At 36.4% G+C, this 128,176-nt stretch overlaps 5 protein-coding genes across 10 annotated transcripts; 2 read left to right on the top strand and 3 right to left on the bottom strand.

The window, feature by feature from the left end:
- Window positions 1-10,223: 10,223 nt before the first annotated feature.
- Window positions 10,224-16,718, top strand: CFAP77_1 (Cilia- and flagella-associated protein 77; the record flags this gene model as incomplete). Of its 2 annotated transcripts, XM_012936575.3 has the most annotated exons (6): window positions 10,224-10,816; window positions 10,852-10,948; window positions 10,976-11,210; window positions 15,028-15,136; window positions 15,174-15,284; window positions 16,467-16,598. In XM_012936575.3, the coding sequence occupies exons 1-6, from the start codon at window positions 10,682-10,684 to the stop codon at window positions 16,596-16,598; spliced, it is 819 nt and encodes a 272-aa protein (XP_012792029.2). In that variant the 5' UTR covers window positions 10,224-10,681. The 2 variants fall into 2 exon arrangements, with proteins under 2 accessions (XP_012792029.2, XP_051067736.1); XM_051214549.1 differs by having other exon boundaries at window positions 10,852-11,210; window positions 16,467-16,718.
- A 343-nt stretch (window positions 16,719-17,061) lies between these two features.
- On the bottom strand, window positions 17,062-23,162 carry TMX2 (Thioredoxin- transmembrane protein 2). Its single transcript, XM_012936584.3, has 2 exons — window positions 23,132-23,162; window positions 17,062-18,182 (listed from the first exon to the last, which is right to left on the bottom strand). Exon 2 carries the CDS (start codon window positions 18,180-18,182, stop codon window positions 17,361-17,363), a length of 822 nt encoding a protein of 273 aa, XP_012792038.2. The 5' UTR covers window positions 23,132-23,162; the 3' UTR covers window positions 17,062-17,360.
- Window positions 23,163-29,052: 5,890 nt separating this feature from the next.
- PNPLA2_1 (Patatin-like phospholipase domain-containing protein 2) lies at window positions 29,053-44,461 on the bottom strand. 3 transcript variants are annotated; one of them, XM_051214548.1, is made up of 8 exons: window positions 43,130-44,461; window positions 42,861-43,093; window positions 42,752-42,817; window positions 40,451-40,760; window positions 35,563-36,251; window positions 33,769-34,132; window positions 30,096-30,146; window positions 29,053-29,874 (listed from the first exon to the last, which is right to left on the bottom strand). In XM_051214548.1, the coding sequence occupies exons 1-5, from the start codon at window positions 43,356-43,358 to the stop codon at window positions 36,148-36,150; spliced, it is 942 nt and encodes a 313-aa protein (XP_051067735.1). In that variant the 5' UTR covers window positions 43,359-44,461; the 3' UTR covers window positions 29,053-29,874; window positions 30,096-30,146; window positions 33,769-34,132; window positions 35,563-36,147. The 3 variants fall into 3 exon arrangements, with proteins under 3 accessions (XP_051067735.1, XP_051067733.1, XP_051067734.1); XM_051214546.1 differs by lacking the exon at window positions 30,096-30,146 and having other exon boundaries at window positions 35,563-36,046; window positions 43,130-43,408; window positions 44,369-44,461; XM_051214547.1 differs by lacking the exon at window positions 30,096-30,146 and having other exon boundaries at window positions 33,769-34,120; window positions 35,563-36,046.
- A 9,145-nt stretch (window positions 44,462-53,606) lies between these two features.
- SLC7A4_4 (Cationic amino acid transporter 4) lies at window positions 53,607-74,373 on the bottom strand. The gene is made up of 8 exons (XM_051214545.1): window positions 74,051-74,373; window positions 73,859-74,010; window positions 67,660-67,841; window positions 62,305-62,938; window positions 61,142-61,342; window positions 57,558-57,905; window positions 55,250-55,358; window positions 53,607-54,090 (listed from the first exon to the last, which is right to left on the bottom strand). Exons 1-8 carry the CDS (start codon window positions 74,184-74,186, stop codon window positions 53,909-53,911), a joined length of 1,944 nt encoding a protein of 647 aa, XP_051067732.1. The 5' UTR covers window positions 74,187-74,373; the 3' UTR covers window positions 53,607-53,908.
- A 44-nt stretch (window positions 74,374-74,417) lies between these two features.
- Window positions 74,418-103,277, top strand: DESI2_3 (Desumoylating isopeptidase 2). Of its 3 annotated transcripts, XM_051214543.1 has the most exons (7): window positions 74,418-74,463; window positions 84,642-84,972; window positions 85,018-85,078; window positions 85,134-85,227; window positions 87,664-87,805; window positions 99,054-99,232; window positions 101,343-103,277. In XM_051214543.1, exons 2-6 carry the CDS (start codon window positions 84,868-84,870, stop codon window positions 99,084-99,086), a joined length of 435 nt encoding a protein of 144 aa, XP_051067730.1. In that variant the 5' UTR covers window positions 74,418-74,463; window positions 84,642-84,867; the 3' UTR covers window positions 99,087-99,232; window positions 101,343-103,277. The 3 variants fall into 3 exon arrangements, with proteins under 3 accessions (XP_051067730.1, XP_012792028.1, XP_051067731.1); XM_012936574.2 differs by lacking the exon at window positions 99,054-99,232; XM_051214544.1 differs by lacking the exon at window positions 99,054-99,232 and having other exon boundaries at window positions 84,642-85,078; window positions 101,343-102,544.
- The last annotated feature ends 24,899 nt before the right edge of the window (window positions 103,278-128,176 follow it).

Genomic DNA, 128,176 nt, shown 5'->3' with positions numbered 1-128,176 from the left:
CATTAGTCATTACCGCTTTAAAACTTTGGTCAACAAGCTGTCAATTTTCTAGTTACAAATGTGAATGTAGTAAGAAATATCAGTCACGCCACATAGAAGTAACAACAAGGGCCAAAAATCGTCTTTTTTTACTGCTGACATAAATAGCAACTAGTAAAGTATTTTTGCTAACAAAACCTTCATTCATGCAACTTCATTTGCTAAAATAAATATGCAGAAGAAGAAAAAGAACCTCATAAAGTAAAAATAGTTTCAAATTGTTTCGAACCAATGAAAAGAATTTTCAATGAAACTAAATGTTGAATAGAATCCGGTAGTCTAGGGAGTTGACTTAATATTGCTAAAGACATAGAACGATAGACGTATTATACTGTCAGTTGAATGAATAGTGAAAGTGAGATGACTAGATTTCAGTTTTTAACTCTTAGTCAAATTTCTATGTTGCTTTACAGTGATATTAATATCACCCAAAATATTTCGAAATATTTCTGAAGCATTCGAGCAGATTTCGAAGAAAGTTTGTGATGCAGGAATCATTATGTTTTCCGTTGCTGGGTAGGAGAACATGATATAAGTACGAAAATAGGTATTATCGTTTAATAAAGTACTGGGATATGTGAATGAAAGAGTTTCCGGGAAAAAGACTATCAACGATTCCAATGCCACGAAAGCTAAAATCACCATAGATAAGTGTGTAAAGTGATGTGTTCACATCATGAGGCACACTTCTAGGCCTTTATTATGGTCAAATAGAATGGAGAGCTTCAGTAATATTGTTTTGTTAGCATATGTTTGTGTGATATTCAGAAGACAAACATTATCAGTTCTATGTAGAAGATTATTAAGTATCTAGCTTTCCCAGCTGGCCATGGGTACTACAAAATGTGAAGGCGGTTGAGTAATTAATATACTTCCAAAGTATAAGAGTTATTTCCTAATCTGCTTGTTACTTTTACTTTTATTTTAACTGTGATGATACAGAAGTTGAACCAATATCACTGGTAGATGATAGTTTGTACTACTTGTATATCAGGTATTACAAACCTGTTAAGTAGCCATTTCATGACATGACACAACAGAGATTAATTTAATGTAGAATTTCAAGTCAGTAAAAGGGTTGATATACTGGTTACTACCTTCCGGTTGACTAACAGCAATGAAATCGCTAAAATAAACAAAGTGGAATAAAAGTTTGCTTTTCAAATAAACACTTGGTAATTTATTATTATAAACAATGTGCAAATATTAGCATAGGCTTCAAATATTTCTATAAAGGTAGTTAGTCGACTTGTTTAAACAATCACACGTAGCATACAAAATGAGCTAAATTGGTGAGTCAACTAATTCATCGAAATAACTTAGTAACATCTCTAAGCTCTGACGTCTAAGATGAGAGAAAATGATTTGATAAAGCATCTGACTTCTTGAGAATCATACTTTAAAACCTATAATTACCTGTAGGTATCGTGCTACTTTTAGCTGTCTATAATTTTAAAACAATTTGTACTTAGCTAACAAACTACTGCTAAGCTTCTGGTCGTCTAGTAAATTTTCAACAGTTTGAAATTCTACGTATATCAGAATTATGGATATTTGACCATGACTCATGTGCTGCACATTTTTAAATGTACGGTCTCCATTCACTCGATACTAACGTTTATGGTGCAATTGCGTTAAGGTTATGTGGTGTTAATATGAACTAATGGTTGTTTTTTACTTGATTACTGGTTGATTTTGGATTCTAAATACAATGTATTCGTTTGTGCTCACTAGTTCTATCTGGCTCAAATTACACTGTTTTGCAAATTCCTAGTTGACACAATAGTTCAAATACTTCTAATTACCATAGGTTACATCGAGCGACAACTGCATACTATGACTATCCTAACTTAGTGACTGAGCTACCACGTTTCCTAAATGTTCAAAGAGAACAAATAAAATCTCAGCACAAGGATCGTTTGTTTGACATAGTGATAAATAGAGTATGACAATTATTCTATGGCCCAAGTAAGTTCTATGATTGCGTAGTGCACTTTGGTTATCCTCAAATGTGAAGAGACTTGGCTGGCGAGCCACCGTCACATGATCGGTTTTATTAGGTAGCAACGGTACAGCTTATTTGTCAATGTTACTAGGCTAAACACAGCAACCACTTGTGAGAAGTCCATAATACACCCGTCGCTTTCCTAACTGTAGTTCAATAAGTCATGTCTCAACTTTTAATTTTTTTGGCCAAGTTCATTTTTTGTAACTGTGGTATTACTCGTCAACGTGCACGTTAACCTAGCTCTCACATACGTAATATTATATTATTTTTATATCATTTGAATGTGATAGTTATTTGAACCACCTTTAAAATTTTCCACCAAATCCAATAAAGTCATTATTGCCATACGTATTTTGGCTTATGAATTGGACTTACATATTAGTCGCCTGAAAAGACGTTGAACAAAGTTAAGGTATTAAGGTCACCGCATTAAGATATTATCTTGCTGCACTGGTAAAACCACTTAATGTGATTGGTAAAATTGGTGATACTATAAACAAACTCAGTCGATAAATCAACTAACAATGATCAATAAATGGTTTTTTCTCGTGATTATCTTTATTTATTGCAGATTATTTCGATGTTTCTCTATCAACTGATCGTTTAGTAAGCATCTTAGAACCTTTTCAATCTAATTGAAGGTGTAGCGACACAATCATTCATGCAAATCCTCAGTATTACCAGTCGAGCAAATCTCCTACAAACTGAAAATATCACTGTCAAATTTACTCCAACGTTGACAAAGGTTCATGTCATTATCATAGACATGAGTCGGGAGTTGTTATTTCCTTGGCTACAACTTATACTCACCCTGATAATCATACAAGCAGCACTTACTGTTTATCATCGTGTAAAGACTTATTTGGCCAAAAACATCGTACAACACCATGACACCTATATTTGTGCCATATAAGGTTTGTTGATTTTAACACCTTATTATCATCATATCATTTTATGTATTTTTACACCTCTATGACCTTATTATCACTCAAGTCGATGCAAATCGATCTCTGTATTATCCCGAAAATGATACTTGTAACTGACTTGTATACACCATCAACCAGTATGTGTGGATATATATAAGTGGCCTATTGCCAATCAGAACATTGAGTCTAGGGCATGTGTTTTGCGGATTCACTCACGTTCAACAAACTACTGTCAGTTATCTGTCCAAAATTCACATAGTTACCAGTACTTCCAAGTACTAAATGAATTTTTAATAACAGTTCATATGTATTTGTAGTACTTCAAAAATCCTATCACGGTTAAGTAATAATGAGGTCGTGGAATCTCTCCGCAACTATATAAATCAAATTAAACTTTAAAAACAAACTGGAACACTAGTTGGTTTTTCGTCTCTCCAGTTATACATATGTTACTTCAGTTAGCCTATTAATGCAAATGCAATTGAAAATCAACACATACGGATAGCATACGGACATTATTTGACTTTCTATCTTGAACCAAAGACAACACCAATATCAACATTATTACGATGGTGATTGTTTTTCTGTTTATGAGCACAAACTACTGGTAATAGCTATATGTTAAGCTACTAACAAACGGCCATTACTATGTGTAAAATTTTTGTTGCGGGTTTTAAGTGTAAAAATCCCTCCGTGTTTACACTCATAATTTATTCTTATTGATTCCTTCAGATGCACATTTTGTTGGTCATTTTGATTCCATTTGAGATGGTAATATTTTTATCATAGTTTTTATGTTTCTTACACCTTCACTGAGTTTCCATGTTTCTTCCTGAACTGCATTTATGTTGTTTTAGTTGACACTTGATCTTGGCGTCAGCCGTATTGATTTATTACCCCCTTTCATTGTGTTGCTTGCATTGACTGGGATTGTGCGCCTTTGATTGTGAATTGAAGCACTCTTCCGGAATTGAAAACACTGTGTTATGAAGCAACCAAATACTATCTTTCGAGCGAATCTGTACATGATCTATCCAGAAAGGATAGAATAACATTTATTTGTTGCGCTTGGTAATTTTCTTACATCCTTTATCAACTTGTTTATTTATTGTAATTTAGATTTGATTACTGGGTGAGCGAGTATTGGTTGAATAACTGGGTGGTAATATTTGTTAAGGTAATAATATACATTTATATTCATAAAAAATCTAGTACCGTCATTTACCCAGTCACCTTGTTTTCGTTTCAACTGGGCAATAGCGCGTATCTAAACTACCTAGACATTTATTCTTTGATCCAAACATTAGTTTGCATTCTACACTATGAATCGTAATGGGACTAGGTAAAATATCTCTATGCTAAATTGTTCTTCTTTAAGGTAACGTTGTTTTGTTTGACGCTTAAATAATATATAAGTAGATTTCTATTTTGAGCGTGTTAATAATTAAGCCGAACATTTTGGAATTACCATATGTATTTCCTGATCAGTTACAACCCCCTTCTTCATCAATTGTCTTTCAGTTTGTCAATACCTGCAGGACTCGTATTATTTTTTTAGGAACATTTGGCGTGCAATTTTCTAACTCCATTTGGTATCTAACCAACGTCACGTTGATTCTGGTGGGAGAATAGTGTAGAAGTACTGGATTCCAACCATATGGTCTTTGTCGCTGAACGTATAATTACTCAGAAGATTTACACTTTTCATGTAACACTGAGAGAAGGTTAAGAATATTGAACATGGCAGCAGGCGATCAAAATGGCATGTTTTGGCCACATTTTATGAACTTTTACTTTGTATATCAAATATATTACTCTCTTCTCACCTCAAATGTATTCTCCAGAAGTGCCAGACTTCCTATTGCTGATCGTCACGATCGAACGAGTTATTGTAAACAATGATGGGACTTACACATAAGATCCTACAGACCATGTGATCGCATCATGACAAATCTAGGATTTTAGGATTAGGTCTAATATCATAGTAGTACTAGTATTGGACTAGACCATAATTCTGCAACCATATCAAAAGCCACGGCAACAATCCCCGCCAGTATACCAAATTCATCTAACACAGGCTCAGCCGGACGCGTGATTATGAAAGCCATAGCCTGAGCTCATACACTAACGAAACCACTGGCTATTACTAATGCCCAATATCTGTTAGTGATAAGTAGAAGTGGGTAAACGTTGAAGAGCGGATTTGCTAACACACTTCAAACTACACTCTGTTTGAAAGCCAGAAGACGGACGCCGCTGTAGAGATGCCCCAAGTGCCTCTATAGAAACGTAAGAGGACTGAGGAGAAACTGAAAGGAATCGAAAAAAAATGCGCTTTCATTTAAATCTCGAGACCAGAGTCTTCATTGAAATTGGGCTATCGCCCAACATCACGAACGAGTAAGTGAACCTACGATATATAACACTTACGGTGTAATAGGGTACACAAAACAGGTGTAGTGCCAATATACATCAATAGCCGCTTCAAAGCCGCAACAACACAAAGTACCGAATTAATCGAGGTGACAGAATCATGCCGGTGTTGCCCAAGTGTGAACGGCGAAACGTTATTAATTGAGAGAGTATAATGACCCTCCAGAGGTTCGAAAGCCCAGAAAAATTACATAATATGCGCACCAACAGAAAGTAGTGACCATGGTACAGTCATATTTAACATGATCATAAGCCAAGTACATCAGCGAGACGAGGATGTTCCCTACCTTAGCAACACTAGAGCAGACTACACAATTATGATGAAGCACCCTTAGCATTACCCATGACTAAAAGAATGGTGACAGATAGCAGTAGAGAACTATGGGTAGTAAGGGACGCTCGTGTATTTTTCGTAGCAAAAGTTTCAAAGACAGGTTTCGCTGATCCACTTTTATCCTGGCTCTAAGACTATCTGTGGAACAGAATGTTTCATGGTAACATAAATAGTGCTCACGCGACCAAGAATGTCCCAACATCAGGAGTTTTACAAGGAATGGTCTTAGGTTCATTAGAAGCGAAGATGATCCTTTTGAGCTCCAAAAAAACCGTTCAATGATAGAGGAATGAGCAGTAGACAGTGAGTTAAAACTTAACCTGTCGAAACGTCGTATGATAAACATTCATCTTCATTTGACACAAAGCACTTGCACTCTCTACGCAGAATCCTCCCACAAGCCCATACAGAGCGAGATCCCAGTCCAGTATCTACAGAGAGTATAGATATTAGCTCTAAGTAAACAAGGAATTTAGTCAAGGAAAACACGACTCTACTTTGTGCCTTTTTGACTTGGCGCAGTCATATGTAATGCTAACGTTAGTGAAACTTAGTGTTATATCCTAGTAAAGATTACATTACTAGTAACGTCTGAGACCTAATAATGGACAATTATTATTTATATATTCTCATGACATAAATATTCAGTAACTAGACTATATATCTCTGTATTCCCCTTGTTATAAGCTTTATTTTGACCTAGAACTTATTATTGTGCGATTAACTGTTCTTAAGCTATGTTCAGTTAATTGACTACTGCCTCCCACGTTCACAGCCACTTTTTGGCTTTGTTGTGTAAGAATTTTATTTCCTATTTTATTGTGCATTGAGGTCTGTTTGGTTGATATATAAACCCAGTATGTTTGAAATAAATGATTCGCATAGTGTAGGCTTTTATTGGCATTCTGGACTCAGCTGGACAGGCTAGGCGAGCAACGGACCAGTAGGGAGGCTAGACTGATCTGACCGGTCGGACGTCATTGGTTTAATGCAGTATGAGAGCGAATAAATCGTATTTTTGTTGGCGAACAGACCACGTGATAACTAGCGGGCCATAAAGTCACAACACTTAGGTTATATTGCATTTTTGAAGAAATACAAAGTGGTTTCTTCACATCACTTATGTACTCATAAGATGTTTGTGAATAATTGCAATAATAGTGTATGGAGATCGGCAATCAAGTGGGTGTCTGTGCCAAAACATAAATCTTAATAGGACAGACTTTGGCATTATTCTCTCTGATATACAGGAGGATAAGAGGTGATTTGTTGATGGTATACAACATATTAAATACGTCAAACCACCCCGACGCGAGCATATTCCCAGAACAAGCATATTACTCGTATTTATGATGTTCTCTTAGCCTAGGTGACTACGACGGTCTAATGAGTAGCTTTAAAGGAAGATTACACAATCACGTACTCCCCAAACCCATCTCCTGCCTGTTAATGTAATAACTGCTAGTATCCAGAAACACGACTGTCCTAAGACAAACGCACCCACTGAAATATACGATATACCTATCCACAAATAACTGCCACACTGAATAAAACTATTGCAGTTGAGTGGATAGACCACCACATATTAAACATTTAAAAATACCTGATAATGTAGCGAAGTAACAAATGATAGTGAAGAAATCAAATTTTTGTACAAGCTGGTGACAAAGATATTGGATTCACAAAGCACTGACTAAAAGCGCTTTGATTTTGTGTGCATGCAGTTCATGAACTGACACTTCAACCACTGACTACGTGGCAATATCGTTTTGAATAATAAGAGATTTGTAGCGGTAAATAAATCCCCAAAATAAATAGCACTAAGTTTTCGACATTGGATGCTGACCATATGTTTTAGTGGACTCATCTAGCTGAAGGCGCTCGGTCAGGCATCTGCACCAGATCACGTGTGGTAACGCTGTGCTCAACATCAACCGCAATCGCTAGCCAGATTAGATCAGAGAATTCCGATATATTGGTCATCGCCAAATATACTCTTCCGATCTCCTCGACTCTGTCTTTTGATTTCTCTTGGTGGGAACGAAATATATTAGAAGGTGTTACTGGTAGAAGCGTTGTCAAACACTGAATACCTGTGACATCATCATTGGTGAGCCCGACGTGATCTGGTACACCTAATTGTAACTGTGAGTCTGTTCCTTTTTGGGATTCTATATAAACCGCTCACTTTCTCGTTAAGCTCTCCTTCTGACAAGTACTCTCCTCGTGAGTCTCGACAACTGGACTACATTTCGCAGTTTACTTCAGATATTCAACACATCTCTGGAGCAAACAATGTAGTTGCAGACGCTTTATCTCGTATAACTTCCTTGAACAGTTTCCAAGGAATTGACCTTCTTAAACTCGCCGAGCTTCAAAAAGAAGACAGTGATCTTCAGCACGAGTTATCGTCCACAACACTTAAACTACGCATCAAACAGATGGGAACAGGTAAAGAAACCTTACTTTGTGACACATCTACAGGTAGGGATCGCCCAATCGTGCCGAAACATTATCGACGCAATGTCTTCAACACATTGCACAAACTTTCGCATCCAGGTGTTCGTGCAACCATCAAGCTTATAGCAGAAAGGTTTTGCTGGCCTGGAATGAATAAAGACGTGAGGGAGTGGGCACGCTCCTGTGTAAGCTGCCAAAAATCTAAGGTTATCAGACACAATAAATGTCCCTTAGGCTCGTTTAAAACTCCCGATGCCCGTTTCGACCAAGTTCATCTGGATTTGGTAGGACCTTTACCAGATTCAAATGGATACTCTTATCTCTTAACCTGCGTTGACCGTTTCACTCGATGGCCAGAAGCAGTACCTATCAAGGACAGCACTGCTGAAACAGTGGCCCGCACATTCGTCGAACGATGGGTAGCAAACTTCGGTTGCCCTTCAACCATCACTACAGACCGCGGACGTCAGTTTGAATCCGATCTTTTCCGTCGTCTGACCACACTTTTAGGAATCACTCGCTTCCGAACGACCGCCTACCATCCACAAGCAAACGGGTTGGTAGAACGTTTTCACCGACAACTGAAAGCTTCGCTATCAGCAGCAAACGTTTCACAGTGGACCGACGCTCTTCCACTCGTCTTACTAGGTATCCGCAATGCAGTGAAAGCTGACATTGGATACACTGCGTCTCAACTCGTTTATGGAACGACACTTCGACTTCCAGGAGAATTCGTGGATCCTTCATCCTCTTCAATGAACATGGATCTAACCTCCTACACGAACAGGCTTACAAACGCAATGCGTTCAGTTAAACCTGCTTTCACTCGACCTCAATCAACTGATGTTTTCGTTCAACCTGGCTTACGATATAGTACACACGTTTTCATTCGTCGAGACTCGCATCGACGACCATTCGAATCAGCATACGAAGGACCCTTCAAAGTTCTTCAACGTGAATCTAAGTACTATATAGTCGATAAGAACGGAACAAACGATAGCATCAGCATCGATCGCTTAAAAGCAGCGTATTTAGAAGGAAATCCTATCCACGTCGATTTTCCTTCGGTACAATCGAACGACACGACTCCGACACTTACAATACCTCATCCGACAACCAACACACACGATGATACTTCGACAGTATCCGAAAATAAACTTAAAACGACGCGTTCTGGAAGAAGGGTGAGATTTCCAGAACATTTAAACGACTATTGCACGTAAGGCACTTCTCGAAATTTTATATTTTTTTAAAAAAAAACAATTTTAATATGCTTATATATTTTTATTTCTATTTAAAAAAACAAAACAAAAAAAACAATTTTTTTTAACGCTATTACGTGTTCATGAGTTTATTTTCCATTTTTTTTTTCCGCCGACATTGTGCTTTTACGCACATACGAGTGTATTTTCGACATGCACTTACATTTTCTTTTTTCTTTTCCAGGACGGCTGGAAAAGAACGATGACGTTTATGAGGATCCGAAATTTTCATTGTACTTTTTCTTTTTTTTTACTATGTTGTACCTCCGTCCCATATAGTAAGGAAAGACGACCAGACGCTGCTAAATTTAGTAAGCTATCAGAAGAGTGTTTACCAACGACAAACTCGTTGGGTTTAAACTTCTGGCTGGCCACGTCTTAGGGTCGTCACTGCCCCACTAGGGGGAGTGATCTGTAGCGGTAAATAAATCCCCAAAATAAATAGCACTAAGTTTTCGACATTGGATGCTGACCATATGTTTTAGTGGACTCATCTAGCTGAAGGCGCTCGGTCAGGCATCTGCACCAGATCACGTGTGGTAACGCTGTGCTCAACATCAACCGCAATCGCTAGCCAGATTAGATCAGAGAATTCCGATATATTGGTCATCGCCAAATATACTCTTCCGATCTCCTCGACTCTGTCTTTTGATTTCTCTTGGTGGGAACGAAATATATTAGAAGGTGTTACTGGTAGAAGCGTTGTCAAACACTGAATACCTGTGACATCATCAGATTCAAGTCACTGTTTCGGTCGAAAATTTTTAAGCTTTTATTAACCGTCATCAGTGTACACTAATTCTGTCCATCTCGGTGAAGCTAAGACTTGTGAAAAACCTTTGAATGACGTGAATTAGGCCTTGAGAAGGTGAATAAAAAGCATTATGATTTATAGTTGATGGTTAGGGTTAAGAATTAGATTTAAAGTTTTCATTGCGAAATGGCATCAGGTCCCAGAACGCTATTTGGCTATACAAATGATTAAATCTTGAGCCAAAATCCATGATCTGTTTTCTTAAATCTGGTCGGTGCGTCCATAAGTCTTCTCCACTCATTTATTTGCTGATCGACAAATCTAAAACCTCACAGTTAAAATTATGATGGAATGTCATCATATAGGGAAACTAACCGCACCCAGGGTATAAGACATATTATCTAACAGAAAACTGTGTAACAAACTTTCACAGGTTTTGTTTAGCACAACAGATTTTCAGTTGTCATGCTGACTACCAGCGACACATTTACAAATATGAAGACTGGTAAGCCTGAATACTCAAGAGGGTGGCAATATACAGCAACCAATCTTTTGGGCGATAAAAGAGAGAGCATGTGCAAGAATGTTTTACTTCAGCGAGTAGATTTATTCTTTAAGTCAATTACTATTTTAAGTCAATTCTAGGACGCAGTGATACACATTGCCTAAAAGTCCCTCCCCCACCATTCACTTACGGAATAAAAAATGTAAAAACCAGTGGTGTCTCTGATGGTATGTCATTCCCTTAATTATTTTTAGCCCTTCACTGGATTGATGATACCACAATTCGTCAGAAGTCTAATGACCATATATATCTAACTCGGGACTTCGTGGCACTAAACTGTGATAGTGTAAGGCAGGGAGTGACAACAAGCAAGGAAATGACTCACTTTAGGGAGTTACACGATAGATTGAGATCGAAGCAAGCGAAACGCAGATCAAGAACGGAGTCACCAAAACTACATTTGGATGTCACTCATGGTATGCCTAACAAGTGAGTACTTTTAATACCATTATTCAGACATAACTCTTCGTCGAAATAAGTACGACCCCATCTGTTTATTTTTCTAACCACCATCCAGCTCTTGTCTTGTTATACAGTTTTATTTGCTCAGTAATAATTCACCTATTGCTTGCGTTGGCTACTCCGTTGAGTCCAGTGGAACTCGACACCCCAAATACAAGGGAATATTCAGAAGACTATGCGTGTACTTTTATTGATATGTTGAGGTACTGAATGAATTAAGTTTTCCCCACTTTTTAAACTACATGTAAGATTTGCCAACCAACAACAGGTGTGTGTGGCACATTCGACAGAAATATTACCAGCAAATGTTCCTAAGGAATTAAATGAAATTGGATAAATTTAACCCAGTACTAAAGAGATTACAATTTTATTCTTTTAAAACATTCCAGTCTCAATATGAAAAGACGTCCGTTGAATTCTGAAGACGCTCTACATCACATATTGATATCCTTTTAGCTATCAAAAACAATTTAGAACAAGTTTCTACGCTCATGAAAGAACAGTACTTCTTCATGGAAGAAGTATTAGTAAACGACGACAATAATTCAACACGATTGATAACATTATTATCGACCACAGGAACGAATCTAACTGTTTTAGTTATAATTCAATTCGCATGCTTAGATTACAGTCATAAAAACTGTGTACGGACAGCATTCAAAAAACATCTGGATTACAACGAACTACTCACTTGATAGTTTGGGCTACCTTTTTTAAGGAACCCTGATAGCAAACTAGGGCAATAGAAAAAGCTATTCTGAAAACTCCCCATAATCTTATATTATCAATGGTCCAGCACCGCATTATATTTGTAACAGCCGTGACAATGAAGTTGGCAGCTGAACAGAACTATCTCACTTTTCGTAAGAGAACTTAAAAGATCTGCTGAGAGTGCATGAGTCTGTTGATTACTTAGCATGCTGGAGATACTGGCAGTGAAACAAAAGCACGACTTTTTACTGGCTGTCTTTATAACTTTCAAGTCTTCAGTCTTCAGTAATAAGGATAGTAGGTTGATGAACCTGTGTTAATCCTGACAAATTGCTTTCCAGTGAAGGTCCAGCTTTTCCTTGAAAGTATTCACTGATGGGGCTGATACCACTTGTTCGGGTAAGGCGTTCCAATGATTGACTACTCGATGAGAAAAACGGGATCCCAGTTTAAGTTTATTAGATCGTGGTTTATGAACCTTCTTGCTATGACCTCGGAGATTATTAGTGCTGGAGGGAGCAAAAAGATAAGACATATTAACACCCAAATCATAATTGAAGATACGAAATGCCAGTATAAGGTCACCTCGTGTCCTACGATACGACAAGGGGAAAAGATTTAGGCGTTTTAAGCGCTCATCGTAAGGGAGTCTAGAAAGACCCTTCACTAATTTCGTTCCCACACGCTGGACACGCTCAAGGGAGTTAGTATCCTTTACTAGACACGGGCTAGCTGCTTGGATACAGTACTCTAAATGTGGTCTAACATATATGGGATATAAAATTCGAAACGTTTCCTCGTCAAAAGATTTGAACGCTCGGCGAAGTGACCATAACGCACGAAAACTTTTGACAGCGGCTGCTTTGCAATGCGCAGTTGTTTTTAAGTCATGACTTAATATTACTCCTAAGTCCTTATGCTCTTGAACGCATGGAAGAGGTTTACCCTCAATAGTGTAACGGTAACTATTACCGTGACCGACGTGCATTAGTACACTCTTCCTAGCATTGATTTCTAAGCCCCACTCTCGAGCCCATCTAACTAAATCGTCTAAGTCAGCTTGAAGATCCACATGATCAGCCGCACTTTTTATTGTTCTCCAGATTTTTACATCATCTGCAAACAATAATGTCGACGACCTAAGTAACAGTGGTAACTCATTAACGTAGAGAAGGAAGAGCAGAGGGCCTAAGATGGTGCCTTGGGGTACACCACTTTTGACCGGCTTCCAATCGGATAGCGTTCCATTGACCCTAACTCTGTCTGCGGTCACATAAGAAATTTCCTATCCACTCATGTACAGTACCTATTATTCCGAAGCTCGTGAGCTTCTGCATAAGACCTACGTGTGAAACCTTGTCAAACGCTTTGCTAAAATCTATGAATATCACGTCGACAGACAGACCGTGATCTAGGGCTGCTGTCCAATCCTCCCTCGCAATAAGCAAGTTAGTCAAGCAAGAACGCTTGTTACGAAATCCGTGTTGCTCAGGAGCTAACAGATTGTGTGAATCTATGTGGCTTAGCAACCTAACCCGAATTATCTTTTCGAGTAACTTAACGACTATGCTAGTTAGACTGACAGGCCGGTAGTTAGATACTATCTGTCGCTGACCGTCCTTAAATATAGGACTAACTATAGCGTCCTTCCAATCTCTAGGGAGTTGAGCGAGTGAGAGGGACATGTTGAAGTGTCGCAAGCGGTTTTGAAATAATGTCCGCAAGAGATGATAGCAACCGTGGATGTAACCCGTCAGGGCCCGGTATCTTACCAGGTTTGAGGTTAGTTATCAACGGAAGGACAGTTTCCTCAGTCACCTGTACAGATTCAATGGTTGGTATCTCGGTGTGAGTGGGACAAATATTTCTTACAATAAACGTAGAGAAGACTTCGCTAAAATAATCTGAAAAAGTCTCAGCTTTTGCTCGATCTGATTCAGCTAGTAATTCTGAATTTTCGTGTAACAGCAACGGGGGAATACCACCACTACGTTTCATTTGCCGTTTAACATACGAAAACAATCGTTTCGGACAAGTACGGCTATCATATACTAACTGTCGTTCGTAAGTGGTACGGGATTTCGCTATGGTTTTCTTACAGATATTACGGTATTTTTGGTACTCACGCTTAAATGGTGCATGACCTGTCAACAAGAATAAGTCCCAGAAATGTTTCCTACGCTTTAACAGCTTCCGGGTTTCCTTATTAATCCATGGAGGGCAATGTGATAGCTTACGTGCTGACCATGGGATAAACGGCGACGTTACGGACTCCAATGTAGCCTTAAACTTATTCCATTCATCTTCGATCAATCCATCCGCGTCGACCGACCAATCGGTCAAGATAGCACGGTTTCTGATTTCCGGAATATTAGCTCGCCAGATATTGGGACGGGGTGGAGCAGATACGAATTGTATACCATGCGTCCTAAACTTAAAGTGAATTACAACGTGATCACTGTTCACTAGTGGAGGAAGGTGCTGGATATCAAAGACATCCTCAGAGTGGTGGGTGAGGGCGAGGTCCAGCAGTGACGGAACATGTTGCAAATCAATATGTGTCGGTTTTGTGATACATTGTACAAGTGCACACTGAATAACGGTAGATAAAAGGTCGCTATCGAAACCACTACCTGGAGCTGTAAGCTCTATCCAGTTGATATGCGGTGCGTTGAAGTCCCCAATGATGAGACAACATTCTGCCATACTCCAAGAACAGATGTGTCTTAGGATAAAGTCGTCAGCCAGACAAGTATTTCTACACTGAGAGTTTAGGACCCTGTCCGGCAGTCTGTGATCACAGATAGATCGACTTCAAACACTTATTGTCAAAAATCGCGATCCGAACCATCATCAGTCAATTACATGGTCAAATGGCCACATCTGCTAAAAGACTGTTTCGGACCCAACAAGATCTATAGTATGGTGCATTACAACCGCAGTAGAAAACTAAGACCAGTACAGACTGAATATGTTGTGATCTAGAAATACTCAAGGGTGCAAACATGCATAGTAATTATTACCACTACTGAAAATTCATGCTCCATTAAAACCTAATTTTCACATTTTTTAGAGCCTCTACGCCAATTCAAGAAATCCTTTCAAACAAATATCAAAAAGACTGGATTGATGCACAGATGAGGAAATCAGACAAAATAGAAGCAAAATTAGTTGGACTAACGGTATGAAATGTATTATTAAATAACATTTCATACTCAGAGCATGTCCAGAAGAGTTAACCATCCTGACACAGATGCGATGGTTAAAAGAAATTGCATGAGGAAAAACAAAGAAGAGAGCTTCTGGAAGTTGAAGAGGTTTGAACAAAATGTAAGTTTACAAAAACTTTTAAATCCTCATGTTTAGACAATCTACTTGAACTGAGATATACATGTGGCTAGTAAGACCAGAAGAATTAAACAAATGCTCTGCTTGACATGTACAGGAGCACCCCACAAATCGTAATAATTCTAAGTGAACTCAATAAGCCAATGGCATTTGACAAACTATTGCGAAAAAATTGAAATTTAATACTTAGTGATGTACGATTAAAACTAAATCCTCGCCAGCCAAAAGGATTGGGTAACTGGTTTGTGATCACCACTGACTTTGAAGTGATAATCACGTATACCAAGATCAAAGTCATAGAGTTTTAAGTTGGTCAGTGAACACAATAACTGATGTCTGATAACTAGTTTTGACAGTTGGTACTTAAGTAATTCAAAGGTAATTGAAAGCGAAAAGTTTGGCAGTGTGAGATCCCCACCCATCTCGACCACATGTCGTCAGATGGAACTTCCTATCTAGCTGGAAGAAATTGTGACTTATTGTTTGGAGAAAAATACACTGCTTCAACTTAATGTTTGTTTTTATATATGTATACTAACTCACTACCTAATGATTATTTTACGGTTTTTTATTGTTACTGAAATTTACGGGAACTAGAATGGTGTTCCTAAACCTTCTTACCTGAATTAACAAAGCTAGTGTGTGTATACAAAAGCAGAGCGTGTGAAAATATGTTGACAAATCGATATTCCTTTGACAGTAAGCAACTTATTTGCCAGACAGATAATTACACTATCACTTGTTTTTAGAAATCAACCAACTGCCATTCTTATTCAGCAAAATATCTCCAATATTGACTAATATGTTTGTTTAAAACAGTATAGGGACGTTGGACACTCAATAATACAGGTTAGTGGGATAACCGTGATTACCGACCGGAGATGCATCAAATCTCATCTAAAGTCTCAATACCGTTACATACTTTTCATCACAAGAATTCATTCACTTAATTCAAACAATATTCCTTGTACTTAGCATTCTTAGTATTAATGATACTATGATTTAGACTTGTTTGCAATGCATTTTGTGAATATCACATTGGTGTTGGATGATTGGGGTTGGTGTACAATCATCCCGGGTCCTAAGTTTATTCCGAATGAGTAATGACTAAATTATTTTAATCTATATTGTTTAAACACAACCACTTCTGTATTTTAATTTTAGGCTGTCGGGCGGATAAACACATTTAGAAACGAAGAATGTCGAAGACTTGCATTTGAAAAAGATAAAAGCAGTAAGATATCACGAATCGGATTACATGGTCATGGAATCCAACGTACAGGAGAATGTGCATAAAAACCATTTGTCTTTATGCTGCAGAACTACGAAAAACACGTTTATTAGGAAACAGCCCAAAGTAAACTAGAAATCTGCAGCAAAGTTGTTTACCTTGAAAACAACAACTTCATTATTTAATTATCAGTTTTCAAAGCTTTTTGGTGGTACGATAAGAATAAAAGGGCCGCATTCTGTGTAAATAAGGGTCGAGATAGTGCATCTCACCAAAATATTGTCTATGTTGTAGTGAAACTAAACTAAATGCAAATGAACCTTTAAAATGTGATATATCTGTTTTGTAACTAGACAGAACTATTCTTAAGGAAACAGTGATTCAACAGTCTAAACATAAGACTCTCATCCACCAACTCATGAGTTAACATCTTATTTTATCTAATTTACTTTAAACAGTAATAACTGTTGTCATGCGACACATGATCAGTAAACAAGTTTAAAAAAATACCTGGTTACAACTAGTCTATCAACAGCATGCTTGCAAGCTGTTTATCAATCAGAGTAAAACATTTTTACAATATAAGACATTTAAAGAGTACTTAAATTTGTACAAAGCATTAAGACAGAAGTAACTAAGGATTAAAACCAAGGCATTCAACTATGGAAGTCAATTTAACTGAGTAAAAATTTGGTTTTGAGTACCGAAACATTGTGCGAAAAAATTAACTGGTGAAATTAATTTACAGATGCAGGTCGTTCAAATAAAAGATATAAGAAAGACTAGATAAAGTACCTAACACAATAACTCGATGAAACCGTATGTTTTCACAGGTTTTTCTTATCTTTATCTGTTGAACCAGCTGAACCACACTGATTTGCAGCGCCAGAAGTTTGTTTCTGGTTAGTGTATATTTCATTTAATGAAAAAGCATTGATCATATTATCCCAAGTGAATGTGAATTTCTGTACTGTTTTCTTAGGTGTATTGATTATAGCTGGTCTGCGTGTCAGTTCATGACCTTGACGAAATAAAATCAGAGTAGGAAGCTGTTTAGACCAGGAGGATGTATCAATGTTATGTTTGACGCCGACATCTGGATATCGTATTACATCGATTTTGCCAAACTTCATAAGATCTGTTCCGAATTCTTCTGACAGTTCTGCAAAAATAGGTTGTAGTTTAGTACACGCAGGTGACCACACAGTATAAAAAGCAACGAGCCATGTTACCTTAGGGTTACCACGAATAACTTCTTGTTCAAAGGTAGTATCTCGCAAGTATAAAACTTTATCGGGCCCATTATAAACAGGTTGTTGTAAAAAACAGGCTTGCACTAACCATAAAACACCATATAATATGGCATATACAACATTCTGTTTCCAGAACATAAGTAGACTAACGATTTTAGCAAACATGTAGAAATGAGCAAGATAATCGGGAATAGAGAATTGTCGCTTATTGCGCAATGCGACGAAGCTTCCTAAAAATATCAACATTTCATATTCTTGGAGATTGATGTAACAATCATCATACATCCATGTACAAAACAATGGGACAGTTTTTGATATAAAAAAAAGAGCGCTAAGTAGCATATTCACGATAAAGTATGGATGAAGTAGTAGCTTTAAATCCCGCTTATGTTTCATCTGTAAAATTAAAAGAAGGAAATAAAAATGTTATAAATGAATTATGGAGTCGCATCAAAGTGATAAGATCGAAGCTGTAGTGTTGGCTACTATTTTAAGCCCACATAACTTATTCTAGCTTCCTCTTGAGTCACGTTTTGACCTTGTTAATTATTCGCTTATCAGCCTTGACTGTTTCCGTATGAGCGTATGTGTATTCATTTTCTACCTTACTCATTACATGTCTGCAACTTATTTTTGTTCGGTTATAAATATTGATTCACTCTTGGTTAAATTGAGTTGGCTCACATACCATCTCCACTGAGCGTTATTTCACTTCGCTTTATTCCCTTCGCCTTCTTCGCTTTATTTCTTTGATCATTTGCCTTGATCAACAACCGTACGAAATATACGTATTCAAAAATCCATTCTCGTATTTGACCTATTTGATGCCGTTATTCATCAACGCAAGTTGATAATTATATACGACTGGCAATATGTCTATTTCGATAATAATCATACGATATTACTGGAGTCAGATACAGGACCACTCAAAAGCCTCAATAATCAGGAATCATTAAAATGTCAATTATTGATCCAAGAAATAATCACAATCGGCCACAGAATCCTACAAGAAAACCAATGTGGTTTTCCAATTTATTTAAGCAGTCAACCAACTGACTGAAATGTAGATTATTTATTTTATTTACTTATTTGAACATAAATTTTGGTATAAGGGGGCACCGTACATATATATATATATATATATATATATATATATATATATATGCGCCAAACAAAACAATGAGAATGGGAAGAGAAAAAGGAAAGTAAGGAGCGTAAAAGAAAAAAGAACAACTACAACCACAGATTAGTGTAAGGTAGTGAAATAATCATATTAATGGGGGAAACGGAAAGGTACAACCAGGAGAATTCTTTCAGTTAAGGAAGATACAACCACTTTTTATGAAATAAAAAAAGGTTACAGCAGGATCGCCACTGGCTTCTATTCCGAGCCATATCTGATAACGTCTCTAACATCTGCCTTGCACCATCTCTTGGACCGCAACCACGGAGTTTTGAAGGACCGACACAAGCCAGCCCCTTTACAGCTTTCTTCCATACCACGATAACTTATCATACACTGACCACCTCTCCGCTTTTTCCAACCAGTCCCGGAGTCGACAAATAATGCACGACGTGGAATTCTCTGGGATGACATTTGTGCAACATGTCCAAGCCACCGAAGTCGGTGTTTCAAGATGGTGACACCAATTGCATTACCGTCTCTGTGTCCGAACACACGATACCGAACCACTGCATTACTAACATGGTGTTACCACTGGATGTCAGCAATCCTTCGGAGACAACGATGATCAAACACAGAGAATCGTTTAACATCCTCAACTTGGAGAGGCCAGGTTTCACAAGCATAAAGCAAAACTGCTCTCACCGACGCGTTATAGATACGACCTCTTACAGCCAGACTAGCATCACGAAGGCGCCAAAGATGGCCCAGATTGGCATACGCCGCTCTGGATTTCACTATACGTGCATTGATCTCACCACGAGATTGAGCAACCCTGTCTAACCCCTTTCCTTGAATGGAACAATGGAGAAAGGTGGTTGTATGCCCTCACTCTGTCTGAGGTGTTTGTATATGTGGCTTTTAGAATGTTAATAAACCTCTCAGGCACACCCTTCTTTAACAGATAATCCCAGAGAACAGTCATATCCAACCAATCGAAGGCAGCCCTGATGTCAGGAAACACTACGATTGTTGGCCTTTGAAAAGTATGGCGGTGTTCTAACATTTAGCGGAGGGTGAAGATATGATCAATACATCCTCGACCAGAACGAAACCCAGCCTGCTTATCGCGAGTCAATCTTTCGCGGGTTTTGAACAACCTACGAAGTATGATGGAAGCCAATAGCTTGGACGCAATCGGAAGTACTCTTATCCCCCGATAGTTGTTACAGGAACGACGTGAACCTTTTTTAAAGATTGGGACAACTATCGACTCATTCCATGACGTTGGTACACTCTCTAGCTCCCATACCTTTGTAAACAACGTCGTCAGTTCCTTATTTAGGAAGTCACCACCATCTTTAAAAAGAGTCAGAGGTAAGTCATCTGGGCCAGGTGATTTGTAGCGCTTCAAGAGTTGGAGTTCCTTGAGGACTTCCGCCTCATTAGGTGGATCAGTCGTCACCGGTCGTAGAGGGGAGGACAGTCCGACCGATGTTGCCGGAGCAACAGGCCATTCGACCTGCCCTTCGAAGAATTCTACCCATCGTCCAAGACGTCGATGGATGTTAGTGATTGGCATCCCGTCATCCTCACAGATTGTTTCGCTCACACAAGACTTCTTGCTGCCAGTGGCTCGGAGGAGTTGGAAGAGTTTCCGGCAGTTACCAGATGCAGCTGCTCATTAGCACGCTCCGACCACCAGGCTTCTCGGTCCTCACGCAAGCTTTACCCAATTTCACTACGTAACAACCTTCGTTTGTGGTCAAACTCACGGTCACCCGGAGTAGACCGACGGGCTTCAATGAGTTGTAAGGAGCCTGAAGAAATCCAGTGCTTAAAAGTGGGACGTTTCGCAAACCCACAACTGACTGTACCCGCCATTTTCATGGCGTCATGCAATTGCAACCAATGCTCATCTATACTTTTCGGTGGAGTGGTAGCTAGCCTAGAACTAGCTCGGTTCGATACTTACTTGCAACAGAAGTTGCAACCAGCTTGCTAATATCAATCCGTTGGTGGCGGTCACTTCGTCGTCCACTGAAAAGTAAGGTAAGATTGGCGCAGACCAAGGCATGGTCAGAGTCCAGATAGGTACTCCAAAAGGAGCGGCAGTCTTGCACACAACCAGACCAGTGGTAGCTGACCGCGATGTGGTCAATCTGAGTCCAGGCTTGAGATGCAGAGAGAGGACACCAGGTGGCACATCGACGATGACTGTGCCGAAAGTTAGTGCTATCCAGAAACAGGTTGTGGTCTGTGCACAGTTGCAGTAGATGGTCCCCGATATCTGTCTTGCGACCAACAAGTCTACATCGGCCACCTAAACGACTCTCTTCTGTGCCTAGACGCCCAACATGAGCATTTAAGTCTCCGACTAGTAATACAATATCTGTCGAACGCACTTTCTGGAGAACAGTTAACTGGTGGCAGAACTCATCATACATTGGAATAAGCATGTTAACCCAACACTGGAATTATGAATTTAGTGCACAGTCAGGAATACTGCAAACTGTTAGAGCATAACTTTGCGATCTATAATTAACAGATCAGTCTAGATAGATGCGAGAAACAACAATTAGGTATTGAAATGTTTTCTACTTAAGTTTCTCACAAAATGCCAAGTATCCCGGTGAATACACAGGGACAGATCAAAACGCTGACGTAATTTTCGAAAAGTACTTACATTTACGATGTGGGTATCAAATATCGTACATATCAGTAATCAGTAAGTAGAAATAAGGAGTGAAATATTTCTCATTGTTAGTTAACGACTTAAAAATATGACACTACGTGGCTCCATGTGCGGGGAAATAGTTACCTAGTTCTGAATTCAAATGAAGCTTTAGCAACGAAATCTTTGTTTCAAGATGACGGTCCTTCTAATTTTACGGTTTACTTGGCATATTATATCACCAAGATATGCCAAAAATGGGTCACTAAAAGGTTTTCAATCATCACTTGATAAACAATCGGCTCATAAAGGTCAATGAAGAATCTGAAAAGAATGTCTATTAATTGGTAGACATTTGATATACACAGGATCATTTTTGACATCATAGTGATTTGCCGATGACTTTCGACTCCTACTGTGAATTTGTTCAGATCCTTACTTACACTTCTTAAATTATGCTGGTAAAATGATAAGTAAAAACCGAACCCCAGGTAAACGTTTGCTGGCCCTACCGTCACAGATGGGAAGTTTCCACACTTCTATGCTTCTCATAGGTCAGTGAACGGAGCGGAGAGATTGAAAACCTGTTGTTAGAAAGTAATGGTGAGAAAAGTCAAGTATCGTTTATCAATTAATGTTCTGGAAAAATCGGACTAACAATAACCAGATCTTCAGAGAACTGCACTACAGACACTACCTGTATCGTGACAAGTGAGCAAAATATATGGTAGAATAATGTTTGTTTATTGAACTTCGAGTAACAAATTCCCGTTCTGCAAAGACATAATTAATTAAGCGTTTCAAAAACACCACAACACTGTAGCGTTTTCATGATCAGATAATAAGTGACTGATATTCGAAAATGTTATAAACCCAGTCACAAAGCCGTAAAGCCATTATCAAGAACAATATTTCCAAGAAAAGTTTTGATGTCATAACACCAATTCTGGGGGAAGGTACACAATCTGGTGTTAATTTTTGGGAGTAGAAGTGTTAACTTTGAGATTTCCCCCTCAAGAAGAAATTTTTGGGGAAAATAGGCACTACTTGCTCCGCGATAAGGAAAAACGACATTTTGACTATTGTTTTTTGTTTCCTCGGATAGTTTTCTTGGGAAAAAACAAAGGGCCATAAATAACATTGCCTTGTCACCTACAGGTCTGTATGTGAGGACGAACAGTATTATGAAGGTATTCAGAAGACAAATATCATACGGAAATTTGTGGAGATTGTAATTTTATAGTTGAATCCACCAGTCCACCTAAGCCAGACGATCATTGAGAACCTGGAAGCACTAGATAGCCGTCTCATCCTAGCATGGAACTCCTCAGCGGTAAGCATCCACGATCACACATGCGAAATCCAAACCCAGGACTTTCAGTCTCGCGCTCGAACCTCTGGACCTCTGATTCGGGATCCAATAGTGCTAATGTCTAGCTTCAATCGGTCCACTGCTTCCATATTTTCAATGGTGTTCTAGCTTGAGTCGACTGGTGAATTTAACTGTGAAAAATATTATCATGAAGAACGGTGATTGGAAATACCCACTTCCGATTACTATTGTTGTAACGATTAATTTAATAAACCACGCCTTCAATCTACAATCTATGTAGTCTGAAATATAAAACAAGCAATTTCTAATATCTGAGTTACTGGAAGATTTTCTTTAGAACAGAATGATTCAACCCTCTCAATCAACCCAGGCAAATATTATACAGTGGTTTTGCTGAAGCACAAACTGTAATTCCAACCAAGTGTACCGATTATGGTCAGGTTGGACCAGTGAATTTCTCCACGTCTTGCCAAATGCAGAAAACTTTCTGGAAGGAACACCTGTTTCGGCTTGTTTGAAGCTTGGGATCCCATAAGAGCCCAAGGACAATAATTTTGTGAGACAGGAGTAACATGTTCTAAAGACACGCTATACCTAAAGAACTTCTGAATAATCTTTTTTAAATTTTTGACAACCATGCTGGTTAGGTATATGGGTCGGAGGTTCTAAGGTTTGTGTCACGTACCCGTTTTGAAATTATGGCTTATTGTAGCTTCCTGCTACTCATTTGGTTACCGGTCCTAGGTTATAGATAAACTGAAACATACGTTTGAAGGATTCGCGAAGAAGTGTTCTAGTTCCCTTAGTAACCCAGGATGCATTTCATCGGGTCCTATAGATTTGTTTATATAAAGCTTATTTATCAGATCAAAGACATTGTCACAGTGTTCAGAGTGTGTGTGAAGCGATGTATGAACTGCAAGGGAGGGCACTTCTACGGTATATACATTACCAAAGTGGTTCGAGAATACCTGAGCTCTACCATAATCGACTCCCCAATAATGATCCGGTACTACTGTCAATACTGCTGTCTCACCACAATGCTGAACTATTTCCTTTTCTCTTAGTCTTTCGGTTTATGTACGAGTACAAGCGTTTAAGGTATAGCATAGACTCCTTAACAAGCTTGTCTTGTACAACATTCCAGACTTGCGGAGGGTCGAGACACAGATACTTCGAGCTTCTCGATATTGAAATGTTGTCTCTTGTAACATGAAGGCCTCCATTATTCTTCTCCCCTCACAGAGAGTAGTGTGGACCTATTTACTGAACTGCAGTGGGGAATTTCTCGTACACCTTGATGTAGTCCAAGGGGTGTGTGGTGCAGCAACTTGTATGCACAAATTTCTTAACACATTCTAAGCCGTTGCATAGGACACTCTCGTTCTATTGACCAATCTACTGAAGATGTTGCGCATAGTATCTTGTGTATTTTCTTTCCAGACATCTGGTCTCGCTCGGGCCGACACATCTTCGTTATTCACAACCACATAGAAGTTAAAGACTAGGACTGCATGATCACTCTTACTTAAGGGTAGGAAATAACAGAAGTGAAGTTATCCTCATAATGGGTCGATATGAGATCAAGTAAGGATGATTCGGAGTCCGCAACGCACCTAGTTGCTTAGTTCACACGCTGAATTAGAGCACATGTGATAACCGCGTCAAGTAGTCTCTGTTCGAAAGGATATTCTGACAATCCAGTCCCTAGACATTTTGTCTGCCGTAGGTATACTAAAGCCTCCTAAGCATAAGCATAGACTACTTGATGATCAAGTGTTGAAACTGCCTAGCATAACCTCATTCAGCTCGCAGATTAGAAGGCTACAGAAGAAACCAATGAGTAGCTCTTGTCCTTTGCATCTCAAGCGGCAACTGACTAATTTGCACGCCTCACTTTAACGGGATATGTTATCAATAACGGTAAATGAGATATTACTTTAGATAAATAGAACTACTCCGCTTTTACACTTCCACTAGAGTGAAACTTTAAGAATCACCTTCTTAACTGTCTACGGACTGAGTCAGCCGCGTTCCTAAGACTGCGATAATTTCTGACTTGATCGAGTCTATCTGTGCACCTAGCACTGATAGTTTTGCTTTTTCAGCTTCTCGTCTTCCTATAAGGTGTCTCAATCAGCAAGTATTTACGGACAGAAACTTATGACCTTTTTAGTTTCTGTCAATTCTGTAGTATCGAGTCCCTTTCACTGAGATACTTAAATACTACTTTTAACAACCCGTTTCAATTATCTTTCAAGTCCTTTTCGCCACCTTTAGCAAGATGACTCCAGAGATTTCTGGGTCATTAGCCGGTTTGGTAACTTTATTATCAAGTTAATTTCATTTTCAATACGATTTCTGAGCTCTCACTCTTCTTAACAATATAAAAGACAATCGACTTGCCACTATAATCGGTATCCAATTTCTTCTCAACTCTTTGAAAGACTGACACTTCTTTACCAACATTAGGTCGTTTTTTATTTTTGATCTGTACTCATGTAGTGGCATTGGGCCATGACCACAATATGCCCAAAGCTGAACACGAGACAACCGGGAAAACTGATATTCATTATTTGACGCGGAGAAAAGCCAACGGTGGAGGGGGCGGGAGGAATGAATGGAGTCCGAATCGATCGGACGGCATGGCTCAACCTTGCAGGCGTGGTCACTCTTAAGTGTTGTAACATAATCTCTTATTCATATTAAATATATTATTCTGTCTCTAGCCCAAGTTTATTCTCTATCATATATTGGTGATTGGTACGATGTGATGAGTTGGCGTAGACAATGATGTGACTTGCACGTAGGATATTATAGATTAGGCAGTTACGGCATGACAAATGTACAATTTTAGGATTAGGTCTATTATTAGAACAGTACTACTATCATAGTAGACCATAATTCTACTCTCATTCATCAACTTTCATTGAAGTATTAATCATACATTCATTTTCTTTTGCAATATCAACTTATGCTGGCAGCTGAAACTAAATAAATATAACAACTTGTATGCATCTAAAGAGGAAACAAAGGATTAAAATGAATTGATCTCATTTTCTGACGAACAATATCCTGGCCTTACTTAAACCAGCCAAAATATCTTATTTCACTGATGTGAAGCTTTGAAACTCCAACTAAAAACTCTCAATGACTATTGAGTCACAAACCCATGTTACGTGTAGGATTGTATTTTATGACCACTGGCCAGTATAACATCTCAAAACATCAACCATACTCATAATTCGGTCTGTCTCGCGCTCAACTGCACACCCGGCTGGTAGATTTTTACCTTGAGCCTACGGCTAAGTTCCTTTTGACCAATTACTAGAAAGCTTCTCAAAATACCCTACCTCCAAACTAAGATCAACAATGAGCTCCCAGAGACCTGGTTAATTTACAGACATAATGAACCGCACCACACCATAAAATCAAAACCAAACATAAACAAGCTAAAGATTATTGTGGATTGGGGAGATAGCGAGTAACATACTGAAAACACTCTAAGAAGATCTGTCAGGATTTTGACAGTAGGATATTCTACCTAAATCCTGAAAACTTTACTTGACTTAAAAAATGAAATCAGCGTTCTCTAACTTACTTCAGAAGGATTTAAAGACTTTCGAAAATACTCAAAGACGAATTGTGAAACCAATATATGGTACCTAGCCCAAACTACCATACCTCTACCCCTTAAGTAGATGACACAGAAGTGATATTGTGACTTTTAAAACTATAACTTCATGAAATTTTCTAAGGCAACTCTAAGGATCATTGTGGAACAATCAATTGAATGGAATTCATAACTCTACATCAACTTCATTGACTACGAAAAGGCATTTGATAGCGTGGACAGAACAACACTATGGAAACTTCTTCGACACTACGGCGTGCCTCAGAAGATAGTCAATATCATACAGAATTCATATGATGGATTACACTGCAAAATCGTGCATGGAGGACAGTTGACAAAGTCGTTCGAAGTGAAGACCGGTGTCAGGCAAGGTTGCTTACTCTCACCCTTTCTCTTTTTCCTGGTGATCGACTGGATCATGAAAACCTCAACATCTGGGGAGAAGCACGGGATACAGTGGACAGGTAGGATGCAGCTGGACGATCTGAACTTCGCAGATGATCTGGCTCTTCTATCGCACACGCAACAACAAACGCAGTAGAGGACGACCAGTGTAGCAGCAATAGGTCTCAACATACATAAAGGGAAAAACAAGATTGTCCGATACAACACATCATGCAACAATTGAATCACACTTGACGGAGAAGATTTGGAATATGTAATAACCTTTACATATTTGGGCAGCATCATTGATGAACACAGTAGATCTGATGCAGATGTGAAAGCGCGGATCGGCAAAGCAAGAACAGCATATTTACAACTGAAGAACATCTGGAACTCAAAGCAACTGTCAACCAACACCAAGGTCAGGATTTTCAATACAAATGTCAAGACAGTTCTACTGTATGGGGCAGAAACCTGGAGAACTATGAAATCCATCATCCAGAAAATACAGGTGTTTACTAACAGTTGCCTACGCAAAATACTTCAGATCCATTGGCCAGACACTATTAGCAACAACGTACTGTGGGAGAGAACAAACCAGATCCCAGCGGAGGAAGAAATCAGGAAGAAGCGCTGGAAGTGGATAGGACACATATTGAGGAAAGCACTCCAGTGCGTCACAACGTATGCCCTCACTTGGAATGCTCAGGGCCAAAGGAGAAGAGGAAGACCAAAGAACACATTACGACGGGAAAGGTAGATATGAGAAAAATGAACAAGAATTGGACGGAACTAGAAAAGAAGGCCCAGGACAGCGTGGGTTGGGAAATGCTGATCGGCGACCTATGCTTAATTGGGAGTAACGGGCGTAAGTAAGTACTTGTTTGTATCCAGTCTTAACACAAACCACAGAGGTAGTCAAAATTTGGAAGTGTGACGAAGCAAGCTTGGTTGACGACTTCATATTTTGCATGAGTACTCAAGCTTTGGGATCCAATGCCATTCGAAGCGAATCAAATAGCTATCCATTTCTTCGAGAGAAGACCCCATGTTTACTGGGGGACTTCACACAACACTAAAAATGTTTCTGATTGTTTTCGTATACCAAGGTACTACCTGCCTAGCTATAGGGATCGTTAACCAAATATAACGAGATACGAATAGTCCTTGGTCACAAGGTAGATGAAGAACCCTCTTCGAAGGAATGGGAAGAAACTACAACCATCTTATTTTCAGTGAATTTTACATACTGCGAAAAAGGTGGGTACAGTTTCATGAACATGCCCTAAACACTACAGATGTTCCCTCGCAAGTGATGTTCAGTGCCAATGCGTAGAAGGATTGTCAGCGGAACATAGATTGAATCAAAGCTTGTTCCGTGCAGAATTTTGTTGGAACACGTTGAGTGGCCATTTCTTGGCCCATCAGCACTGGTCGATACTTGAAGAAAATTCTAGAATCTCCTTATGTAAAATTACACATAAACAGTGGTTTCCCCTATTATGCTTTTTCCTCCCATTCTATCTTGTTATTTGAAAGATAATTACGTTCCTGATCAACTGTGTATTGATTTGTGGACTTATAGAGTGAACTAGCATTCGAAAGAATACTAAGAAATAAGAGTAGCTGGGTGAGATCATAACAAGGAGATTGAACAATGAGATATCATGGGACTAAATAGTGACATAATTCTTCGTCATGAAGATTGAACTACAGCTCAATCAACTGCACACACCCACTATCCAGATAAATCACGGAGAACAAACAGTCCCACCAAAGTTTTGAGTAAAGATTATTTCAATGAGCAAATGGATTGTGAACTCTAAAGACCTAAATAGAAACTAAAAGATAGTATGTGATCACTTAGATGCAGGACCTCAACTGAAAGCGAAATTTAGTCCGTTACACAGAATAAAATCAAAGTCTTTTACTATCCTGGATGTCAGGAGTTACATAATTAGGTAGGTGAATCAGTATAATCCGCCGCCAACACATTACGTTTACATTTATACTTAGGCCTGATCATATTTACTGCATGTGCTTATTTACTAATGGTTGTTCTGATAGTGACTGTAAAAATGAATACCAACTCTAAACAACCGAGTTACTAAACCTTAGGACAAAACCTGCCGCAATTAACGCTAATACAAAGCAATGATTACTTACTCGTGGTTGATTTTTGCAGAGATGAGATGAGAATTGTAGCAAAACAATAGGGAGGTTATTAATACCTTAAGTACTGAGAACACAAGAAAAGTTGCAACTGTATATTGTGGTGCAAAACTATAGCACTTAACAGATTAGGATTTTTAGCAAACATATCAATCTAAACAGATTAGAAACTTAAGATTATAACGGTATTTAAAATAATCTATGAGAAACGTCGAACAAAATGCCTACAAAATTCCCTATATATTTATTATGTACTAAATAATGCGCAATAGGTTTTATAAAATGTCCAACATACGTCATATAACAAAACTTTACTGCAGAAACAGTTGGATTGTATTTTGTGGAATAATTCAAAGTGCTAGATGTTTGAAAAGAACATAATTTTGTTACTAACTAACGAAACCAAAAATTTATGCTCAGTTTAAATCATTTATAGCCAAAAAAATGAAGAAACAAATAGAAAAATATATAGATCAAAATCACTTGAAAATATATAGATAACGGGTTAGTTAGAATTCGAAACAAAAACAAATTATGACTAGTTGAAAAGAAATGATCTTTAACACTTCCTCACATTTAAAATTCTGAATAAGATGTGCTGGAGTCAATATCTACATTATCGGCTGATAAAAACTTGTTTGCTAAAACTGAATTACTTGGTGTATAACAAATTCCACTATCGTCATTTTCTGTTTTACATCCACGATCTGCCTGACTGATATCTGACTCAAGATCATCCATAGGTAGTAAACACGGATTAGCGATACTCTGGGTACAAAAATAAAATGATAAACCAAGTGGTTTCCTTGTATTATAAGGGCGAGAGATAACTAATGATCAATTTAATTAAAGAATGACACTATTGAAATCGTACAAAATAGTAAAAAAGCTTAGACATGTACAAATCAACTTGACAAAACATCTTAAAATGACTTATCATAAATTATGTCAATAAATCATTATTGAGTGAACCAGTAGTAGTCTCATACCTTGAAATTAAAAAGTGCCATGATGTACCAAGATTCATTGTTAATCTATACCTTGTGGAAATAAATATCAATATAAAAAAAATTTCGAAAGGCATCGTGAGGTCAAATAATACTCTCACAAGTGAATTAAAAAGGCGGAAACGACTGAATTGAAAGTTCTGTTTTACAAAGCCACCGTCAGTAAATCATTTACAGAGTCTAGAATAGAGGGTAATAATAAAAATCCTTTACATACAATAACGTGCTGTTATCGGTTCATATGACAGTTATATATAATCTAACATATAAAAGTAAACGCTGATTCAAACGCATTATTTGTCAAAGACCTGTATCTAAAAGTCAGCGGACTCGAAGGTAGTGATAATCTTGTCAGTGTATTAACACCATACTTGAATAGTGTTTGCAAGTAGGAGATTCGAACCCGTAACCCACCGATAGAAAACTCAATACCAATATAACCTGATAGATACAATCACAAAAAATAAGAAGCCATATCATGGAAAACAACTGATAATATTAACTAAACAATGAGGGGTGTGGGCACATCCAGCCGATGAGTCCCAAATAGTATGAGACGCGCATTCTGGATTCCACCGCTAGCCACCATCCATCTTTGCTTATTGACGATGAAATGTTTACAATACACTTCAGGTCGTTAATACTTAATGTTGGAATAACATATTAGCAACTTCGCTTACAAAAATGTATTATTCCCCAAACTGAACATAATCAATAATACACGTCATATTTATTTACTAAAATTAACCGAATAATACAATAATCACATGCTATAACTTTATGAATGCCAATAGAAAAAACAACAAACAGACTAAACAACGTTTAATAGTGCAAAATACAAGGCTATAAGACTAGATGAAAATATATTGAATGAAAAAATCTATAACTGATAAACGGAAGTTTACATGAAACTGCAAAACAAATTTCTCGAAAAAAACGATCCTATTTAGTGATTCGTTGTCATTTACAATATATATTTAGATTTTAATATACCAACTTAGTATACGATACAACGAAGTAGATTGAAGTTATTTGGTTAGGACCAGAACAAAATAATGTGCGAAATAGAGGTAAAATTATCATGAATTAAAAAAACTATTATATTTCAGAGTGTATTGGAATATCGTTGCCTGATAGTAAAACGATATGATCGCATGTGATGCATTTATCACAATGAGATTTGTGGCAGATTTATGTAAGACCTAGTGATACTATCCTGTTACCAAAATTCAAACACCTAGAGCTCGGGTCGAACTTGAGAATTATTAGTTGGGAATCGGATGTATTAACTTGAGTCATGTACAAACACTTAATAAGACATAATTAACATTCTGTACAGTGTTTAGACCAGTCAAGTTGTAAACAATCAAAAAACCTGTTGAAATGGATTGAGTGTAATAATAAGATGAAAAGATTACCTTAATTCAGCGAATGAGAACTGATTCCTTCATCAAATAAATGTATCTTATAAATAACTTAACTAGCTGAAGAAAATACTTATACCATCTTATATGGTCTTGATTAGAGGACTGAGTTTTCTATACTGAATAAAATATCTATAGCTTATGATGATATTTTAGTAGTACTTATATTCAAAGTTAGTCATTCTGTCAGCTAGAACGTAGGACCAGGAACATGTATCCATCGGTCCAAGTTGCAACACCTCATTAGCACAATAAGATGAACATCAAATTCATAGAAGTAGTCACTTCAATGGAAGTAATGTGTAAAAGAAAGATAGTCAGTCAGTCAGTCAGCTACAACGTAGGACCGGGCACATATATGCATCGGTCCAAGTTGCCATACTTCATTGACACAACAAAATGACACTGGATTCATAAAAGTAGTTAATTCAGAGGTGATAATATATAGAAGAAAGACTGTAACAAAGATATAGTACAGGAAGAAAGATTTAGTACGAAGAAAGAAAGATATGGAGCGATTTTAATCTCTTAGTTTAAGGGAAGACAGAGAGTGTATACACCGACGCCATTGTGATCGATTCTGAGCCATGTCACCAAGAGTCTCCAACCATTGGTTACGATAGTCACGCGGACCCCAACCAAGTAGTCTGCATCTACCAACATGGCTCAGACTAGAAGTTAGTGACTTCAGGCACTGATGCCACGTTTTGGTTTGGCCGCCCCTAACTTTCTTCCAACCATCTCAGTCGATGAAGATTTACAACCCAATCAACTGAATTACCATCAATCCCTAATACCCTGCGTCTAACCTCACTATTACTTACCCGGTGATCCAAGTAGATGCCAGCTATATTTTTAAGGCATCTGAGGTCAAATACTAATAGCTTACGAGTATCTGTTACTCCTAATGGCCGTGCTTCGCAGCCGTAAATTAAAACAGAACAAACTGCCGCGCAGTATACTCTTCCCTTAATTGATAGACGGATATCTCGCCTTCGCCATAGGTGACGTAAGTTGGCAAAAGCCAAACGAGCTTTTCGAATCCGTGCTGAGATTTCATCAGACACCAACCCATTAGGGCTGATCAGACTTCCAAGATAAGTGAAGTTGTCGACGCCTTCGACTACTTCACTCCCTATCCTTAGTTCAGGTGTTGACGCAGACCAGTCCTGAAGCAACAACTTGCATTTAGAGGGAGAGAAGCGCATTCCAAACATTCTGGCATTGTTGCTCAGTGCTACTAAAAGATTCTGCATTTTATCAGCGTCTTCACCAAACAGGACTATGTCATCTGCGTATTCTAAGTCGATAAGTGGACCTCCTGGAAGGAGATCAATACCCGAGAATTCAGTCGACGAGAATGTTATTTCCATCAATAGGTCTATGATGAAGTTAAACAAAAATGGAGAAAGTGGACAACCTTGACGGACACCACTTGAGGTTGAAAAAGCAGATGACAGTTCGCCATAAGCTCTGACTCGACTGGTAGTGTTCGAGTAAATAGCCTTTACAAGGTTTATGTACTTCTGAGGTACGCCTTTCAATGACAGACACTGCCACAGAATCTCGCGGTCTACCGAGTCAAATGCTGCTTTTAAGTCAAGAAAGACCACCATTGTCGGACGCCGTTAAGCATGCATTGAAGTATGTCTGAACACCGATTACCAGGAAGGGCGATGCTGTGACCAATGTTAGGGATGATTGGAAGAAAGTTAGGGGCGGCCAAACCAAATCGTGGCATAAGTCTATAAGTCACTAACGTTTTGTCTGAGCCATGTTGGTAGATGCTAATTACTCGGTTGGAGACTCTGGGTGACATGGCTCAGAATCGATCACAATGGCGTAGGTGTATGCACTCTTTTTCTCACCTTAAACCGTGAGATTAAAATTGCTTTATACCTTTCTTTCTAATTCTTTCTTCTTTTACTATATCATTATACACAATCTTTCTTTTACACATTACTTCCATTGAAGTGACTACTTCTATGAATTTGATGTTCATCTTATTGTGCTAATGAGGTGTTGCAACTTGGACCGATGGATACATGTTCCTGGTCCTACGTTCTAGCTGACAGAATGACTAACTTTGAATATATAGGTACTATTAAAATATCATCATAAGCTATAGATATTTTATTCGGTGACATCCTTGACCTCTTTTTCGAAATCGCGAAACATCAAGTCTATAATATGATTTAATAATGTTCAGTCAAAAAATTAAATTAACCTACCTTTTGTAATGAGTAAGATAGTAATTCTAATCCACAGTCGCTGGCTGTTGGTAATTCAAACGAATTTAATCGTAAAATCAAACCGCTTAAACTATCAGCTCCCTTCCAAAAAATTGAATTTATCATTGTAATAACTGGGTGACTGTTTGTAGAAAATCGATGACATTTCTTCTTGGCATCTGAATCTAAGGACATTGGTATCGTTTTACCAATTGATTTATTTAGTGTACTAGTCGAAGTTTGTTCTGTTTCGTTCATTGTTTCAAGATACCACTGAGACTCTTTTAAAAGATCCAATAAACTGAGTAAGTGATAAGTACCAATATGGGATTGTTCCAAAGCCCCTACACATCTAAAAAGAACACTGAAATAAAAAATGTATCATCAATGAAAACCAACTCGTACAAGAAAACAGTTCAAACTGACAGAGTCTACAAAAGACTGTAAATTAAATCATATTCAAAACTGACAATTACATCACTCCATTAAAAGTAGAATTTTCTAGCCCTAAATACGGTATTGCACTTAACCATCAATTTTCGTGATATTAGCTATCGAATTACTGTCACAATTTTTCGGTGTCCATGAAATTATTATCACCAATAATTAAACACTTTATTGAGGGAAAATTGATTGCAGTGAAGGCAAATTTATAAAGTATTGTTTTCTCTTAAAATTTTAAACATCATATTATTATACATAATCTGCATCGTGTTTCTTTCAATCCCCTACCACAGTTGAAATCACTATCAATTAGCGACATATGGCAACATGAATCAAAACAGATTTGTACTATACCAGTTAGCCCCTTGTTTTTAGCCGCGTTCAAGTGATAAAAATTTTGATACTTTCATTGTCCTTCATTTATTTTCCCCTTCCTGACTCATGAGTTTCTTACTTATTTTATTCCGTTTCTTTGGTTATGAAAACTATATGTGTAATCATTTTCAAAAACCATATATTTATAATGTCCATATAATCAGATTGAAAATAGTCTTGAATACATGAAACTAGAACATCCACACCATAAATTATTAGCCATCAATAAAGCTGAGATGTAATGAATTTATGAATGAACCACAGATGTATTGAATTGGCACTAAAATTTTGGACAACAGCTTGAAGATAATGTGACAGCCTAGTTTGAGGCAAGAATATATATATCAGACAGAAAAGAAACGTTTGACAATTTCATTTTTCGTAAAAAAAGTAGCACACCTTAAAACTAGGTAACACTTATTTTAGTTGCATATTTAGTTATTCTTTTGTTTTGTTTGTCAGTTTTTCAAATGATTTTCCTTCAACAGATTGAAATCATGAGTCAGTTGAAGCTAGACCACCATGGGAAACCTGGAAGCACTGGACGGCCGTTTCGTCCTAGTGTGGGACTCCTCAGCAGTGCGCATCCACGGTCCCGCACCCCGTGGGATTCGAACCCAGGAACTACTGGTTTCGCGCGCGAGCACTTAACTCTTAGACCACCGAACCGGCATCCAACGGTGTTAATGTCTAACTTCAACCAATCCACGAAATTGCGCCATCCCTTCTGATGATTTTCCTTCAAATTTGCTACTTTTCTCTGGGTAGTGGATTTTATGAAGTCCTGTTACATCAAGTTTTGATTTTCAATCATAATAAAAAATTCATTGAACGTGAGAATATAACTTAGAAAATTATATTTTCAAATTTAAAGTATTTATTGTAATGAAAAAAGAATGAAATGCAAAGATTTAGTATACTTAGAATTAAGTTTTACATACAGAAAAAACGTTATTTATTATAAAGACTAATTACCTGGAAATAACATATATTAGAAATTTGATTTGTAACCTGAGAGGAAACCCAAACAGTTTAAAACTAAATGAGCACAAAGATGATCCATACACCCAAAGATGACTTTGGACAAAATTTAAATATGATTGTGAAATTTTTGTCCCATCTCTGATCAGTGAATTCAATGAAGAGGGAAACGAAGAGTTAATCGCCTTATACAATTCACTTCGACATGCACAGCAGTGAGCTACGTTTAAACCGATTCCAGAACCATGAATTAATTTTTTTGGTGCAGAACCGATACATTTAGAGGATTTGATCTTTTGAACAACTGAACTTGTTTCAGAGGAGCGATTTCGATTACGATCTGAATCACTATGTATTTTACTGGATACAAGTGAATCACAACTATGTAACCGACGAATCCGTGGAGAGTTTCTTGATTTCACTCGAGAAATATTTGAAAATTCTCTCGGAGTTTGATGTATACGACAAGCAATAAAACCTGATAAAAAATGTTACAATTTAAAATAGATGTAGTTGAGCTCATTTGCTTTAGTAATTCCAATTAATTCGGATAAAAAAATTGACTGGGCTTCTGTAAGACTATGAAACTTTATTAACTGTTAAATCAAGATAATAATATGCATTCAGGATGTTTTCTTTTTTGTCGAAAAGGTAATAGGCTATACATAAGTTATGAATGGCATCTGCGATATGATAAAAAAATGAAACATTTAGTTAATCTAATACGCGCAGTAACATAAGTGATTAGAATTGAGAAATAAAATTGTAGAAGTACATACAATTAAAGAACGAAAAGATGTAAACAAAATTCAAATATCAAGAAACTAAAGAGTGATATTGAACACTGGAAATTGTCAACGAATACAACACTGACAAAGGTTGAAACCTATACCTTAATAACGTAGGGCCTTGAATGTTAGTCATGGTAGTTTGTGTGAACAATAAACAACACTGTTGGCTATTACTGCTACGACCTTAGTTATCAATCGCATTAAGAATCAAAAAATTAAATTTATAGTCGGAGTTACTCAATTGGTCTAATGATTATTTATCTTTCCTGCATAAATAGTTAGAAGGAGGCATGACTGTCAACATACATACACTGATAGTCACCTGTCAAAAGAGTACCTGATAACGTCTATCACGTATTATTTGTTCAAAAGTGTTAGTAACGACATTATTTAAAAACGGTGGTAATATTTCAAGTAATCAGGTGATCAAATACTACAAGTACAGTTCGACATAAGTTCTTCAATTCTCCTAGACGAAACTAGTGTTATTAATTGTGGAAACATAGTATGAAATAGTTTGACAGATACTGTCCTCAAATACAATTTTATTAGGATGAAATTAAGTGTAAAATTATGTACTGATTCAAATGTGATTTCCACTAATTAAAATGTTCATATGTATTAGCTTTGTATAAATTTCGTTCAGAATGACAGTCTTTTGATAATAAGCACTATGATTAGGTTTGTATATAAATGAATGTCTTCAAAGGGTTAATTTTGAATTTTTCTCAACTCGGACTTTTGCTTTCAGTTAATGGTCAGTGTATAAGAAAACAGGAAGCATACTCGTTTATTGGCACTGAAGTTGAAGTTCGAAACTATTAGCTAGGTGCACAAACGTTCGACATTCAATAGTAATACCTCTAGCAGTTCGGATACTTTCAAAGTAGTGATATTTGATAGCCAATCACCGTGAATATGGTTGAATTTGAAAACTGACTAAATAAGTGAACAGATAGTTATTCTGTGGTCTGGCCGACAGCGGCGTGGGTTCGCCCTCCCTCTCGAAATGCTCTCACATGACCACGCGTATGCAGCCTCTGCCAGGGAAGTCCTACTCACTGCCTTCTCGAGGTGGGAGTGTTGTTTACGAAAATGAGAGGACGAAAAGCGAATGTCCGGCGCTTTAACTGGATTTCAAACCAATGGTGCACATGGGCTCCAGTATCCTGAGGGAACAAATGGCGTATGAACCATTCGTTGGTCACCGGCTACCATGGGACCGCATCTCCTCACGATGCTCCACTGCCTTGTGGGTTAGACCATTAGGTCAAAGGCTCGGGGTGTGGCCCCCTAAGATAACCACCTGCTTCGGTTCGGGCACCCGAGCAGTATCGCAGCCCACACACAATTAATGAACTGAACTGTCTATGATCATGGAAACTAATTCCCTTACTTCGACGAACATTCAAATGATTCAACTATTATTATTGTTATTATTATTATTATTGTTGTTATTATTATTATTATTATTATTTACTACGTCATTATTCACCCTCTTTTATTCCTACTCTGTTTATACTTATTTTTTGACTTATACAGCACCTCGCCTATGGTGGAAATTCAGCTCTATCTAAACGTTCTCGAGTCACTGTTCGGTTGAAAATTGTATATTACCACCGAATACGAGTACTGAAGCAGTTTTTCTGAAACCACGTGCACCATTCAAACTGGCTGCCTTCAACGTTCGCACACTAATGCAGATCGGACAACAGATAGGGCTGGCTATGTCTTTAGAAAGTCTTAATATCGACGTTTGTTGTCTATCCGAGACCCATATTCAAGACTCTGGTGAAGTACTACAAATTCGCTCTCCATCTGTCGCTTCAAAAAGCTTGTTTCACGTGCGTTTATCCGGGGACCCTGTGGCATCTTTGTCTGGTTTTGCTGGCGTTGGTGTCGCACTAAGCGCTAGAGCTGAGGCAGCACTAATCCATTGGATCCCCATTAACAGTCGGTTATGTGCTGTTAGATTAGAGAGTTCCATCAAAGTGAGAAGAAATCGGCGTGAGAAACGATGTCTTTTCGTCATCTTCGCCTATGCCCCGACAGATTACAGCCCGGATGCAATCAAGGATGAGTTTTACCACTAGTTATCTGTTCTTCTCCAGAAAGTGCGTTCGACAGATATTGTAGTACTAGTCGGAGACTTGAATGCTCAGGTCGGGCGTCTAGGCACAAAAGAGAGTCGTTTAGGTGGCCGATGGGGACTTGTTAGTCGCAGGACAGATAACGGGGACCATCTACTGCAATTGTGCACAGACCACAACCTGTTTCTGGATAGCACCAACTTTCGGCACAGTTGAGGAAGATACAATCACTTCTTTATAAAGAAAGTAAAAGAAGGTTACAGCAGGATCGCCAACGACTTCTATTCCGAGCCATATCTGATAACGTCTCTAACCACTGTGTTGCACCATCTCTTGGACCACAACCACGGAGTCTTGAAGGACCGACACACACCTAAACGACTCTCTTCTGTGCCTAGACGCCCGACCTGAGCATTCAAGTCTCCGACTAGTACTACAATATCTGTCGAACGCACTTTCTGGAGAAGAACAGATAACTAGTGGTAAAACTCATCCTTGATTGCATCCGGGCTGTAATCTGTCGGGGCATAGGCGAAGATGACGAAAAGACATCGTTTCTCACGCCGATTTCTTCTCACTTTGATGGAACTCTCTAATCTAACAGCACATAACCGACTGTTAATGGGGATCCAATGGATTAGTGCTGCCTCAGCTCTAGCGCTTAGTGCGACACCAACGCCAGCAAAACCAGACAAAGATGCCACAGGGTCCCCGGATAAACGCACGTGAAACAAGCTTTTGAAGCGACAGATGGAGAGCGAATTTGTAGTACTTCACCAGAGTCTTAAAAATGGGTCTCGGATAGACAACAAACGTCGATATTAAGACTTTCTAAAGACATAGCCAGCCCTATCTGTTGTCCGATCTGCATTAGTGTGCGAACGTTGAAGGCAGCCAGTTTGAATGGTGCACGTGGTTTCAGAAAAACTGCTTCAGTACTCGTATTCGGTGGTAATATACAATTTTCAACCGAACAGTGACTCGAGAACGTTTAGATAGAGCTGAATTTCCACCATAGGCGAGGTGCTGTATAAGTCAAAAAATAAGTATAAACAGAGTAGGAATAAAAGAGGGTGAATAATGACGTAGTAAATAATAATAATAATAATAATAACAATAATAATAATAATAACAATAATAATAGTTGAATCATTTGAATGTTCGTCGAAGTAAGGGAATTAGTTTCCATGATCATAGACAGTTCAGTTCATTAATTGTGTGTGGGCTGCGATACTGCTCGGGTGCCCGAACCGAAGCAGGTGGTTATCTTAGGGGGCCACACCCCGAGCCTTTGACCTAATGGTCTAACCCACAAGGCAGTGGAGCATCGTGAGGAGATGCGGTCCCATGGTAGCCGGTGACCAACGAATGGTTCATACGCCATTTGTTCCCTCAGGATACTGGAGCCCATGTGCACCATTGGTTTGAAATCCAGTTAAAGCGCCGGACATTCGCTTTTCGTCCTCTCATTTTCGTAAACAACACTCCCACCTCGAGAAGGCAGTGAGTAGGACTTCCTGGCAGAGGCTGCATACGCGTGGTCATGTGAGAGCATTTCGAGAGGGAGGGCGAACCCACGCCGCTGTCGGCCAGACCAGGGCATTTGAGGGTTATTAATCAGTGACTGGTCAATTTTGTCGTGACCCAGATGTATGACGACCTTAGAAAATGAACTAGAGAAACGATGAAAGATCTCATGAGAGGATTTTCAGATCATTGTATTTTTCTGTGACCACTTGTGTAATAGGTAATAATACCATACAGCTATCCCAAATAAAGCAGATAGAACCTCGAAACCTGTATGTTTTAACACCCAAGCTACCGTCTTACTATTAAGCCTTATTCGTTGATTCTTTTATATCCATATAGTATTACATAATTTTGGAGTATTTGTGTCCGAAACTTCCTTGTAGTGAAAACCCTTATTATTGGTATCTAAAAATCAACCGCTTTTTTGAAGTCATTATATAAACAAGTACCAGTAAAACACAACAAGCTTACCACGTGTAATTAAAAACCGTAATGCATCATCATAACCTTGGTTGGCTAAGTTAACCAACTGATCAGGAGACATTGGCCACACCATTCCCACTAAACGTTTAATATTTGTTAAGTTGAAGCTCATTGAAAGATTCAGTAATGAGATTGAGCCTAACACATCTTCGTACTTTTGTGGCTGAGCTCTATGATACTGTGGGCCCCATTTAGATTCCAATGGACATATATCCGAATCACCAGCGAATGGACTAACTTTAATAGTTTGTTGGTTTATGCTAAGTAAATTGTTTGATAAACCGCCATCGACCACAAGCTGAAAAATGGATATAGCAATGTAATCATTATCATTAGGGTATGCCTTAAATAGTATTTCAAATTTATTGTTATATGAACCCTTACTACTCACATTAATCACTTTTAAACTGTAATTGAGGTTACTCTATTCAAACAGAAAGTGGTTTCATCATTGAACAGTAGTCCTAACTTAGAAAGAAATTTGGATTTCCAGTTTAGTAAACATTATGTTTCGAAAAATGGCTGAGACAAATATTAATAATGTCTACAATTATAAATATATAAAAATAGGCCAGTAAACCGGTTTACTTTCAGTATAATCTCTTATTACAGAAGAGATAATAAACTAACGAGTATTCGGAAGGATATTGAGTATGATAAATAGTTTTCTTTAAAATCAGCAACTAAATAATCTTCTAGATTCCTGAAAGACCTCAACAAAAATGTGGTGCTGTTAACGATGAACTTAGAACAGATAAGTTCTGAACAGAACGAACTGACCGTAACTCTGAAAAACAAAGATATCTAGTAATGAAATAAATATCTGGAGGAAATTAGGAATCTTTACTTTCCAAACAGTATGCTTGTTAATATGTATGAAAAAAGAAGTATCCAGGACTGTCAAGAAGAGACTACTAACACGAAAACTCACAAAACATTCATGTGTGACCAGCCTCAAGTATTTGTCTCTTTGGCACTATGGTCACGTTTTCAGGTCACTAAGATCAACTCTAACCCGATTTTATTTTCAGGTACCCCTAGAAAGACCTTTACACGGTGTGGGTAATTGGGAAGCGATAACCACTTTCATACTTTTAACAGCACTCAAGACCAAAGTATTCACAATTTCCCTCTCTATGTCACATCTTTTTTCGCCAGCCAATACCTTTCTCGCAACTTATTCGCATATCTACAAATATTGTGCATCGAGGTATATCATGGTTATTCATATGTAGTACGTGTCCCAACCACTTCACTAAATCGATATTCGCCAACTCCTCAACTAACTAGCTATTTTTCACCCAGTACTGCACGTCAACATCAGGACTGCCCATTCGGTGGTTCTAACATGCACGAGCAATGCCCCGAAGCCACTTATAATAAAATACTAGTAACCTAAAAACGTCATTTGTCCTTGAAAACCATGTTTTATAACCACTAGATATCTATAGTCAAACAAGAACCTACATAAATTATATGGCATAAGAAAGTAAAAAGCGAACTTCCACAAAGTATACTTGGCTGAATGGCAGAAGAATACTTAATGAGTTCGCAAGTGCAAAGGAATGATAAAAGACAAGTGAAATAACTGCACCCGTAATGAGGTTCTGGCGACTACCAGCATATCATGATCGATGACAGTCCTAAACGAGGTGGTAAACTCACTCAAGGGTCTTATTTCCCAAAATTAAACAAGGCCCATACTTTATATAATACACGTAGTTATAATAGCTGTACTAACATATTGAAATGAAAGTTGTTTATAAGTCCTACACTATATCTTATAAATGATCAACAACATATTACTAATTATTTACTGACTTTATATCTACTGTCGTGGAGTTTTACGTTTTCCGAAAATAGAGACCTCACTGTGCCTCATCAATACAGTTATCCTTAGAACTTTACTCATTAGCATTTACGACACTACAATTGACAGACTCTTCGAAACGCCGTAAGTTTTGAAGATTTTGTTGTCACATAGTTTTCTTGGGTACTTCTTTCTACGCTGTTTCTGACAATAAGCGTTTTTAAGTTATATGGACTAAGAAATTTGAGAGAAGAAAGGTATTTTGATATACACGTCTTCTCTGCATACATGAATTCAGTATATGAAAACTCTAAACCCACCTAAAGCCGTTTTGCAATCATTATTTAAAAGTCCTTTACGCTGAACTCATAAAAAGAAAACATGTGACAGGCTTTAGATTCTCTGGATATTAGGGAATACAATTGTTCATTTCAAAAACGAAGAACATAGGGAATCATGTAAAAAAGAGAATGACTTACCTGACCTCTAAACGTTAATGGAACAAACCCGCTAAAAATAGGAATATACGCAGAACACAGCAGAGCCTACAAAACATTAAAATTATAATTACGGTATTTTTAGGCTTACTTGGATTACCTCATCCCTATTTTTATACTTTCGGACAATTATGTTTTTTCGCGTGGTGAAGCATGTTAACGATATCGAAAGACGATCAGAGCATAAAACATGAGCATCTGGTGGCAATAACTGAGATAAGCCATCTTTTAAATATTCGCTTATTTTATATCGTGGATCAAATGGACCAAGTGTAAATCGTCTCGTATTTTCAATAAGTTTGCAAATATGCCGGACGCATACATCTACTTAATTTAAATTTTCTGTACATGATAACTTACCCATATCCAAATCACACACTAAACAAGCCGCGGCTAATGCACCAGCACTAGTTCCAGATACTGGTTTGTTTTGATATAGATGGGGTGCGAAACGTTTAATACAGCAACAAACGCCTATATGATACAATCCGAGAAAGCCGCAGCCAGCAAAAGACAGATTATGTTTAGAGCTTGGTAAATCTCTATAATAACGATCTTCAATTAAGTCAATGTCTGCGACTGAATACATTTCGTCTACAGTGATGCGACCCAAAAACTTCCATAAACTTTAAATTTCGCCTGAAATTGTATAGCGGTGGGGATTTAGCGAATGTAGAATTAAAGTAATACACAAACTAAAGAATTCCTCGAATTTACTTAGAAACAAGTTACTAGTCGTCTGTAAAGCTTATGGTTAGTGACCAGGTAAATCCCAACATTAAACAAATCAGTTGAAAAATGGCCGGATTTATTGAACTTTGTACCACTAAATTCTTAGCTAACCAGCCGGTTTCCTATCTACTTAATAACAAATTTTCTGTAGATCTGTCAATACATTCATATGTATATGTATTGATCTTCATGCACATGTGCGCTAGTGTAAATTTACAACAAAAAAAGTTTTTACAGGGCATCTTTTCTGGCTAGAAATCGGTTGTTTAAATTATAAAGCGGTCTGTGATTAGAAGAAAACGACCCTAGATGAAATAGTCGTCTACTTTACTATACGACAAATACGTAAAAAGGTTTCCAGGTGCGACACCCGTCACTACACAATAATCTGGGGATACACTCATAGTGCAGAAATGCAGTTGATAGGGTGAGAAAAAACCATGACTGACAAAGTTAAAATATTTGGAACACGTTTTTTCGATAACCTAGAGCACTGACGAATCTGACAATAAAAAATCTCGTGTCTCGAGGTACAGGTTGCGTCATTAGCTTAAAACCCAACACATCAGTGACCGGCCTAACAAGACACAATTTAATGTCCATAACAACCTAAAACGCTAGTGATGACAAGTACTTTTAAACCGAAATCAAGATATGATATTTTAAGACATAAAAGCTAAATTAATTGCTGCAACTAGCTTATTTAATCAACTTAAATTAGTACCGATTTATTGTGTGGATCACACCGCATAACTAATTCATACATGTGTGTACTAGTGTACCTATGTTGACTACATAGTCGATAGAAATGGAAAAGCAAAACAGTGCTTTAATTTCGTATTTTTTAATTCTACAGCCAAAAATTACCGCGCAATAAAACCAGTTGAAGAGATCTATATCCATAAAAAACCACAGCTCAAATAGCTCCGTTACAAAATGTAACGTAATATTTAAATCTGTCACTTAACAGAACAGTAATCAAACCAGCCTCAATTTCAAATTACTGAAAGGAAACAAGAACTTCTTTAAGTCTAAATTAATGACAAATCCAATACTTCGAAATGTGTAAAAGTGAACTTTTTATATAGTTTCTGGACAGAATATCACTTATAATAAATTTGGGTATTCCGTTTGATAACGGAGTTCTCGGTTTTCCTTCTGTGAATTATTTATGCGGACTAGCCGCACATAAACTTCATATCGATTGTTATCATTTCGTTAGTTAATATACAATTTTACTGTAAGTCATATGCGTTGTATTTTTGTTTTATTCATAGGCAGACATTCGTTTGTTGATTTAATAGTTTTCGGTATAGTATTATAGGCTGCATGCATTACTTTATCACGAGTTTATTTACTGGGACCTACTACAAATGATTCACTCAAAAAACAAGGAAGTCGATTGTGATTGGTAGAGATAGCAAGTGTCAGGGTAGGCATAGACAGAGAGATATGAGACTTGCAACGACTGAAATACCAATATTCGTTTGAACGCAGAACAAACGAATAAAAATTCTTTCGACTAGGTCGAACTATCTCCTTGTGTGTAGCGTACGAAATGTCTTTAAGTGACTCGTATTAAAGTATACCAAAGAACCTCTTACAGCTTCCTCGAGTTAACCCGTGATCCGTCCTCACACAAAATAATATGATCAGAGTTTGTATTATTTTCTAAGATTCTTTGGAAATTTTAGATGAATAATTTAGGAAACGTTGAGCTCCCAAGTACGACTGGAGATGGGGGCGCGAGGAGGGAGGTTCACTCTACCTTTCGAAATGCTTGCATACGAAAGTGTGTCTACACCCGCTTTCATTTAGGAAATTTTTATGGTGTATCAGTGGTGATCATTGATCTTTCGGGTTCCTGAAGAAATTAATGGTATATGAACCTAAGTGAACCTCTGTTACAATAAAAAGGCAGGTTTTAACGTTGTTTCCCTGTCATAAATATTAAATACTATAATCAAAGGTCCAGGTGCGATGATTCATTACGAGGATCTATCGAACTCTGTTAGTACTAAGGACTAGATAAACATGAAGCAGTAGTCTTGTATTTATTTTCTATATTCCTTTAAATCTTGGATAGAATATTCTTGCGAAAAGTGATTGGATGGAATATCTCTGGCTCCTTCTGAGCCTCTTACAGCTTCCTCGAATTCACCCTTGGTCCTTCCTCACGTAGTCAAAGGCATCTCTAACACAAAGTAACGTGCTAGGCAACAAAAAGTCATAGTTAATAAACAAGAGTTCTATACCTAATAATAAGTAAAAATATTCCAAACAATATGGGATCAGCTATCTGTCTGCAAGAGCTCCAGCAACATTTCTGGTCAGATGGTCAAGGGCTTGTAGTCATACACCAAACCACACCATGACCATGAACTTAGTCGACCATGACCCTATTGTCGATAGTTCAGCTACACGCAACAGTGAAATTAAGTAACAATAAGTCAGTCCTTGACCAACGCCCCATCATAAAAACTCAGAAGAGAATGACTTGAGTTCATTATGTGCGGTTAAGAGAGATCAGAATAAAGGTTACAATACAGGGTAGGAAGAAGGAACAAATAAATGACATTGGTGTCCAACGAAATGCTTCGGAGGGATTCTCATTGTGATCTTTGCGTTACAAGACTTCTATGTTAACTATTTAGGGTAGCTGATACATCTCATGATCACTTTTTCACTATAGGCCAACAGTGATAGATTGACAGTCTTCAGTTGATTTGTCTCGTGAAGTATATTGTTAAGTGTCTACATAGCTCTTAGCCTATCACAGCATCGATCAGCAGAAGCAGGTAACAGTTAGGATGACTTCTAAGTGACTTGGGTTTCCAGGGTTATTCGAATGTAAATCTCGATTTAAATAACTCGTGAAGATGTTAAGCAAAAGTACTGACCACAAAAGAGGTTCCTGAAGCTTGACTCATGTTAGCACGTGTGTTTACCTGTTCAAATGAGATTAAATTAAGGATGTGCGTTTTCTGTCACCAGAGAAAGTTGAAGGTGACGATACTGCAGATAGACAGTAATGTAGAAGTGCTGTTAGCGGACGGAGTGAACAGTAAAAAAACCAATTAGGCATCAAAGGAAACATTCAGCAAAGGAAATGGATGTCAACGAATTGCTGGTAATGCTAGTCCCAATGTCAATATAAACTCAGTTTAATCACAACGAGGTCTAAACCTGTTGCTTATCCAATACAACTGTTATTATAGTTCATTACATCTAATTATACGTTTAGTGAAGTGTTCTTTCCAGGATGCTAGAACAGGAATTGACTTCCAGAAAATCCAGAATCCTACTATATTATTAAGTTGTCTTGATCTGATTCGTATTCGACGCCATACAGGGAGGCGTTTAATTAACGATAATTTTCGTTCCCATGAGAATGTGGATAACAATGCACTTGAGGATGGCACAGGTATTCAGTGTTTGACAACGCTTCTACCAGTAACACCTTCTAATATAATTCGTAACCACCCAGAGAAATCAAAAGACAGAGTCGAGGAGATCGGAAGAGTGTATTAAGCGATAACCAATATATCGGAATTCCCTGATCTAATCTGGCTAGCGATTACGGTAGATGTTGAGCACAGCGTTACCACACGTGATCTGGTGCGGATGCCTGACCGAGCGCCTTCAGCTAGATGAGTCCACTAAAACATGTGGTCAGCATCCAATGTCGAAATCTTACAGAGCTATTTATTTTGGGGATTTATTTACCGTTAAAGATCACTCCTCCCCTAGTGGGGTAGTGACGACCCTAAGACGTGGCCAGCCAGAAGTTTAAACTCAACGAGTCTGTCGTTGGTAAACACTCTTCTGATAGCTTGCTAGGTGTAGCAGCATCTGGTCGTATTCCCTTACTATATGGGACCGAGGTACAACATAGTAAAAAAAGAAAAAGTACAATGAAAATTTCGGCTCCTCGTAAACTTCCTCGTTCTTTTCCAGCCGTCCTGGAAAAGAAAAAAGAAAATGTAAGTGCATGTCGAAATACACTCGTATGTGCGTAAAAACACAATGTCGGCGAAAAGAAAATGGAAAATAATCTCATGCACACGTAATAGCGTTGAAAAAATATATAATGTTTTTTTTGTTTTTTTTTAAACAAACATATAAATATATAAGCATATTAAAATCGTTTTTTTTAAATATCATATATCGTAAAAAGAAAGATCGAGATAATATAAAATGTCGAGTAGTGCCTTACATGCAATAGTCGTTTAAATGTTCTGGAAATCTTACTCTTCTTCCAGAACGCGTCGTTTTAAGCTTATTTTCAGATACATTCGGAGTATCGTCGCTTGTGTTGGTTGTCGGTTGAGGAATTATGAGTGTCGGAGTCGTGTCGTTCGACTGTACCTAAGGAAAATCGACGTAGATAGGATTTCCTTCTAAATACGCTGCTTTGAGGCGATCGATGCTGATGCTATCGTTGGTTCCGTCCTTATTGATTATATAGTACTTTGTTTCGCGTTGAAGAAATTTGAAAGTTCCTTCGTATGCTGATTCGAAAGGTCGTCGATGCGAGTCTCGACGTGCGAATACGTTTGTACTATATCATAAGTCAGGTTGAACGAAAACATCAGTTGAGCGGGCCCACTCCCTCACGTCTCTATTCATGCCAGGCCAGCAAAACCGTCCTGCTATAAGCTTGATGGTTGCACGAACACCTGGATGAGAAAGTTTGTGTAACGTATTGAAGACGTTGGGTCGATAATGTTTCGGCACGATTGGGCGATCCCTACCTGTAGATGTGTCACACAGTAAGGTTTCCCTACCTGTTCCCATCTGTTTGATGCATAGCTTGAGAGTTGTAGACGATAACTCGTGCTGAAGATCAGTGTCTTCTTTTTGAAGCTCGGCGAGTTTAAGAAGGTCAATTCCTTGGAAACTGTTCAAGGAAGTTACGCGAGATAAGGCGTCTGCAACTACATTGTTTGCTCCAGAGATGTGTTGAATATCTGAAGTAAACTGCGAAATGTAGTCCAGTTGTCGGGACTCATGGGGAGAGTACTTGTTTGAAGGTGAGCGGTTTATGGTCAGTGAAAAGAGTGAATTCACAGCCTTCGATGTAGTGTTGAAAATGCCGTACAGCACAATACATAACTAGGAGTTCCCTACCGAATGTGCTGTACCTCGATTCGGTGTCTAGCAACCGTCTAGAGAAAAATGCCAGTGATTGTCAGGAGTTGTTAACCCATTGTTGTAAGACTCCTCCGATTGCTGAGTCCGATGCGTCTACTGCGATGCTAATGGGCGCTTGGGTGTCCTGATGTGTAAACATTGTTGCTTTAGCGATCAGTTCCTTAATTGTGGAGAATGCTTTTCGTGCGGTGTCGTCCAAATTAATGGATTTCGCATTTCCACGAAGTTGGTCGGTTAGCGGCTTCATAAGTGACGCGCATTTGGGTATGAAACGTCTATCGAAACTTAGCAGGCCGTTAAACGTTCGTAGTTGCTTGACGGTGGTCGGTTCTGGGTAATCTAGAATGACCGCCACTTTGGTCCTAAGGGGTCGAATGCCTTGAGCATCTATAGTGTGTCTTAGGAAGTCTAATGAGTCAACTCCGATTCGGCATTTCTGAACGTTTACAGTAATGCCATGTTTTTGTAGTCGTTCGAAAACAAGATCCAGATGCTTGAGATGTGATTCTCTGTCCGGACTTGAGATAAGGCAGTCGTCAACATACGCATGTACAAAGTTGAGATCTCGAAAAACGTCGTCTATGAATCTTTGGAATGTTTGAGCAGCGTTTCTTGGACCGAAAGGCATTCGCAAAAATTCATAGAGTTCAAAGGGAGTTATGATGGCGGTTTTCGGTATGTCGTCTGTGGCCATAGGGATTTGGTTATACGCTTTAACCAAGTGGATTTTCAAAAAGACAGTTGTACCTTTCAAGGTAGCTGTCAAATCGTGAATGTGAGGCAACGGGTAACGATCGGGAATGGTTTTCGCGTTCAATCGCCGATAGTCACCAGTTGGACGCCAATCGTTGCTGTCCTTTTTAGGGACCATGTGCAACGGAGATGCATATGGGCTATTTGACGGTCGTATGATTCCTAAGTCTATCATATGGTCGAACTCGTTTTTCGCCAACCTTAGCTTTTCGGGAGCTAGTCTTCGTGCTTTAGAAAATACAGGTGGTCCTGCAGTCGTGATGTGATGTGTAACGTTGCTGGTTACACATGGTAATCTCGGTTGCGTTTGTTGTATCCCAGGATACTTATCGAGAAGTGGCTGATAAAGTGGGTCTATCATATGCTTAATTGTGACTGGGGATAATTTGCAACCAGAGAAGGAAGTTACGCAAACGGATGAATTGGTGTTTCCGTCTACTAGCCTCCGTTTACGAGTATCGATGATCAGATTATGGTGTTGTAGAAGATCCATACCAATGATTGGCATAGAAACGTCTGCAACAACGAAAATCCAGTGAATGGGTTTGCGTAAAACCCACGTTAAGGTAAACGTATCATATGCCATACGTAGCGATCGGTTTTCCGTTTGCCGCCTGTAATTTTAAAGCCGCTTCGTGAAGTCAGTCGTTGGGATTCGCTGGGAGAACGCTAACTTCTGCGCCAGTGTCGACGAGGTAGCGAACTCTCGTTGTCACATCTGTGACGTATAACAGACGGCTATGTTCACCGGCTACGGTTGCCGTTGACGCGTGCCGGCTTGGAAGTTTCCCGAGTTTTTTTCCGAGTCGGTCGGTTTTGAGTTGGGAAAATTGTAGGGTTTTCTGCAATTTCTGGAAAACTTTCCATACTGGTTATGATACCAGCACCAGTCGGGATTATCCGTCTCTCGTGGTCTTGAGACAGATCGCTTGCGTGAAGTGCTTCTACATGGAGTGTGTGATCGTTTACGGTCGTTACGAAAATTAAGATAACGCGTAAGTGTACGACATAACCCGGTTATGTCATTCTGAGTCGCTTGAGGCTTTTCTTTGACTGAAAAAACCTCGGTAGAGGAAGATTTCGTAATTTCTAAGATACGATTGGCAGCTGCAGCCAGTTCGTCTAAGGCGTTGTTCTGAAACGAGATCAGAACCGCTTGCACCTGTTGGGGAAGTTTAGACAAGAAAAGTTGTTTGAATAGGCCTTCGTCGAAAGTTCTTAGGCCTATCACTTCTCTCATTCTTTGCAACATGTCCGTCGCAGCACTGTGCTGCAGGTCTATGTTATTAAAGAGTTGATCTAACCTTTGTCGATCGGTGAGGTCTCCTCGTTTAAGAATCTAATGTTTTAAGGTTTCGTAAGGTTCAGAAACATCACTAGTAAACAAACTGGGTGTTACGTACCTGTTGAATTCCAGCGGTAGTGCCTTGACTTCTGCGAAGAATTGTGCACGTGTGTCCATCACGCCGTGCTCGTGGAAGTCGGCTTCTGCGTAGCAGAACCAGGCTTCGATATTGTCGGGCCAGAAAAGCATGAGTTGGAACGAGGGTGGGGACATGGTTTTAATCTTAAATACTTTAGGAGTCTGTTCGGTCATAGGGGAATATTAGATACGAGAATACGAGGGAAAAATATATAGATATCTTAAAACACGGGGAAAAAATATCACAATGTATAAAAAATAAAGAAAATAAGGCAATAATATATAAAAATCCCAAAAAGGAACAGACTCACAGTTGCAATTAGGTGTACCAGATCACGTCGGTCTCACCAATGATGAGTTACAGAGGTGAGCACAAGTTTGGTAAATTTTTATCCTATGGAAAATTCTACTTATGTATTTTGTGTCTTCCGCCATTTTAGATGCTATACTTACTTAATTACGCCTATCACACCTAGTGGAGGAGCATTGGCCACCCACCAGCACACTCTAACCAACCCTGTCCTGGGCAATCCTCTTCAGTTATTATTCACCATTTTCATGTCTGCTTCCATTTTTCGATATAATGTGTTCTTTGGCCCTCTTCTTTTCTACTTTCTACCAGGTTTCTAAGCTAGGGTTTGCTTCGTGATGCAGTTTGATGATTTTCGTAGTGTATATCCTATTTACTTCCATAGTATTTTTCTAGTTTCCACTTCATTTGCAAGCTGGTTGGTCCTCTCCCACAGAAGGCTGTTGCTGATGGTATCCGACCAACAAATCTGAAGTATCTTGCATAGACAGCTACTCATAAATACTTGCACTATTTTGACGCTGGTTGTGGATGTTCTCCACGTTTCTGCTCCGTACAGCAGAACTATATTAACGTTCGTATTGAAGATCTTCACTTTAATATTGGTTGACAGTTGTTTTGAGTTCCATCTGAAGTTCCACCATCAAGAAATAAACAATTCAGTCGATCAGTGTCATCTGGTCAACCTAACAAGTAAAGTTGTTAAATCAAAATGTAAATGATATGTGCTAATGGAAGTAACATATGACTGGTCATTGAGCGTGGACGAACTACTACAGCCTACGGACTATTAAATATGTGACTTCTCCTATCGTTGAACTTTACGCCGGACTCACTGAGTGTAGTTGCCTTTAATTGTATTGAGAAAAGTATTATCCAATGTTAACCTGGCTCTCTATTTTTGGGTTGTGAACCCTCGTCCTGATACAACGTGACTAGTCCTGTTGTCGTATTAACGTGTTACCGTATTAACTTTAGATAAAATATTTTTAAAACACCCATCTTACCAGTAAGATAACATGGGCTCCTATTTCAAGCCATGTTGAAGGGACCAAACTTTCGCGAGGAAACAACTTGGTTCTTAGGAAAGGTTTCTCATATTTAATAAATCTCATTGCAACAGAAGACCGAACTCCGGCGAAAGATAATCATTCTCAGCAGGTGTAAGTTTTATAGATCTAAGTAAAGCCTTTGGTTAAGTCCCTTATCTTGGGTTCAAACAAAAAACCATATCCTGGAACTAGTTGCAAGGTAAAAAATTGAACTACTGACGTTCTCAATTCCAAGAAACATTAAAAGTAAATGGTGCCCCATCGTCATGGGTACCTATGAAGAATGGGGTTCAACAAAAGCCACAATACGCTTTATTGTTTTCTTTTTTATATAAGTAGTCCACAAAATGTTTCAAACCCGTCCTAGTTCTTACTGATGAATTTCAAATATGTGGGACCACGCGAAGTGTGTTTGATATGATTTATAAGAAGACTTAAATACACCTGTCAAGTGAGTAGGCCTGTGATGTGTAGTAACGCGAATTTGTCATTGAGACAGCTTACATAACTATACAGTTGGCAGAACAGGATAGCTCAAAGCAATTGTTCATGAAGCCTCAGTAGTCATTAATAGTAATGACCTAAGGATTACAAGTAACCGTAACCCGACGGCTGTCAAATGCTTCTTAGTCTTATAGACTATTCTTAAGTCATCTATTCATTAACACAAATAAATATCTAAGTCATCATAACGGATTTTTGTGAGACCACATTTGAGATTCAAGCAGATGGTCATCGTTCTGAACACGAAATAAAGACGCTCGAGAGGGTCCAACGGCATAGAAGTGTTGAAAGGCTTTTCTAGCGTGCAATATCTAAATAAACTGCGACAACTCAACTTGTCCCCGCTATCTTATCGCAAGTTACTAGCTGATCTAATACTAGCTTACTCTACACTAAACAATGATCTTGGCACTGATTTGTCCTATTATGTACTTCTATCTAGAACTGGCCATCAGAAAGCTCAGAAATTGATACTAAATTGCCAATATCTAGAGTTCCCTTTATTAAACCTAGTCGTGAGTTACTGGAATTCTTCAGCGGAACACGTTGTATCAACATCTTAAGCTGGTACATGTGAGAACGAGACCGGCTTTTCACAGTGTGACAGGTTGCGAGGCTTAACACCAGTCACTTGATCTCAATGTTTACCTCTTGAACTGATCGGAATCCGTAGATCGATCCCATAATGTAAACAGAAAAGCTCGCCGTAATTTTATCAAACACTTGCTGGAAAGAAGTCTAACATGTTACTAAGATATTTGGCAACGACACCTAATGTAAAATATACATACCATAGGCAAATATACCAATAATTCCACCGTAGTTATGTCTTAAACATCTCAATGGAAACTATGAAAATATCAATCTTATCAATTATCCTAAAAATATTGTTTTTTCATAAGTCATTGGTTTAAAATATTTGTAACCTCTTTTATTTTGAACACAAAGATCAAAAGCAGAAATACAAGAATTTCACAAATCACTCGGTCAAAACAGACAACATAATCAAAAGTAGATCAATATGTAAATAAATATTAAGTCATTGTGCGACGTACCAGGTGAAAAAGACAACATATTTTTCTCAACTCAAAAAAAACAAAGATATCTGACAAGTGACTGAATTAAAGAAAGAAATAATAATAATGATAAACATCACTGCACATGTATATATATATAAACACAACAAGACAACACGGAAAAATCTCGAAGACTCATTCTAGTCTGTGTTCATAATTTTGAAGTGTATTTGTATTTTCATACGGTTCAAAACCTGATCCTGTGATATCTTCGTCAAAACTACCCATCTTCGGTACTGTAATTAATTTTCCTGACTCTCCAGGATTACTTGCATGAATGCTGTGCCTCCATCCATATGCAAAATAAATAATCAAACCTATGAACAATATTTTACAATACAATAAGTCAATGAACTGAATACTTTTCATAACATAATAATGGTTGCTAAGGTGATTGACTTATATACAAGTTTTGAGCCATCACGCTGTGGTTCAGTGTTTAATAAATTGATAAAATGCTTATCAATAACACAGTTCAATAACAAGAAAATAAACATGAATCATAGATCAATTTGCGTAACTGTGATTCAATAGCTTAGGTATTTAATTTTTAACAATCCAATACCTGGTTAGAATCATACTCCGTTGATATTACTTTCAGCAATAGGAAAAAAAGTTTTTTATAACAGTTTTATCCGGTCAGTTTGCTTGTTTTCATTCAGATACACATTGAATATTGTTCGTTTTATTAGAAGTGCTTGGCAGACTTATTGTTTCGTTATGAAGATTGTACGTCTGAGCTGGTTTTATGGTGAATATCATGAATTTTAATGAAAATTAATGTTCAAATAGTCTGACCAAACGGTATCAAAATTTAGGCAAATTTTAATATTCTTAATAATCTAAAGCATTCACAGCTTAAAAGAACAAAAATTCATGATTGTGTTCAAATGCGAGTGAATATACTCTGAACCCTTTATATGATCAAATATATTAATTAACAATGAGTCCTTCAGTATTTCATTGTATTGAGTCCTTATTTAAGACAATAAAGGCCTGTGTATCGCAGTTTAATGAAAAGTGTTTTTTTACTCGGTGCATTACATATTAACCAACAGTGCTGATTTCTGTATCTGTTTGATTGAAACAGAATACGTTTTGCGACTGGGCAAAAGGGTTAAAGAATAACCTAAGTATTTGGTCTTCAAAAAGTCCTGAACCTTTCTGACAAGTGACTGATCATTGTCCAAGGTATTTAGTTGACTACCAACAGAAATTTTCAAGGATCTCCCTGCCTTTCTACCAAATTTATTTAAGAGTTTAAGGAAACATGTCATTATTTTAGATAGGGTACTTCCATAAATATCTCCAGTAATTTCGATTATTTCTCTGAAGAATTTTGGAGCAGAATAACAAGTTTAGAGTTGAAATTATCTCTACCACATCATTATATTTTATGTTCTATATAAACTATATTTAGCATATAAATAGATTAAGAGAGAAATAAAAATAAATACTCATCTTTGAATATCTTACCGATAACTAACCAAATAATGAATCGAACCCATGTCATAGGTGATAATTTTACCATAAGACAAAAATTCAGGAAAACACATAAACATGGAATCAGAGGAACAAATGGAACCTGAACTCCAAAGAAACAAGACAAAGAAATTACTGAGGACTCATAAACTATGCTAATAATGATCTTTTTTCAAAATGAAATGTTTATTCTAAATTGACTGGTGCTTGAATATGTAAGAGGCTTTAACCAAGCCTAGTAAGCTAGTAATTTCATAAGATGATGCTTTTTTAATTGAATAAAAGTTCAGTTGCTTATGTATTAATCAGTAATAAATTCCGAGATGTTTTTAATATCGATGTGCTAGTTATTATAATCGGAAATAATAAAAATATGATAACTGTAGTTAGTCGTTATCAGTTTTCTGGAAAACCACTAAAACACTGAACCTTGAAAACAAATACTACTGTAATAATATTGCACTTAGATTCTGTTATGATGAATCATATGAACTGAGATTCTGACAGATAAGTTTTTTCTTACTGCATGAAATTTCATATTCATAGTAGGAATTCGAAATAATGAACACACCGGTCTTTATTTTTTCGGTACTAATTTAAAGTGTAGCAGTAATTAAATAAATGACACTTTTGAAATCATTAAATGCCTTAGAAGATTACTGAAGTGAATAGTAGTGTGTACTGAAGCATTATTGTTTACCTGTTGGAAAATCTCTAAATGAACCATAAAGAGATTAAGACTATTTAACATTCCTGAATAAAATACAAAATTTATATGAAATAAAAATTAAATTTCTATGAAGAATCTTGAATGGTATGATGTATTACTGTGAAATATCAATAAGTTAATATTACAAACAAATAAGCAAAGAGATTGAACGAAAATTTATCTGGAACAGTTGAATTAATTTAAATCACTTCTTTAGAATTACAAACAAATTTTCTACTTTTTTGTTTTCTAGTAGCAAAAATTAGGATGCTTTACGGTAAATTCCTATCAATAAGACTGGGTATGCTCATACTGAATGATTTTCTTGGCTTTCGTTTTGATTAACTTATACTTTGTAATATCAGGATACTCATCAACGTCAATTCATCGAATGAATGAAAACACTTTACAAGCATAAAGTATTTTAAACTTTATAATTAAAATAAATATTTTATTACCATCGATGAGATTGAACAAACTATACATCATTTTACCTAGTCATGTATCTGTCAGAACAATATGATATATTTTGTTGAGATGGTGGAGAAGATTTGTAGCTCAGGTGGATGATTTTGATGGCGTTTTGTTCTCTGAGCTCAGAGAACAAAACGCCATCAAAATATATTTTGTTGCTTGGAAAAAAAAACAGCCTTCACTTAATAGATTTTTATAAAAACTTGCTTATCGCTCAGTCTAAATTAAGAAAGTCGTATCAGACATAAATCTACATTTCATGACGGAATATACTACAAATGACTACAAATTAATTCGACTAGACAATAAATGAACTGAAAAATTGTCTGTTTGCATTGAACAGAATTTACTTGAATTTAGAAAGTTTTGTCATGTAATATATTAATTGACTAAATATATACAATAAGTTTTACGTTATTATAGCTTTCAGGGGTTTATTTCAAGTTAACGAGAGTCAGGTTTATTGTGATATGATTTCAAGTTATGGATAGAAATAACAGAAAATGTAATATCTGTCACTATCCCCTTCGCAGATTGGTATATTTACACAAATTCCATAGTTTATTTCGGGTCGAACATTAAACTTATTATCTGAATTTACTCATCATTTGCAAATTCCACAAAAAACTTTTCAGTTTTATAAATTACAATTTCCTAGTAAGACAAGGTTACAATAGATGGTTGGTTCGCATACTTCTAAGGAAATAGGGATGAATTTAACAAACTGTAAACTTGTTTATACTTGGTAAAATAAGAATTTTCTTTACATTTGAGTGATGTAAGAATCGAACATAGAGATATGACAGGGATAATATAGATAAGCCACAGTAAGTCTCCGTTAGGCAGTCAACTATCATTGGATATGTTTAGTTCTACCTAACGTTCCGAAAGTTTCATTCTATATGTAATCGCACTTCTGTGAGTGTATTTCATCTCATGAAAGTATATAACCAACTGATTACCGATATACTATTTACTCATTTACAGTTTCTATGGACAAATATGAGTCATGGATATTCGTGTCGTAGCATCGAAGTTTATTAATTTAAATATCATGTCAATATATTCATAAGTTTAACAGATTCATATATTTAAAGGATTGTAAATGTAAGTAAATACCTTGAAGCTATCGAATGATTTGTTCTGTTCGTGTAGGAACATGATAACCACGAAGAAAATCGCTCCTATTAGGAATAAAATAAATATCACCACTGCCCACCAACGTGCTTCTTGAATGTACTGAGCTCCTGGTAAAAGAAGACTAGCTAAACCAAAAGCGCAAATAGTATAAATTAACAGTGAAATAATAGGTGCACGTCCGGGTGTTGAATCACGAAGAATCGGTAAGTGACGAAAGGCAGATTTCAAACGTCCAATGGAGTGTGGCCATTCATTCAACTCAGCTTCATTAGTTTCACGTATAACCTTTTCGTTATTTAAACGTTCATCGGTTGGAAAATTAGGATTCTTTAAACAAAAATGGGGTTATTATTATTATTATTATTATACCAACAAACATATATTGACAGTTGGACAATTTAGGCTATGGCCAAGAGTCTAAGTAAGTAAACACCGAGGTCTACATTACATTATGTTACATTATGCGAAGATTGAAATAACAATGACCACCAAATAAAATGTAAACTGGAAGCTTAAACCTAAATGTGATCAGCACAAAGTCTGATAGTTGCGTTTTTTTTATAGTGAGAGTCTAGGCAAATCCACATCGTTTGACTTCATAACACGGAAAAAAAGGATGAAAGTAAGTGTCGTATAATTCTGTACAATTTATTCAATTCGGACTTACTATAGTAGAAGTTAATGAGAAGTACTATACCGCTCATTGAATAATTTGATAATAAGGACTAATTGATTACTACAGAAAATTTTATGACTTTATCTGAAATTACTTTATTTTTACTGTATCAATTTTTAAAGAAGTATGGAATATTGAATTACTCATATCAACCACTTCTATAGGTTTATAAAATAATATTAATCAGGTCAACATTTAAAACAAGACACAAAAATAAATAGTGATAAATTAGTGTATTATCAAATAGTGAGTATTTACTCAAAACAACTGTCAGACGACACCAAAGTCAGAGTCTTCAATACGAACGTCAAGACAGTTCTATCGTACGGAACTGAAACTTGGAGAACTACTACGACCATCATCAAAAAGTACAGGTATTTATAAACAGTTGTCTACACAAGATCATGAGACAAGCACTAACTTGGAATCCCGGAGGGAAAAGAAAAAAAGGAAAACAAAGGAACATATTGCACTGGGGGAAGGAGGCAAACATTAAAAGAATGAACAGCACTAGGACAGACTGCCCAGGACAGATTTGAATGGAGAATCCTGGTCGGTGTCCTACGCTCCACGAGGTGTAGCAGGCGTAAGTAAGGTATTTTCTCAGAAAGTATCATAAACAATTTGTTAAAATATTTAAATAGAGAAATTTCACGGGATGAAATTCGAGAAAATACTAGAATTTCTAGTAACACACTGTATTCAATACAACTGAGTTTGTCGTGGCCGGTGAAGAATTAAACCTTTGACTCACTGTCAAGCAGATAATGAGATCTTAGTTTATTTTACAAATGAAACTTTGAAATTCGCTGAGTTGATCATTAATAATGAACATACGATGGAAATATATATTTTACACGAGTCATTAAGTTATCTAGTCTACCGTGAGTTTTGAATAAACATTTTGAAGAAATCTGTTTCAGATAAATATTCTAGTTTTAATTAGCTTATCTTCTGGTTGTTACTTATATGAACTAAATTCATGGGTAGCTTTCATAACACAAGAAATAATCGTTGGTTATCTGAAACAATACAATAGCAAGATGATTTGACTTTTTTTACGAGATCAAACTAGTGACAAAAAAAGCCTAAATCAGAGGACATCAGTTATATTGTAAAAAATTACAGCTCATAATACTGATATATAGATTATTTGAAGACTGAATATGTCGTTTTCCATTCTACTACTTAGCTATCAGAACGTAATTTTGAAGAGCTACCTACTTAAGTAAATATTCACTAGCATTTCATTTCTTATCTGATCAAATAGGTCTCAGATTCTCCACATGTGAATTCTTGTACGAGTGATTAAACAAGTTTTATTTATCAGTAATATTTCGTACTTGTTTTTTTGAACACATCACTCTACTGATCCTGTTTGCTACTAGAAAAACTCAACTCAAACGTCAGTTGCTTTATGTTTAAGCCTGGGAAAATTATATCTGAGTAGTGTGAATAGCTTTTAGAGTAATTGCTAAAAGGTGATAATCTATTTTATAATTTTGACGATGGTTCTCAATACATACAAACTTACAAAGGGCAATGTCTCAGGAACTAGTTAAAATCCCATAGAAATTTATCGCAGAATGTTTGTTGGGCAATAATTTTTATTTCGATGGACGAACTGTAGATTCTTGAAAAGTTGCTACTGTTTTGAAAACAAATTCACTTGGTATTGCTTTACTTGAATCTTCTCATTTGAGTTTAAAACTGTAATTGATCAGTGTCTTATTTGTATACGTGTGTATTGCCTCGATATTACTTTAACTCACACTCGTTATAAGCAAAGATCGATGGTGGTTAGCAGTGGAACCTAGGAAGCGCGATGGAGTTTGGAGTGAACGGTACTGGATTCGAGTCCCAGAGTGAACATCAACACGGATGCAGGTACTTCCAATTGATCCCACTGCTAGCTACCAGTCATCTTTGTTTCAAAAACAGTTCACGGAATGGGGGTTTGTGGAGATTGTAGGTTTCCCATAGTGGTCTAGCTTAAGTCAACTCATAAATTCAACTATTAAATTACAGTTCACGGAATGAAGGATTTTGTCATATTTTTATAAACAATTCATACTACTCACTAGTAGTCGAAAGTGAACTATGGAAATGTCTGTGATCAGGGCTTCGATTGAAAGCAATAAGCTAAGGTATAAATAAAAAGCGTGAACAAGAGAAAAGTACAGGATATTACAGGTACAATATGACTTGACACTGTTAGTAGAACAATTTAATTGAATTTGTATGACGGATGAATGAGTAAAAGTCGAAGATTGTGGTAATTTATTGTTTGAAAGAGATGTACTTAGTGGCAGGCAATTCAATTACTATTTACTGTTTAAAGATATACCTAATAACATCGAAACTCCCAAACTTAATTTGAATATCTCCGTTTTATATCACTCGCTTATTAGAATCCCCAAAATCTTTGAGACAAGTAGCGAATCATCAATATTCCATAGGTTGACCACAACACTAAAAAGTAGGCATTAATATACTGTCCAACTTCTATTTTGCAAGGGGTTTTCGGCTCAAATCATTGGAAGTGATGACGTCGGGTCGTTTTGGATAGTTAGTCTAACCAAAACCATTTATTTCCGAGTTATCAATGTTCTTAACACTCACTTTGAAATGAACTATATCTCAAGAAATATTTTTCTATGTACGAAAATTTAGTTTGTTTCAGCGACGTAGAAATCCAATAACAGATTTTTGGAACTATTCTTAATAGTTTATTAGAAATAAGAGCTTTTGATAGGTGTACATGACCTTCAATGACTCAAGTTGGTAGTAATCATCTGTTACGAACTGATAAAAACTATTTTCTTCAATTCGAATAATTTATGTAAATATAATTTATTTGAAGAAAAAACATCAAAATGTGACTTACCTCTTCATTTGATTCTAATTCACTCCATTGACCAGAATATAGTTGAGGCTGACAATAACGCAGAATACATACATTCATTGAGACAATTGTATAAGCAATTAATGTTCCAATGCTTAAAAAGTCAGCTAATAAATGAATATCGCATAAAAGAGTCAGAATTGCAGAGAATATTCCAAATAAACTTAATGCGACGACTGGTACCTACAAGCAAAATAAAAAAAAGGCAACTTGATAAGCCTTACATTGCCTCTTATGAAAAATAATCAACATAAATGATCAAGTGCATTGAGTCTATATTAACTGATACTGCTTAGTAGAAACCTGTCTTACTTTTAATTTAACGGTTAGAACTTTGATTGAAATTTTAAATTTAAAATACTAGTAATTTAACAGTTACAGCTTCTCGTACCACACACATTATATTTTGGAGTATTTGAAGACAGATTCATACATTGGCATTCTCAAAGCTTGACTACATTAGTCGATAACGGACAGACAATAGTACTGATCAATGATTTTGTGAAAAAAACTATTCGAAACTTCAAGAAAGTGGAAATGTCCTATAAAATATTCAGCCACCTCGATTATAGTCAAAATTATATGTTGACTGGCTTCCATGCGTACAACAAAGATAAGGAAGATTATCCTTCCATGGTAATTGATTTGACAAACACACCACGGTTAGTGTTATTTACTATCAACAGTGTAAAACTATTAAGCCCGATATCAATTGTATGATTTTAAAGTATGACAGAAAACAAGCAATAATTAAGTAACTTGTTTCATTCAATGAACTCATTTGATCTGAAAAACTTTTATCCCACAAAATGATTCATTTGACTTTTAAAGAAAGATGTAAAAATATTCTGATAAATTTTTAATCACAGGCAAATCAATTTTCGAACTTTAACTGTTTAAAACAAATGAGAAATTATTATTTTTCTTTCTGTAACTTCGTAGCTATTAAAATGAAACCTACGAATAATATTACATTTTTAACCAAAAGTACTCTCTACGTTATTCAGTTGGTAAATAAAAAATAAGAAAGTTCAGAAAATCCGTTACCGATATATTTTAAAAATGTATCATCTAGACATTTTATTACATGAAGTCAATTTACTTTGTTGAATTTAGAAACTATTAAAATGATATTTTAGACTTACTTGTGTAGATGGTAATAGGTAGCCTAGAAATTTAGGCAATAAACCATCACTTGCCATAGCATACACTACTCTTGGCATTGCATACATACTTGTAAATAAACTGGCACTCAATCCCAGCAATGAGCCAATTCCTGTTATATATGTAGCACATTCATAATTGCGAACATGAAAAGCAGCTGTAAAAGCAGCCTGTCTGTCAACTGTCCACCATGGTACAAAAAGTGTCAAAGCTAAGCTAGCCAATAAGAATAAAAGCGTAACTACACCGACTGATACACCAGTAGCAATTGGCATTGATCTTTTAGGATTCAATGCTTCTTCACTGCTAACTGTTATAGCATCAAAGCCAATAAATGCATAAAAACATGTTCCAGCTCCACCAATCATACCACCGAATCCATATGGAAATAAACCTCCATGACTAGCTGGTGCAAATTCTGAACTATGCTCATTCGGTCGTGCAAACATAATACAAGTGGCCAAAATAATTACCACTAAATTTAGCATTGTTATTATAGTATTTAATATTGCTGAAAGCTTCGGTCCCCGGAATAATACTAAACCAAGTATAATTATTAAAAGTGCTCCAATAAAATCTGGGTATTCGCCTACGAATTCCACATTTGATGGAAAACTGAAATATATCGAAAGTAAAAAGAAGGAAGATATAGTAGTTCATCTGAATAAGGTTATATCAAATTAGCATAAACGTTTATCAATAGGACCGATATTCCACAGACTACAGACCGAATCAAAAACTATACACAGAGTTACAAGCGATTTATCTACCTGGTCAATAGTCAGATTTGAATACATTGAACTAGGCAGCAAGTAAATGACATCAGTTAACAAATAACATAATGGATTTATACAGTTTGCAACACCATTGGATTAAATTGATTAAATCAACAGACATAACTAAATCACTAAGTTATACATTTGTTCCTTCCTAATATTATGACATTCAAACCTAAAGAACTCATACATTTTAGTTTATTCGTTTTAAAGAGAACTGAGAATGAAAACAAATGATAATATGTTTTCCATGCAATATGGTCGTGTAACTGTAATATAATGGTTAAAAAAATAATGGTATGACACAACCACGAAGAAATTGGTTTTGATGTGACCCTTCCTTAACAAAATTCCGGTCTTTTCCTTGTTCAACTAATAACGAATAACATGCTTCATTACTGATATGTATATCGATGAAGGAATGATATGCTTGCTAGAAAAGATGACTCAATAACACTGTGAACAATATACTGAACAAATTCATTTGCACAAGCAAGTAGCTAAGTGGATAACGCGATGGCGTTTGAAGCGAATGGTGCTGGATTCGAGTCCCGGAGTAAATATCAACTCTGGGATGCTGGTACATCCAGCTCACGAATCCCAAATAGGACGAGACGCGCGTCCTGGATTCCACTGCTAACCACCAAGCATCTTTGCTTATAATATACTGAACAGTTTTAGCAGATAACGCAGTAGACAACCCCAAGAATAGATAAATTAAAACAATAACGAGTTACACTATTTTAAAAGTGAACGTTTGAAAGTTAACAATTATTAGTACTGGGGAAAGCTTTATCAGCCGAACTTGAGAAAACGTGTTGGAAATATGTTAATATTGTTTTTTACTACGTTAATTGTAAATTCAATAAGTTTGAAAAATAATGAGTGATTCAACTATATTCACATAAATCTTATGAGAAATGAAAAATACTAACGAACTTATGACTTGTTACATTATATATTTTCTAAACACGTTAGTTAACTGATTCAATAGTTTGAAATTGAGATTAAAATACACTGCTCTTTTGTTTATCTGTAAATAAGCAAAACAACACACCAAGTGTATAGCTTAATCTAAGTATAAGCTGAACTACAATTATTAATCATTAGATAAACATAAATTTCTGCATCTCTATTCTATTATCATACTACACAATGCCAGAATCTTCAGAAAACTTCAATGAATCTACCCCAAAAGCTTCATTAACTGGGCTGAAAGCTTAATCGATTACTGTGTTATATAAATGCTGATATCAGTCGGCTATTCAAGTTCTGGCGTTTACTCATGACCTAACCACTGAAACACCTCATATTACTAAGACAAATTTAAGCAAACTGTATTGTATTAATATTACTGGTTCTAAATAATAGAGGAAAAACTATAGATTCATAAAAAAACGTCAACTGATTTACAAGATTCGATAGTTAAAATATATCGCTTATAATGACAAACCAAAACAAGTAGGATATTTATTCGTTATTTTGATTATTCTAATCGCTTGTCAACACATTTTAAAACTACCAACCTTACTCAATAGTTTGTTTTCAATAACATGTGGGTACTGACTTTCAATCTCACAAAAGTAATCTTGTTACACATTAAGAGATAAAGGAAGAATAATGCTATCAGAAGGTTGTTCAACTAGTTATATTAACTTCTAGTAATTTCGATGGTGTAGGCTGACCTAGCAACTAACTAAACAACAAAAGATGAGAACAAGTCCGGATGGGTTCAAATCAAAATATTACCTCAAACAATAATAAAAAATAGTACAATTGTGATTGGTTATCCCGTCAACAGATGTGTCAGGTTATCCTAGGTAATTGTGTGTCTATCTACTTTTACATTTATTGATTACCAAATATGATATCCTGAATCCTTAATAATCTGCTGTAAGCAGTTTATTGACTTGAAGAAGGAATTTTGTTATTAGGGATAGAAGTTTAACAAGCAATGTGGAAATAGTTTGAAAGAGTATGTAGAAAACTAAATAAAATGTTAATAATTTTGAAGAAAGATCCAAGTAATTATCAGAAAAATCAATAGAAAGAGATATTTTCCTAATGGATTAACATAATTACGAGGGAAGACTGAGCATTAACTTAGATAAATATAACAGGTAAAATTCTGTACTAATCAGTCACGTGATGGCAGTTAATATCATGTTATTCAGTAGAATAGAGGTTAGAACTTATGTTATCTAGTGTCACGAGCAACAGAGCTACCAATGGAGTATCTGATGTATACTCAAGTGAGTAGTCAATATCATTCAGTTTCAGACTCAGTACAGATCAGTTTCATTTATCTTCTTAATATGTGTTTCATTTAAAACAGTTCAGTATGATTCTTGAAGCAAGGTTAAAGCCGAAACTTTCAGGTCTTATAAAGACGACTCACTCAAAACTATAATTCTGACTTTTCGTAGACTTTCATGAACCCAGTGGCTCAGTGGATAACGTGATGGGCGTTTATAAAGGAAATTAGTGGGTTTGAGTTCCAGAGTGAATACCAACATTGGGATGCAGTTACGTTTAGGTGCTGAGTCACAATCTTCATCTTAACCAACGAACATTGTCCACTTACTCTACGTAGCTATATTATGCTGATTACTTACTAAAACCTTTTTATTCCAATTTGAGATATAAGTCACAAAAATATTATGGGAATAAGTTTAGTTGTATTGCGTATTTACCGACAACCATCTTCACCGATTGTAATCAGAGTGAAGCATCTTTTAACTTCACTCCATTCAAAACCCATAAGTCTTAGGGATTTAGTGATCGAAAAGCATTAAGTGTTTGCTTCATTTTTAATAGCTAACTAATCTATAACTCAACAGACGCGTCTTCTAAGAGATGATCCATGCAGTTAAATTTATGATTGGTTTTACATTGGTTTTCCTATCAAATATTTAAACTAAAAATAATCCAGCATGAATTTCATGTTACATATTCCGTTTTTCAGTTTCTTGAAAAAATAATCGATAAAATGTTTTACCAATTACAACCTTTTTCTTTATATTTTATTTGCTGTCTGTTTTATTACTGAAATTCCAGTATCCATTCTTCTCTTATTCTCCTATAATTTACCCAGTTTCTTCTAAGTTTTCAAAATGAAGAGACAATTTCAAATTAACAAAACTTTTCAATTTCTGAAGTCTGATACGCTAGTAATGGGATCAAAAACCTACAGTTTACCGAGTGTCTGATTAGCCATTTAATAATAGCAAGAGAACAGAGTCATCATTAATGGTAAGTAATGCTACCTGAAAGATGATCATGACAATTCGGTAGACCGGTGGATATTATTCCAGTAATTAGATGATAAATAAACATGATTATGGTGTAATTCACTATTTTAACGTCTGAGTTATTAAGTTATAGCATACACCTTAGATTTATCTTAGTAGGTCAAATTCTGTTAGTCGTAATAGTAAAAGACATAAAAATCTGTTGATTCCAATAAAATGAGCTAATGGAATTTTTAGAGACCCTGTCTAAGTGTGTTTTGCACAAGACTGAAAATTGAAACGAAAGCTTCAGTTATAGGCTATAATGGAGCAAAATTAGCAATGGATAGTAAATATTTCACCAAAGTTGAAAGCTGTTGTTATTGGAGGTCAAGACTGCTAAAGAATTCCGAAATGTATTCAATTTTAAAACTAGCAATGATGTGAAAACGTGCATGATACCAACCGTCTCCTTGACATTTTTTTGCATTTTCGATTATCGTTTCCTATCTTTTTGACTTTTCTTGGTTTGGATCCCAAGACAAGCCTATATGCAATAAGTCTGTACAAAATACAGTGCACGACGGCATCATAATTTTTAGACAAACTCTTTTCTCATTATATTATCGAAAATTAGAAAGCTATTTCATCCTTAAAATAAGTCACAGCTGAATACCTTGAGGAAATTTAAAAGTATTACGTAATGACTGCTTGGCGAAACAATTTATTAACAATGAAAGATCTTCAGTAATATTGCACTCATAATTAGTAATTGATCAATCAATCATTAAATACTCTGAAGCTAATCTGAAGCCATCGACTTTGAAATGTCACGTAATTCAGTGTTAACAGTTAAAGACTGACGAGTAGAATTCAATAGGTAACGTAAACCAGGTAACATTACATTGTTTACCACGATGGAGAACGAGTGGTGACTTAAAGAGCTTTGTGGGAGCGTCTCTAGCTGATAAACGCTAATGAATATAAACATTTGCTCAACAGAACGAATTTGTGAGTTATGTGGGGTTTTTCCAGTGTCTCCAAAACAGCCAAGAATTACACAAATATCGAATTTCCCTGATTTTTAATAGTCGCAATACAGGTATTTATTTACAGTTGAAATCAAAATTAAATTAACATTATCTTAATCAATTAACCCAATCATTTGCAGCTGATTAGAAGTCTCGAAATATAATGAATTCATTTTCTTCAACAAATGTTAGCACTTCTGCTACTACTACTTATAAATGTAAAAGTATTTAAGAAGTTATCAGAGTTTATTTATTAGTAACTTAGATACAACAGAAAATACAACATAAAAACATTTTACCTGCCAATAGTATTCTTTGTTCCATTACTAATAGCATGTTGTAACATTGCGTCTACTGTGCCACTCCAACCACGTGCAACACTTGATACAGACAAAACGTATTCTAATATCATTGACCATCCAACAATAAATGCTAAGAACTCTCCGCTTGCCACATATGTATAGGTGTATGCAGATCCTGACTATGAAAGAAAAAAACGTAAATAACAAGTAATTTGTAAGTAAATCGAAATGAAATATGGAGAATCTTTGAAATAGTAGTTATAAGAAAGTAATTCTATAATCGATTTTTTAAGTTAAGAAATTGATTTCCAACTACTTGGCAAATAATGAGCACAATAAACAAGAATGGCTACTGAAACTCAGTTAAACTTTTAGTCACAATTTGAGTTTACACAATTGATTAGTTTATTACTTCTTGAATGTTTTACTTCATGCATCATGAGAACTGAAAAATGACATTTTTAATTACTTTTTAAGAATTCCTGTTTGGTTTATTGTAAAATATTAACTTTTTTTAATAATGATGAAGAATACCTAAAGCTCAGAATGTGATTTTTCAGACAAATTTTTGATTTGACACTGAAAACAATAACGAAAGTATCATTCTTCAGTATATCGCTAGTTCAATAAGTATTTTTTAATTTAAAAATGTAAAAATCAAAATAGAGGCAACAAAGTTTAACTAAGTTCAGATCATATCACAGTTTAACTTCTTTCATTCATAACATTTTTCTTCATCACATTTTATTAATCTTATGTAAGTTCAATTAAATGCATGTAGCATTTAGAAAATATCATCAATCAGTCAATAGAAATCTTTTATTGTTTTCTACGGTGAATGGTAATGTCACATATCCATAAATAATATATAATCTACGCAAAGCTTATTATTATTTACATTAAATATCCAAAGTATGCAAACCAATCAACATAATGCATAGAAATACAAGAGTATTTTCCAAAATAAAAAAATTAATGATTAAGAATTATAAAGCAATTAGACCCTTTGATAAATTGCGATGATGTAATAAGAAGACGAAGATTATCAGAACTAAGTGATATATAATAGCGCAATACATTTCGAACAATCTGATCACACATTGAGAGTTAGGCAATTTTATTTGTCAATATACAATAAAATCAAATTTATTATTTTATAGAAATATTTGAATTTTTTAAAACATACTAATAACCCATAAAAGCCTTAAATTTTGAGACGATTGAACCTTTGGTAAATTATTCACCAACTAGTCTTATACAGAAACAGAAATTAATGTAGAAGGCCAAACAAGTGGATTAAATATTCTGATTACCTTAAGATTTGATCTAGATTTAATTCTATTCGCGTATAATTCCGACTAGTAATACATTAAGCAAACTTATCTCGATGAATGAAAGGCAACCTACAATTTACAGAAAACATCTTATATATATATATATATATATATATATATATATATATATATATATATACCCAAAAAACTCATATGATATAAAGCTACTCAAACTGGTGGCCATATTTTAACTCGATAATCATAATCCAGCGAGTACTGAGAAGTAGACAAATATAACATTATATTATATTTAAGTCATTCTGTTGGAACTTCTATCCTTCAACAATCAGAACTATCTTGTAATTGAATATAGTTCCTTACTAAAAGATAATATAACTTTGTTCATCAATAACAAGTTACTATGACAGTTTTTACGATGAGAATGTTGTAAACCGATGGCTCGTCAACAAAGAGTACTTTGCTTATAAAAAATTGATAGATAATTTTCGAGAAAATTGAAACGTAAAAATAGAAATAAGAAGGGAACATGAAATCAAGCTTAGTGAAGAGGGAGGGAGCTGAATAGTGTTTTACTTGGCGGAAAAACGTTTCCCAGTGAAATTTATTTCCCAGACGCAAAAAAAAACGTGGCGTATTTCAAAGTTTTGTTGCTCGTCGCATTTTGTGATAGTGGTGGTTAGTAAGCCTGTTTATGTCTAACTACAGTATTACTTTTTTCTAAGGCGTGAAAACCATTTTCGACTACAAACGCTTTCCATAGTTGATGAGAGTTTTCAAGAAGATATGAAGAGTGTATGAAAAACAATATCATTATGAAAGACTAATATATTTAGACTGTACCAGGAGCATATGAAAAATTTATGCACTTGACTAAACTAGATTTTGTAAGCTAAATTTTTCAAGTTAATAGTAAACTTAAAGACAGTTTCTGTCACACGTTTAATACAGTTGAAAAAATTCATCAAGTGCAAAGGATTAGCAAAACGTTTGACTTGTTCTGATCCGTTTTATCATCATGCATCTAGAACCCAAGACTTCCAGACCCATACGTGAACGCTTAACCTCTACACTACTGAGCCTGCATTTAGTGGTGTACAAGTCTAAATTAAATAAATCCACGATATTGCACGACCATATTTCATTGTATTAAGTGGGTACCTACTTAAGACCTGTCACAGTTTAGCTCCGCTGGTCATGGCTTTTCAACATAACTACGGAAGTTTCTTGTCGAAGCTAGTCATTAAGCAAGCAGGTGATAGTCGTCAGTATGGAGATTGTCGAATTTAACCAAAATCATGGATGGATCTATGTCAGACTTGAGCACAACTACATGGCGTACCAATGGTCTAAAGTTTAGGCGTTCGTGCGCGACACTGAAGGTTTTGGTTTCGTTTCCCGTTTGCGAGGGCGTGGATGCATAACCCTGAGTAGCCCCATACTAGCGCGAAATAACCGTCCAGTGCCTCCAGGCCTAACCTAGATATTTTCACGATTTCAATGAAATTCGACAATTTCCACAGCCTCATACTGAGATGAAATATATATATATATATATATATATATATATATATATATATATATATATATATATATATATATATATATATATTAAAAGCTAGTTCAATAGTCCTTTTACATGTCTTACGTTGCTTATGGCTGACTGACTTGCATGTAGTATTCATTAATGGAAATAATAACAAATAAAAAACAAATAACATGATTGTTTTGCTGTGTCCAAATCACGTTTAGATTCAATAGTTTGAAAAACTTTGGGCATTAGGCAAATGTTATTCATTATAATTAGAAATTTGTATTTTCCTATACGTGAATAACAAAACAGATTTTTTTCCTGATGTTCCGCTATATAATACTAACAGTTTTATCAAATTAGTAGTGAACCAGAATTTACAAAGTCTCGGCTTATATGATGATTATTTACTTCATACTGTGTGCAGTAAAATACAGAAATAAATATACACACGAATTGAATGGTTGTTTTAGTTACACATGCGAAGGGAATACTAACCTTATGGTCGTGATGTTTATGTGCATCAAATTCACTAGTTTATTTATAGTTCAAGGTCAAGTATAAAACAATTACCGGTCTGGATTTGTTGCAGCCACATGGGAGTTTTACGATAGTAAAAGCGACGATAATAAATGAGCTAAGAATGTTTGCTGTTATTGTTGTTAAAATAAGATGCCATGATGATTATCTATCTCACAATTAAAGTAGAAAGATGTAATCAAAAATGATGAAGTGAGGTAATTTTTTTAAGAAACTTAGGTATGCAGCGTGAATCAGATATATTAAAGAACAAATCAAGGTCTCATTTAATAGCCTTTTACGTATCAAGTGTGTACAGTAATTCAGTAGACTAGTATCATAACGCTTGGGAAGGTGATTATATAGTTCGAATCATTTCATTAACGACAGTACACATAAGGAATAACGTCTGTTTAACAACTTCAATACCTCCATTTGCACACAATCATCATGAAAACTTCAAATATGAAACAATCAACAGCCTAAAACAATAAGTATTAAAGAAGGGTGAGCTTTGTACAAAAGCAGGCTTCGTCTTACAATCGAACACTGTAATACCAATAAGGGTTGTTGAGTTAAATTTATGAAGTTTATCTGACTCTAAGTAATGATTGCAAGCATAACCTGTTAGGAAGTTTATGATTAGATTGGTATATCGGTTGAGCCACATTTTAGAGAATTTAGCGCTTACAACCCAATAACGATCGGAAACACTATCAAATTTTTCAGTAATGTCAAACCTATCTCAATATGTATTTTGAATTTGTAATTAAATTCATGTATTGCTTATATGCAAGATGTAATGTGAATGTAAAAATGAATTAATTAACATGCAAATTAGACAGTATTTTGAGATTTAGAAAAACAAAATATCAGCCCGAAACACAAACAAAATTATTATGAAAAAGTTAGGCCAAGTTCAGCAAGTATTTTCGAAAAAAACATGAAAGAAAGAAATTTTCATTGAGAACTGATATTATGCAGACAAATTCTAAACTGTATAATGAATGAATCTGCTCCCTGGCCTCAGATTTGCAAGCCAACATGTAAATGAATTTATCGATTAAACCATAATTACAAATTATTGATTTGAGAATTGCTATTCGCGTTTGAATCTACCGAAAACCTGAACTAATATTTATTTTGATTGAAACTAATATAACTAAATAATAAAATAATGTTGATTATTAGTTGCATGCTTATTTGGATTTGATTTCATCTGTCATTAATATTCAATTCCTACTATGATATGAATAAGACTAGGATTTATCTACTGATTTGTTCAAATGATCTAAATCGTCGTTAGGATGAAAAATATTTTCCTACATTTTTTGAACTATGTTGTTCGAATACCTGAAAAACAAATGCAATTCTTAATTCAGATCAATAAAATTTGAGAAAGATCCTAACCCAAGTTACCCTTATTTTTAAAGCTAGGTTTTAAAAGTAGAATGAATGAGATTGTGAAATGAGGGAATATATTCAGAACTACCAAACTGTACTTATTTAACACTAAGGTCTATGTAATTTTAAATATCTATAGCACTATTTATCTGAAGTTGACTATATTTGGTAAACACTTCAGCCCATAGATTGTCATGTTCGAAATATTTATCATCTGTAAGGGCTCAGATGGAAGAGATAGAAAAGTGACATAATGTTTTAATACTTGGATGTACGGTTAATGGTGAATTTCTAGTTTATACCCACAGTTGTCAGGCAATTTTACTACCATATGAGCAGTTATTTTTTTAAACACAGCAGATAATACCAAAACTTATAAGTGTAAATCAAACTCATGTGAATACAAAAGAATTCAGAGATCGATTCCGTTATCTTAATTATCACCCATGTGAAATTTTGGCCACTAAATTTTACTCGTCAGCTTATAGCAACTTACACATGACTACATTAGATTAAATGTTGTTTTAATCACAGATAAAAGTACTGAAAACCAGAAAATATTGAACTATCATTTTACTCCACATTAGAACTCAGCAACAAAAACGTCATAGGTATGTTCTAAAGTTCTAGACCAACACATTCACATTTCATACGGAAGATATTATGAATTCACTGGTGAGAGATTTTATCCGATCCAAGGCTATTTAGTCAAAATCAAGCATAGTTATAAATTGGCTTCTTGTATGAATTCCGTTACCAATGATACCAAACTAAATACTAAAAGTCAACTGTATTAAAAATTATCATGATGACTATCGATTACAATTACTGGTTTCAATGTGATTTTACAAAACACTTAAAGGTTCTGCATTGTTATTCTACAAATTACTGAGGATGTTAACTGCATTTTATTTTCACAATTACAAACAATGTGAATTTTCTCATTTACTGACATTTAAATAATAGAAATCTTTGTATTCGCTGTGAGGTTGTACCGAGAATATAGCGCACAAGGAATGGAGGTGAAATGCATGATAATATTTTAACAAAATACCAGTTACTTTACTCAAATGATGCGGATAGTACAAATGTTGATGGTTAAAACAAACCTATTTGCTCTCTTATTCATCTAAAATAAATTTGCCGTGCAAATATTAAATGTAACCTTGGGAAAAACAATGGAAATATTACAGATGTCCTAAATATTTAAATATAATTCAAAGAAATGGAAAGCAACGTTTCTAGAGATTAGGAATTATTTTCGAAACATTTATTCCTTAGATAAATATTTTATCTACATTAGAGTTAGATTTAGATATTTGTGTTGATTTACGTTGCGAAAATAGTGATTAAGTTTTCAAATAAAACACGATTATTAAAAGCATTATAAACTAGTTACTAATAGAATAATGAATTGAGAACAACTGAACAGAAAATACCTTAGAATTACCTTCGGTATTCGTGAACCAAGCTCAGCATAACACAAAGCGTTTAAGAAAGCTGTTACACCAGCAACCAAATATGACAAAAAAGTAGACGGTCCAGATTTGTCACGGATTACTGTACCAGTTAGGACGTAAATACCAGCTCCTGCCATATTTCCTGACAACAAGAAATATGAAGTAAGGGTCAATTGTATTACCTATACCCAAAAGGGTAAGGTCGAAAGCTGTTAGACATCTTTTCAAAGGAGTATCCAAGTTGTCACGATCAAATCTGCGCGATCTTTTCATAGACTCCCATACTCTTTTCAAGTGAGACTTTGCAGTTTCTGTCATAGGAAGGGACTTCAAACTATGGGAAACGAAGACATTCCTAAAATATGATAAAGAATGTATTGGCTCGAACCATGGAATGATGGGCAAGAACTGATTGGTCAATTGGATATTCACACAAATGAGAGAAGTCGATGCTCACCACAAATCATAATTTGTGAGACGTTCAGGGAAGCATTTCTTAAGTCAGAATCTTCCAATTTAAGAGTTTGTTTAAAAAATTGGGAAACAGACCCGCGGTTTTCAAATTGTAACGTTACTGTTTTTAACTAAACGTTAAGTAAGTTTATAGTATATCCAATCTTACTGTCAGATCCTCTTATTTAAGTATTTATTTCATCTATAGAATTTAATCCAAAATGGTACCACATTCGTTGACAATGTAAACTGTATCTGTTGGTCCTGAAATTAGTTAATTCAAATTACATTGGAGCAATGCCTGTTTTTGTTATTCAACAAGTTGGAATTCAGTACTCGGGGTTTCTATGGTTATTTGTGCATTTAGTAACTCGTTTCAGTCATCTTTCTTGCTTTCATTGCGATGAAAGTGCTCCACCAGGTCAGGCAGGATTATATAGACTTAAATACTTCAGTGTTTCTCCTAGAAACTAAAAATGCACTCTGACTCCACTTTATAGTTAGGTAGTTTTAAGAGTTATTATTTGGAGAGCGTTTTTAGTCAAGTGTATGTTCGTAGTTGTTACTAGATTGCTCTTTATTCTTATAATCTGGGATGGTCAACTCTCCTGAATAATGTTATAAAAATACATTTGACCTTGGATTTATTATTACTGCCCAAGTTATTTTGAGTTACACGCTAAAATACCAAATGATTTTTCGTCGCTTTCGCGTAATGTTGGTTGTCAGCCATTTGTAACCAACATGCAACCTTTGACAAACTTACATCTCAAGTTATCATAACTTGTCATCACAGTGAAATGAATTTGACGAAGTGAAGTAGTAGTGGTATCACTGATAGTGAGACATAATATAACTTACTAGCTACAAGTCTTTGCTATCTGAAGATCGTACGACTGTTCGAAAATCAGGTAATCTCATTTGGGGGTAGGGTTCTACAAGTGAATAACATCTTTACAAACGTTTACGTCAGTGTTCTGCAAGCAAGTTCCACATTCAGTAAAAGATGACTAAGAAGAAAGAGAAAAGAATAGTCTAGCTAGTGATCTCTAATGATTCGTAAATGCTAATTTTTTATGGTCATTTTAGACCATCTATCTCCGGAAATACAATACTTACAAGCACTCGTGTTTGTTTTCGGTTTATTTATCCATTACACAATCAGAGCTAGGAAAAAGTTGAAAAAATATTGATACGCCATGATGAGTAGCTACATTTATGTTCTCTTGCAGAATTGGTCAACTAAATACGTGCACAAGTTACTGACAGAGAAGCGAAAACTGTGATTGAAATGGTAGTCTCCCTCAACACTAGTTGGATCTACTCGTGTATCAGCATTATATCCAACGGCGACAAACAATAGCTCTAAGTGCTTAATATATCTTACGTACCTTTCCTGTTCATTGCTCTTCTTAGGTTTAATCGTGCTTTAAGGTTCTTTAGTTAGCTTCTCCACTGCCTGTCAAAGGTGTTCCCAAGATGTACCATTCCAAAAAGTGTATCCTTGTATTATAATTAAGAAGTGAATATAAAGGTTTAGCCATTCGATAAATTCTAAGTTTTGTGGTTTCAAATCCGAGTAAGCGCTGATAACAGAAAATCTCTACAAAATAAATGTTTATTAATACAGACGATACTGGTCTATTTTAGGTAAGGGGATATCTTGTCTACTCAAAAGTATGTGTAAGCTGGCAAACGTCTAGCTTATATCTTCTATTCATACTTTTATTTAGTCGTCAAAAAGTGTATCAGGTTTGATGCAACTGTAAACTAAAATCGGTCAATATAATTAGCTGTTTCATTTTTTACTAAGTATAGATACTAGAAGAAATAATGTCTAAGGTATGTTATATTTGATAGACAAAAAACACGTCGGATATTTTCAATCATTATAAGGAAGGGAAAGGCCAGTCTCTGATGTTTATCATTATCGTGTATTTCGAAGTCCCATTGCCGTTTTCTTTTCGTTATCGCTTTTGAGCAATGGCAATCTAAACTCTTGTTAAGTTTTTGGAACTTTAGTGTCGTTTTGTGTGTCTCTGTTGTGTTTTCGTAAACGCCTTTCTAGGTAGTTGTGGTATAAATACATACGTACATCAATCCAGTTAATGTTCCACTACTACATATAAAAATACCGCACTTATTTCTTCTGACTAGGCACATGGCCATCAGATAATATTTGTCAACGAAGTTGACATTATCAGCACAAACTTCAGGTAGAAGTTTACTTGACAAAAGAACGATGAAATCTTCATGACCAAACCATCCATCTCAGAGAACAAAACTCTGTCAAAACCATCCACCTGAGCTACAAATCTTCTCCACTATCTCAGCCACACTAATTGATGCATCATTTGTTTACTTCTTACTGTTGTTTCAACGTTTGTGGTAAGCCTAAATACGAAAGAAGCTATTGAGTTGTCCCCAGTAGTTTTAAAATATGATGGTCTAATATTACTGGTTGAATGAAGTGAGTTGCTATCTAGTTTATATAAATCAGAGATAAGTCTATCGACCCCAATCAGTTCATTATATAAAAAGACGTAGTTGGCATAATAATTGGTCTGATTCGCATGTTTTTTTACATCCTATTATTCAAGCACTTGAGCAATCGATGGTTAGAGACCCTGAATGACATGGCTCAAAATCGTTTGCAATGGCGCAGGTGCATACACTCTTTGTGTTCTCCCAAATTTTGATATCCTTATTCCTCCTTGTCTCTTCTTTTTCTTCCCAAATTTATTTCACTGTACTATACTCTTTAAGTAACATCTCCAAACACTAATCTTCCCGATTACTGCTTATACTCTTATTACCTCTACCACTACGGGATTTGAATCGACCACTGCATCTCTGTGCTAATGTGGTGTGGCAACTCGAACTGATATACGTACGTACGAAGTTCTACGTTGTTACTGACCGACTGACTGGAGCAATCTGTGAAGATGACCGGGTGCCAATCACTAGCATCAATCGACGTCTTGGACGATGGGCAGAATTTTTTGAAGGGCAGTTCAACTGGCCTGCTGCTCCAGAAACACCAATCAGACTACCCCCCCTCCATGGCCTGTGACGACTGATCCACCAAATGAGGCGGAAGTCCTCAAGGAACTCCAACTCTTGAAGCGCTACAAGTCACCGGGTCCAGATGACCTACCTACGGCCCTATTTAAAGATGGTGGTGACTTTCTGACTAAGGAACTGACTGTGTTGTTTACAAAGGTGTGGGAACTAGAGTGTGTTCCAATGTCATAAAATGAGTCGATAGTTGTCCCTATCTTTAGAAAGGGTTCATGTCGTTCCTGTAACAACTATCGGGGATAAGTCTACTTCCGATTGCGTCCAAACTATTGGCTTTCATCATACTTCGTAGGTTGTTCAAAACCCGCGAAAGATTGACTCGCGAGAAGCAGGCTGGGTTTCGTTCCGGTCGAGGATGTACTGATCATATCTTCACCTTCCTCCAAATGTTAGAACACCGTCATACTTATCAAAGGTCAACAATCGTAGTGTTTCTTGACATCAGGGCTGCCTTCGATTGGTTGAACAGGACTGTTCTCTGGGATTGTCTATTGAAGAAGGGCGTGCCTGAGAAGTTTATTAACATTCTAAAAGCCCTATATTCAAAAACCTCAGACAGAGTGAGGGCATACAACCACCTTTCTCCATTATTCCATTCGAGCAGTGGGGTTAGAGAGGGTTACCCAATCTCACCATTCCTCTTCAACTTTGCCATCGATAACATTCTGGAAACAGCTCTGTTGGGTGTAGGTAATGACGGTGTGGATTTGCTACCTGCAGAAAGACTTCTCAGCCTTGAGTATGCGGATAATATTATCTTACTGAGCGATAAGTTCTGCTAGTGGTGTGAGTGATGAAATCGATTCACGTATAGTCAAAGCCAGAGCGGCTTATACCAATCTGAGCCATCTTTGGCGCCTTCATGATGTCAGTCTGGCTGTGAAAGGTCTGATCTACAACGCGTTGGTGAGAGCAGTTCTGCTCTATGCTTGTGAAACCTGGCCTATCCGAGTTGAGGATGTGCGATCATCGTTGCCTCCGAAGGATTGCTGACATCCAGTGGCAACACCATGTTAGTAATGCAGAGGTTCGGTATCGTGTGTTCGGGCTCAGCGACAATAATTCAATTGGTGTCACCATCTTGAAACAACGACTTCGGTGGCTTGGACATGTTGTACGAATGTTGTCCCAGAGAATTTCACGTCGTGCATTATTTGCCGACTCTAGGACTGATTGGAGAAAGCGGAGAGGTGGCCAGTGTATGGTAAGTTATCGTGATATGAAAGAAAGCTGTAAAGGGGCTGACTTGTGTTGGTCCTTCACGACTCCGTGGTTGTGGTCCGAGAGATGGTGTAACACAGTGGTTAGACACGTTATCAGATATGGCTCATAATAGAAGCCAATGGTGATCCTGCTGTAAATTTATTTTACTTTCTTCATAAATAAATGTATGTATCTTCTTTGACTGGGAGAATTCTTTCTGGTTGTACCTTTCTTAACTGAACTGCCCCTCCCATTATTGTTATATCACTATCATATACTACTTTTTGTTCGCTGTTGTTCCCCTTTTTCTTATACGCATATAGCATTATTTTTTTAACATTCTCATTGTTATTATGTGGCGCATATATTTCTGGTGCCTCTTTGTATCAATATATGTGTTCAAATAAATAAATAGAAACTGATGCTGCCGAATGTAGGATTAGGTTGGGAGAAAGCTTGGGGGACTAAACCAATACGTGGCATCAGTCTATGACATCATTGACTCTCCGTCTGAGCTATGTTGGTAGATTCAGAATACCTGGTTGGGATCAACACGATGACCTCGGCCAGTGGTTGATAATTTCAGGTGATATGATATAGAATCGTTCGCAACGACACGGGTGCATTCCCTCTTTGTCTTCATCTTAATCTTGAGTTCCAGTACCCCTTCCTACATAATTTTCCACTGTCTTCCCAAATCATATTCCCACAGTTTGGTCTTTAGTTTTATGATCGCCACTACAGTACTTCCTTCTCTTGTTACTTTCATTTTGTTATGCTAATCATGTGTCGCAATTTGGGCCAAAGTACATCTGTGCCAAATTTCGTTGACAGTGTCTGTCTGTTTTGTCCTGTATAAATACCGAACACATTCAGTAAAAGTTCAGTATTACTCTCCATGTTTGCCAAAATGCAATGAGAAGTATTCCTGATGTCCCTTATTTATTTATTTATTTTAACACATAGATATTGGTATAAGGAGGCACCAAATACATATGCGCCACACAAATCTCAATCGATTTGTGTGAGGGCTGTGATACTGCCCGGGTGCCCAAACCGAAGCAGGCGGTTTTCTTAGGGGACCACTCCCCGAGCCTTCGACCTGAAGGTCTGATCCACAAGGCAGTGGAGCATCGTAAGGAGATGCAGTCCGATGGAAGCCGGTGACCAACAATTGGTTCATACGCCATTTGTTCCAACAGGATACTGGAGCCCATGTGCACCATTGGTTTGGAATCCGGTTAAAGCGCCAGACATTCGCTTTTCGTCCTCTCATTTTCGTAAACAACACTCCCGCCACGAGAAGGCAGTGAGTAGGACTTCCCTGACAGAGGCTATATACGCGTGGCCATGTGAGAGCATTTCGAGAGGGAGAGCGGACTCTCCCCACTCTCAGCCGTACCTAGATCGACACACTTAATTACCGAATGTCCTTTTAAAGTCATGTGATAAAATGCGTTTTCTCAAGTTTCTCCTGTAGCTTTCATCTTGATATTGTAATCGGTTGGGTTTGTCATAGTAAGCAAGATTTATTAACTGAAATGCCTGTTCTTTAAGGTTCTATGTCAAGCGAGTTAAAAATAACTTAACCAGAATTATTAAGTTTGATTATACCGGTTAAATTAGATAAGCATGCCGAAAATCCCACTAATGTAGGGATAGTATCAGTCCTATTTCTTTGGTGTCATAAGAATTTCAGCATTCACACAAAACACTCGTTTGACATTCGTCAGGTCACTCCGCCTGTAGTGTAGCCAATATATATGGTTGTTGATTGATGACCGTATGTTCTGTACAGTAGTTGTCATTTCAGTCTAGGAGATTGGACTACTTGGTTGGATTCCGCGTGACCAATGGTTGTGGACTCTGGGTGATATGGCTCAGAATCGATCATAATGGCTTAGGTGTATACAATCTTTGTCTTCCCTTAAACCGTGAGAATAAAAATCGCTTTATATCTTTCTTTCTACCAACTAATTCTTTCTTGATGTACTACATCCATATGCACAGTCTTTTATATATTACTACCATTGAAGTAACTCCTTCTGTTGAGTTGGTGTTCGTCATGTTGTGCTAATGAGGTATGGCAACTTGGACCGATTCATATATGTGCCTGGTCTATTAGATTAAATGTCATGCGCAGACTACAGCTTTTTGATCTTACAATTCGTCAAAGCACTGCTAGCGTTTTTTTAAAGTACAGAGTGTGCAGTTTGGAGGTTATATGCAAGGGTTTAAGTAAGTTTTCTGTGAGATTGTGAGGTTTTTGGCGGAAGCAGTCGAGGCATATTCTACGTAAATCTATTCACAGTCCATCGTACGATAATTATGGTTTTAAGGGTGGTCAAACCAAAAATTGGTATCAGTCCATGAAGTCATTAACTGTTGAATTGTGTTGAGTTTCTTGCTATTGTCGTAAACAATAATTGGGAACTCTGGATGACATAGCTTTCATTCTTCTTCTTTCCTCAGCTTTAGAATTATCTTATACTTTTCACTCCTCAATTCTATTTTCCCTGACTTATGCCGTCAATATTTAATGTTTTCGACTACCAATGATACTATTAATAATTCTATCACTCTAGCATTTGTCTTGACGATTTCTTTCTATGTTGGTATAATGTGTCAATTTGAGTTGATGTACCTTACTTAACTTACGCCTGTTACTCCCAATAGAGCATAGGCCGCCGACCAGCATTCTCCAACCCACTCTGTCCTGGGCCTTCTTTTCTAATTCCATCCAATTTTTGTTCATTTTTCTCATGTCTATCTCCATTTCCCGGCGTATTGTGTTCTTTGGTCTTCCTCTTTTCCTTTGGCCTTGAGGATTCCAAGTGAGGGCATACGTTGTGACGCAGTGGAGTGCTTTCCTCAATATGTGTCCTATCCACTTCCAGCGCTTCTTCCTGATTTCTTCCTCCGCTGGGATCTGGTTTGTTCTCTCCCACAGTACGTTGTTGCTAATAGTGTCCGGCCAATGGATCTGAAGTATTTTGCATAGACAACTGTTAGTAAACACCTGTATTTTCTGGATGATGGATTTCGTAGTTCTCCAGGTTTCTGCCCCATACAGTAGAACTGTCTTGACATTTGTATTGAAAATCCTGACCTTGGTGTTGGTTGACAGTTGCTTTGAGTCCCAGATGTTCTTCAGTTGTAAATATGCTGTTCTTGCTTTACCGATCCGCGCTTTCACATCTGCATCAGATCTACTGTGTTCATCAATGATGCTGCCCAAATATGTAAAGGTTATTACATATTCCAAATCTTCTCCATCAAGTGTGATTCAATTGTTGCATGATGTGTTGTATCGGACAATCTTGTTTTTCCCTTTATGTATGTTGAGACCTATTGCTGCTACACTGGTCGTCCTCTACTGCGTTTGTTGTTGCGTGTGCGATAGAAGAGCCAGATCATCTGCGAAGTTCAGATCGTCCAGCTGCATCCTACCTGTCCACTGTATCCCGTGCTTCTCCCCAGATGTTGAGGTTTTCATGATCCAGTCGATCACCAGGAAAAAGAGAAAGGGTGAGAGTAAGCAACCTTGCCTGACACCGGTCTTCACTTCGAACGACTTTGTCAACTGTCCTCCATGCACGATTTTGCAGTGTAATCCATCATATGAATTCTGTATGATATTGACCATCTTCTGAGGCACGCCGTAGTGTCGAAGAAGTTTCCATAGTGTTGTTCTGTCCACGCTATCAAATGCCTTTTCGTAGTCAATGAAGTTGATGTAGAGTTATGAATTCCATTCAATTGATTGTTCCACAATGATCCGTAGAGTTGCGATTTGGTCTGTACACGATCTATCCTTACGGAATCCTGCCTGTTGGTCACGAAGTTGGGCGTCTACGCAGTCCTTCATCCTGTTTAACAATACCCTGTTGAAGACGTTTCCCGGTATTGAGAGAAGAGTGATCCCCCTGTAGTTATCACACTTGCTGAGATCGCCTTTCTTCGGTATTTTGATCAGAAGTCCTTCTTTCCAGTCTGTTGGTACTTGTTCCTCATCCCAAATCTTATTGAAGAGAATGTGGAGTATCCTTGCAGTTGCCGCTACGTCTGCTTTTAGTGCCTCTGCTGGGATGTTGTCCGGTCCTGCTGCTTTGCCACTCTTGATTTGTCTGATGGCCATGCTGATTTCTTCAATTGTTGGTGGGCCAACATTGATTGGGAGGTTCGTGGGTGCTGCTTCGATGTTGGGTGGGTTCAGTGGAACTGGTCGATTCAAGAGTTGTTTGAAGTGTTCTACCCATCTGTTTTGTTGCTCTTCAATGTTGGTGATTACCTCGCCTTCCTTGCTTTCCACTGGTCGTTCTTTTTTGCGGCGATTTCCAGAGAGTTTCTTTGTCGTGTCATACAATTTTCTCATGTTTCCTTCTCTTGCAGCCTTTTCCGCCGTCGTTGCTAAATCTTCCACATATTTACGTTTGTCGGTTCTGATACTCCTCTTCATCTGCTTGTTTACTTCTGTGTATTCAGCTTGTGCCTTGGCTTTTTCTGCTCTTGTTCGACTGGTATTGATTGCTGCCTTCTTGTTCCTCCTTTCTTGAATCTTATCCAGTGTATCAACAGTGATCCATTCCTTGTGATGGTGCTTTTTGTGATCCAGGACCTCATGACATGTTGAAGTGATTGCCTCTTTGATCCCCTTCCAGTTGCTCTCCACAGTAGTTCCTTCTCCATTGAGTAGTAGATAATGAAAGGCCTGGAACTTGTTGCTGAGGACTATCTTGAATTTGTTGAGTTTGTTAGTATCCTGAAGAAAGGCCGTATTGAACTTTTTTGATATTGTCCGCCCCATTGTCCAGTGCTTCTTAAGTTTCAATTTCATCTTGGCGATCAGCAAGTGATGATCTGACGCTATATCAGCTCCTTTCTTGGTTCTCACGTCCTGTTGAACGTTTTGTTGATGCAAATATGGTCAGTTTGGTTTTGCGTGGTGTGATCCGGTGAAGTCCATGTGGTTTTGTGTATGCGTTTATGTGGGAATATGGTGCCGCCTATGACCAGCTTATTGAAGGCACATAGGTTTGCAAATCTCTCACCATTTTCGTTCCTTTCTCACAGTCCGTGTCGTCCCATGATGTCTTCATATCCGGTGTTGTCCGTTCCAACCTTGGCATTGAAATCTCCCATCAAAATGGTCAGGTCCTTTGTTGGGCACTTCTCGACGATTGACTACAGCCTATTGTAGAATTGATCTTTAGCGTCTTCATTGTAGTCGTTGGTAGTCGCATAGCATTGGATGATGTTCATTGAAATGCCCTCTTTCTTTGTTTTGAAGGAGGCTTTGATGATCCTTGGTCCATGAGATTCTCATCCTATAAGTGCATTTTGTGCTTGTTTGGACAGCATCAATGCAACTCCCTGTGTATGTGGAGCATTTTCTTCATCATGGCCGGAGTATAACAGGAGTTCTCCTGAAGTTAGTCGTTGTTGTCCAACTAGCGTCCAATGTGTTTCACTGATCCCAAGTACCTTTAGGTTGTATCTTCTCATTTCTGCAGCAATTTGGAAGGCTCTTCCGGTGTCCCACATTGTACGAACATTCTATGTACCTGAATAAATGGTCGCTCTGGTTGTCAGAAGGGGCATCGGCCTCGTAATTTCCGAAGGAATTTGGCTTTCATCATGAGGCGTCATAGTTCTTCTAAATGAAGACCTTCTGACTCGCAGGGCAGAGTTTAAAAAGTTTGAATAATTTTTTCTGGTTAGTGTTTTTTTAGCGAGTTAGTTTTCTACGGGATGGGGACGCTAACTCCATGCCCAACCCTCCTCCTTTATCCGGGCTTGAGACCGGCGGTAGCCCCCGGAGGGACTTCAGGCGGAGTTGAGTCGATGTAAAATATGCTAATTTCGATGTTGCTCATGACTGCCTGTCTGAATATCACATTGAATTCTATAGCGATTATAAATTAATCTTCCAATACACATACCACGAAATTTCACACATAATGAACTGTTTCATTGTTATTTCATCGTTTCCTAGTTTTATTTATAATTAATGCCTTTTTTATTATTTTTGTTCAGAAAATCTTGTAGTGTTTATGCATACCAATAACCATAACAGTCAAATTTATTCAAATCCTACATTCACAAATTATCTACGAAATGCAACCTACTTGTTGATTGACATATGGTTACTTTCATTATAAATACTCAAATAGCATACGATTAATTATTAGCTTCAGTTGATTATTTTCATCTCGTTAATTTTTACGATAAAACTTTGCTTTGGAAAAGATCTTTATTTTCAATGCTTCATAATAAATCTGAATCATTTGCACCTTCTGTTGGGAATGAATTAACTAGAAATTTTAAGAATTTTGGTGAACCTGTGTATGTAAATGTATATCATTTGGTGAGTATTATATTTTACTTTTAAAATATACATTCTTTCACCTAGCATTGGCCTAATGGTTTAAAAATGGGTGCTTATCATACTGGAACTGTAGTATACGATAGAGGTAAGTGGCAGTTTTATAATGGAATTTTAAATGTTGTTTTTATCTTTCCATTTAGAATTCGGTTTTGGTGGACATCCATTTGCAAGTAGTGGTATCTTCCAGACTACACCAATGGATATTGATAGTTTAGGTGAAGAAATTTCATTCAAGTAAGTCTTAGTTGAACTAAATGTTTTTGACTTTTCATCAAATATTATGTTAATATATAACGTTTTTCTACAATTGTGAGACAACAAATGCATCATTTAAATCAAAGTGACTATGTTAATAAGACAGAAAATTATATCACTAACAAAGTTTTTAAAGACAAATGATCGAAAAAGAGTAGTAGCAGAACCGAGTTCATTTCTCTATTTTCATGTTACCTGATCATATATAAGTCCAGAAATAATCGGTCTGGTTGCCAGTGAAATCGATTTTAAGTGTTGTCTATTGATGTCTCCAGGCATTTAGTTTCTCACCCTCTATAACCCCATTCAAGCAAGGTATGAACTGAGTTTAGTTATGCGCCTCTGCTATTCCTAGGATCGCTTATTTTCTAACAAAATATCCGTCCTTCACATCTGCTTTTAGAACTTTGAAATAAATAACTTAAATCATTCGCCGCATACTTGTTCATGAGGGATACTCTTAGTGTGATGGCTAATCGTAATGTTCAGTCCCTCAAACCAAAGTAAGCACAATGGGGTTCGAACCTGGGACTTAATGGCCGGAAGTTTCATGCCTTAGACACTAAGTATTTTGCTTTGTAATAGAACGTATGCTTGTTCTTTCCCTACCTTTTTGATCATACTTTCGAATCAAAAAAATGCAAAGTGCATACTACCAGGCTTATCAACTCTGAGCTATCTTATATCCTAAACAAATCGCTTTACGTTAGTTTTAAACTCGTCAGTACTACATGAGTTTTCGTGGTTGTTAAAGTGAGTCAACATTGGACGAACGTCTCAATAAACATTTTAATGACTGTCTAAACTTTATAAATTGTTGATATTAATTTAATTAATTCTATTTAATGATAAAATATTTCTTTGGATGAATCTTTCACTTCTCATTCTGAGCATGCGTTGTATTACTTTGTCCATACCTTCATAGTATATTGATACAAAATATAATGACTTGAATTGCTATTACTATTTTCATGTCCGTGAATTAATTCAATCCATAAACTAGTAATTATTTTGTATCTTCCAGTACTCAGTTGAAAGTGAATATCGTATATTTTCAACGGGGCTGATTTGATCAAATGATCATTCTTTTTGTTAATTCTTATGCATAAATTTCCGTTCAAACCACTTGATCAGTTTTCATTCTTATAACTAATCTAGACTTTTCATTTTAAGTGTTTTTAAATCGTGATCAGATGTTATGCTTTAGAATATAATATCACATTCTTCTAATCATCATTTTGACAGTTGTAAGCTTACTATTCGTATTACTCACCGGTCCTCTTTTAAATCTGTAAATCTTCTAGAAGACATAATGATTCATTCAAATGAATCTTTTGTGTTATTGACAATTTATAGTGAAGTCACGTTTTACATATTCTCTCATTTTGTATTGTGTGATTCCTTTTAGCTTTTAACTGTCAATCCTATACCATAATGCTGTGTAAACAATTTTACCTATAGACTATCTCAAATATATATTCTATAAATGATTCGCCCAGATGTATATCTATTCTCTGTAGCATACATTTAACACTTATCTTCAGCAAGGTATGAGAATTTCAGATGGAAATAATCAACTCATTTTTACCACTGAAAACATTGCGGCTTAATAATTAAAGTCTTTAGGTCTCAACCAATAGATCCTAAGTTCAATCCTTGCTCCACCTAATTCTACTTAGACATCCGAATAATATCATCAATGTGGCTCAGAGTACTTAAGTTTGTCTTTTCCAAGCAAGTTACATTACCAATCACACCATTAAAAACTATTTAATTTTGACAGTTATGAATGACAACTATGTTTGTTTATTAGAGATCTTTTTGATGATTGGATAATTATAATAATGATTAAATAGTCATTTGGTAAAATCTCAAGTTATGTAGCGAATTACATATGACAATTTAGAAATCTGATGATTCATTCGTTAAACCAAGGGCCGCTTTCACCATGTCTGTAGAAACTTAAATAGGGATCAAATGCCCACAACGTTATTACTACACATAATTTGGAAAAGAATACCTAACAACAGTGTTTTTCTGAATGGGGATAAACTCCACTGTCGTTTTCCATTTTGACTTTGCGCCTGGCAATCAATCAAAATGAGGTGGGAATTATTATTTGCGCTATCGTAATTCACACACACCGATTAATTTTATGGTAGAAATTATTCCAAAATATCTACAATAAGTGATTAAATAAACGAAAACTTGGCCCCATATACTGACTGAGATACACTTAAATGACTTGACAATGTAGAGTTCATCCCCAATCGTTTTTATTATTTTAATATGTGTATAATAATGTTGTATAAACGTAAATCAAACGTAAAACCAAATTACACCGAATGATTCGTTTAATAACTTCAAAAATATCATTCCGCATAAAATATTGTTTTATTTTTTCTATTAATTCAGAGAAAGATTATATATGGGTCGGACGTATTTATCAAAAAAAGCTGTAGAACGTTTACTTGCTAGTTTGGCTGATGAATTCCGTGGTGACGCTTACCATTTACTACATTTCAATTGTAATCATTTCACTTCACAGTTTGTTGATGTAAGTGTTTTATTTCATACACATAGTTCCCTTTATCATTTTGAAAAGAGCAAGAACAAACATTCTAGCAGAATAGCAAGCGTGTAAATAAATTTAATAGACTGAATAATGTAAATATATACCTTATGTAAGAGAACATTGTGACAACAGTTCAAACGGCTAGTAAACATTGATAAGAATAAAATGAGTAGAGTTCAGTTTGTAAAATAAGATTATTAATTTGGCAGATATTTGGAATAAAACCCAATGATGTAATAAATGCAAAAAAGAGTTTAAAGAAAGGGATAAAAATATATTAATATATATATATATATATATATATATATATATATATATATATATATATATATAAAAGATAATTTTGTGGGTAAAAGTTGTCTCGTCGGCATTTTTCCACATTCATCAATTCTTCCAGTTTATCAGTGGTGGATATCCTTTCTGCCCTATAAAATAGTGTAACATTCAGTCATTCGGATATATACGCCATTTCAAGTAATTTCTACATGAATCATCTTAAATTTACAAAAATCTATAGATGTAGTTTTTGTGGTCTTTTTGATTACAGATTAGATCGATAGAATTCTATCAGAACTATGAGCTAGGAAGTAGGACGTCGATTCCCACTCACTTACACATTACACTTAATCCACATGTATAGCAAGTTAATAACTGTTTGATGTTATACGTTTTATTCTTTGACGGATCTTTAGCTTACTCGAATTGTGTTTTGGACTGGAACACAACAAGCCTATCAACAAAATGTAGAACGAACAGCCAAAATGTTCTACAATAACAGCACATTTTAAACTAATTTATTTTTACTTTGGCGACCAACTTGGTGTAAATGCCCTCTACATAAACTCAAAATGTCCCAGAAATTTCATTCAATCGTCACCTTTTGTAACTTCTTGAATATAGTACACTTCATACTTTCTGGCAGTCTTATTAGAAACACATAAGCCATTCAGTCAGTCAGTCAGTTACAACGTAGGACCAGGCACATATATGCATCGGTCCAAGTTGCCATACCTCATTAACACAACAGGATGGACACCGGATTCATAAATCATTATCTGTTCTGAAAGTCTTTTGCGCAAGTATGTAGAACCACAACTCTCTGGTAACGTTTGAATACCCAATCGTTTATGTTCTTGGATTCACCTTTTGGTAACTTTCACCCTTTATATCGCCTTACATATCCACAGTTACCGAGTCCTAGCACACTGAAAGTCCGAAAATCGTTAAAATCAGTATTACAGACGTCTTATACAAAGACAAAAGAACTTTCAGAATGACAAACTTATAAATAAAGTTTTTCAATTTTCCACGCGTTTATTCAGCTTCTAGAGGTAGTAGTTTATCCGTCTGTCCCATAAAAACTTAGTATCTCAATGCAATTTCCGTGATTGACGTCCAGTATGTAGGTAATATCATCCTGTTGACTGAAAGCCTTTGAAAAGTACAGCCTTATGAGTACGATCTAGTGGTTTAGGATGACTTATATTTCGAAAAAAACCCGTCACTATCTCGAAATCGGAGACATGATTACGGGTTCGTTGACAGCAGTTCCCAGGTAAAGTCACCTTACTGTTCTTAGTGCCATATTGTTTGGTTATTAAAATAGCTTATCAACTGTTCTTTCGCGGGTTACTTGTCATAATAAAAAAATCTTAGGATCACTATTATTATTATTACCTATATCCAATATTATATTTTTGGTAGAATATAGAATTCTCAGCACAAAGATATCGTCATCACTAATTTTCTTGAGTAAATAATCAATAAACTCCTCAAAGTTATATATACATATATTTACTCATCGATATAGGGTTGTGGAGATTTTTTATTAAAAAATCTTGTATTTCAACAAATAAACATTATTGACTTCATGTGGTGTTATACAGTCACATGCTCCATATCAAGTGCTTTATAATCATTAGCATATGAATCATTTTTGGACTTTGATAAATTATCTCAGTTATTGGTCTATTAATCTTTGATTTTCTTACCAGTTATTCTACTTCACATCTATATTTCTCCTTATTTAAATCATGAATTTCAGTTTTCGTGCTATCCATCTTATAGTACTTTAGTTACGTTTTATGATTATTCGATACTTTAAATCTCTAATCTGCACACGTGCAATTAGCCAACTGTGCTGTACCAAGAATCTTGTAATTTACAAAGCTTTTCTAATCGCCAGAAATGCATTTTTAAAATTGTAAATCTATTTTAATCATCAAAAAATTGAGTCGTTTATTTTGCGTGTTTGAGATTCAGTTGTCTTTCTTATCGAAACTTGACTGGTAGGTCAATAATTTAAATCCAATCTAGACAGCCACGTAGCATCGATACATTGCACATATCAGGTGTGGTTTTTTAATTTATATGTGTTTATGAAGTTATCTATTTGTTGTTGTCTAAAATTACTTTATAGAACTTTTAATTCAATTATTATACACATTTCTGTTACGTTTATTAAAAGTATACCATAAAATCATTATCTACTTTATTAAGTCATGTAACTAACAGTGATAGTAGATTATTTAAAGTTTGCTATTTTGAGCCTTTAGCATTTTAGCTTATCTTGAAGAATAATCACGCGACTTCAAAAGATGCGCTGGGATCAGGCAAAAATCGATAACTGTATAAAATTCTCTGGACTACGGTTATTGAAATTAGTAGACTAATCTTATGAATTGAGGTTGACTCTGGATGTTTGAAAATAAGAAAGATTAAATCTTAGTATTGGTTGCTGTTCTCTAATCTAAACTTTAGGTCTTTGATCGTAATCCTAGTGTTGATGTCCCACTGACCCCTTTTATCATGATATCTATTTACATAAATCTGCAGTAAAGGAAATGTGTGACTTTCATCGAGATGTTAACAGCTACCAATTCTAATCACCTGGTGAAAAATCTGTTTTGTATATTCTTTAGATTTGTTAGTGGAGCCAATCATCATACATATCGTAGCCGGATTTCGATGTTTCCCCAATTACAGTTATAATAATTATAAAAAGTTACTTTAATTAAGTTTTACGAAGGAGCTTTAGTTAATATTTGTTCATTCTTTTCTCGAGATAGCACCTAAAGTGATATTTATTTCTTTGTCCATGTTGCAATCAGTCGTAGGTCACCATACAGCAGATTAAAATACTAAACCTTTTCAGTACTGCTTTTCTTTTGATTGTTCCTCAATTTTTAATTCACTCTAATTTTATTTCGCTTAACACATACACACTAGAAAACTGTTGACCAGGTATTGTTTCCTAGTTGTCTGACTGTTGATGTACTAAACCATATTATTATAAAAGCAGTTAAAAAATGAGTATATGGTTGTGGAGATTCATTTTTCATTTGGATCACAAACCAATCAATGTTAGATCACCATTAAAAACCTGTAACACTGAACGGCCCTTCTTTCCTAATATGGGATTCCGCAGAAGTGCGCATCCACGATTCCGCACGCCGGACTCCAACCCGAAATCTCCAGTCTCAAACGTTTCCTTTTCTTAAACTTTCTCAATCGCTTTACTGTTCGTTTGTGTGTATTTTTTAAATTTGTGCTTAAATTTCAAACATATGTCAACTAGTTTTAAATGAATAACGTTTTTACATAGGTTAGCATTTTGCTTTGTAACTTCTAATTGGTTTCCTTTTATAAAATAATGTTATAGTTTGTGATGTTTAAAATGTTCAAAAGTTTCACTGATTAAATCGTCGAGTATTTTGTTTATTAGCTTAGATTACATTTTGGTTAGATGCTTTGCAAGTAGAGCTAGTAAGATATGTTCGAACGATACTGTAAACAATGAATTAGAGATTATACATAATATGTCAATTGAATTGGATATCCTCAAGCTTTTTTAACAAAAATACATACAGGGAACAGGAGATTAAGGACATCGGCGATTGGTAAAAAACCTCTCTTCCTGAAGCTAAAATTAAACGGTGATATAGCTAGCGGCGTTCTGTGTTTTAGACTAACTAACGTAGCGACAAGGACCTTTTATGAGTTAAACCTCTTACTAGCCGGCGATTCCTCAACTAAAAGATGCATCAATGGGTTTTCTTACGTTCATGCGTATCTACCAACTGAGCTTCTCCTAATCAAGCTATATTGGGCGTGGAAACAAACATCTTAGTCAACAAGTTAGTGAACACCTTGTATTTGGAAAAAGTAATGACAAGAATAATAACGAATCCCGTTCTATCACGCTTAGCTGATAGTGGTGATTGATTAGATAAGACAAATTTACTCAGAGTGATTTATCTTATATCTTCTACTTTTCCTAATGGGGTTCTATCTCATCTCCCACGTATGCCAGAAGCTATTGGGATTTGCGCCAACAACCGAGTTCTTTGTATTCATAGAAAACTCGTAACACCTTCATCTCTTCCATGGCTGAATAAGGCTTAGTATGCGGTTTGCTTATCATTGTTATTATTATCCATATCGTTTTTTCACTTATTTTTCTCTCCATCTTTCGTATGTATTCTTTACCGTCTACTTGTTACGTAATTTCACGAACTTTCGTTTCGATGCTTATTTCCCCAGTCTTTGGCCTACTTCCTACTATGAAGCATTTGTTCAAGATTTTAATATTCTTACCACGATTAGTAAACCTATCATCACACTCAGTTTTACTTACTATTTAGTCCATTTCTTTGTTATCATTAGCTCATAAGTTGGTTTGATTAGTCTAATATATATATATATATATATATATAGTTCTGTATATTAGAGTAAAACCGGATGAAGATCTAGTTGAAAACAATATTGTTCTCTTATATGTGTTGCTCTACTTGTAACTAGGTTGTTGTACTATGTTGTTAAAAATAAAGTATCCTGTAGATTTACAATATAGTTAGTACTGGCTTATTATCCAGAATCTTCCAATAAGATACTTTGTTTCAGCTAATTTCAGCTGAAAAACATTGCCATCTTATCAACCTTTACCATACTCTTTCCAATTGGCAAATAAATTGACATATTGTGTCTTCTGTTTTCTCTTAGCATTTAATAATAAGTGTACTACAGTGTCACCCTGATGTCCTTAACTTCTTGTAGTATGATTACTTCCCAGAATTATTTATCGTAACTTTCATTCTTTTAAGACTTGTTTAGTATGTGTGCTGTACCTCAAATCACTGTGCATACAGAAAATTCACTTAGAATCTCCATTAGTAACTTACATTTGTTGTAGAGAATCATTTTACAGATCTTTTATTCTTCTGTTCATTGCTGTCATCGGAAAACATTTGGTTAATTGATTCCAAAATTCCAACAACTATTTACATGACCAATTTTTTGAGGATTCGAATATTCACTGTTCAACTCCATATTCACTTGTTGTCGACTCTCACATGTAGTTTATGTATTTTGCGATAGAATGAAACAATTGTTCGTCATTATATTTATATTTGTTTTCCATTTGATATCATTCCGTGACGACAATCATTTTGATTCACTTATACGATTCTTTTTGCTTGTTTTAAATAAATCCTGTATAGTTTGTGACTTGATTCTTTTCCTTTACTAATTTCTTTATTATATGTAAATTGTTAAGCAGTGTTGTCGTTCTCATCAATGTTTGCTACATTTAAGTCAAGTGTACCTTTATGGTGGATATACATCACAGTCGTGTTTTTTCTTGCACACAGCATTGTGACAAATATCTTCTGTAATTATTTTGTTTTCGTTGTGTTTTTTGTTGTTGAATATATTGAGTTGGTGCTAAAGATGTTATGGTTTGAAGCAGCTAGCTTACAAAATTGTTTCAGTTCAAATTATTGTGTCATGACATGTGCAGATTCACTCAATACCCATTTTCGGATTGCAACTTGTCTTAAGTGCCATTAATATTATAAGATCCTAAGGTTTCTCAAAGTAATGGATAAAACAATTTTACAAGGATTGTCCTTGACTGTTTAAAGAATTTAAGATTGCTAAGTAGTGTTTTTTTACTTCAAATGTCCATAATTGCACATGGTTATTATGTTCATTGGATGAATCTTAGGGTCTTTTTTATCCGTAATATATTAGTTAGAAAAATATTGAAAGAGAAAAATAACTATATACAACTTTTAAATATAAACCAATACCTTACATCGAGTTGTTCTACACCATTATCCAACTACGCACCTTCTGGGTTTTAGTAAGGATTTTTGATTACTCGTTATTGATATTCAGAACTGACAAGTCTCAAATAAAGCGAAACATCAGTCGGGGATTCCACTGTTAGTCACATACCAAATATAGTATTTGTCCATAAAACATTTTTGTCTGTTATCAATTATTTACGTGAAAGTAACTAGTATTTTGAAAAAGTGATAAACAACGTAGAACCCAGCCCAAATGTTCGTGGACCATACCACATTAACACGATGAGACCGGATTAACATAATGATCAGCGAATTAATCGAAATAGAACATTTGTGATGATAATGAGAAAGATCGAAAATTGATAATATGGCTCGTAAAGACAGAATGTAAAAGTATGTATATAGGAATACTGGAGCTCAAAGTCTAAAGTAAGATAAATAATGAATGCATTTACTTCATCGCGAACAATCCTGAACCATATCACCCAATTTCTCCAACCACTAATATCAGTTTTAGGGCATATCCCAACCAGGTTGTATTCATCTATTAATATGGCTCGAACCACCAGTTACTGACTTCATGAGCTGATGCCATATTTTGGTTTGACCCTGCTAACTTTCTCCCAACCTAATTCTACATAGGGTAACATCACTTATCAAAGTAGGCGGAGGTTGTGCTACCTCGGGATTATACTAAAGTAGGCTCTAAGTTGTTGTCATGATCTTGTGTTTGTCAATTTCCGATGAGATCTAACTTTCAGTTTAGTCGTTAAACACTTGATTCCATTATACTAATAAGGTATATCCAATTTCTCAAATCTCGTCACATTTTTTGGTTCATAACTAAATGTATTTCAACCATAGAGCAGAACAATTGACTGATTTGTAAGTAAGCTGTTGAAGTAACTAAGTTGAGTGTCTCAGCTAATTATATTAGGTTGATTAAACTGAACGAAAACCAACACGCTATTGTATCAAACTGTTTGAAATGATTTGGGTAGAGATCAGTTTGCACTTTTTTGGCAACTAACAAAACATATCTTAATATAAAATTCAGTAACCATTAGTTGCCTAAAGTAAATTTCAAGTTTTTTTATGTTTATTTATGATATTTATCATGTCTACTGATTGAACAAAATTGCCTCTGGATTGTATAACTAAGGTCATTACGTTCAATTATCGAAAAGTTAGTATTTCCATTCCCTTAATTGGTCGGTTAATTTTCCGATTTCAACTACCTTTTAGTGCACACTATCATCGTAAATTTCGAAAACAAATTGTGAGAATTTCTCCTTAAGTATCTAATACTTTTTCCTACTCACACGGAACTTGGTCGTTGTCAGTGTTTGAACATCCGTTTTGACAAATTTTCTCGTCGACTTGACTTCTGACCTTGTGAATTTTCATTGTTCTCTTTTAGTAATAAATAAAGTTTAAAATGATTATCAAGCTTCGTAAAGATTTATTTGTCTTAGATCCCAAGATCTTTCCAATCAAAATCATCTACACTTGTATTATTATTAATTATGACATGCCGTGACCTTTGACTATTGACTAATGTTCAAAAGGATAAGGAGACCAGCCTATGTGTTCTTTGTACTTCTTGTAGATACTATGATACATTTTATAAATGTTGTCTGCCTTATCTCCTTTAGTGATTATGTCCTTCAACTTGCATGGTATATATTAAAGAAGTTTTTTAGGCCACACACACAGTTGATTTTGTATTTGGTTATGGATTTCATAAACACTTTTGGATGGAATTACATTTAACAATGTTTTATACGATCAGAAAGTATTCTTAGTGCTTTTTTGTATGATAAATACGCTAACATGAATTTTCACTGTTTCAAATGTCTCTGAACTTCTTGCAATTCTAATGGTATATCTCTGTAGTATATCAGAAATGTGTTAAACATTCTCTGGTTTTCTTCACTGTACCTGGATGATTCTAAATGAATGAAATTGAAACTCAAGAAACACTGGACAACGGGGCGGACAATATCAAAAAAGTTCAATACGGCCTTTCTTCAGGATACTAACAAACTCAACAAATTCAAGATAGACCTCAGCAACAAGTTCCAGGCCTTTCATTATCTACTACTCAATGGAGAAGGAACTACTGTGGAGAGCAACTGGAAGGGGATCAAAGAGGCAATCACTTCAACATGTCATGAGGTCCTGGATCACAAAAAGCACCATCACAAGGAATGGATCACTGTTGATACACTGGATAAGATTCAAGAAAGGAGGAACAAGAAGGCAGCAATCAATACCAGTCGAACAAGAGCAGAAAAAGCCAAGGCACAAGCTGAATACACAGAAGTAAACAAGCAGATGAAGAGGAGTATCAGAACCGACAAACGTAAATATGTGGAAGATTTAGCAACGACGGCGGAAAAGGCTGCAAGAGAAGGAAACATGAGAAAATTGTATGACACGACAAAGAAACTCTCTGGAAATCGCCGCAAAAAAGAACGACCAGTGGAAAGCAAGGAAGGCGAGGTAATCACCAACATTGAAGAGCAACAAAACAGATGGGTAGAACACTTCAAACAACTCTTGAATCGACCAGTTCCACTGAACCCACCCAACATCGAAGCAGCACCCACGAACCTCCCAATCAATGTTGGCCCACCAACAATTGAAGAAATCAGCATGGCCATCAGACAAATCAAGAGTGGCAAAGCAGCAGGACCGGACAACATCCCAGCAGAGGCACTAAAAGCAGACGTAGCGGCAACTGCAAGGATACTCCACATTCTCTTCAATAAGATTTGGGATGAGGAACAAGTACCAACAGACTGGAAAGAAGGACTTCTGATCAAAATACCGAAGAAAGGCGATCTCAGCAAGTGTGATAACTACAGGGGGATCACTCTTCTCTCAATACCGGGAAACGTCTTCAACAGGGTATTGTTAAACAGGATGAAGGACTGCGTAGACGCCCAACTTCGTGACCAACAGGCAGGATTCCGTAAGGATAGATCGTGTACAGACCAAATCGCAACTCTACGGATCATTGTGGAACAATCAATTGAATGGAATTCATAACTCTACATCAACTTCACTGACTACGAAAAGGCATTTGATAGCGTGGACAGAACAACACTATGGAAACTTCTTCGACACTACGACGTGCCTCAGAAGATAGTCAATATCATACAGAATTCATATGATGGATTACACTGCAAAATCGTGCATGGAGGACAGTTGACAAAGTCGTTCGAAGTGAAGACCGGTGTCAGGCAAGGTTGCTTACTCTCACCCTTTCTCTTTTCCTGGTGATCGACTGGATCATGAAAACCTCAACATCTGGGGAGAAGCACGGGATACAGTGGACAGGTAGGATGCAGCTGGACGATCTGAACTTCGCAGATGATCTGGCTCTTCTATCGCACACGCAACAACAAACGCAGTAGAGGACGACCAGTGTAGCAGCAATAGGTCTCAACATACATAAAGGGAAAAACAAGATTGTCCGATACAACACATCATGCAACAATTGAATCACACTTGACGGAGAAGATTTGGAATATGTAATAACCTTTACATATTTGGGCAGCATCATTGATGAACACAGTAGATCTGATGCAGATGTGAAAGCGCGGATCGGTAAAGCAAGAACAGCATATTTACAACTGAAGAACATCTGGAACTCAAAGCAACTGTCAACCAACACCAAGGTCAGGATTTTCAATACAAATGTCAAGACAGTTCTACTGTATGGGGCAGAAACCTGGAGAACTACGAAATCCATCATCCAGAAAATACAGGTGTTTACTAACAGTTGTCTATGCAAAATACTTCAGATCCATTGGCCGGACACTATTAGCAACAACGTACTGTGGGAGAGAACAAACCAGATCCCAGCGGAGGAAGAAATCAGGAAGAAGCGCTGGAAGTGGATAGGACACATATTGAGGAAAGCACTCCACTGCGTCACAACGTATGCCCTCACTTGGAATCCTCAAGGCCAAAGGAAAAGAGGAAGACCAAAGAATACAATACGCCGGGAAATGGAGATAGACATGAGAAAAATGAACAAAAATTGGATGGAATTAGAAAAGAAGGCCCAGGACAGAGTGGGTTGGAGAATGCTGGTCGGCGGCCTATGCTCTATTGGGAGTAACAGGCGTAAGTAAGTAAGTAACCTGGATGATTCTATGTCAGAATCAACTAATATTCATCTGAGTTCATTCATGGATTACTGAAAGTGCAGTAAATTTCAGTTTTAATAACAAGCAAATGAAAACTAATCTGCTGAAATTTAATTCTTATTTAAAAAAAAACTCCCGCTTTTCTTTATAATTTTAGATGAATTATTAATTAATAAAATTAGTTTGTTGTAAAAGCACAATTCATATTTAATTGATTTTTTCTCTTTTGGCACTAACAACTTAAATGGTTTAGGATTTTTTTTATCTCAATAATCAGATGGTCAATCAAACTATATATATATATTACTTTTCTCTTCCACTGCTTAAGTTCTAAGGAAATAATTCACTTGTTTAATTTAAGACCTATCACATGTATCTCATATGATAAAGTGGCCTAAAATATTAAGTAAGTCATGATATTTAAATTTATTTAATCGTAATTCGTTTAGTCTTGCAAAAGGATAGTTTTTGTGTTACATAAATTCATCATCTAGTTCATCTCATTTATTTCAAATGATGTCAAAATGTAGATTTTCTTATATTCTGAAAATTAATTAAAATAACTTTTTTTGGATCTAATGTCCATATTTGTTATTTTTGCTGCATGTTTTGTTTTCTGCTTTCCAAACACCAGTTGTCCTTCATTCTAATCAAACATTGGGTAAATAAATGATCTAAGATTAAATTATATTTTAATTGAGAAATATCTGCGAATCACTTAATTATTGTTGTAGGAGAAATAGATAGACCGAGAATCGGTTGTTACATTCCCTAACTTGGGTACTATAAACGCATTATTTGATGGTGGGACTTTTTCACTAAATAGTTGTTTTTATTGTTATAAATTATTTATGTTTGCTCGTTACACCAAACTTTGAACATCTTATTACATTCATAATTGTTAATCCCGTATTCTCTATTATTTTCTGTCATTCTTATATTCTGTTTATTTATCGTTTCCTCCCAATTTTCTGTTTTTAGATATGCGAAATGATATCATCAAACAGAACTTGACTAGGTTCCAGTTTTACATATGTATTTATTAGTAGATACATATTGTATTCTGGCAAACATTATTTTCACTGAATCCCCTGCAAATTATGTTTAATTTTGAATTTGATAGAATTTGGGTTTATACTATCCAGCTTCTATAATTAAAAGTGTGTTTTAAATATCTAATACTGTGAATTGTAACAACTAATGTTGTTCTGTTTTTTTCTGAAGTTTTATTTTTCATTTGATGGTTTATAGTAATAATGATAATCAATTATCTCAATGTCTTTGAAAAAAACCTTTGTCTCTTCGTGTATTGTTAAGTATTATCGAATTTAATGGATATGTTGGTGCTTTACTCGGGGTCATTATTTAGTGCAAATGTTTTATTTCGATAAAAGCTCGATGAAGTACTTCTGGCCTATCTATGGTTTATATGGGAATCCTTTAAACCAGTGAATAGCTTGTTTTTAAGTAGTTCCAGTAGTCTTTGCAACATGCGATGTGGAAAGTGGCTAATAAGCAATATATATATATATTTATATAATTTTTTTCACTCCTCACCCATTGAGGATAATACGTCTACTATATTTATTATCTTTTCAATATAACATAATTCTAAGTGTAACCTTAGTATTGTAAAATACAATCAGTCTAATGAATCAATAAGACACTAGATAATAACCTGAAAATCTCCTAAGTTTTCTCTAAATTTTAATCTGAGGAATAGGAGGAATCTATTAAGGTTTAAATTATGTGTTTCTAAGATCTAAATCTTTATTCAGGTGTTTGTTGTGGTTAGTTTTAACGAGATAAGGTTTTACTAACCCATAAGTGTATTAATTTCAAAAAACTTGTTGTTAACTTTATTTAAATTATATTAATAATAATCAAAATAGATTGGAATATTGTCAAAAATATGACTTTCTACATAATTATCGCTGTAGTAGCTTTACATACTCGATTATTTTTTTATATTCTTTCTTATTGTTTACTCATTTTCAACATTTGGCAGCTTAGAAATGTGATGAATCAATGTTCACCAGTTATTTATGTTCGCCTAAATCTTTATTTGAGAATCGATAATGTTTTAATCCAATAGATTCATCTTCATGACTATATACGCATTTTATGATCAACTATTCAATTAGGTTTAATCTATTTTGTCTTGTTTATTGTATTTAGAAATAGAATAAAGAAATTCCGTCGACTATGTATTTTTACATGAAAGTAATGCCTTATTTTAGTGTGTGTTGATGTGATGATACGCCTCATTATCTGACATAATATGACACTGCAAAGTAACGAACATAGAAATATGCATGAAATTAAATGAATATGGTGTTGAATAATAGACAGTTAGATATGGAACAACAATACATGAGTATTTTTATTGGAACCAGTTTTAATTTGTGCTACATAAAAGCGTCAGATTGTAATTTTTTGAATGAACTTTGTGTAGAACAAATAGATCAACAGAAAGTAGAGAAGTTTTAACATTGAAGTATAAGCTTTAAGGTTTTTACATTTTCTTTAAGATGATAGGATGTTAATTTAGTTCCGTATTAACCGTGTTCCAACAAAAATAATTCTAAGTGAACATTAGTGTTACCCTTTAAACTCAATCTTTTCTTTTGGTTTCCTCTATCTCTTTTCATTAGTTATTATTACTAAGTACTCAAACTTGGCTAATACCATACTTCTCTGTCGGTAACATTACATCTCATCCATAATGTGTATAGTTATTTCTTGGGGTGTTTATCTATTTATTGTTGAACCTTAGGGTAAATTCCATAAGACGACCAAATATGTAAAATGATGTCCCGGATTTATACAGTTCACTTGTTAGATAAAGTTTTCAGGAAAAGAAGATTCTTAAATGTTATTATCTGATGTGTTAGTCGGAATACTTTCTGTTGAAAATCCTTTAACCCTCCCCCTTAGCATCATTATTCAGTTTCAGTTCTATACCATAACTAAGAAGTTCATCAACTATTTGGATTTCATTTTCTTTCTTGATTTGATTTTTACTAAAGACAACTTCTTAGTTGCTGTAAATTGATTGTAAGAAGTTTTCGTTTGTTTGTCTTGTTTCAATACAACTTATTCGTCACTCTTTGATGATTGTCCTGAATTAATTTGTGTGCTTGTTATGCATTTTGTAAATTTTCTTTCTGGAAGAACTTCAATTAGCAGTTACTATTTTTAGTGCTTGAATTATATTCAAAGTTATCACTTTATTTACTTTTATTATTCTGTTGATTTACAAATTCCTAGCTGTTATGTCACGGTGTTTTACCTAAATGGATTAATCGATTAGCTCGTATTGTATCTGGATTACCATTTATTGAAACTTTTCTACCACCTCACTGGATTCGACCAAGTTTAATGTATGACTGTGAATTCGATGATTTAAGTAATGATGATGATGAGGAAGAAAGAACAATAGAAGATATAAATCAGAATAATCAAAATGCACATTTGGTTAATGGAAATATTAATAATAACAATAATAATCAGATTGTTTGTTACAAAAACGAAGATGAAGATCTCTCCATAACAAAGTCATTTACTGAGAAACCATGTTTTCAATTTGTTCATTCCACATCTACGAATAATGGTCATGTTCCGTATAGAACTACTAATAATACAGTGAATAATGATGAAACGTCTACTGACCATTCGGATAATCATCACCATGACTCTTCATTATTTCAACTAAGGATGGTTTAGTTTTAAAAATGAACAACAAAACTTGCCTTTTTTCCTTACATTTTTGCGCTCAATCAATGTAAAAAAACAGTGTTACTGTGTACAGATTGATAATATATCTTTTCAAGTCTATCAAATGAACAGAAGGAATGATTACTTTTCATTATTTTTTGATTAATTTTACATGACAATATCTTAAATATACTGAATAAGTTCTGTACATTCCAGTATGTATCGTTTTTCTATGAACTATGTATCTTTCATATTCAACAGGATCTGTAGTTTGTGTTGAAAAGATAATTCGTTACTTTGATCTTCATCAAGTATCCCCGTTTTTTTCTATGATAGTCTTTCAAAACTTGTGTTGTTCGCACTTGTTGTCTGGTTAATTATCCGTTTACTGATGTGAATTTACTTTTTTTTCTCAATTGAATTGTTTACTTTGCTAATTATTATTATTATTATTTTCCGTTTGACAGTTCGAGACTCCACCATCTTACCAATTTCCTCTTCTCTTTGATAAATTAGGTTATTTTTTATCACTGATTGTACTGTTGATAAATCTTCCATTATTTACAACGTTACCAATATGTTATACATATATTTTTGCTTTTTTTCAATTCAAAATGAAGTATCCATTAGATTATTTAATGCTTTGTCTAACCCATAAAATTTGTTTGATCTGGTTAGGGTTTTTCGTGTTGATGGTAACATTCAGTTTTGATATTCTTATAGTCTTTGGTGAATATTATAAGCAATACTGTGAATTTAATTTTTCTTGCAAATGCATCATATTTGGGCAGCTGTAGTGAGCTTCCTGACTTTCACTAGTAGTGAAAACTAGTGGATTGTCATGTTTTGTATATCCTAATCATTATCAAGTGTTATTTCTATGCAGTAACGAGCATCTGAGTATGAAGTATCGTTTACATTGAAAGCATTATATACTCATAATTAAGAGATTTTTATGAAAATATGATTGTCATATACTTTGGTATGGCTAGTTTTATTACATAGTAAGTCAACCTATTGTACAGAAAATTAACGTCTTCTTAAACTCATTGAGTTGATAATGTATGTGTGATGAAATCGGAAACGGTCTTTTTGTTACCCTTGCAAATTAGTTGCGTATGAATAAATAAATGTTTAGTTCGATTCACGCCATTTTAAGAATATTTATCGAACCTAATATAGAGAAAGAACTTTAGTAGCTTATTATCAGTGGAAAGAGGCGTTAAGCTAAATACAATTAACAGGAGTTCCCGACTGAATGTGAGGTATTCCGGCTCACATCCTTGCAATTTTTATTAATTGTCACTGGTTGTCTGCCAATTGCAAAATCAGAGGCATCAGTTAGCTCGTTTTTATTGCCAAGTAGCAAACACTGAACTCCCAGTTCATTCGAACTCCTATAGGTATCAAGGTGACTTAGAAGTCTCGAGTTCTGTTTCTAGAAATATCTCCCTATTATGATTCGCCATATAACTATCTTTAACGTATCCAGGTATGAAATCAAGAACTTGAAATGCGTCGTTAATCAAAATGAAAGTGTGCTCCGGGTGTCTAAATTTAAAAGGTATACGCTAAGTTATGAAGGATCTAAATGAGGTTGTAATCGCCATAGGGATCTATTTTAGACCCTTATCTAGTTGATCTTCGTAAATTTCATTTGTGGCTGGAGTAAGCCATGTAAATCTAGAGTGGCCTAATGTTTAACCAGCTATAGTCAATAGTTGAGAGCTGATTTTCGTTTCAATGGTCGAGTGTTAGATAATCTTTAAACCAGCCATAGGGTTCGAGTTTTTCTGGAATTCCAAAGATTTTACTAAGTAGTCGGCTTAGCACTGTGTTGATTATTCAAGTTTGTCCACTCAATTATGTCAAATAAATTTTGTCTCTAAAAAATAAGGGACAAATATTTGTCAATAATATATATAATATTTTGATTACTTAGACTCACAACGGAAAAATTTGTAAAAAGCTTGTGAAGTTAATTTGTCAAGAAAAGAACACATCAAACAGTCTAAGAACGTTGCTGTTAAACGGTATTTTACTCCATTTAATTCAGGCAGTAACGGCAAGGTAAAAACGGTACGCTCCTTAAAATCTGTCCGCATTAATTTAGCATTCTCTGTTTTGTAGTGTACATGTTAGCTCTGTTGTTGCTTTGTAACTTGATCTGTGGTCGCAACTGCTGTAGTAAGCGTCAACACCTTTATATAATTTGTTGATGAGGTCCAGAAAACAACGTAAGAAAGATAAGATAACTAAACCACCATGGAAAACCCGGAAGCACTGGACGGCCGTTTCGCCCTAGTGTGGGACTCCTCAGCAGCGCGCACCCACGCGGCATTCGAACCCAGGACCTACCGGCTCCGCGCGCGAGTACCTAACCACTAGACCACTGAGCCGGCATCCAACGGTGTTAATGTCTAACTTCAACCAATCCACGAAGTTGAGCCACCGTACACCATTGTCTTCAGTGGTCCAGTGGTTGAAAACTGGCGCAATTTCGTGGATTGGTTGAAGTTAGACATTAACACCGTTGGATGCCGGCTCAGTGGTCTAGTGATTAGGTACTCGCGCGCGAAACCGGTAGGTCCTGGGTTCGAATCCCGCGTGGGTGCGCGCTGCTGAGGAGTCCCACACTAGGGCGAAACGGCCGTCCAGTGCTTCCAGGTTTCCCATGGTGGTCTAGCTTCAATTGACTCATGATTTCAACCTATGAAATTTCTAAGAAATGTCTCCACAAAACCCATTCAAATAAGGTAACGTTATAGATACGCATAGTTTTTGTGAGTCGCTGTTAAACAAAGAAGTTAAGACGAAATTTCAACTCAACGGTAAATCCTAAATATTTGTTGTACTTCTTTCAGTTTTTTTTTTTTCAAGGAATAACTTTTTTTAATAATCAATGCGTGTTGTCTGTAGTGCTTCATGCTCAAGTGAAATTTCAGTGGATGTAAGCGAGACGTTTCAACGTATTGTGCTGAACAAGCGATTTGGAAGCTGTATTGAATTTGATAGTGCGCTAAAGGATTTCCATAAAGTATGGAAGAATAATTCTGTTTTCTCAGATTACCCATACACACTATGTTCACGCAAAAAGTAAATTGTTGAAGGATATGAGATATAAATACTTGATTGTGGTGTTTCATTGCACGTTTGGTCGTAAACATAAATCAGAAGGTTTGACAGTGAATAAAAAACCGTGAGGATTTTAACTAATCTGCGACATTTAAGGTCTAAGTTTTTAAACTACCAATCTAGGTTTCGTATAAGGTTGGAAGGTGAAGAATAAGTCATAAAATCTTACAACATGTCTCACAACCATCCTTGTAGTAGTTCATTGATGGTTTGTGATCCATGGAGTAGAAGGTTGTCATCCGAAGAAAAATAAAACGTGAAGCCAGCAATATTGCACTGTCAGTCAGCAGATGAAATTATAGAAAGTATTAAGGAGAGAACTGGTAAGCAGGTTACCGCTGCTGATGTCAAAGCTATGAAAGCTAAACTCTCCACTGGTAAGTGTATAGAAATATATTTCAGGTTGTTCTCGAAAGCAGGTAATGCATATGCCGCGACAAAACAGTGAAGTTAGGGAGCACGTAGAAATTGGATATATCACGAGAATATGCTTCAGTAGTTATGACCAGATACGGTTGTACAATCAGTATCCCGAAGTCGTGTGTATTGACTCGACTTATAATACCAATAATAAAAAGTGATTGAGCTCTTTGTTACATGACACTTCGTAGATATTCCTTATACCAGTTGGTCGTGGGCGGCCTGTAATGTTTGGTTGGACGAAAAAGGAAATGCGCGCAGATGTTACGTGGATTCTAGAAAAATTCAAAGAGGTTATGGGAAATACATCGAAAACCCAGACCTTTGTTATGGATTGCGCACGAGTAGAAAGCGCAGCTGTCCGTATCACACAGGCTAATGCAAACATTATTTTGTGCGCCTTCCACGTATGTCGCGCTTTCCGCAAAAAAGTACACCAATCTTGATTAAAATAAAATTGCCTTTAGACACAACAAAATATTGGGAACGTACCTAAGTAGATTGGTAGCCGCTGAAACAGTTGGAAAGTATTTTTTGAAATGTATTTATTCAGCAGATTTAATCAATATTTCAGAATAGCTAGCCAGAGACAGACAAGTAAGTCAATATCTTCACTGATTTTGGATGTCGCGCAAAAGCATGTGGGCGTTTGCGTTTTATGGTAATGTTTTAACTCTGGACAACAACACGAATAACCGTGTTGAGTCGTTTAACCCCCAAATAAAAAGGTGTTTAAGGAAAACGGATAGTTTGTATAAATGTATATACAAAGTTTTCAAATGGAGTGCAATGATATCCTCTAGGAAAAGTATTGAAGATCAAACAATAGCCGGAAGATCGTGTAAATATGATGCTCCACATCGCCTACTTCCGTTGCTGAACATGCCAACGCCATTCGCACGATCAAGAGTGTTATACGAACTGAAAAAAAGCGTTTTGTTTATGTGGGATATGAAAATGGCGACTGGTTGTTGACTGTTGAAGGCACTATGAAGTGGATCTAAGCACTTGTGAGTGCAATTGTAGAATATTTGTTACGTGTCGATATCCTTGCCGCCATCTGCTACTGGCATATGTTAAAAGACGAACTCTTACAAGTAAGCTTAATCACTTAAGAAATATAAATTATATAGCTCATCAAATTCTTAAGCACTGTTGTAGATGGAAGATAGACAATACGCACAACTTACAAAGCAACACAATGATTTCATTACCGAGACGGAGTGAAAAATATATACAAACTCAACGGCTCCAAAGAATGTGCAAACACCAAATTATTGGAAAATATGATGAACAATTCGCAAAACAGGTGGATAGAAAAGTCTACAATTTCTACTTAAGAATTATAAACAACTAGACAGCACGTTCACGATAAAAAGTTCTTTGTGGCTTTAGTTTTGACTTCACTGTATATACAACTTGTAAACTTATCTTTCTACTTCAGTAGTCATGACAAATCAATAAACTTTTTCTCAATTTTTATTTTCATTTTCTTCATATTTTCATGGAAAGGTATACCATTCGTTCTAAGGAATAATTGTGTGTGAGAATCAAGAACTTGTACTACTGAATTAGTTTCGAAGTGTCGTTAGAACTTAGAGTTATGTCATTGTTAATTGTGACTTCCACGTAAAACCTTACAGATTAGGCAACCGCCTGACATATTTTCCGTTGTCGGATTACGTCTATGATCATTTATGTTTCCTTAAGTCTAACACTAAATAACCTTTGACCTGTTCAAGCACATATATGTAGTTATTATTGATAATCTAGGTCATTCTAATTCTTTGCTTTCTATTATGTCAATTGTTTCATACTATTTCTTACGTCAATCTTAAATTATAATACATATTTAGTTGTATGCAGTTTGCGAGAAACCACGAAATATAATGCAGTCACAGTATTCTGCATCAATATTTGTTTTGGCTTTATTTAGACTATAAGTATACGTACTTACAGGATCTATAATGTAAAACACTGCGTATGGTTGTTATATTTATATTAAAATAATTCATTAGATGAATGAACATGGCAGTAGGCAATATTAAACAGTTATCGTAAACTTGTAAACCGGTTTTCCACACGATCTTCCATAATCATAAACTTCATAAGCTTCATACTATTCTGAAAAACAACAAATCAGTCTTGAGACAAAAAATTTACCTTTGTTATCAGTATCACATTCAATAAGTTAATCAAATAGCATGTAACAGAGTGTACCTATAATTCTCTTATTTGCAAACAGTGCTATTCATTAGAGATCTCGGATTCCGTTAATAGAAATTGGTTGGTAATCTTTAGAACAGACACATCACAAATTAGTGTTATTTACAAATTGCTGCAGTTACTATGGTAACAACATACAGGCATCGTCCAACTTATGAGGAAAATGAGACTAATTAATGTGGCACAAAGGAGATATGAGTGTTATAAATTTGTGATTTAGCTTCGATTGCTTGTTCACTTTTCGTCACGTATTTTGCATGAATTACTTTGGACTTATGCCGAGTCAGTCTGTAAAGGAGTAGGAATTTAAGAATTAACTCATTAATAGTTGCTATTTGATTTTAGGGTTGTGTCGTACCAAGGACTAGGAACTTCAAATCCCAACCATATAACCGTGGACGCTTCGCAGTCTTATGATATTTGTTTGCACCAAGTTTATGATGTAAATGAAATGTTAATGGTTTCACAGCTCATATTGCCTTAAAACTCTGATTTCAGTATATTTATGACTTCACTAGCAGGTTACAAATAATTTATAAGTTTCATTTTCTAACCCTTCTAGTATTTCACCTAGACATTTGGTATTAACAAAAAAATTGGTAAGCACCATTTAGATATTACTGGACAATATGCATTATAACTTTGTTCATAATTTGGTCAGTGATTGCGGATGCTGTTTACAGAAACTTATTCGTGAACTCTATAACAGACACATCATGAATCAGTATTAACTACGACATGGTTTTGTCACCATGCTAAAAAGAAACACGCATCGTTTTACTTATGAAGACTTTGTGACTGCTTAATGTGACACTTCCAGTTGTGTTATACATCGTTCCTGTAAACGTTCAGAAAGCGGATGGAAAAGACTATCAACGTCAATTGTTACTCACATAATTCTTCTCAGATACGTTACATAATAATGTCACTTCAGTACAAAAGGATGACACTTATAATGGACATAACTGTTTATGGCTAAAGATTAAGAAGTTATATAATATTCATAAATAGATTAACGCCTAATTGCTTCTACCAACATTTTATAAACAACTACCAACATCCATGTTCATCATCACCATTATCAAGGAAGTGAACCATATGTAATAGGTTTTGAAGCTTATTTTCCCGAAAACTCAATTTGTGATCTATTTTTTTATTTGAAAAATGTTGAGTTTTACTTGCTTGATTTTGTATTGTTACAAATAACCATATTAGGCTGAGTAAGGATTCACTTAGGTGACGAGCAACGAATACGTCAAACTGCTAATAAATTGGAATAAAAACTATGTAACAAGCACAAGCATTACGAAAATTGACGTGTGATAGTAAAAAGGCTGTTAATAGCTGATAAATAACGAGACAAAATATCCACGACAATATGTAACGTGTGCGCGAAAACTACCGGCTTACCCCAGTGCTCGTGCCAGCAAAAGCCGAAAAACAGAAACAACGCGGCAGCTGCAAGTCTAGTGATCGATTAAAACAAAATAATGCATTCGGTGAAAGCTACGCAGTTACGCTAACTCTTCAAGAAAGTCTAAATTGTGAATCAAAAGAAAAGTAACAGTCTCATTTGGAGCCAGAAAAATTGTGATATGCTAACGAAAGTGTTGTGAATAACAATTTTACATTCGACGATAAGATAGGCGGGTGGTGCGTACGGAAGTTGTGCGTGGAGAACTTTATACAAAGGAGCAAATTGATATATACGAAACCGCACTGAAAGAACGTTATGAAAGACCCTGAAGTCGTCTGGTGTAACAATAAATAATTTGAAAATCCCTTCAAAATCTCTTGATTGGCAGTTTTGTTATGCATTCTTCATTTTTCCTACGTGTATTGTACATGTTGACTTACTTGGAGCTATAACTGCTTGAGATGATAATGCAAAATGTTAGGAATGTTTGCCTGTTTAACGGCTATTCTCGAACCTTAAAAACATACTCCTGACTAACTTTGTAACGTGGATAACCGTGAGAGAAAGGTGAAAGGCCTACATTGTCATCCATTACTATATGTCTTCATCTTCCAAAGGCAAAATCACATACTTACAACAGACAACCATTGAGGCACTTATAATTCACTAGACATTGACTATTGAACGTTGTTTTAAAGATTGAATATCGTAGTCATCTGCAGTCAGATCTGCATTAACTATACGTTGCAGAATTGGAACTCTAAGATTCGTCTAACCCTAGCGTAAATAATGTAATTGAAAACAGATTGGTGCGTGAACTAAAATGCGTTTATCCAACAAACTGGATAGATACAAGCAGCTTAATAATAATAATAATAAATAATATCGTCATATTCTTTGGTACATAGCTAATTAACTTATGTCCCCAGTTTGTCAGACAAAAATTTACTTACCAGACTTGAATGCATAAAATTTGTTGGCCGACACAGAAACCGTGAAGTCTATTCACATTGTTCGCTTAGGTATTTTGTATAATAATTAATTATGATCATTCAATACAAATACAAATAGCCTGCTGACGTCCGTCTTTTTGGTAAATCGTTACCGACCAGGAATTTAAAATCTATTAATATAGTAGGGCGTGGCAAATGTTTTACTTATCAATATTTTATTTTGTAGGATCAGTGAAAGATCTGTAAACGAGGTCGTCCGTCAAGCTGCGCATTCCCTATATTATTGAGCGCTAAACACATAGCCGAATATCATCAGGGTCAAAGATAATTGCAGTACATAAATCGGTGTAACATCATGGGCCCATGAAGTAGTGGCTTCACTCATTACTTCTTTACCATTTACCCATAATACATGAGTTTCGTAAAACTTTATGTATCACAGACACATACCAGAAAACACTGTTTCTCCTGATTATCACGATATGGTTAGTCACTACTCCAACGTAAGCTAGAAAGTCACAAAATTACTTTCTCAAAGCGAGCAGATGACGTTATTGTACAAACATTTTGTCACTTACAACCAAACTGTGGTGAAGTGAATTTCCCGTACCTTGAGAGAGATTAAGACATAACCCTTTACACATCGTAAATCCTGGAAGCTGCACGCAAGCTATACAGCAGGTCATTAATAAGTTGTACGTGGTTTTTGTCCTAAAAGTAATAAAAATAACCCACTTTCCACCCATTATGATATTGAGCTCACTATCCAGCGTTCAATTTTAAGAAACCATAGAAAGTGAGAGTGGTTCTAGTTTTATCAGCTAAGATCTCCGGGAACTCTTCGAATAGCTTACGCTACTAAGGCTCAGTGACGATAGCAGATATAACTGGCATACAGTGACGTCTTCGCCAACAACCGACCATTGTGTCTTGAGATGAAGAATAAATGTCTATTCAACTGAAGGCCTTAAAACCCGATCGTGATGTAGATTTTCTTTCGGTGGCAAAAGACTAATAATTAGAAGGGGCTTATTGAGTGCCGGGTGGCATCATACATCTTCAGTGTAATAGCTTTACGTTTTGAAACATTTATGCGGTGGTTGAAACCACTTAAAAACTCTATTGACGGTAATAGCTGTGTCGAGGGATCAGTACAGCATAGCATTTATGCTACCAACAGCCCATTGTCTTTTACAAATAATGAGGATGTATAATAATTTATGACACGATAAAATGAATCGATAGCTCAGTTAGATTTCAAATTAGAAAATAGTTTATCTATTTTAGAACAAGTGAAGGCAGTCTCTCCATAATTTAGAGGTGTGGAAAAGATTTCCAAGGTCTCACCCATAGACACCTGCACAGAGAATAAGACACGGGATACAATGTTTATGAGTTTCTGCCTGGCTCACCTGGAGAACGTTTGATCAGAAAAGGAATGCTTTCAACAGTTCATCTCTACTGAACCCTCTGAGCCACAATATACCCTCCAATTGAGAGACTTTACTAGCATCTTTGTAAGCCTTATTATGGTTTTGAAAAGACCCTGAAAACAAGCGTTACATCTCAGTTACATTGATTTTCTGTGGAAGCTCGGTAAAATCACTGTGTCCAGAAGCTCTAAGAATGAAAACGGGAGGAACGTTTGAAAGACTGATATATTTTTGTTTGTTGATTTCTCAGAGAACGTTTTTGGAGCTCCTTCTTACTCATGGAACAGTACTCAACTCAAAAACCCGTACAGTACACTGTCCTGAAGCCATGGTAAGTTTGCATCGATAGAACTAGAAACCGTAACTAGTTTAGTTTTGGTAACTAAAGTTGTCAGCACTCGAATCGGTGAGTAGTTAGGAAGGGCTATTTAGCGTATTTTTGATAAAACCTATTTTTGAAGGAATTCTATCACAGTCCTGTACTAAGCAGGAAACACGCAGCAGCTATTTTACGTTGTTAGCTAATCGCCAAGCCGTTATCCATAGGCCAACACAAGTGGTTTATCAGGGACACGTTAGACCCGACGGAGATATTGTCAGCTGGACTTCAGAAGGCGTACACAGAAATTCTTATTTCAAAACCCGGCTAGACGTTCCTACATTATCGAGAAATTCATTACGTAAAATTTCTCTGTAATAACTGAAAATACCGTTGGGGTTGGAGTACCATCCAATTTCACTTCCGCCACCAACAGCCACACGAGGATCCGACCGAGTATTTCCACTCATTACAGCATATGACCATGCATTCATTTCCTCTTAAAGAGATTGGTTAAGAAGAAGAGTTAAAGCTCTCGCGATTTTTCGAGGGGCTTTTGCCAGGTGAGCTCCAACAACACCTTCTGCGAGTGCCACCAACCACTTCGTGGGATTTAAAAACCATGGTTCTTCGATTTATGGCCGCGTACAAACTATCAAGCCCTTCAGGTTTGCTGCATCCGGTAGTAAGGTCTATCTAGGAAGCTGGGGTATCGCGTCAGTTGAGTACTCAAGCTGTTTACGTGGTCAAATATCTGCCGGCTAGACGATCGCTATGAAACAATATCCAGGATCGGAAGACTCAATGCTTCAACTGTCAACGCTTTGGTCGGAGAGCCCGGAAATGTGGGCATAACCGATTCTGGAATGAAGGTAATACTAGTTTTCACCATTTGTCTTTATACTATTCTAAATTCGTTTATCCCATTACAATAAGGGTAGTTATAATGGAGTAAAATCTACTATCCCACTTCATACTGGAGCTTCAATATCTATTGTGATAGAGAAATTTTTACGCCCACTGAATCTTGAGAGCCGGCAAACACTGAGTTTCGTGGCGCTAAAGCACAACGAGTGATGATCTGTTGGAAGCACACACTAAGTTGTGGTTAGATGTGGCGATGAACAAACGCTCATTTTCATATGTATTCTCAGTATACTCTACACTGACTTGGGATATAATACTCAGAGTTGATTTTATGTTAAATCATAAAGTCGCTCAACATGTAGCTCGAGCAGAAGCACAATTTGTTGAAGTGACTGTGCAGAAACATCATTACAAAAGCGAAATTAAATCTGTGGCTCATGAAATGGTGTCTGAAATTTTACTTCAGGAACAAAGTAATGAACAAATAACGGAGAGTAACCGGGTCACGTCCATTTTTTGCTCGTTCTCGTTATTGAAGTACAGTATAGCGATCTATTTGCAATTTACGAACCCAAATTAACAATAGAACCAAACTCCAATTTAGGTACCAAAGTTTATTCGCAATTTGCAGATAGTCGACCCAAATGTCGTTCTAACAACAATAATTCTAACAATTACAAAACAAACCTTCAATTTTGTGGGTTCCTGTTGCAAAAACGCCCGAGTGCTAAACCAATGACAAAGAGGAACCAAAATGTCCGGAATAATGATATTAAAGATGCCACAGGTATCCGGAGTATGACGACGCTTTAACCCGTAACACCTTTTATTATGAATCGTACCCACCAAGTAAAATCGAAAGACAGAAGCGAGAAGGTCCGAAGATGTATTTGACAGGTTATCGATATATCGAGGATCGTCTGATCTAATCTGGCTAACGATTGCACGGTTTGCAGAGCACGGCGTTCACACTCGTCATTTGGTGCGGACGCATGATCAAGCGCCTTCAGCAAAGTGAGTCCATTCAAAATAATGTCGAAAACTCACAGCGCTGTCTATTTTGGGGATTTATTTACCGCGACAATATAAACAAACAAGTTCAGAAGTTAAGTAAAACAAATACATCCAAAAACAGTGAAATTATTAATATTTAATATAAAGGTTTTCATCAGGCAAATGTCTTCAGTTTGTAGTGGCATACTTTTATCAAGAGAACGCGATTGGTTTGATGAAAACAATTATTATTACAACCAAGTGTACCAGCGATTGTTTTACTGTGCTCGTCTGTTTAACTGTGCTAAGGACAGCTATATTACTGCTCCGTTATCTTTCGATTGTGACTTTGCACGGGTTCGTTTACGCTCGGTAACCACGCTTGTACTCCTTTGGCACGATCTCGGTATCCTTTCGATATCACGAGATCGCTAACAAATACGTCTCAACTACGGCCATCAACTGCCTTCCGATATTTGGCTTACGGGGGATTTTATTGGTCAACTGGCACGTAGTCTTCTTGTAGTGGTGTTCATAGTCAACCGCGACTCAGACTGGTCGTCGACTACTTAAGTTCTGTCTCAAACACCACAAGACAGGAGCGCGTCATGGCGTATGCTAGTTGGTGGTTAGATTAGAGGGGAACAAAATATTCAACGACAGGCCGAGAGATTCTGGCATGGTAAAAGTTCTGCAACAACTCCGTGTGTGCACAGATCATCGTGCACTGCAATGGCTTCGTCCGCTTCGCGAGCCAGAAGATCAGGTACTTCATTGGCCGGAAAGATTGCAAGGGTTCGATTTTATTTGCAAGCAACGACCTGGAAGCCGACATACAAACGCCGATTCTCTGTCCAGTAGACTTTATTCTCCTGGTACCATTAGCGCCGTTTGAGCACAGCCCCTGAGTTCTACTGGTCGTCTTGGCAAGAGTCGGTTCCTGATCTGAGATTTATTTACCAAGGCAACTACTTGGAAATAATCAGCCATCTATGGCAGAGTTGAAGGATCATTTCTCAGCGATGCGCCGTCTTTGCGTAAAGTGGTGCAGTCTGTGATTGTATGGAGACATGTTATTTCTGGTCAGTGAGTCAAAGCAACAGCTGTTGATAGTACCACGTGTACAATTTCAGAATATAATCGAGCAGGTTCATCGAGAACTTGAGTAATCGGGAAAATGAAAGACTGAACGTGCGATTTTCCAGAGATCTTGATGGCCATCCATCCACGAAGACACAACAAAATCTTGTCGACATTTTAGCACGTGTTACATCATCCAGTCACCTCTAAAAATACCGCGCGCACCGTTAATCCCAATCACATCAGAAGGTTCGCATCGGTGAGTTGGCATCAATATTGTGGGGCCATTTACATCACGGAAGAACGGAAATCGCTTTATACTGGTGATAGCGGACCATTTTAGCATCTGTTGTGAAACCGTTCCCATTCTCTCACGGTTGCACGAGCTTTCATTGATCATTGGTTTTCTCGTTACGGTGTTCCATTCCTACTCCATTTTGACAAATGTGCAACTTTTTTAAGCTACCCCATCTCTCAGTTATGCCAGTTAATGGGAATCTGGAAAACACACTACCACGTACCACCCAGAAGGTAATGGTTTCGTTGAAATAGCAAACAGAACCATCAGGGTCCTTCTAGAATCGTTCATTAATATGTCGTCGATTCGATGTTAAGATGATGCGATAATTCAATTTTTCTTAGCCTATCGCACATCAGTGTATGGTTCCACAGGGTTTTCAACCGATACGTTACTTTCTGGGCATGAATCACGTCTACCTGTTGGGATGTAAATTCCGTTGTTACCATGTGAGGTTCATGGCCACGTACCACGCATCCATTATCTTCACAGTCGTTTTGCTGACGCGCATCTCCTAGTCAGAACCAATCTACAGAATGCCAGGAAATACCAGAAGGATGTATATGAGCGACAAGCAAACGGGCCGGTGTATAAGCCTGGGGATCGTGTTTGTGGCTCTACCAGGAACATGCAGCAACTTCCACCAGCCTTAGCAATAGCTCTACGAAGGTGTGTTTATTCGATCTCCTACCACCTTTATTTTACGTAAACTTTAGCGGCTTCAAGACGTTATAACAGTAAACTACAATCATTTGAAAGCAGAACAAACAACGATGCAACTGGACACCTAGTTTGTCAACCCCCTATTGCCGTCAGTCATTGTGAAGTGCCACCAAAAGGAGATGTAGTAAATCCATATCCACAACCAGGCTCTGAGGACAGTGCCTCATGAAGAGGGGGATAGTGCAACAGTATTAAAAATCATTGTATATAATGTTACTAACGCGAATATGTTTTTTGTTGCAGGACAGCAAAGACTAAATTTACTGGGAAAAGTGGAACAAGCTGCACATGAGTGGGACACGCAGAACGATGGACAACATTATTTTTTCGCAATTGATTGATCGCTGAGTGGTGATCAATGTCATATGTGTCAGGTCCTTCTTAGTGCAGATCGAATGCTACCGACTGAGTTACAATGTGGCCACTAATCTATGTGGCTCGACATTGCTTGCACTTTGTCGAGATGAGATATTGGTTGTAGGTTGTCAACGGGAAACTCTGGACCCCGGTTTAGTGCTATTTGGCACCCGTCAGGGCTATCCGGTCCGTGACTGACCTTCTGTGTTCACAACTGATTTATCACCAGGTGGTGATCACTGTCATGTGTGCTATGGGCTAAGTTGCAATGTGGCCCCTAGTCTAGGTTACTCGACACTACGTGCACTACGTTGAGATAAGATGGTGGTGAATACACTTCAGTCCTACAGGAGGTCAGTCGCGTCCCGCATAGCCCAGTGGTAACATCTGATTGTAAAGCTGGGTGACATGAGATTGAATCCGTCAGAGAGCATCCGTTTACTTAAGATTACAGGTACAGCTTGCTGACCAGTGCCAAATAGCACTAAGTCGGGATTCAGAGTTTCCTGTTGACTACCTCTAATAACCATCTAAAGACTGTTTTGTGATAAGTTTGCTTTTTTGTGCCCGAACCACGTCTTTATTTTTCGAATACATCTGTTGTGCCAGTACATCCCGTTATTGCTCCTGGGGCATGTACCAGTCCTGATTGTTGTGTTATTGTTTCAGATATCTTCCGCTTCCGAGTAAGCGTCAATGATACGTGCTACATAATTGCTGACTCTTCTTCAAACACCCAGTCACCCAGCCACCATTTATCAATGCAAATTACAATCCAACACCAGCACTACTCAGAAGCTCGCAACAACATTTCGCAGGTGTTATCTATTTTTTAACAGAAAATACTATATTGTTAAGGAACCCATTACTGTTAGAAATGTCATAAGGAAATGAATAGGGTTTTAACGAATGAAAAACAAGCCGATTCAACAAATGTTAGAACTCCTCCCACATAATCGAAAACAGTAAGCCTCGCTTTGTTGCTATACTGCGAAAATCGACTATTTTGGGTTGCTTATTATTCAAAGAGGAAGAAGTGAGGAGAAGAGATATAGATGTTGATTAAAGTGTCTTCTGAAGCATGCTATGGAGTTAGTTATGACCTTCAGTCCGAGAACTAGCGCATTTATAATAGCTTTAATGAGTTTAACAGAGAGGAGATGTAATCCTTCAAAAATCCACAATGACAACAGAACTTGTCGTTTACTATCTGAAGCGGTTATTCACACTTTGTCAAAAATTAGTTGCTAAAACCAGGTTTCGTTAATTTATTTTCGATACTAGTACCATAAAGTCAATTATTTTTAAGAGAAATATGTTGTTTCCTTATGATGTTTATTTAAAACTAACATGCAGTGTAACCAATGGGATTTCTAACCACCAGTTACTCACTGTGTATGCAATTAATATTTCATTGAGGAAAGAAGAGGGCAGTTGAGTCAATTTTTCTTTCCTGGTTTGTCAGTCGGGGCATCTGTACTTAACCTAAAGGAGCTTATGCTGCTGGACGTTCGCGTTTCTCTACGCGCTGATCTTCCGATTGGTACATTAGTTCAGTTGTGCGGTATGGCAACCTGAACCGATGTATATATGTGCCTGGTCCTACGTTGTAGCTGACTGACTGACTGACTCAGTTGTGCTCACTTTGTTCTATCCGTCTTCAGCTAGAATATTCTGGGAATTCATAGTGCACCAATTTGACTGCTTGTAATCATCATACCAACCTTTCCAAATTAGCATCGACATGCACAATGAAACCGATATGAGCTACACAGATGCAGTTTACCATGAAGATGCCGCAAGTATTTGTAGTTTAACAACACTTTACCCTTTAACACCTTCTATAATTGAATCTTGCCCACACAGTAAAATGAAAAAGTCATAAGCCAGGAGGTTCGAAGATATTGAGATGGTGGAGAAGATTTGTAGCTCAGGTGGGTGTCAGTATTGACTCTGATTAACTTGTTAAGTAAACGTTGTCTTGGTATAGAATCAAAAGCTGAAGTATAGTCCAGAAAAGCACATCGAACATACTTCTTACCTTTTTCCAAGCTGAACACTATATTGTGATGCAGAACAGCAATAGCATCTAAGGTGCTTCTTTTGCATCTGTAAGCAAACTGATATGGATCAATATGCTCTTTTATCGCAGGCTGAAGTGGAAGTATTATTAATTTTTCCATTGTTTTGAGGAAGGGTGAAGTTATTGCAATAGGTCTAAATTTCACATTGTTATCACCAGATACTTTGTTGGGTACAGGGATTATCTTCATCTTTCTCTACATTTTCGGTACGAGGTTAGATGAGAAAGATCTGCTAAAGATAGTCGTGAATGGATAACATAGGACGTCAGCACATTTTTTAAAAAAGGAGGTTTGGAATACCATCAAGTCCTAAACATCGGGATGAATTTAGTGGCTGTCGACATCTTCAGACATCAGTTTCAGTGAAACTAGGAACACAGCTATTATTTAAACCTGTGGATGAAGGGAGCATTACATCAGACTGACTGACGTACAAAAGACCTATTTAAGTCACAAACATTCAGCTAGTTATCGCTCCTAATGTGTCTGTCACCTGTAAGTTCTTTAAAGAGTTTCCACATACTTGGAGAATTTTTGCAAGACAAGAGTTTTTGAGTAAACATAGAGTTGAGACGTCTAATCTCTAGGTTTATCAGACCATTTAGCTGACGAACTTCATTTGAGTCTTTCCCCTTGTACATTATTTCTATTACCCTCCGTAGTCGTTTTAGTTGTGAAGATGTAAGTCGATCAAAACTTACAAAAATTGTTCCAGTGGGACAACAAATATCAAAACAGAATTTAAGGTAACAAGTGATAACATGAGAAGTGATTTCCAGTGAGTCATCTGTAAATAATTCCCAGTTAGTCGTATGAAACATGTTTTTCAGATTTCCGATATTTTCTTCTGAATAATTCCCATATTTCACTTTCTTGGTTTGATGTAAGAGTATACTCTTCCCATGCTTTCCATATACTTTAGGTAGAACACGAATTGTACAGTGATCCGAGCTAGACAATGGAGCACGTTTACGAGTCACATATATACCCATATCAATAATGAAAACGAAGTCTAAATGAACATCCAAACGAGTAGGACAATTTACTACGTTTTGGTGACCTAGTGACGTAAGGAAGCTACAGTCACATGAATTGAAATCACCACATACAACTGAAAGTGAATCACTGAAGGCAGTAACAGCGAACTCAGTGAATTCATCAGCGAAAAGAGATAGCACAGATGATGTGCAGTATGGAGTCACATAGATATTGGTAACATAAACAAATTTGTATTTATTCATCTGTTTTGGACTACATCTTAGAGTTAGACAGTCGATAAAGTCATTTGAAAACTTGAAACACTATAATATTTCAATTATTTGAATTATAGGATGAATTAGGAATCCCAGAATTAACTCAATTGAATTAAGAAGTAAGATACAACCACAAACGTATGTACTGTATTTGGAATTCGAAATCGAGCATTCAACAAGTACAAAAGAATCATTAGTTAATTCAAATACCACATCCGCCACAGCTTATATTAGAGTCTAGGTGTTTGTAATCAATCGTACGTCTTCTTTTCAAATTCATCCTGAGTCTGTCTGACATTGTATTGGATAAGGATTCTGTATTATCTAGAATGTGCTCATTAGCATTAGAATTAACAGTCGAAATTGGAACTGACTCACCTGGTTCCTGAAATTGTATTTGATCAACATGTCGACTGTGTGTACTTAAGTCATCGATGTCTAGAATTCTCACTATCGATTTTCCGACATTCTTCAGAACAATACCCGTAGATGATCGAAGATCATTTCCTCGATAGTATGTAACTTCTGCAGACTCCAAACATCTCATATTCGACCGAAGAATTCTTCCTTTCAATAGCTTCGCTAGAGTCTCCTTCGTCACCGAATGTCTGGCATTTCTATATTGCAATAGAAAGGTATCTACTCCCCTCTCCAGCTCATTAAATGTTGAGGGGGCTATAGAATCAATAGCAGTCTTTAATGTTCTAACAAAATTCTCTGCCTGCCCATTAGAACACGGATGTCTGGGAGCAGTAAACAGATGTTTGCACCCTATACCGTTCAACCAGGTAGTGACTGCATCTGCAGCAAAATGTGAGCCATTATCAGCCACCAACACTATGGGAACCCCTTCTCGACTAAACACCTTTCTTAATGCTTGTATTGTGAAATCAGAATTTGGTGAAGTTGTGAAAAAAACTTCAGGCCACTTTGATAAAGAATCAATGACTACTAGTGCGTAGTATTTACCAGAAAATGGTCCACAATAGTCAGCATGAATCCTCTGCCAGGCCTCAGACGATACTGGCCATGGCACCCACTTCGAAGGATGATTTTTCAACTGATGACATTTCTCACAATTGTTTGCTGTACGACATATATCTGCATTTATCTCTGGCCACCAGCATGTGAGCCTTGCCAAGGACTTCATTTTCTCAACACCTAAATGACCGCTATGAAGATCTTCAAGAACAGATTTACGCAATGAAGGAGGAATGACAACACGATCATTTAAACACAGAATACCATCAGGAGTAGTAGATAGCTCATCCCGCTTTGAAAAATAGATAGGAAATCTCCGTTTCAAATTAGCATTCCAACCTTTCCTTATAGCACTGAGTATACATCCAAAATATCTACGAGTTTCTCTAATGAGATCTGAACGTCTCACTGGTAAAGGTTGCACTAACAAACAATCCGAAGTATTAATAGGTTTATCTTGTAATGACTGTCGAGAAATGTAATCAACATGTTGAATCTGTTTGGCACTTCGGTGCTGAACCGTATAGTCATATGCACTCAAAGCAATACTCCATCGCTGAACCATAGCAGCTGAGGAACGTGCTAAGGATTTTTCAGGATGATAAATAAACTTTAAAACTTCATGATCCGTAACAATAGTGAATTTCTTTCAGAATAATAATAATAATTAATAAACAATTTGCACGACAAGAAAAATTAGGAATAAAAGGGGAATAGCATTGAAGAGCACCCACTAGTGAACGTAATTCTGTAAGATTTTTCGGAGACGGTGCATTAGTCAGTGGAGCTAGTCGTTTCATATCTGGTCTAAAACCATTACCATCAACTAGGTATCCAAGGCATTCAAAACTAGATACACAAAATGAACACTTATTTGGATTCACTGTAATATTCTTCTCAATTAAACGGTGCAATAAAGCAATAAGTCTCTGGTCATGAACTACCTTATTAGAACCATGAACAATGAGATCATTTTGATAAACTTCAACACCTTCAAGATCACTAACTACTTTATTCATAACTTCCTGAAATGTGGCTGGAGAACAACTTAGACCAAATGGAAGGAAATTGTATTTGAACAGACCAAAAGGAGTGTTAATTGTCGTCAAAACAGATGAAGATTCATCTAAAGGAATTTGAAGATAAGCATCTTTTAGGTCAACTTTCGAGAACACTTTAGAACCATGAAGTCGATTTAGAATATCTTCAGCTTCTACCGTCGTGCACGTTTGCTTCAACAAACGAGAGTTCAGAGTTAAACTATAGTCACCACAAATTCTAGGGGTCTTGCCGTCCGACTTCAGTGGCGTAACGATAGGAGTACCCCATGCTGAAGACTGAATTGGTTCAATTATGCCTTTCACACACAAATAGTTTAATGTCTTATGTACTGCTTCTCGAAGACCATAAGGAATTATTCGTCTTTTAGGAAAGACGGGATCACCCTGTACTTGAAGTTTTATAGGCTTAATTTTCATACCTCCACTGCACTTAGCACACATAGCTATCAAATCTTTAAGTAAAGTATCAGAATTTTCTTTAGAAACTAAGAAGGACAACTCCATCTTAAGCCTTTTCAAATTCTTTAAACCCAATATTGACAGTCCTGTTTCGCTAACTAAAAATTCACAAGGTATGTATGAAGAATTATCATCTCTGATTAGCAATTCACAACATCCTCGTATGGGCAGTCTGTGTCCAGTAATCCCCAGTATTGATACTTCAGTGGGTCGTACAACAACGTTAGGATCTAAAGCTTTCAAGTTCTTGAATGAAATAATGGACTCTATACTGCCTGTGTCCACAATAAAGTCATGAAATGAACCAAGCGATGTATATAGTCGCTTTTGAATATGAGCATTACCTTTCGAAATAGTAGACAAAGATAAATGATCACTAGAAACATCCGAGTTATTGAAATTTAAATTCCAAGATTTAGTACAGCTTGAAGCAAAATGGACAGTAGCTTTGCATACTGACTGAATGTGTCCTATCTTACCACATTTAAAACATTTAGCATTACGAAATACACATGAATTGCGAGAATGAAACTTTCCACATGATAAACATTTACCAAACTTCATCTCACCTTTGTGATTTGCTTTGTAATTCCTTGTTGAAACACTTCTCATATCTACACGAGAATAGGAATCACTGTTAAATGAACGCAAGTTTGATTGACCCTGAGATTGTAGTTCATCACGACGACTAAGCAAAGTATTAGAAATCTTCATCGACTAGATATCAAGTTCATTCATTGCTTCGTAGTTAATACACGCAGTTCTAGCATCTTGAAAGGAACAGTTTGGCATTTTTAACAGTTCTCTTTCCAAACTCTGTATGATAATTCCTGCAATTAATCGATCTCTCAGTTGAACATGAAGTTGATCACCGAAATTACACTTGGCAGCTTGTTTCTGTAATTCAAGGATGAATTCCCGAACCTTTTGGTCATTTTGACGAACCATCTTATGAAACTTCGCCCTTTCACGGCATTCAAAACTGGTGCATTTTAAATGACTTAATAATAGCTCTTTAAGAGTTGCATAAGGGAGTGAGATAGGTTTTTCTGGATATGCCAAAGTTTTTAATAAGCTGTACGCTTCTCTCCCAATGAATGTCAGAAAATGTGCCACAATTTTACCACCTTTAACATCTTTCTTAGTCATGCTCCAGATTTCGAACCTTTCAAAGTAATCCTCAAAAGCTTCAGGAGTTGAATGAATATCTAACTTTTCCATCGCGACGCCAGTATAATATTTGTATTATTTGAATTGTATTATGAACTAGGGATACCAGAATTAACGCAATTGAATTAAGAAGTAAGACACAACCACAAACGGATGTATTGTATTTGGAATTCGAAATCGAGCATTCAACAAGTACAAAAGAATCATTAGTTAATTCAAACACCACAAACACGCAAACGAAGATCGACACCAGTTCACGTTTACAAACGTAGCTACGCCGCCCGCCACACCTCTTTTTATTGTTTGATCGACCCTGACGATAGCTTTTGAAATAACGTATTAACAACACCATACATTATGATTTTACACCCGTTACATCGTAGGCTTCTCATAAACGCGGCCGTATAGGTTTTGCGATTAATGGACGTAGTGAGACGTTAAAACAAAATAAAAAAGATAAATCGTTGAAATAATTAGATGGCAGAAACAGGTAGCCCAGATATTCAATGTAGTATAATCCCTGGTCAGTAATTAGCTCACGACCGCGAACAGTTTGCTGTAGTCTTGCGGTTTTCGAAGGTTATCTACTCACTGCTTTTCAGCTAATAAACGTATGAGCTTATTTGAGAACTCTAAAGAAGTCAGTGATAATGGATCTTGTGAGAAATTAATAGTAAAAAAGGGTCAGGTAAAGAATTATATGACCCTAAAAGGGAATAAACATATTTCAACACCCTTTCACGTTAACTAGTTATTCAAGTTTTTAAATAATAATGCCAAAGTCACCACGGCTATATAAGTAATTAGATATACAGAACAAAGTTACAAACTTGATGAATCTTGTCCTCCATTCTTCATTTAAAAGACCCACTTCTCAATATTTATGAGAGTGTTTTACGATCGCCCCAATATAATTAGCATCAAAAACCACGTAGTCTAAATAACCGCCAATGAGTAGCATCATCTGAAGAACTTATCAAGGACGCGTCCGTGGAGTCCAGTGTCCTTGAGACATACATATTTATGGAAGGCGTGAACAGACCGAATATAATTCTGAATAACTGTGGCAAACCAAATGCATCAATACCAAAATTGTAATACATTTATTGCAAAAAGCATAGAAACAATTGATTATATTACAAAATATACATATAACAAAATCATTGGACGTTATTTAAACTCAGTTGGTAACGTGTTCTAAATTTTGTTCTCGTTGTCTATAATTATAAAAAGAAATCAACCATTCCAAAAAGATAAAATCGAGGAATATTTACTTATTTACTTACTTATACCTGTTACTCCTCGTGAAGGAGCATAGGCCGCTCACCAGCATTCTCCATCCAACCCTGTCCTGGGCAATCCTTTCCAGCTCCTTCCAGTTGTTATTCACCTTTTTCATATCTGCTTCTATTTCCCGACGTAATGTGTCCTTTGGCCTTCCTCTTTCTCGCTTCCCTTCACGATTCCAAGTTAGGGCTTGCCTCGTGATATAGTTTGATGATTTACTTAATGTATGTCCTATCTATTTCCATCGTCTTTTCCTAATTTCTTGTTCAGCCGGAAGCTGGAATAAGGATATCAATATGATATGTAGACGTAGATAGCACTTGTATTATAGGTATGTTAATTAGGCTGTTGGTTAGATGAGAACGAGAACTGTGCAAGCACCAGTGTGTTTACGAGAGATAATCAGTTTGTCATGCAAGCAGACAACAAAACTTTAACGAAAAGTCAAAGTTAACTTGAAACAACAATTTTAAAATCAATAACAGTGATTGCACAAGTTCGGTGAAATTATTAAAAACGTGAGTGGTGACAAAGAATACTCACAAAATAGATGTATGTTGACCATCTTGACACTATTAAACTAAATAAATAATCACAACTAAACAAATCATATTGAACTTAATAAACTGACTAGAAAAAATGTTGATTTGCTGTTCCTCCACTGTTTTACTTTTGTTATCTCAATTAGTTAATACTATAGATTTAACTGTGAATCAATATACGTAGCAGAATAATATCAGCAATACAGACTGCCTTTCTACTTTAAATGAATGATGGTACTGTACTAATATCAGTGATTAATACATTCATGGTTTTGAAATTTGGGAATTATTAATCTAAATAAGAGGTTTTTATGTTATTTCTGTGTAATATTGTTAAAAACCTTGTAAATATTATGCTTTATTGTGACTTGTTAAGACATTTTATATTAAATCATCTACTGTTATTATCATTTGGTTTATTTTAGTAATAATATCATTAGATAAAATAAAACAACTTGCGCCAACCATAACTGATGATCATGTGTGTGTTCGATTTTTGACAAATTATTTGGTTTGTTCTTTTTACTTTTATCTACATGAACACCAACTAGCTATCGGACACCGCGATGTATCTTCGCTCACATCGATGCACCTAGACAATTGTGGACACATGGTAGACCAGGAAAATGTCTAAATTTTTGACAAAGAGAGCACTAAGAAGGGTAGATAGTTTTTAGACGTATAGGTCACCGATGTAGATGACCTGTGTCAAATGATTGGGGGTTTACTCGAGTTATATGGGAATGGTGTGACGAACTAGCTAACTTCTAAGTCAGTCGGCACCTAACGTGGATTACCCTTTCGTAGTATCAAGGTACTATTGCTGCTTTGGAGACCGTATAACACAAAGGACGTTATTACAGAAATATATTGGTAAGAGTAGGTAGAAGAAAGAGTTTAAAACCACCACCCTACGGGCCAGTCCATGGCGTGTGGTTAATTGATGCGCGTTGGTTATCCTTGAACTTGATAAGGATCGGTGAACTTTTCGATACTGAGTGATCCAAATGCCGGTGATTTGAGTAAGGCCCAGTGACATTTCACTGTCCTTACAGAAGTTTGACACTCAGGTCAATCGGCAATTCAGCCCAATTTATCGACCAATAAACAACCTTGAACAACTATGAGTTTAAAAGTTAAGTTAAAGAAATTGAGAAATAAAACAAATGTGAAAACAATGATATGACAAAGGACAACAGCAGCTAATCAAGGTCAAGGTTGACAGAACAGACTGTCAGTCATATTTGGGGAAATTTGAATACCTCATTTTTATCTGGAGTTTGTGATATTATTGTCCAGAAGGACATTGAAGACTAGACCACTCAGCTCATAAAAAAACTCAGTCAAAGTCATCTATATGAGTTACAAATCTTCATCATCTCAAATATGGTGAATATTAAAAGTGATCATTTATTAGGTATGCGTACTGGCACCAACAACTTTAAAGTTAGTGTTAAATATGTGGGAGATTCTTATTTGAAAGTATAAACTCTTTATCAATAATGACATAAGAAGTATTATCGATAATGATATAGTACTGAGGCAATAAACCTCAGTAAAATGGTTAAAATGAGGTTACATGGGACTCAATTTAAAGTCGAGGTGACTTATAATCTATGTATTGAATGCATAAAGGACTAATCTATAATGATTGTAATAACGGAATCTTGAATCACCTGAGTTGTTCAAATATGCAGCAATTTGTATTAGAAGGGGTTTTGTAGAGAGTGCAGTAATTTCAATAGTCGAGATCATGAGTGAATTGAAGCTAGACCACCATGGAAAACCTGGGAGCACTGGACGGCCATCTCGTCCTATTGCAGGACCCCTCAGCAGTGTGCATCTGCGACCCCGCCTCGCGGGACTCGAATCCAGGACCTATCAGTCTCACCCCAGGCGCTTAACCACTAGACCACTGAGCCGGCATCTAACAGTGTTAATGTCTAATTTCAACTAGTCCACGATATTGAGCGATACATACACCACTGTCATCAGTGAGTTCCTATCTCACAACCGACCCGGTCGGACTCCACTGGTCACTGCTTCTCACTGGAACTCAACGAAATATCTCTTGAAGTCAGTCACTAGTGAGCATATGTTGATTAGTTTTGTGGAGATTGCAGTAATTTCAATGGTTGAGATCATAAGCCAATTAAGGCTAGACCACCGTGGAAGCTAGACATTAACAGTTTTAGATGCCAGTTCAGTGATCTGGTGTTTAAGCGCCTGGCGTAAGACTGATAGGTCCTGGATTCGAATCCCGCGAGGCGGGGTCGTGGATGAGCACTGCTGATGAGTCCCGCAATAGGACGAGACGGCCGTTCAGTGCTCCCAGGTTTTCCATGGTGGTCTAGCTTCAATTCACTCATGATCTCAACTATTGAAGTGCGGCAATTTATTTTGTCACTTCCATCAATCCTCTCAATCAAACTACGTAGAATGGAATCGAGCATATATTTTTAAGGAATTAACATGTATATCATTATGTAAACACGATGTCTCAGGAGATTTTGACTAGATTTACCAAGCATTTATTTACAGTGCACTGTTCTGAAAACTGAATAATATGCATCGATAAAAACCATTTGTTATACAGTATAAGTCATTGAGTATCGGCCAATAAAATTGTAGTGTCTATGAATGACGATGATAATGAAAACTTATTCCACAATTAGTCGACCCTAAAAATGCATACCTTACCTTATCCCACGGATTTCCGTCTCTGGCGGTCAGGTCTCAACAATTACGGAGCTAACACAGAATTACTCACAAACGGGTCGTATGTGACCGGCCTCAAGCAGTTGTCCCTTGGGCACTCCGGTCACGCTCTCAGGTCACTAAGACCACCTCTAACCCGATTTCCTTTTCAGGAATCTCCAGAAGAACCCTTTCACGGTATGGGCAACCGAAAAATGACAACCACCCTCAAACAGTACTCAACACCACTGTATTCTTAATCAACCTCCCCTCTTCAATTCCTATTATTCCTCCTACATCGACTGTCAACTCTAAACTTCCTCTTTCGGCTTCCTCCTCAAGTATCACCATAGCCAACGATTCTAGTGCGCAAAACACTGTCCCAGGTCTGCTGAAACCTCGCTCCAAACTACACATTGGAGCCTTCAACGTACGCACCCTGTGTCAAATCGGTCAGCAGGCCTCCTTAGCTAAAACCCTAGAATCTCGTACCATCGATGTATGCTGTGTCTCTGAAAAACGCATACAGGACCCCAGTGTGGTCATTCACTTGACTTCACCTCAGCAAAACGGAGAGCCAACGAGATACACCCTCCGTGCATCTGGTGACCCAACGGCCAGCTCTCGTGGAC

Source organism: Schistosoma haematobium, chromosome 2, assembly GCF_000699445.3.
Source record: "Schistosoma haematobium chromosome 2, whole genome shotgun sequence".
NCBI lineage: Eukaryota > Metazoa > Platyhelminthes > Trematoda > Strigeidida > Schistosomatidae > Schistosoma > Schistosoma haematobium.
Note: the sequence above shows the minus strand (reverse complement) of the source record. Positions and strands in the feature narration are given on the sequence as shown.

What these genes read in the sequence shown, in the direction of transcription:
- TMX2 (XM_012936584.3), bottom strand. Translation starts at nt 18,182, where the DNA reads ATGAAACATAAGCGGGATTTAAAGCTACTACTTCATCCATACTTTATC.
- PNPLA2_1 (XM_051214546.1), bottom strand. Translation starts at nt 43,358, where the DNA reads ATGTATTCAGTCGCAGACATTGACTTAATTGAAGATCGTTATTATAGA. An exon ending in CTAATATATGTTATTTCCAG is followed by an intron (nt 34,133 to 35,562) that starts GTAATTAGTCTT and finishes TTTTTATTTCAG; the next exon opens with TGTTCTTTTTAGATGTGTAG. An exon ending in TATCTTACTCATTACAAAAG is followed by an intron (nt 29,875 to 33,768) that starts GTAGGTTAATTT and finishes TTTTGTACCCAG; the next exon opens with AGTATCGCTAATCCGTGTTT.
- SLC7A4_4 (XM_051214545.1), bottom strand. Translation starts at nt 74,186, where the DNA reads ATGACAGAAACTGCAAAGTCTCACTTGAAAAGAGTATGGGAGTCTATG. An exon ending in TTGGTTCACGAATACCGAAG is followed by an intron (nt 67,842 to 73,858) that starts GTAATTCTAAGG and finishes TTTCTTTCATAG; the next exon opens with TCAGGATCTGCATACACCTA. An exon ending in AATCATTCGATAGCTTCAAG is followed by an intron (nt 55,359 to 57,557) that starts GTATTTACTTAC and finishes TTTGGAGTTCAG; the next exon opens with GTTCCATTTGTTCCTCTGAT.
- DESI2_3 (XM_012936574.2), top strand. Translation starts at nt 84,868, where the DNA reads ATGCTTCATAATAAATCTGAATCATTTGCACCTTCTGTTGGGAATGAA. An exon ending in ATGTAAATGTATATCATTTG is followed by an intron (nt 84,973 to 85,017) that starts GTGAGTATTATA and finishes TCTTTCACCTAG; the next exon opens with CATTGGCCTAATGGTTTAAA. An exon ending in TCACTTCACAGTTTGTTGAT is followed by an intron (nt 87,806 to 101,342) that starts GTAAGTGTTTTA and finishes ACAAATTCCTAG; the next exon opens with CTGTTATGTCACGGTGTTTT.